The following is a 144179-nucleotide window of genomic DNA, read 5'->3' as shown; positions in this document are numbered from 1 at the left end:
CCTCTGATGTCACCCCTCTTTGCCAACCCTTCATTGGCTGCCAATCACCTAAAGGATCCAGTTCAAACTGCTAGCGCTATCATGCAAAGCTCTACATAGGCCATCCCCTCCCTACATTTCCGTATTAATTTGCAGATATCATCCCTCCTGGTATCTTCGCTCCTTCCAACAGATCCTCTTGTCCTCCAGCTTGGTCACTTCCTCTCACTCTCACATCCAGGACTTCTCACAAGTGTCACCCCGTAGCTTTATGAGTTTGAGGCTCACTATCATTGCCTCGTCTGCTAACCTCTTTGTTTACTCGCCTAGTGTCTCCCCTCCCCCTAGTGTTTCCTGTTTCCATATACTTCAAATCTACCGTACTATCAAATTAACATGTACCAGTATTGGTGATGTTTTCAAACTAGACATCAGTTGGATGTACAGTATTTGTGCTGTGTCACTGGATGTCCTGATTGTGTTGAAATGCTCATTTATCCCCATTATTGTATGTTTTTGTGCTATGTACAATGCTACAGAAGATGTTGACACTATGTAAATTACAAAAAAAATGTGCTAAAACAGTTTAGGGTTTGTTAGGGAGATGCTAGGTTTATACAGTAGGTAGAGATAGAGGAAGTTAATGGGTTAGGTTAGGGTTACAGGTAGATTGTAAAGTAGATTAAGGTTAGCCATCATTTACGTGAGTAGGAGGGATAGGGAGGGACCCCAAAGGGCCACACTGAGGCACAGGAAATCAGAATATTGGGTTTGCACTAGCTATAGAACATGAATAACTAGCCAGAATATGAAATGTGAATGTGGTAAACATCAAAGATGGCCATACACTACTTGACTTGGTGGCCAATTGACCATCCGATTTGACAATTATAATCAAAATAGATGAAAATTGGAGCCACCAAAAGCATGCCCGATAGACAATGCAATCAATTTCAGGTCAAAATTGGTCACATTAGTCACTCGAACAAGCTTGAAAATCTTGGGGTGACATGCTTGAGTGGGTGCACAGCGGTAATGGAATGCGTTAAGGATGAGCGACAAATGCGAAGGAACCCCTCGCGCTGTCCCCCCTAGTGTTTTATGCCCCCCCCCCCCCCAGGTGCTTGTGCAGTTGTACTTTGCCAGTCAGCCATCCACGCTGAGTGATTTCCCATATTCGAACCCCATGTGACTACCGGCATAATATAGCACGTAGGGCGCATTTGATGTCACACATGTGCCCCATGTGCTATAACCCTGGCAACTACATGGGGGTGCAAATGTGGAAGTACTGAGCAGACACTTGGGGGGCACCATGACAGGTAAAGTATAAATGCACTGGAATCAGGGGGGGGGGACATAAAGCACAAGGTGGGATAGATGCCTGGGGCAGTGAGGTGGTGTGGCAGAGTCACAAGGCCGATTCCTGAAAGATTTTGTGCTGAAATCGATCGGAAATCAGCCTGTGGTTTGTGGTGACCAACAGATCTCATTCCGATCAGAGACAGATCGGAAAAAAATCACTAGATGTCCACATCAAGTGATTTTTTCTGATCTGTCTCTACACTTCTCCATTGCATCATCAGGAGTGAATGGCCACATCTAATGCTTTTCTTGGTAGGATCCTCACAGGATGAAGAACAGAGAGTGGTCAGATTATGCCTGTACATGCCCTTGGATGTCTCTAGTAAAATTATGCTCATGAGTTCATGTTAACCTGCCCCCAGCAGCACAGGTGAATGCACATTATGTAGTGATGGAGAATCGTGGCCACTGTAGTAGATAATATTGTGTTGAGACACGTGTGTGCCTGTCATGGGAGACACGGCAGTGTGTTTGGTTTGTCTGAGTGCTGTGTACACAGAGGTGTGCTGTCATCTGTTAATAAGTTGGGAGTGAGTCATCTCTCACAATGCTGGACATCTGTTTATTTACGCCTCATCCCGCTTCCAGACGCTTTTCTCACGATAGAACTGCACATAACAGCCAATGATAAGGAGATTTGGCTATAGACTTAAAGGTGGCTTCAGACTTCAGAATACATGCAGGAATGTTCTGCTGGTCGCATGCCTTGTGCTACAGTGCTGGGCATAAATATAAGTAACTGTGGTGTGAGATGGCAAAGGTGCAGGCTGACACTTCTAGCACTAGTAGATGAGGAAACCTTGAGAAAAAGGCAGAATGACAATGGAGACAATATAATGTAGTCACTGGCAGCACCAGATAATTGTTGGCAAAAATATACTCACAAAATTAGGTCAACCACTTATATTGCAGGAAGGAATCTTGTACTTACAATATTTAGAGGTACACTTTGGCTAATCATGTTGAGGAGGCCCTTTACCTACCGTTACTTGTATTGCTGGGGACACACACTGCCTAGCTATTTGTGAAACAGAAGTTTGCCTTCTTTAAACAGAAGGTATTTGTGATTATTCAGGTTGGAGTGAGCATATGAAGTCTCAAATAAATCATCTTTGTTGTCTTTGTTGTAAGCTAAACACACTTTCAAAACCGCTGGAATGCAATAATGTGTCAGCTTGTTAATTGTCCAGGGCAACGATAATCCAACATGCATACAGACTGTTTCGGATTGTTTGATCCTCATCAGTCCATGGCATGGATTAATATGACTCTATGGGGTAGGACTTGAAACACTCAGAGTTACAGATTTACCAGCAAGCTCATGGTGAACCAGAACTCCTATGAATGTGTAAGGGGCTAAACAGGACCAAAAAGCCCTCTTACTAAAACTGATATGTAAAACAGAATTTTGCCTTCTTAAAACAAAAGGTATTTGCGATTATTCAGGTTGGAGTGCACTGTGGGACACCTCATATGCTCACTCAAGCCTGAATAATCATATAATACCTCTTATTTTATGAAGGCAAAATTGTGTACTACATAGCAGTTTTAGTAAGAGGGCTTTTTGGTCCCTTTCACACTCCGAAGAGCTCTGATACACCATGAGCATGCTGGGCAATCTGTAACTATTTGTGGTGACAAAATATGTTATTTAGGGGAACACTCCATCTAATAATCTTGCGGGCCTAATTATATTGTTGGAGGGGACACGCCAAATAATAATGTTGTTAAAGCCCATTTTTTCAAATTTTCTCTAAGTTCACTAACGTATGTACACAGTCATGTAAAAAAATTAGGACACACCATTAAATATTCAGTTCTTTATTATACTGAAGTCTAATCTTGTTTTTAGTTATCTCTGGAAAAGAAAGTGATTTAATAGCAGCTAAACACCGAAAATAATCTTGTTTTACTCATTAACACCTTGGGGACCGCACATACTAAAATGTACTGCACACAGGGGCATAGCAATAGGGGTTGCAGAGGTTGCAACCGCTTCGGGGCCCTTGGGCCAGAGGGGCCCCAAAGGGCCCTCCTTCAACTGCAGTATTAGCTCTCTATTGGTCCTGTGCTCATAATAGTCACTTCTATAGATACTTTGAATAGTGGTAATCATTAACAGACTGTTCCCCATCCCCTTCTTGCACCTCTGACACTGTAGTTGCCATTGGCAGGTTTTGGTGCGCCGTATCAATTATTATGTATAGAGTGCTTGGGGGCCCCATTGTAAAACTTGCATCGGGGCCCACAGCTCCTTAGCTACGTCACTGACCTCACACTTATGGCTGCTTAAGCCTGACTTGGCTTAGATTTACTCATTTCTCAGCCAGTCTTCGGTGGACTTGCTGATAGGTTTTGGGTCATTGTTGTGTTGCTGGGTCTAGGTCAGTTTCAGCTTTAATTTCTTCCTACAGATGGTCCCACGTGTTATTGAAGCACCCTCTAATCGACAGTAGGACTAATGGTGCATTCTATGTTGGTGAGCTAACCAGGTCCTGCTGCAGAAAAGCATCCCCAAACCATGACACTTCCACCTCCATGCTTCACAGTTGGTATGAGGTTCTTCTTCTAGAATGCTGTATTTTGTTTACTCCAAACATGTCCTCTGTTCTGGTGAGGAAATAATTCAATTTTAGACTACAAAGAACATTATTCCAAAAGTCCTGGTCTGTGTGGCAAACTTTAGTCTGGCCACGTGTCTCAAGGCCCATACACTTGTTTAATGGATGTCACCCCAACTAAACAACAACCAATGGAGCAATTAACATGTCCATAATTTATGATCGCCTGAAGAAAGGAGAAAGCTTCTCTCCAGAAACGCGTTGCGTAATAAACACTTTATTGTTTTTTCACCAAACACAGACTTTGTTGTGTATCCTTTCCACAGTTCAGAGTGCGTCTAACAAACTTGCATACACTGCCTCCAGGCACTACATTCAGCAAGACCCAGCTACCGGCCATCTATGGAGATCAGCTGATGCGACTGATCCTGTTTGAAATCTCCACCGCTGCCTGCGTCCCCGGCATAGAGAGGGACAACGCTAGACTGCTGACAGACCCATATGGGCTAGTCAGTCAGTCCTAAAGGTCTGATCATTCCCCATCAGGCTTGCCAGGGACAACTGCTACCTTTCTGAGTGCGCTCTCCTCTTTCTCCTCCCATACCCCTCAACCCTTATCTATACAGATACATACAAAATAAGGGGTATATGTAGCAGGGGTATAGTTCACAGACCTGTAACTATCAATTCATCAAAAAGAGAGGAAAGAAAACCCCTGACAATTGGCAGAGCCTATCAATGGCATATTTTACTAGGAAAAGAAATTGTAAATCCCTCCAAAAATGTCAGTAATTAACAATATCCAACTCAATAATAACCAGTATAAATAGCGATTTGAGCGCATGCTTTAACAACTATATAATAACATACTACAGCATTTGGTATTGCATAATTGCATAAAACAAAAATGGTGCCATGCTTGGTTGTCAGCAGCTGCGTTGCAAAGAGATAGGCAAGCTGACCAAAGAACATGTTTCATAAATGCCATAAAGGTAGATGCATAAATATAAATTCAGTAGCAGCATATGAAAAATAAAGTGCAATGTGCAATAGGAGGATATACTCTAAGATATATCATATATCATTGTGTAAAAATATATGGATGTCGCCCATCAGGGATTGCTGGGCCAGACGCAGACGCATGTTCAGACGCATGGCCAGCCATCAGGCTAATGATATGTTCTGTTGCAATGAAGGCGGAGTTGAAGGTCTGACAGAGCAGCGTAGATGTAACATCACGTGGCAGACAGGGTGAGTGGAGAGAACAAAGCTCTCAGGCGTCGCTTGGCCGAATCCATCCACCAGGATTGCTGGCTGAGGGGCTGTCAGGAATTGCTGTACACAAACTGGATTATTGGCAGAGGCAGTCATTATCATCCGACTCAGCAGAGTTTAATCTAGTATGTGTATGGACATTTAGAGAGCAAAGGTTTCCTCCTTACACGCCTCACATGCAAGTTAAAGATGAGTAATATGATTATAGAGGCATGCAATTTCACATCGACAGCAGCAAGAGCCTGCTGTAAGTCCAATGATGACATTGTAGGGTTTGTAGCATCTTTTAAGGTTGCCATACATCTAGAGATGATGGGCAGATTCAAACAAGAGAAATCTCTCTCTAATTGAATCTGATTAGAGAGATCTGTTGGCTGCCTATACGCTGCAGGCCGATTCCCGATCAATTTCATGCTGAAATCAATAAGGAATTGGCCTTGTGATGCTGCATCCGCCACCTTGCCAGCCCAGTGCTGCTGCCCCCCCTAATGTCAAATGTGCCCCCCCCTGGTGCCCAGTGCACTATACTATACTTTACCTGCCCGTGTCTGCCGCTGGCTCTGTCCACACCGCTGAGCCCTGGGGTGATGGCACTTTGGTGGTGGCGGCCGACTGAGTGTTAGGGGGGTTCCAGAATCAGAGCAGGAGGAGGAAGATATGTCACGCTTCTGTGCAGAAGCTGAGAAAGATGAAGTGTTCTGTATTAAATAGTCAACTACGTCCTGACAATATTGGGGGTTGATGGCACGTGCCTTCTTCTGAACACTGTACTTTGGCCGAGGGTCGCACAAAATCACGACAGCGCGACCTCGAACAGACCTGCCAGGTGGCCTCTGCCTTTTGTTTTGTCCATATTGGGGGGGGGATGAAGTAAAAGGTATACACTGACTTGACTAATACAATGTACAGTCACACAGGTGCAGTTAACAAGTATGCACGGAGTGGTATATCACACTGTGTGCGCTCAAGTAGGTAGGTGGGTGCACTGAACACAGCAGGTAGGTATATGCAGTAATGGGTATTACAATGTGCACCTGTCACACACAGACAGGTAGCGGACAGGCACAGTGACACTGCGTGCGCTGAGCTCACGTAGGTGGGTGGGTGCACTGTGAACAACAGGTAGGTATCAGAATCAGAAAACTTTATTTCGCCAAGCACGACTGGGTCGTGCCCGGAATTGGGCTTGACACGTACAGGGTACTGATACACGGTATACAGTAGTTACAGATACAGGACATGCAGTAGTAACAGAACATTATACAGAAAAACAGAACATTATATAACATTTATGCAGAGGGAGACAATGGCATAAGTTACAATACAATAAAAAACAACCAAAAAAGTATGCTTGAGCTGGAGCGCCGTCTATGTGCAGAGTGCCTCAGTGCGTCATGGTATTGTGGGGTGGGGATGGGCATTTCCGTGGCGAGAGTTCAGGAGGTTGACAGCCGAGGGAAAGAAACTGTTCTTATGTCTTGAGGTCCTGGTGTAGATGGATCGGAACCGGAGCTCCTGGCTCGAGGGGAGCTGATTAAAGAAGCGGTAGCCTGGGTGTGAGGGGTCGTTGGCGATCTTTAATGCTCTGGTGTACAGCCTGGAGTGGTAGAGGAGGTCCAGAGTGGGAAGGGATCTCCCGATGATCCTCTCTGCAGATTTGATGACCCTCTGCAGTTTGAGCTAGTCGCTGGCGGAGGAGCTGGCGTACCAGACCAGGATGGACGAGCATAGCACGAATTTGATCGTGGCGGAGTAGAAATTTGTCAGCAGTTTTTGGGCCATAACGAACTTTTTCAGTTGGCGGAGAAAGAAAAGTCTCTGTTGGGCTTTCCTCTGTGTTGAGGCAGTGTTGGTGTTCCACCTCAGGTCATTGGAGATAGTTGTGCCCAGTAGGCGGACACTGGGGACTCTTTCCACTTTCATGCCATCCATGTGGATTGGAGGCGGGATAGAGGCGCGCCTCCTGAAATCAACAATCATCTCCACCGTTTTTGCTGTGTTTAGGACCAAACCGTTCTCTCTGCACCAGCGGCATATGCTTTCGACCTGGTGGCGGTACGCCTTCTCATCGTTTTTGGTGATGAGACCCACAATGGTCGTGTCATCGGCAAATTTGATTACTTTTACCGAGTCCGAAGTGGATTTGCAATTGTTCGTATACAGAGAGAACAGGAACGGCGACAGGACGCAGCCTTGTGGGGCCCCTGTGTTGGTGATCCTAGGTTGTGAGGAGATGGTGCCTAACCTAACGACCTGGGACCTGTTAGTGAGGAAGTCCGTGATCCACAGGCGTAGGGTGGGGTGGACTCCTAGCGCAGCGAGATTGTCCTGAAGTATTTTAGGGCTGATGGTATTGAATGCTGAGCTGAAGTCCAGTAGGAGGATCCTGGCGTAGGAGTCCGGTCTATCCAGGTGATCATAGACGTGCTCCAAGCAGATGTTGATGGCATCATTTGTGGACCTGTTCGCTCTGTACGCGAACTGGTGCGGGTCCAGCAGTCCCTCAGTAGAGTGCTTAAGGAGGGGTAGCACCATGCTTTCAAAAGCTTTCATGATCACGGATGTAAGTGCCACGGGCCTGAAGTTGTTGAGGTCGAGGATGCCCTGCTTTTTGGGGACAGGGATAATGGCAGACCTCTTGAAGCATGCGGGAACTTTGCCTTCCTGGAGGGACCTCTTGAAGATGGAAGAGAGGGTGGAAGCGAGCTGACGAGCACAGGTTTTCAGGCAGGCTGGCGACACACCGTCCGGACCTGAGGCTTTACTAGCATTTAGCCTTAGCAAGTGTTTCAGTACATCCGCCTCCCTCACTGACGGTGGGGGTGAGTAAGAGCCTAGGGCTACAGTGGCAGATTGTGCAGGTGGCTGTGGGAGTCCTGCAGGTGCTGGCTGACTCTCCAATCTGCAGTAGAAGTCACTGAGACTCTTGGCAAGCTCAGAGCTCGGTGTGCTGAGGAGGGGGCTTGTAGTTGGTGGTAGCCTTCAGCCCTTTCCACACGGCTCGTGAGTCGTTTGAGGAGAGGTTCTGTTCCAGCTTTTCCGCGTAGCACCTCTTAGCGGACCTCAGTTCTCTGTTTAGGTCGTTTCTTGCCTTCTTGTATTCCTCCTGGTTGCCGGACTTATGTGTGGCTTCTTTGCTACGTCGTAGTTGTCGTAGTCTTTTTGAGAACCACGGTTTATCATTTGGATACAGTTTGAAGGTTTTTGTTAGGATACAGGAGTCCTCACAGAAGCTAATGTACGAGGATACATTGTCTGCCCACTCGTCCAGGTTAGGCGATTCCAGAGCCTTCCAGTCTGTGCAGTCAAGGCAGGCCTGAAGTTGAAGTTTAGCCTCACTTGACCACACTTTGGAGGACTTAGTGACAGGTTTTGAGGTTTCCAGGCGCCTTTTATAAGTAGGTACCAGGCGGATGATGCAGTGGTCAGATGAGCCTAGGGCTGCCCACGGTGTCGCTTTGTATGCATCCTTCAGGGCCGTGTAGCAATGGTCGAGGGTGTTGGCACTCCTGGTGGGGCAGGTGATGTGCTGATGAAAACGGGGCAGCTCTTTGCGGAGGTTTGCCTTGTTAAAATCCCCCAAGATAATGAACAGCGAGTCCGGGAGGGCCGTCTCCCACTGCATGATGGTATCACTGAGGTCCCGCGGGGCCGCATTTACCTCTGCGTCAGGAGGGATATACACACCCGCGAGGACGTAGGAGGAGAACTCCCTGGGCGAGTAGATTGGCCTGCAGTTGATGAGGAGGAGTTCAAGTTCTGGTGTGCATTTCTTGACCAGGACAGAGGTGTTTGAGCACCAGACGGACAGGTATATGCAGTGATGGGTAATGTGCACCTGTCACACACATAGGTAGTCACTGAATGTGCTGGGCTTGGCAGTGGCACACACAGTATGAATTATCAAGGCTGTCTATGCAACACAAGTGTCAGTGGGACACACAGAAAAAAAAATAGATCACAAGAACAAGATTAGCTATCAAAAGAGCTGTTGTGGGGTGCTATTTTAGCAATAAGAATCAGCAAGGAGCAAGCTAAGAAGCCTACAAGAGCCTAACTAATCTTTCCCTATGAGAGAGTCTGCAGCAGCTGTCCCTTCTCTATTTACTGCAGGTACACGAGTGAGTAAAATGGCCGGCGATGCCTGCCTTTTATAAGGGGGGGGGGGGAGTGGCTCCAGGAGGGAGTGTAGCCTGATTGGCTACAATGTGCCTGCTGACTGTGATGTAGAGGGTCAAAGTTGACCCTAATGGTGCACTATGGGGGCGAACCGAACTTCCGGAAAAGTATGCGGTTCTCCGCGATCGCGAACCACGGAAGTTCGCCGGCGAACCGTTCAGACCATCTCTAATAGCCAATAAATGGTATCATCCTGATTCAAAACTCCTTTCATGTAATGTTTAGAAAATGCTATGAAAGTGGTTTGTATACTAAATTGTAGTGAGAGATGAATAGTCAAGGTGGCCACACACGATACAATAAAATGATCCGATTTTACGGTAATTAGATAAAAACGATCGGATCTCCCGAAAAAATCGAAAGTTTTTTTTTTCATTCGACTGAAAAATAGGATCGGATTTCCCGATTTCTTCGATTTTTATCGATCCGGAATGCCAGATATTTTTCTTCAATCTTTCTAAAGATTGTATGGTGTGTGTTAGATTGCCAATTTATTAATATACACACCCTAGCAATTTTGTCAGAGTATACAATCATTTTTATCATAATGGGGGAAAAAATTGAACATAAGTGTGTGGTACATTGGTCATATTTTTGAAATGTTACAATCAGTCAGAAAAATTGATTGCAATTCTTAAATTGAACAAATATTTTAAAAATTGTATGGTGTGTGGCCACCTTTAGTTTGGTGTGGACAGACCGAAATGTAGACTCTTTCTAAAATCTCATGTTTTAAATGAATCATAAGCATTAGACTTTTTTTCTGCAGCTGCTAGGCCAAAAATGGGGTACCTGGTGCCCAGCAGGAATAGCAAGGAGGTGAAAGGTGGAGTAGGGGGCATGCATGAGACTAACATGGGCATGGGGACCTGAGTGAGTAAATTGGAAAATTAGGATTTGTGCTGGTGCAAATATTAGCAGGCATTGTCTTAAAACTGTGCTTCATTACAATTATCCCATTGTATGTTCTCCCCGTGTTTGCATTTGCTCAGACTCTCAGGTTCTTTCCCACAGTTCAAAAACATTCACATAAATTAATCAGATTACCCAAATTGGCCTTATGATACGTTTTTCCGCTCCATTTTCCATCCGATTGTTTTCTCCACTTGATTCTTTTATCTTCTGCTTGTTTTTCTTATCTTTGTCCATTCACCTCTATGAGAAAACGAACCAAAAAACGATCGGGAGGAGTATCGGACATGTCAGAAATTATCTATCGAATCCATCTATCGAGCGGAAAAACGTATGGTGTATTCCCAGCATTAAGGTCTGTACACACACTCTATTAATGTCCCCCAACGCAGATCAGGGCCTGATCCCTCGGGCGACTTTGCTGGGCATGATTCCGCTAAATCAAGAAGTAGTGAGAGGCATTAGAGACAGAGAGCCTGACGGTATGTCATCGTCACTTGGAGCCCGGTAGGTGAGTTTCCACTAACCACTTCCGGCTGCTCATACATTTCTGCATTGGAGGGGGAAGCATGGAGGGGGACCCAAGGAAAGGGAGGGAGGAGTTGGGAACCCTCTTCCTGCGGTTGAGTCGCCTCGTGCCGCTGCTCCCCCCTCCTGCACTGCTTCCGCCTCCCTCAGTGCGCCCCGGGCAGTCACCCCTCCTTGCCTGCCCCTAGAAATGGGGCTGCACGGCCGTTATAGGGCCCTGCCTCTGACACAGGAGACCAGGGTTCGAATCTCGGCTCTGCCTGTTCAGTAAGCCAGCACCTATTCAGAAGAAGACCTTGGGCAAGTCACCCTAACACTGCTACTGCCTATAGAGCGCGTCCTAGTGGCTGCAGCTCTGGCACTTTGAGTCTGCAAGGAGAAAAGCGCGATATAAATGTTATTTGTCTTGTCTTGTCTTGTTATCGGTCGCCTCAGCCAAATTAATTCAGGCGTGTGTGCGGCCTTCAACTGTCAACATACTCCATGCTGGTCTTGGAAGGGTGGAGCATCTCTGACCAATTTGCTAGCCTATTTATTGTAAAAAGCAACTGAATTGACTGGGTCAACTGGCTAGTCTCCCACCAATCCAGTATGACCCAAAGACATTGCAAACTATTGTCATGTGAAATAGCGCCTAAAGGTGGCCATGCATCAGGCGACTTGGAGGCCGATCGACCATCCAATTCGATTATTATAATCGAATTGGATGAAAATTGGTGCTGCCAAGTGCATGCCCGACCGACAAAGTGACCAATTTCGGGGCGGAAGATGTCGGGTCAAAGTTGGTCGAGTTTGTGGCAGTTACAGCGGTGATTTCCGGAACAAGAGACGAGACAACGAAACCCCCGCTGCTACCGTTGCAATGTATAAATGTGCCCGGTGTGTGAATTTATACATTACCTGTCCTGTAGCAGCCTCCGCGCGGTGTCCGTAACCTCCAACTAACACACCACTGGTGCATAGAGTTTGACGTCGGCACATATTGTGGCATGTATGGATAGCCGCTCAGAGGATTACGAACATCGCGCGGAGGCTGCTACAGGACAGGTAATGTATAAATGCACAGACTGGGGGGTGGGGGCACATTATACATTGGGGGCAGCGGCAGTGCCGATTCCGTGAAGATATCAAGCTGAAATCGGATGGGAATCGGCCTCTAGTGTATGGGCAGAATCAACAAAAAACAAATGTATCTCCAATCAGATTCAATTAGAGATAAATTTGTCTCTTCGTCGAACCTTCCCTTAATCGTCAGGTCTATGGGTACCTTAATGACTCTGTCTCAGTAGACAAATTTTAGCTAATAAATCAATGTAAATGCAACCCTAACACATTTTCAGATATATGATACATGATTCAATCTGGATGATCCTATGAATAAATACAACCCAAAGAAGCAAGTTTTAATCCGACATCTACATTTATCAGCTACTGGTACAATTATTAGTGGTGCAGATGGCATCATATCAATGGGTACTTTTATGCTCCATCTGGAGACGCAGCAGAGTTTGAAGATTAGAGTAAATGTGAAGTCCATATGCACAGGCAATGAGGAATGGAGACTGACACAAGGGAATAAAACACCCAATCCATAGATGTTTACCTCCATTTCCATACAGCGGTATGTGGGACAGGTGTGCTTCCTTGTACTGATCTACTTGGCTCTGCTAGCCTGAATCATGGAGTGCAGAAGTGGGCTAGTGGGCTGCTACATATATTTATTCCACTCGTTAGTGTCATTATTTGAGTATGCACTTGCATCAGAATCAGATTTAATCGCCCAAGTACAATAAGTACAAGGAATTGTTTTTGGCAGAGATGAACATATGTGTGGGTACATAATCTTATACACAGTTACATATTGGAGAGAACACATATTACACATTGGGGATTTCTGTTTAGGTGGGGGCGGGGCCTGAGTTGAGGGCCAGGACAACTTGGGGGATGAAAGAATTCGTGTGCATGAAGGACCTGGTGCCAACGGTCCTGAAGCGGCGACAGGATGGTAGCAATTTGCGGTAGCATTTGATGGGGTGGGAGGAATTGTTTGTGATCCTTGCAGCCCTGGATCGCAGTCTGGAGCAGTAAAGAAGGTCTAGAGATGGAAGAGGGGTCCTGATAATCTTCGCTGCGGTTCTGATGACTCTGTAGGTTGTGCTAGTCACTCACAGAGATGCTCGTGTACTAGATGTAGCACCCCTTCCTGTCCCGTGGGCAATGTGTTTCCTTGCTCTCTACACACAGCCCGCAGTGAGTGAATGTGCAGAGCAGCAGGGTGAGTAGAGAGAATGATTGCTGTGCTGCAGCTGGGACATTAGCAGGGAGAGGTGGTAGGATGCTTTTAGTGCTTCAGAAGTTTCCCATCATTAGTAGCCATGTGCACCGGCTGCTGTAATACCAGAGTGCCCTGGACTATTGATTATTTATCATGATCAGAGTAATTAATCAATAATGCAGGGCAGTCTGCTGTTCCAGAAGCCAGTGATACAGCAAGCTCCAGAAAAATTAGATTAGCTTGATTGCAGGTAATCTTATTTCTTTTCCCAGCTCCCCCTCCCACCCTGTTGTCCACCCCCATGACCATTTCCTCTTTTCAGATTTCAGTGGCTTCTTTTAACAGCATATCCCTGTCAAACAGCACTGGTGATGCCTGCAGTCCTGATGAGAGTCCTTCCTGCCATTTTCCCTCTCCCACCAGGCTCTCTGTCTTATGCCTCTACCTCTTTATCCCCCTCCTCCTATGCACCCCCCTCTTTCGTATGTCTCCCTTTTCTGACTGCCCTCAGAGGAGCTCACAATCTAATCCTACCATAGTCATAGTCTAATGTCCTGCCATATTATTATTGTGTATTTATATAGCACTAACATCTTCTGCAGCACTGTATAGAGTACAGAGTTTCACAACGGTTAGCTCTGTCCACATCCTAACGACTCCTTTTCCCCCCAAATCCCCCAAAATTTGCAGCAACACGCTCAGCGCCCCAACCCGTCAACCCTCCCATCAAAAAAATTGGTTGTGATGGGGGGTTGTCTGTACATAAACAGCACCGGGTGTCAAATTCTCTAGGTACGCCACTGTTCCAGACGTTTTCATTTGCCGCAGGAAGAACAGCAGTTGTTGGGCCTTTTTCTGTATTTTGGAGTTCTCGTCTCACCTTAGTTCCCTAGGCATATTGTATACTGAGACGCATTATTTCTGGAAATGGGATATTTGCCACAAGGAAATGGGTTGTGAGCATGCCAAATAAACAGAATAGAGCCCTATTCCATAAACCCCACTCCCAATTGACCAAGTATCAAAACAAGCTCTTGGGCCAGATTTGCAATGCCTCCAAGGCGCTGCTTGCTTACCTGGAGATCCCTCGCCCCCTTGAGGGCTGAACTAATCAATGAGATCCATTTCCTATATACATTATGGAAAAAAATCACCTCCACCATTCGAGAATCCATACCTCCCTTTGATAAAACTTGGGACCCATGGGCTGAATGGGCAGCACTCCAAATCCCTCATGTTCCTATCAATTCTAGACCTTATACCGACTTAGCTTTTTCATTAATGTGTTATCCTAAGATAATGTTTGCTGCTTTAGTCACTTATACCTGCACACTGTACTGGTTTTTACTGCACAGTCCTCTGTAAGCGATCTGTACCTATTTTGCGATATATTGAATGTATTGCCGTTTTATGTTACTATTATCAAAAAAAGAAAGTTAAAGAAAAAAAAACCAGAATAAATATGTTAGGGTTTTTGGTATATTGCACAGAAATATACATATTATGTCCCATTTGCAGCATACAGCACTGAGAGAGACTCTGGTAATCTGGCTTCTGAGAGCTTGGACCTGCATTATAAATGAACTAAAAGCTTCCTCGGATAACAATTCACATCTAGTCAGGGGATTTGTCTTGTGGAGGTTCAGTGGAATCTGTTTGCAGTGGAGCAGATGGCTGTAAATTGCTACAAACTGCAACTGCAGGATATTACATTTGGCAGAAAGGATAGCTAGTGATGGCGAGAAGTCTTTCTCAACTGCTGTGGTACAAACACTGGATATTAAATGATAGTAAGTATGCAAATGAATCTATCACCAAAATGTTTGGAAGGTAATTAACATTCCTAAGTATTCATGTATGACATCTATGACAGAAAAAATGTGGTTTCTCTTTAAAATTTACATCTACACCTTCAGACATTGGTGGCCAAATAGAACATTTTAGAACTAATCTGCAGATAACTGACCCATGTATCGAACTCTCAACTCTCACCCCTTCTATACATTATATTGGGAGCAACTGAGTGCCAGCTGCCAGGATAGGTTTAGGCCTCTTTCCCAGTGGGACGTTGCGTTTGATGCGATGTTAAAGTCGCACAACGTGCCCCTAACGCATCGCATGTTGGTTTTGAAGTTGGATTTTAGTTGGAGTCATTTTAAACTACGTTATGTGTCTCTTGGTGCGCCGTTTTCGTTGCATACTGATGGAACGAAAACGGTGCATGCGTCACATTTTTTTAAAAAACAAAAACATTACTGAGCATGTGCAAACAGTCCAACGCAGCTAATAACGCTTATAACGCAAAGCATGCAGCACTTTCTAAATATTGCAAAATATATTATTCATTGGGAAGCGGTGGGAGAGGGGACTTTAACCACTTCAGGACCACAGTGCTAAACCCCCCTAAAGACCAGGCTATTTTTTGTTAAATTGCCCACTGCAGCTTTCAGGCCAAGCTGCAGTGCCGAACAACACAGCACACTAGTGATTCCCCCTTTTCTACACACCAACAGAGCTCTCTGTTGGTGGGGTCTGATCTGCCCCCTAGTGTTTATTTTTTTATAAATATTTATGTTATTAAAATATTTTTTACTATTTATTTATTTATTTTTTTAAAACCCTCCCTCCCCCCAGCCAGCCAATCATGGCGATCAGCTCTTATAGGCTTCAACCTATGAGAGCCGATCGCTCTCTTATGCCCCAGGGGGACAGACGTGTCACAGTACAGTGCTGATCGCAGCGCTGTACATGGTAATTAGATGGCGGTTGCAGTGTCTAACAGTCTCCCGAGTGGCAATCGCCGCTCGGAAATTGAAGGCGGGGCGGAGCTCCACCCCTCAAGCAGGCTATGCGCACACAGCCTGCGCGCAATCTCTTGCAGTAGCCAGCCCAGGCCAGGACTTGACGCCAATTGGTGTTAGGCGGTCCTGGGGCTGCCGCCGTGTCCACGCCCATTGGCGTGGGGCGATCGTCAGGTAGTTAAACATTAGGGTGGTTAGCGTTCTGGCAGAAAGGCAGTCTGATGTGGAGTCACAAGGCCGATCCCTGATCAATTTCATGCTGAAATCGATCGGGAATTGGCCTTTGGTGTATGGACAGCTGACAGATCTCTCTCTAATCAGATTCGATTAGAGAGATTTGTCCTTTAATGATGCCACAATAATCAGCAGGACTGACTGGCAACTGACTGCAGCTTCCCAATTTGGTCATTTTTGTCTGAAATGGGCAATTATCTCATGGCTTTGAACTTCCTCCACACAAATCTAGGAGGAAAACAGGATTTGCTGCTCTCCAAATCCTTACTTCCTGATATGTCACCTGACATGTGGATACCTTTACAGCTTCACACAACACGACTGCCTGCCCACATTCAGGCATTATTTCTGACAGAAAATGAAGTATATTTTTATTACATACTAGTAATATTGGATGTTTCTGCAGCGATTGCTGCCGATCACTTTAAAGTGCGAGTGCGGTGTCTCCCTATGGGAGCTCTCACACTGCAGCGTTGCGCTTGCGAAAGCACTGCATGCACCGTTCCAGGTGTGATCGCACTGCGGGCAGCATGGTGGCATAGTGATTAGCACTCTCATCTTGCAGTGGTTCAAATCTCAGCCAGGGCACTATCTGCATGGAGTTTGTATGTTCTCCCCATGTCTGTGTGGGTTTCCTCCAGGCACTCCAGTTTCCTCCCACATCAAAAAAACATACAGATAAGTTATTTGGCTTCCCCCTAAAATTGGCCCTAGATTACGATATATACACTACAAGATAAATACATAAACATATGACTATAGTAGGTATTAGATTGTGAGCTAATTTGAGTGATAGCTCAGTGGCAATACAATATGCTCTCTGTGCAGCGCTGCAGAAGATGTCGGCGCTATATAAATACTAACTAAATAATAATATTAATGATACTCATTCCCTGATTGAGAATTGCAAATACAATTGACGAAAAATAGCGATCACTAAGTGCTAGTGATTGCGATTTTTCACTGATTTTCACTGTGAAAAGGCCTGCTTAATTGATGTAATTGAAAGAAGTATGCTGGGTACACACGATCGACGGGTAATCTGACAGGAAGTTGCATCGTGTGTACATGTCCAAACGGCTCCTGATCGATGGGGGATATATTTTCCTGTGATAACTTTGGAAAATCAATTCCCATTATCGAACAGGAGCAGATTGAAAATTACAGAAATAATCGTCTGATTCCCGCCAATCGGAGGGGAGATTGTATCTTGTGTATTCATTATAAGGGAACTATTGTCAACAAGGGATGTCTGGGAGGAATAAACAAGATTTTGCTACAAAGAGATATGGGAGTGATAATACACTCAGAATGGTGAGGGCTTTAACAGGAAAGGAGACATCAGTCTTTACAAAGTGTGGGATTAAAAACAAGAAAAACAAGCTTAGTAAATATCATCATTGTATGATTATCAGGTTAGAGAGGACTGATAATGAAGGTGTAATGAAGACCACACCACACTAGTGGGGTTCACATGAAGATAATGAACATATAAATAGTAATTGTTTGTTAAAGTGTTTGTAGTTCATTGTATTCTGTGTTGTCTAATTTTAGGAAGCAGAAGACCAAACTCTGTGAATGCCATTAACATCTTTGTTACTTGAAATGATGATGTGTAGGCCGTCTCCTTTTTGATTCCTCTGGATTTCACTCAGCAATTGTCCTGAAACCAGTTCCCATGGGAAAAAATAAAGAACTATCATCTCACTAATATAAATGTGAAAGTTTGGATGTTTGCTACTCAATCACGCAACAATGGCTGAACGGATTTGAATGACATTTGGCACACATAGCACATTACCTAGAATAACATATAGGATACTTTTTATCCCTATAACCAACAATTGGGCAGAGGCAAATACAAATTTCACTGGGAAAATGTAAACTGCAGCCATTCTTACACAGTTTATGGTAGGGTTCTCAAGCTTTGCACAGTTGGTCACTGGGTGACTGGGATTAATGGTGGCCACTAATGGTCCAATCTTTTTCATCCAATTTTACCAAATCTATGTAGTAGAAGGGTAAACTGAGTGAATACATTGAATGGATAATTTAGGCAGTTCCTTTATATTACATAGAAATGGTAAGATTGGATGAAAAAGATTGGATCATTAGTGGCCACCATAATATTCAGAAAAGTGGGTGGAGCCTACAAAAGTCAATCAAAATGCACCTATTGATTTTCAAGTGGAATATTTCATTGCTGCCATTCTTGCACAATGGCACAGGCCTCAAATCTGGTACAGTTGGTCATTGGGTGACTGTGGTTCTAATTCAGAAAAGGGGCTGGAGCCACAAACAGCCAATCAGAGTGGTTTTATTTCAGTGCAAATTATTGATGCCAAAGACCGCAAAGCTCACAAACTTGGTCATTGAGTAATTGTGTGTTAGGGTTAGAAAAAGTGGGCGCAGCCAACCCCAGCCAAATACATACCCGGGCAATGCCAGGTCACCAGTGGGCAGAGACAAATAGAAATTTCACTGGGAAAATGTAAACTGCAGCCATTCTTACACTGTTAATGATAGGGTTCGCAAACATTGCACAGTTGGTCACTGGGTGACTTGGATTAATATTCAGAAAAGTGGGTGGAGCCTACAGAAGCCAATTAAAATTAATCTATGGATTTTCAAGGGGAATATTGAATTGCTGCCATTCTTGCACTGTTAATGGCACAAGCCTTAAACCTGGTACAGTTGGTCATTGGGTGACTGGGGTTCAAATTCAGAAAAGGGGGTGGGGCCACAGCTAATCAGATTTGTTCCATTTCAGTGCAAATTATTGATGCCAAAGACCGCAAAGCTCAAAAACTAGATCATTGAGTAATTGTGTATTAGGGTTAGAAAAAGTGGGTGGAGCCAACACCAGCCAAATACATGCCCAGGCAACGCCGGGCAATCAGCTAGTGCAAAATATAATGCTTATTTTCTACTCCACCTAATGACTTAGAAGACCCACCTTTGACAAGATTTATTTGGTATATGATACACAACTACTTATATGGTGGAGTTGCACATGAAACTTTATCTGAGCACCCAGCAACAGGCTGAAACCGTGATGTGTGCACTCGTCTCATCAGTATGCACAGACAATAGATTTGAGATGGTCCAAATGATTGTTCTCAATTGTTTGGGCCATCAGTGTACACCGGAACAATCCTACTGACACTGCATGTGGCTTTATTTTTTCCAATTCAGATTTTAAGCATGCAGAAACACACACACACACACACACACACACACACACACACACACACACAACTATACACACTCGCACACTCGCACACTATACACACTCACACACTACACATATACTATGCACACACAAACTATGCGCACACACACACGCTATACACACACACTATACATGCACACACAGACACTATACACACACACTATACACGCACACACACTATACACGCACACACACTATACACACACACTATACACACACACTATACACGCACACTATACACGCACACACACACACACACACTATACACGCACACACACTATACACACACACTATACACGCACACACACTATACACACACACTATAGACGCACACACACTATACACACACACTATACATGCACACACACTATACACACACACTATACACGCACACACACACTATACACACACACTATACACGCACACACACTATATACACACACACTATACACGCACACACACTATATACACACACACTATACACACACACTATACACGCACACACACTATACACACACTATACACACACACACTATACACACACACTATACACGCACACACACTATGAACACACACACACACACTATACACGCACACACACTATACACACACACACACACACACACACAAACACACTATACACACACACACTATACACGCACACACACTATACACGCACACACACTATACACACACACACACACACACACACATTTTACACACTCACACACTATACACACTCACACACTACACACACACTATGCACACACAAACTATGCGCGCACACACACACACACGCTATACACACACACTATACACGCACACACACACACACACACTATACACACACACACTATACACGCACACACACTATACACACACACTATACACGCACACACACTATACACACACACACTATACACACACACACATACACTATACACGCACACACACTATACACGCAACCACACTATACACACACACACTATACACGCACACACTATACACGCACACACACTATATACACACACACTATACATACACACTACACACACACACACTATACACACACACACACTATACACACACAGTATACACACACACACACACTATGCACACACAATATACACGCACACACACTATACACGCACACACACTATACACACACACTATACACGCACACACACTATACACATACACACACACTATACACACACACACACACTATACACACACACCATACACACACACACTATACACACACACACACTATACACCCACACACCCACACTATACACACACACACTATACACATACACTATACACACACACACACACACACACACACACACACACACACACACACACACACACACACACACACACACACACACACACACAGTGTCAAAAGACCAAGTGATACACAGTAATTCAAAGATGGATAGAAATTGGCAGGTTTAGTATGACTGAAATTACATCCCCCTGAAGAAGACAGAGTTGTTAATGCTAGAAGTGAAGGAGGTGGCATCTAGTTCATTACAGGGAATCCTGCCTAGCGATGTACTGCATTACAAGCAGCCGTGTATGTGATGATAATGTTATCTCTCTCTCCTGACCTCATTTTGTGTGTACTCCTATACTGTATCATTATATGCAATGTGTTTGCATTTCCCATGGAGCTGACAGGATGTACAGTAATGCAGCTCAGGAATGAGCATAGCCTTGTTGCCTAGTTCAGAAGTAGCAAGTAGTTACTATGGCCTCAATTCACGGAGCATTATCAAACGTTTATCAAACACTTTATCAAACGTTTGATAATTTACCTCATGGGTAAAATCTCACTAAGGTGTTATATATTTGTTGAACGTTTTATCGGTAAAACTTTCGATAAATATATAACACCTTAGTGAATTCAAAATTAGATTTTACCTGTGAGGTAATTTATCAAACGTTTATCAAACGTTTGATAAAGTGTTTGATAAAGCTCAGTGAATTGAGGCCTATGTTGGAAGCTGAATCATAATGTATTTTAGGGGGTGAAATGGAGCTCACACATGCTTTGCCACTGATATACGCTACACTGGAGATTTCCATCATTACGTTGGTTGTGTTGTGGTGCTTTCCATTTCCAGTGTCTGAGTCTCGTTACATAAGGCCTGATGCTGCCAGACATTAGGTCAGTGGGGGGTCAGCCAGTCCACAGTAGAGATGCAGGCCACTAACACTACCAAAGGGCAACATCAATAATTCATTGTAAAAGTCAAGAAAGTCAGCAGACATATAGTGACGGAGTTGTCTGTGTTTGTTGGGTGGGGGACCATTTACTACCAGGGCACGAAATCTGTTTTTCGGGCCACTGGGTCACTAGTACGGGACAAATTTAAGGGCCTTTACATATGCCCAACTGATGTCACCTGTCGGGAATCAGGACCTGATCCCCTAAGGCGACCTCGCTGGGTCAGGCTGCACACATGCATGTCAGTAGTGTAGCTGAGGACGCACTGTGTTGCTATCTGTGTTGGTATGGGGTGTGTGTGTGTGTGTGTGTGTCCGTGTGTGTGTGTGTGTCCGTGTGTGTGTGTCCGTGTGTGTGTGGTGACGGAGGGACAACGAGCGGCATATGAGGTGACGCAGCGGATGGGGGAGTGGAACGAATAATGGGATCGGAGTGAGTTGATCCGTCCGGCACATCGCTCACAAGTTTGAGCGTCGGGGATTGTCAGTTGCCGAACACGCCTGATTGTCATCTGAGGTGGTTGTTATCAGCTGTCTCAGCCAACTTAAAGTGGATCCGAGGTGAACTTTTACTCATTGCATAATTGTGTTCCTTTCCTATTGTTTATAGGGCATTCATCAAGTCAAACACTTTTTTGTTTTTGTTTTAATACTCGAATTCCCTATAAACTAAATAAGCCACGCCCACAGCTTTTCAGAGAGCCTTGACAGAAGCAAGGGCTCATGGGAGCTCAGTCTGGGCAGGAGGAGGACGAGGGGTTACTAGCCATTGATTTCAGAGGCAAAGGGAGGATGGTGGATTAGGTGCTCAAGATGCAGATAAGCTTGCCTCTGTGTAATGTTTACAAACAACATGGCTGCTGTCGTTGTATCACAGGAAGACATAATCATTCTATTAAAGCTGTTTGCAGCTAGATTTGCTGTGTAAACCATCTAAACTTTAGATAAGATATATAGACAAGTTACTTGTTATAGTTAGTTTTCCATCTCAGATCCGCTTTAAGTCAGGCATGAGTACAAGACTCAAAGTACCCAGAAGAGTACAAGCAGAAGGGCAGCGGGAGTGTGTCCAACTCCAGCAGTTGCAGAGAGACAAGCTTATGTGACTTCTTCCGATGGCTGAATCTGTAACTCCACTCACCAGGGCTATCATATGCCCCCATGTGGAGGAGGGGGAAATGATAATTAATCAAGCTGTTATTAAATTAATCATTTCCTCTGAGGCTAATTAGCCCTGTACAGAGTGCCAATTCTGGCTATTTTAGATCACCATAATGTCCCCCCAGGGCTAATATGGCCCCAATGCCAATGCTATGATCCTCAGTGCCATTATGTAACCCCAGTGCCAACATTAGGTTACCCAGATTGTGAGCCCCTCTGTGGAACAATTACTGATAAGACTCTACACTCTGTAAAATTCTGCAGAAGATGTCAGTGCAGTATAAATTCCCCCCCCCCCCAAAAAAAAAGGTGGAGATGGGTTTACTCAGCTCAATAAATCCTTTTAAGTTTACAGCTTTTGGTCCTCTTGTGCATGCAAATGTACAGTGGACCATTGACTGGCTTGCCCCCCTCCAAATTAGGCAAAAAGGAAATGGACCACTAATCATCTAGCACAAGCAGCGAATTAGTGTGGCAGCGCAAGTACAATTTTCAAAGTCGGCTTCTGCTGTAGCATGCACTACGAACTTACTTGTGCTACCCCAAAACTAACGGATGCTCCAATTGTCCTACGCTGGGCCCTGTCAGGTCCAGTGACTTTGTAGGACGAGATCCCCACACTTTGATTGGTTCAATAGGCTACCTGTCACTTGACAGGCAGCCTATTTGGCCAAAGTGCGGGGATCTCGTTCTACAAAGTCAACCCCCAAGTCAGCTAGCTAATTGTACAAGCTGTTAGTCTGTATTTCTCCTGTCTGGCCTTCAGGAAATTGCTGATGTTGCTGAAACCCAACAGAAGCTGAAGACATGTCTGACACTTCCGTTGCTCAGCGGATCAACTGTATACACATCACCATGGCAACAGGGACGTGAGCCCTACTGTTCCAGTTTGAAACATTTTGTATGGAATTTATCAAGGAATTCCATTTTAAGATATGTGGCATTTATGGCTCTCTCAGCCAAAAAGCTTCCTGACCCCTGATCTAGCATATGCTATTAATAGGATTCCTGCCTCGAGGAGACCTATCTCCAGTCAATATTTTGAAATGCCATCACTGTTAATAGGATACATATTATAGCTTTTATTCTATTCAGAGTTGCAGCTCCTTTAAAGACATCCATAAGAAGGAAACTTGGAGCCCGCCTGTGATGTTTTGGATATATGGACATATCCACGTCCTTTCTTAATCATAGACACCATCACACAGAATTAATGCCCATGCCTCATGGACATTCGCAGTTCAGAAACATTCAGAGCCCTGCATACCCAGGATGCTCTCGTTGATGGCTACGCATGCAGGAGCGCGCACAAAGATGACTCATGCAGTGGACTAAGCATTCGCCCATGAGCTCCAGGGGCTACAGTGACAGCATGAAGGGGAGGATGAGCAAAATAGGAGGCCTGAAGACCTTATACAGCATGCATCTGCATTTGTAAGATATTTGTCACGTCAGGTGTACTTTAAATACAAACGCTACCTAAAGTTGCTATCAGTTTTGGGTGGTCTCAGATGAGTTGAGTCATAAATAGTTTCTTACATATTTTAGAGATTCTGATGTCGATATTTACCCACATAAGCCCATGACTTTGCTTACTGCCCAAAGGCCCTAAATAAGGTGTGTACATGTGCTAAATTTCTGTTACCCACAGAGATCGGGACTCGATCCCTCAGTCGACAGTTTGGGGCCCAGTGCTGTAAAGGTGTCTCAGTAGCCTCCAGGATAGTGATGCGTTCTGTTGCTATGGAGGTGGTGGGTCAATAACACAGCACGGAGTGGGCAAGCTAGGAGCACAATGTCCTCGGCCAGATGATACGCCAGGTGGATAAAACAATGACGCATTTAGGGGGATTGGTGGCTGCTGTACATCCTTTAGGCTCTCAGCAGAGATGGCCCTAACTGGGTCCTTGGTTTACATAGAGAACGCTTTGGGTGGAATGAAACAGCATCACTTTAAAATTGCTGTACCAGCAGCTATAGAACACTCCGAAAGTATTGCAGACTCCACAGGCTGGAGAAAAACAGCGCGCCACAAAGCTTAAAGAGAAACCGTGACCAAAAATTGAACTTCATCCCAATCAGTAGCTGATACCCCCTTTACATGAGAAAACTATTCCTTTTCACAAACGGATCATCAGGGGGCTCTGTATGGCTGATATTGTGGTGAAACCCCTCCCACAAGAAACTGTGAGGACTATGGTCCTGGTAGTTTCCTGTCTGTGAACCTCATTGCATTGTGGGAAATAACAGCTGTTTCCAACTGCAAAAAAAAGCAAGCAGCATCTCCTTCCACTGACATCACCTGCCAGCAGTAAAAATGTCACCATGTGATAAATGTCAGAATGTAAATCGGGGAGAGGAAAGACTTTACAATGGGCAAACACTGACTAAATCATTTATACATAATTATTGTAAAAATGAAGCATTTGTTTATTACATTATGTTCACTGGAGTTCATCTTTAAAGTGTACACGAGGTGACATGTGACATGGGCCCATATGCAATTTACTTTTTCTCCTAAGTTTTCTCCTAGGTGATATTTTGACTTGACAATAAAATGCCTTTTAAGCCACCAGCAAGCAAGAAATGATGGAATATAATTTTGACATTGATTTTTCACCTACTTTCTGGTACTTTTTTTAATGGCAAAGTGCTAAAAAAAAATATTTTAAAGAGAAGATGAAAAATGATCTCATAGGAGATAACTCAGGAGAGAAAGTTAATTGCATATGAGATAAACATGTGTATGTACAGTGCAAAACATATTAATAACCATACTTTTTATCTTTTTTTTTAAATTTTGCTGCTTGAAAGAGTTAATCTTCAGGCATGCACGTGGCAGCTTCTGTCTTGTAGGTACCTTGTAGGGAATGTAGTAAACCTCAGTGATAAGCAAATTACAGCCATAAAAGTGTTCCTGGCAGAATACAACTTCTGAGGACAGGGGAGAGATAGAAAAAGGTCAACAGTTCATGTATTTTAAGTAACTCTGGGACACTTCATAGACTGCACTTGTGCAAACCGTTCCATCTACTTTGTAAATGTTTAAATATAAAATGAAACCATGTGATGTCTAAAAAAAAAGTCATTTTTAGGAGTAGTAGGATAAAAACAATTGTTTTTCTTAGCAGTTTATTTTCACCTCAGGTTCACTTTAACAACAACAAAATGAAATATTAGTTTTAGCTAGAGTTGTTCATTAACGGTGATCATTTCTATGCAAAATTTCTCATTGTCAAATGTATCGGGAAGAAGTCAAATTTGTCCTTTTCAAATCAGTACTGACTTGCTGTGAAAAACAGATAGCTCAAGAGTTTTCCAGGCCGTCTGCTTTCATACCTCATAGTTGGCTGCACAAAAAGGCTATAAACACATTCCATTCTCCTTTTGGGAGGTCATCTGGGTTATGGGGTCTTTAGATTGAAGGTCATTCAGCCACTGCACACTGCAGGCTGGATAGAGAAGGCTTTCAGAGTACACATAACTGAACAAGCCAATAGCTAAATTGTATTGCATTTCATCACAAATGCTCCAGCCAATCCCAACCAGTGAAGTCAACGGCAACAGTTTGTGACCAGAAACAAATGCTGTTTATTCCTTGGACGGGATTAAGTCCAGAAGGAAAAACAAAAAATGATTTATGATGGCACCATAGCAACAGGATAGATTAATAACAAAATGCAGAAAATGCAGACTCGGGTTATATACCTCATTTTAGCACTGCTCTTTTCCCAGCCTTGCGAATAATGGCTGCATCGTTCCCACCAACGTGAAGCATGTCTGGGGATTTATGTGGAGAAAAAAACCTGGGCCATACTACCAGTCACAATAGGGACAAAAATCCCTGATATCTCTAGTAAAATCCCCTGCACACACTAGATTTGCCTCTAGAGATGAGAATTATTGATCATTTCTGATGAAAATCTGTACGGCTGTCACACGACTTTGATCAAGGACACCTGAATTGAGAAGAATATGGAGGCTGCCATATTTATTTCCATTTGAACAATACCAGTTCCCTGGCTATTCTGTTGATATTTCTGGTATCAATAGTGTCTGAATCACACACCTGAAACAAGCACAGCTAATCTTGCCTGATTTTTGTCAGAGGATCAACAGGACAGCCAGTGCCTGCCAGCGGATCCAACGCTTTGGCCGCTGGTACACTGATCATGTGACTGAGGCCTGCGTCTGGCAAGTGTCAGGTAAGATAGTGGCCGCAGTGTCTCCAGAATGAGGATGCAGCACTTGGTGTGTGTCCATGGTGACCAGTGTGCAGGTCACATGACTGAGGGCCCTTTCACACCGGGGTGGTGTGGTATTTTTACAGCACCCCACCTCCTCTATGGAGACTTTCATACTGCCACGTTACAGCGCAACGCAACGGAATTGACGGTTTGGCTGCATCCTCGACGTAGGTCCAGAACTACATTACCGTGGGTCTTCTGCGGCGACTAGTGGTGATCTGCGTCGGTCCAGAAGTCATGTTAGTCTATGGTGACGCAGGGATATTTAAAAAAAAAAAGTACAGAGGCGACGTCGCGGTGAGCATGTGCAGAAGCCTATTTTCTGCATATCACTAAGCAGGAAGTGACCGCAAGCACGAATCACTTCCTGTTTGGCCCAATGCCAGATAGGGAATACCGTGTAGTAACGCGGTATTCCCCCAAGACTTGTTTCTGGTGGTCCGATGCCGTGCGGCGAAAGTGACGCACACCGCATCGCTGACGCCAGTTTACAGTGTGCCCGGCAGTGTTGGGTAAGATGGCGGCTGCGGTGTCACTCTGAACAGGCATGCAGTCCTGATGTTTCTGACTGAAGTCCGATTGGATTAGATATTGTTTTATAATTCAAGCCATACTGATTCATTCTATCCTGGTTCATTTTTCTTCATATTAACATTTTAAAATTAGTAATATATTAATTTAAAGGATGGGAATAATGTTTAAAGTCAATCAAACACATTTTTGGTAGAAATATATATATATTTACATAGAAAGAGGGACAAACGAGTAGGGAAGAGGGACAGGGCTCCCAAAGAGTGACTGTCCCTCTGAAAGAGGGACAGTTGGGAGCTATGACAATGGCAGGCACTGACATGGGCGCAGATGGAGGACACAGCAACTCAAGCATTTTATTATAGAGGATAAGAGAAATGATAGAGGATCAACTGTTGGATTTGTAACACTAGTATCCTATTTAAAGGACCACTGCAACCAATAAAAGCTAAGTTAAACTTAAGTTAAAATCTGACAGAACCAACAGGTTTTGGACTACTCTATCTCCTCATAGGGGATTCTCAGTTTTCTTTGTTTTCAAAAGCATTTCCTGAATGGCAGTTGCTATGTCTAACTGCCAAAATAGTGTGCAAGTGAGTAGAGAGGCTGGCTGGTATCTTACTATTTTGGCAGTTAGACTTTACAACTGCCATCCATTGAATGCTTTCGAAAACAAGGATATGCAAGAGAATTCCGCTTGAGGAGACGGACTAGTCCAAAACCTGTTGGATCTCGATTTTAACTGCATACATTTTTTTTTGCTACAGTGGTCCTTTAATGATCCGAGACAGTGTTAAATCAGTGTAGTCAAGCATGATGTTTTAGGCTGTCTGCCCTTTTCCGAGACCCACTTGACAGACACTTGAGGAAAGGCAGACAGCTCTTATGACAGGGGTGAGTCAGGATGTGTTTACCTTTTTAAAAAAATGTCATCATGCATTTAGTTATTTGTCCACTTTGGCCATGCTGTTACACATAAGGAGAAGTTGGCGCTATATATATATATATATATATATATATATGTCAGTATAAACACAAATATAAATGAGTCAGTGCGAAACTAAATTTGTATATGTTTAGCCTATTCCGGACCACAATAGTTGAAATCTACATCCTCTTTATGGCCGCTTACTTCTGACAGGACGTAGATTTCAACATCGCAGCTGTGCGTTCTTGCTGCTCTGCACCCGCCCTGCCGTCTCTCTGATGGCAGAGCTCTGTGAACCGGTCAGAAGCAGATTTAATTGGCTCTTGAGTACGTCATCACTGTGAGCTGATCTCATTGGCTCAAATTGATCATAGGGTCAAGAGCAGGGCTGTGGAGTCAGTACAAAAATCCACCGACTCCGACGGTTAGGATTCCACCGACTCCGATTCCTCTAATTTGCATATTACAATCTTGTTGATTAAAAGTATTTAACATGAAATGCATCTCTTAACTGCCAACGCTTAGGAATTTTAAAAGACAACTTAAGTAAGAGGGATATGGAGGCTGCCATATTTATTCCCTTTAAACAATACCAGTTAACTGGATATCCAGTGGATCTTCGTCCTCTAATACTTTTAGTCATAGACTAAAACTAGTCCTTGGAAAGAGTACTTGTAGAAGGAACAGACAGGAAGAACGAGCATATATCAGGCCCTAGGCAATGTGACTGTGGGTACATGTAAGAGAGTGATGTGCAGGTACTCTGCAGGGGAATGAGGGGATTATTCCTCTATTACACATTCTTCACGTACAATCTGAACCAGGTTTATGGGTGATAGACAACACCTCTGTGTTCAATGTGCACAACATTCTCAGTGGATTCCCTGCAGCGCTATGGGGAGTGCATATGCAGAGGATAGTACTACTGTGTAACAAAGTAAACCTGAAACAGATTAAAGTTTTATACATACCTGGGGCTTCCTCCAGCCACCTTCAGGATAATCGGTCCCTCGCTGTCCTCCTCCGCCATTTGTATCTTCTGCTATGGGTCCAGGTACTTGAGCCAGCCGGGCGTAGTGCGCATGCACACACTCTGCCGCCGGGAGCATACTACACCTGCGCAGCACTATTGCGCAGGTGCATAATGCTCCTGGCTGTGGGAGCGGCACACGGCCGGGCTGGCTGAATTACCAGGACTCATAGCAGAAGATCCAGGTGGCGGAGGAGGACAGCGAGGGACTGATTAGCCTGAAGGGGGCTGTAGGAAGCCCCAGGTATGTATAACACTTTTCTTTTCATCCATCTCAGGTACCCTTTAATTCATAGTCATCAAACCAAATTTTAACATATCAAATTATTTGATTTCATGAGCAAAGGGAGTGCATAAACCAGCATCAGCGCAGAATTATTTCCATCTCATTGATCATCTCTATTAGTGACACAGCTATACATCAGGCTTTATTCTTACTGCATAGATGTTATTTAGTATATATGTTACGGCCAGAACCCGAAGTTTGGCCACTTCTAGTTCTGGCCGGCCACTTCGGGTTCTGGCCGGCCAATTCGCGAAGTGCCCGCTGCGCTGCGGCCAATGTTAGAAACGGATCGTTTACTCTGATATGAATGTATCTTCTGGCCGCAGCGCAGCGGCCAAACGTATTAATTTGTTGCAATTTTAAGCCGGCGGCAATGTAACGATTCAAGCCGCCGGCTTTTTCATCTGCCTCATCTCCCTCCCTCTCTTTCTTATGGCCAGCCGGCGGGGGGGGGGGGGCCACGCGAGTCCCCCCGGGAGTCGTTCGTCGCAGCAGGGGCAGCAGAGCGGGGAGGCTGCAGACATTGCTTCTGCCAGCACCCGCTCTGCAAGAACGGCAGGCTTCCCTGCCGCGACGAACGACTCCGGAGGGACACGCCTGTCCCCGCCCGGCTGCCCATAAGAAAGAGAGGGAGAGAGATGAGGCAGATGAAAAAGCCGGCGGCTTGAATCGTTACATTGCCGCCGGCTTAAAATTGCAACAAATTAATACGTTTGGCCGCTGCGCTGCGGCCAGAAGATACATTCATATCAGAGTAAACGATCCGTTTCTAACATTGGCCGCAGCGCAGCGGGCACTTCGCGAATTGGCCGGCCAGAACCCGAAGTGGCCGGCCAGAACTAGAAGTGGCCAAACTTCGGGTTCTGGCCGTAACATATATAAGAGATTCCTGGGTACACATCATATATTCAGTCACAATCAGATATGTATATCTGACTTTAAAAATACAGGGACTGCTTTATTGAAGCAGCACAAGTAACTATTTTTTGATTTGTTTTATTTCATTTTTGTGGACTAAGCAGAGCTATTACTATATATAAATTATTTATGATGACTATTATCTGAGAAATAAAACATTTTATCATATTTTCTATTTTAATTACAGTTTAAATTCATTAGGAGTCAGTCGGTGCATTTTTTCCCAACTCCGGGTACCCAAAAATTGCACCGCCTCCGACTCCACAGCCCTGGTCAGGACCCAATAAAATCAGCTCGTGAGCGGTTCACAGAGCTCTGCCGTCATAGAGACCGCAGGGCAAGTGAGCCGCGGCGGGTGCAGAGCAGCGAGGACGTGCAGCGGCGACGTTGAAATCTACGTCCTGTCTGCAGCGCCCACAAACGGGACAAAGATTTAAACTACCGTGGTCTGAAACAGTTGCGCTAAAGGGGCTGCAGCTGGCTGATCAATAGCTATAAGGGCGCAGTGTGGCACCCAAATTAGCTGTCTCTACAACAAAATCGCCCAAAATTTTGGTTTGATCAAGCAGTGGATTTTATATTGTATAAAGCAGTAAAAACATTTATTTTTTTTTATATCAGATGTGTGCTTTCTATGTGATTTTTATGATGTAAAGGAAGAGGAAGGCAATTATCAATTGTTCCCATAAACAGGTGGATTAGGGCATTTTTCTCTTTTCCGATTTGATCATGAAATCCAACATTCGGATTGATTACTTTTGTTCCAATCGACCAGAGAATTGTTGTACATCGATTTTCACCACACACTGCAGTTTTCTGTACAATTCGATCTTCAAAATCGAGTGGAAAGATTGCATCTCATGAAAAAATTGTACCGTTAATGGACACAAAGTGGCAGATAAATCCTGATCAGATCATACTGAATATTGCTGATATGAAAGGCTATTAATTGATTGCTGCTTCCCTATTAGTGTATATGGTTGGTTATTAGGCTGTACTCCCACCCATTCTGCTCTTCAGAGCCGCCATTTTCCTCCCCCATTGACACCCCGAGAAGATGGCCCTAGGGAGGACTGCAGCTCAAGATGTAGGTCAGCATGCTGGGCACCGCTAATACATCCTGTATCTGTGACGTGCCCTGTCCGGTAACTGGCACAGCAATACATGGGATGCGGATGGAGAGAGACACCTACTCCCGCGCTCCCCCTGTCAGCCCTGACATGAACGCGCAGGCAGCGGGGACGCGCTAATAACTGTTTTAACCCTAGAATGCGCGTTCACGACTCCCGCAGCCTGTGTGAGCCGCTATCCGGCTGGGCGCGTCCCCGGCTCTGCAGCAATAGTAACGATTGGCACTCGTGGTGTACGCCCCGCCCTCCTGCGCAGGGCAGTCCTCCACTAGCCTTGACCGCGCTCAGGAGCCACGCCCACGCCCCGAAGGGATAGGCTGTGCCAATCGAATGGCAACGCCTATTTTGTCAGAACGAAGGCAGTGATAGGCTGGTTGTGGGCACGCCCCTACTGTGCCGTGCCGGGGAATTGCTCGCTGGTGCTGCGGCAGCGTCAGTTCGGAGATCGGCCGGCGGGGACGTAGTGGTCCAGGCTGCTATTTTTGGTCACAGAGTGCACCGCAGCGCCGGGACTCATCGCCTCAGCCTCCCTCCCCCCCGCCATCTCCAGCATCAGACATGGCCAAGGAGGAAAACAAGAGCGCGGAGCAGAACCCCTCCGAATGGAAGCAGTTCATCTACAACCCGCGGAGTGGAGAGATCTTGGGCCGCACGGCCAGCAGTTGGGGTAAGCAGCCGTCATTCATACGGGCGGTGTGGGGAGACATGTGACAGGACAGCCCCGGGGCACATGCTTACTGCCCTGCATGTGTGTTCCTGCCAGACCTCTCACCACCAGAGCTCTCCATCCAGCTCATTGATTCCTCTGCTCAGCCATTCTGCATGATGGATGCTCATCTGATTCCTCCTATCAGGCGGCTTCTTAAAGGGCGAATCCTCCCCAAACTGATACATAGCTCCTGGGTAGATTGAATGAGCCCCTAGCATGTTCTGATCAGGTTTCCGTTTGGTTTTCCGATTGATTTTGTACAGAAGTGATTGGAAAAACCGTCAGAAGCCTGATCGGACCTGTCGGAAATGATCGATTTGACCCGTAGATCTGATTGGAAATTGCATGATGTGCACCAGGCATAATGCTGGGCATACACGGCTTGACTTTGCTGCTCGATTCTCCTGCTCGATCGTTTCGCTGCTCGATTTCCGCAGTCAATTCTCTTATTTTCTGCTCCTTTTTCTTATCTTTTCCATTCACTTTAATTTGGGATCGAGTGACGAAACGATCGGGTGGGAGATCGGACATGTCGGAAATGATCTATTGAGACATCTTAATGGCTCAAATTCGAGCCATTTATTTCCAGTATTAGGTGCTCTGGTGATAAGATCTAAGCACCTGAGTCCCCAGGGCCAACTACCTTGGCCAATAATGGAGATCTGGTTTGCCACTGCTGGTTATAAAGACTGCAGCAGATGAGTTTAACATTTTATTAATTAGATTCTGCTATGCTAGGAACTAGGGTGAAAGGACCATGTTGCTGTAATCGCTCATGTATGAGTGATACTGGTGGTCAAACTGGATTACCAGCATCTGCAACATGACAAATCAGTTTTCAGTGGACTGGCCCTTTTAAGCAATCCATATACAGCACATTTTTGGTACTTGAGCATTAGCAAATAACTCTACTTCTCTGTAGATGTTTGGTTTACAAAAACCACTATTTGTATGGAATTCCAGCTTCTTGAATGGGATTAATCAGATTTGGAAACAAATGGTTAACGGACAGCTTTCCAAATCTGATTAGTCCTACACAAAGATCTGTGTCTTTTAATTGTTTAAAAATGGGAGTTTCAGATCCCATCTTTGATGTGTAAAAATCACCTTCAAGTTGATGGTTGGAAATAGTTGTTAGAAAACTTTTTATTTATCCTCTGTCAGGCTTGGGCAGTGTATGGTGTTATCAGCAAAATCCCAGAAAATTAAAGGTGTGTTTTTTAGGCTGTGAAAGTGGTCATCAGTATTTATGAATATTGGCCAATTTATAATGTCTTGCATCCATTTGTTACCTTGGGGGATACTGTATTACCCCCATGTAGGTGGATGCAGTATTGCACCATGTCTGCCTGCTGTTGGCAGCTGAGCTGGTAGGATGCAGATGTGGCCGGTGTTGCTAACCTTCAGCTAAGCTTCCAATCTAGAGACAGAGGTTATCCTGTAGGAGAGTGGTGGGGGTAGTGATGCAGAATTATGCCTTGCTGGAGGAAGGTGATAAGAGAATGCTAACACTAGCATTTTCAGTTTGATGCCGGGACACTTGTCCTGGATGGAATTCACGGCTCTGTTAAGTAACGATCAGACTCATGATTTATAAGGACATATCACATAACTGTAATTTTATCTTGCCAAGCGTGTGTGTTTGATGGTGATGTGAGAAGGATCAATGAAGGTAGCATGTCTGTAAATTAGGGACCTCTGGTGGACAAGAGATGGAATTAGTTGTAGCTAATGGAGTCTTATCTAATGGTGAGGATTCCCAAAGATGGCAGATTACAGCTCTTGAGTCGTTGATAGGGAATGTGCAAACGGTATAGGGAGAGGATGTCCTTCAACATGGATAAAAATATGGCAATCGATTCGGTAGATTACCTTTTTAATTAGGTGTGTATCAAGTCATTTAGTCAAGGTGTGGCCGCAAAGGTAGCCAAGCACTATATACAGGGCGAGCCTATAGATTGTCTTTTTGCAGCTAACATCCTGTGTTGTGATAATGGACTTTTGTCAAGGGCAGGTGTTTACATAGTGGCATTGATATGAACTGCTTGTGTATTTTATTAATGGCTGTGGTGGATTGTAGCATCTCCGTGCCTTAAAAATGGGTCAGTAACTGCTGCTTAGCGATGGCTTGGGATGCAGGAGCCTGCTAAGAGTTCACCATTTTGTGCTAGATGCTTTGCTTTATGTGTGGTGATGATGTTGCTGTGAGCGATTACACTGTGTCACATCCTTTATTTCTAGGGAAGGCTGGGAAAACATCTCCTATTATTAACCCCTTAGTGGCAGGGGTTAAATCGGCCGGCAATGGTGGGGAAGTCTCCATATCAGTGGTGTGACACATCTCCTGGTGGATGGGAGGAGGTGGGGGCTGCTTCTGAAGTCAGCCGCATTGGATGCTAAAAATAGCCCTGTGTGTGACTGTGGATGGGAGACATTGAGGGGGGCTACCATCTTATTGTACCCTGGCAGAAATCCACCCCCCCCAGCTACCACCTCCCCAGTCTCTCTAAATTCCCTGCCCCCGCCCCTTTTGTAAGGGAGGTGGGCTCTGATAGAGCAGGTCTGATGAGGCAGAAGACATAATTGGGGGGATTCTTTAAGCTCCTTGATGTGTTAGGTGAGACTGTCCTGATGCCTCCATTGCCTTGTTTGAGTAAATCTCTCATCATCCCAGAGATGGGGAAGGCGATGGGGGATGGTTTGTCATAGTCACAACTGCAGATAGGCTGAGAAGAACACAATCTGTTAACCCTTTCTCATGTTTGTAGCATGAAGATCTCCTCTATCACACTGCATCCTTTTGCCATCTTCTGTGTTGGTGTTATTTCCTTTTTGTCACTTTAGCATTTAGGTGGCGCAAAATGTTAACCACACTAACCCCCCCCCCCCAAATCTCTTTACTGATGGATTCAGTTGTGTCACATTCATGGGCACAGCCTCCCCAGTGCTCTGTTTCATGATCTGTTAATCCAGCTCATGCAGAAATACAATATTTGATTTGATAATGTATTGTGCGTGAAGTGACCATGAATCAGTGTTTACTCTTCTGCTCTTGGAATGAATGGATTATCGTCCTCTCCATGAAGGATTGTGTTCCTTATGTTGCATTAGTTTGCATGATGCGCAGTCCACAAGCCTACGGGACGTAAAGCTGTAAAGTTGCAGCCATGATGGTGCCCTGTGCGTAAATTACATCATAGATCGTACAGTTGCTACAGTCATGTGAATGAACCATGTATCAAGCAACCAGTATCTCCCTCTGTGCATATGTATATCTATAGGAAAAACAACCTTTTAGCCTATTGCATTGTTAGGGGGTGTGGTTACAAATAATGGAAGTTGGTGGTCTTTTTTTTTTTTTTTTTTTTTTTTTTTTCCATGTCTGCCAGTAGTGAAGATGATTGCATGTAGGCCGATTGTGGATCAAACAATATGAACAAATTACACAGCGAATATCAATCATTTCTTGCTTGCTCTCTTCATCTTTTTCTTCTCACTTTGCAGTGTATTGATTCATTTTTTTCCCCTTTTCACTAAAGTTCCTCTCTCTCTCTCTCTCTCTCTCTCTCTCTCTAATGCTTTGCTGTTAGCACAACATGCTGGATCTTGAAGTTCCTGGCAACTGGACTGTCCACAACCGTTGACTGTAGAATGTGTAAATACAGTGTTCTCCCCAGGCTCTTTCAGCCAGGTGCTCCACCCGGCTAGATTTGGTGACCACCCGGCTGTCATCGGCTCACCTCTTCACCTCCTCCTATGCTGTAAGCAGAGTTGCCCTGCATTTTCACCTCGCCCCACCCGGCTACTTTTTCATGCCACCCGGCTGGAAAAAAATTCTGGGGAGAATACTGTAAATGGATAAATGTGGGCTGATTTTTTTGTCAATTTGAATAATTTCCACAATTAACGGCGTTTGAATTACTTCTAAACACCTTTTCTGGATGTCCTCTCATAACCTAGATGGTGAAAGATCCATGTTTACCGTACTTTTGAAAAATCTTGGTTATCTGAAGCCAGTGTTGAAGCACATGCTAGATGAGTGTAGTGTAAAACAAATGTCGTAGTTTTACTCGACTGCTTGGGAACAATCACTGTACAGATGTCTCAGTCTTTGGAGTGGATAGATTCCAGAATGCAGATAGCCAAAGCACCTGTTTGTCTGACTTTTGGAACTTTTTTTTTTTTTTTTTCTTCCCCGTTAACCTGAATCCTAACCATTTCCTACAGTCAACTGGATTGCTCAGGCTGGCTCCTAAACCCTAAATTAAATTAATTTATTGTCCCTGGTAGTTATACACACATTAGGTCTAGGTAGAACAAGTCACAGGAGCCAAGGGACCTAGGTAATGGCCCTTAAGGGAACCAGAGGCCCCAGAAAGAAGATTTTATACATACCTGGGGCTTCCTCCAGCCCCATACGCACGGATCGCTCCCACGCCGCCCTCCTCCGCTTCCTGTATCCGGCGGTACCGGGTCCCGTAGTTTCGGCCAGTCGGCGGCAGCACGCGGACAATTGTCCGCATCACAGCGGCTCCCAGCATACTGCGCAGCCGCACGCGTAGGGGTATGGAGGGAGCCCCTGCTCATGCGGACATTTGGCCGCGTCCGCCGGAAGTGACTGGACCGGGTACCGGCGATCCAGGAAGCGGCGGATGGCGGCGTGGGAGCGATGCAGGCTTATGGGGCTGGAAGAAGCCCCAGGTATGTATAAAATCTTTTTTTCTTTTTAGGATTCCAGCGTCTCTGGTTCCCTTTAAATGTAGGTTGGCTCTTAATTCTTTTTAGGTTTTGTTTCCTGCTACCTCCTGGTTTGGGCAAACTGACTTCTACATTCAGAATATTTATCATACTTGTTTGCATGCAGCTGTCTGCCTTGCGCAATGAAACTGGGCATTTCTGGGTCATTTAGGGGGTTGATGATCAACATCGCGGTTATAGAGGGTTTAGCGTTCAATTATTAAAATAATGCTGAACTAGAATAGATCTGACCCATCTATAGATGCCTCTAAACTGCCCAGGTTTGCCAGGCCAGGAATGGATAAATCAATATAGAATTTAGGAGCAAGTTCCTTTCATAACAATTGGAGAAAAAAAACTAAATTTATTTTTTTTGTTTTTTTGTCAGCTGTAATTTCTAAGGAGCCTGGGCTACAGGTGCAGGGCGTCAGTCTCCAAATTATTATTGCGTATTGATGTAGCACTGATATGTTCTGCAGCACTTAGTGTATAGCTGTGTCCTTAGCTGCTCCGTGGATTGGCTCACAATCTAATCTAATAATTTTTGTGATTGGTTTAAATGACAAGTTTTACATGATCAGTGTATACAGTATGTTTGCCTTTAGGCTCTTTCTTATTGGTCTATTTTGTACTACACGTGGGGGTGTGTAACTCACTGTGGACTCTGCATTAGTGGGCAACGCTGTATATTGTTGGAGGTGACAACCAATGTCACGTGCTGCCTGCACTTGCACTGAATCGTGTGCAACTATCATGAATGGAACAAACACAAATCTAACGTGTGTGTAAAATGTAATAGTCAGGCTGTGTTTGTGCTTGGCAGTGTAAAGGTATCTATACATCTAGCTATTTTGGTGTCCAAGAGACATACCGTATCTCTTCTGATCGGAGAGAGATCTGTTGGCCGCCATAAACCGCGGGCCGCTTCCTGATCTATTTCGGCGTGAATTCTTGTGGGAATCGGCCCCGTGACATCGCCCCTGGTTGCTGTCCCCTGATGTCCTGCATTTGCGCCCAGCATGGTTGCCAGTGGTATAGCATGTGTGATGTCACGTATGCGCTCTTCGTACTATATGCCGGTGGTCATGTGGGGCCAGAATGCAGTGCACAGCTGCATAAACCCGATTGTGCCCAGTTTTTACCTTCGTGCGCAAGTGTTCTTTTTTTAATGTTACTGCGCAGGAGCGGTCTGTACTTGCACATGCGCTGTACGGTTGTGCTCGTACACAGCAGCAGTGTGGTTAAAGTGGATCCGAGGTGAACTTTTACTCATTGCATAATTGTGTTCCTTTCCTATTGTTTATAGGGCATTCCTCAAGCCAAATACTTTTTTGTTTTAATACTCTAATTCCCTATAAACTAAATAAACCACACCCACAGGTTTCAGAGAGCCTTGGCAGTAGCAAGGGCTCATGGGAGCTCAGTCTGGGCAGGAGGAGGAGGTGTTACTAGCCATTGAATTCAGAGGCAGAGGGAGGAGGGTGAATAGGTTTTTTTTTTTTTTTTTTTTTTTTTTTTTTTTTTTTTCCACAGGCTTAGTGATCAAGACACAGATGAGCCTGCCTCTTTGTAATGTTTACAAACAACATGGCTGCTGTCATTGTATCACAGGAAGAAATGATCATTTTCTATTAAAGCTGTTTGCAGCTAGATTTGCTGTGTAAACTATCTAAACTTTAGATAAGATATAGACAAGTTACTTGTTATAGTTAGTTTTTCATCTCGGATCCGCCTTAAGGACATGGGAATCGGCAAGTTTTGCGAGTTCTTTCGTTATGTGGGGGTTTTAAGGTCAATTTCTGTTCTATATCTTGTACTTACTGGATTGCAGATGATTGCCACCAGGGGGGAGATGGCTCAAATCTGTGCAAGCAATGAGCACAAAAAACATTAAGTATGTGGAGACTACATTGAACTACTTTCTGGTAAATTTTATCAGAACGCCATCTATTTTCACTGAAGTGTTTTCTCAAGGGACACTGGCTCATGGTCATGTGATCCAGGTTTGGACAGTACTGCTCTCCTCACAAGAGGCTGCTATTACTGGTTTTACTAGTTGAATGCTGTATGAATGCATTCAGCAGGAGCCATGTTGGACAGTAATTATATAGAATTAGAATTCTGAACAAATATGACCAGTTTGTGGTTTTAACCCCTTCACTATAAAGTGCATATGTTACATGTGCTGCTTGAACAGGACAGTTTCACCTCTGTATATTAAGAAATGATGGAAAATTAAACCAACCTTGAAGCAGTACCTGGTGATGCAACAAACTGTCCTTACAATAAAAATTACACACTAATCAGAAGATGGTTACTGTGTGAACTTCAAATCTGAATTTTCAGTAACATCCGATATCTGAGCACATCAGTGGAACCGAGAGCTGAGCACTTGTGCATTCCTATTGGTCCCTGAAGCTGTCTATTACATTGAAGGGCCAACATGAAATGTCATGTGGGAGGGATTTTTATCTTGGCAAGCTAAAGGGCTTGCTTATAACCAGCAAAACTGCAGTTCTAATTTGCATTTCACTATCCAGGTTCCAGGCAATATCTGTCAGACTAAGAACTGTTTTGGTTGATTATGTACATAGTCATGTGTGTATGTGGTTTTGTTTTCTTTTTATACCCATTATGTACATTATGTGCTCAGACTACGTTGATCAGTTTCATTTTATGATCCCGTAATGTTCTCAGACTAGTATAAGCGATTCTTTTCAGCCCTGTAGCAATGGAGTAAGGTGCCTCATTCCTTAGTTCTCTGATGTATGAAGAACCCCTAACCAGTGTACAGATGCACCACCCAAACCCTTCTCTTATATGGAGGAGGAGCATGAGGTATATTGCAACATGAACCAAAATAGTGGGTGGCCAAGTATTTTCCAACTTAAAGGGAACTTGAAGTGAGAGGAACACGCTGGCTGCCATCTTAATTCCCTTAAACACCAGTTGCCTGGCTTGCACATATCACATTTTTTTGGGACAATCACTGACCTATTTTACCACCTTTATGTAGTATGAGGGCCTACAGAATTTGAGTACTATGGACAAGTAGGTACAGAAGTCAGGCAACTGGCATTTTGTATTACAGAATGGAGATAGCAGCCTCCTGTATTCCTCACTTTAGGGTCCCTGTACCGTGTTTTTACTCACTCAACAAAATCAAGATTTACTTTTCAAGGTTATCATATTGTGTTGAAATGAGGATGCTTGTTTGGCACATCTTTAAAGAGTAACCGTAACCAAAAATCGAAATTCATCCCAATTGGTAGCTGATGCCCCCTTTCCCATGATAAATCTTTTCCTTTTCACAAACTGATCATCAGGGGGGAAAAGCAAGTGGCAGCTACTTCCACTGACATCACCTGCCAGCAGTAAAAATGTTACCATGTGATAAATGTCAGAATGTCAATCAGGGAGAGGAAAGGTTTTAAATGGGCAAACACAGACTAAATCATTTATACATAATTGTAAAAATTAAGCACTTTATTTCATTATTTTCACTGGAGTTCCTCTAAAAAAAATCATCCAGACACGCCACAGATTTATTAATATAGGTAAAATGCTTTGACCCTTTCTTGGATTGTGCAGTGCACCTGTGTCCCTACATAGGTCTTGCTAGATGAAGGAAATTTTGGAAAGGGCTCTGGTTTCCCAGCGATTCGTTGGCTATGTGATCTGATTTATACTTTGCTTGAGATCGCTGCTGGGTAGGCCCTGCTGTTGTCTCTCCACTTCATACTAGCTACATCAGCGGTGAATTCATAGCTCCCGGGAGTGCCATGGCACTTAGCTTCTCCCATGGGAGGCATGAATTAAGAGCCAGACGCTACTGCTATGAAGAGGAAAGTCTGCAGAGGGGCCGGACCAGCAGTGACCCCCTGGGGTGAGCATTAAATCACTCTATGCAGATGACACAGTTGATGAACAAGAAGATCCCTTCCTCCATTTCTCTTGCCCCTTTTTAGATGGGTATTTGAATATGTATAGGCTATAAGATCACTACAGGCTTGGGCAAACCCAAGGCGAAGTACATGGTTGGGGTTATTGTCACTCGATCATTTTAAGTGAGGAGTTCCAACACACTGATACAAACTCATCAAAGGCTGTTCTTGGCTTTCTGCTGAGCAGCCTTCTCTGCCTTGGGGAAGGAATTTGGGCTCAAGCTGCACTGAAACCAATAATGGCAGTGGCCACAGACTTCAGCGATCACAAACAATAATTTGACACTGTCTGTCTTTAGAAAGTGGAAATAACACCTCATTTGGGACTATAAAAATGTGTGCAGTTATTCTTTAACCTCTTCTAGACCTTGATAAATACACCCTTTTTATGTCCTGTTGTTCCTGTCAGAGCGTAGATTTCAATCATCCCCGCCATTCCCACCGCTGTCTGTCGCTGCACTTGCTCGCTCTGCTGTCCCGCTAACAGCAGGGCTTCTGCGTATTGGTCCTAACCCTGTGATTGCTGAAAGCCAATCACCACAATCGCTGCTCTTTAAAAGGTCACTGACGGCTCTGGTTGTAAAGGAGCCAGAGCCGTCTGGTCTGCAAGGGATGAAGAGGCTCTGTAGTGACCAATAGTAGAATGCAGAAACACTACTTATATCTATATATTGAATGAAGCCTTACCTTCAGTGATGTGTTGCCTAGGCTGATAAGCTGTGTGGAATTCTCACCTCCCAGGTGAGACCGGGTATATTTTGTACTGGCTCCGGACGCGCTAAACTTTCCGCAGACATCACCTTACAGCAGTAAAGATGTTGCCCGCTGTGATAAATCTTAGAAAGTAAATTGGGGTGAGCGAACATGGACTGCACATTACATCATTCATAAATGAATATTGTAAATACAGTAGTCAATTGTGTCTGTGAACCCATTTTTATTTCCCTTTTCTGATCAGAAGCAGTTCATAGGGTGGCTACAGAATGTTTGCACCCTTATCTCAGCCTGCCTCCTGCAGAATATTGCCAGACTCATGCTGAGGAGGTTCAGCATTCTTCACAAGTGAGAGCCGGTCAGAGCAAGTGACACTTCCCTGTGTTTTGTAGGTTTTATTCGAGATTGCAGGATTACTTAAAGAAAGTTGTGTTTTGTGCTGATATTGAACAAGTGGGAGTGTTGATCTGTACTTTAAACACACACAGTCTAAAGGTAGCCAAAAAATGCTGGTTTAGGCTGTTGCCTCCAGTCAGATCCAGTTTTAGGCAGCCTGACAGTCAGATATGACAAGTCTGGATTTTGGATGGAGAGGTTAATTTCAGCATGGACCCCCAGGTGAGGTAATTGTTAGTTTAAAAGGCAGGTCATAAAGAAGTGATGTTATATTCGGCATTGGCATGTGAATCTGATTACTGTTCACTGGGGAGTTTAGACGGAACAGACAAGAATTAAGGTGGCCACACACGATAAAACTGATCCAATTTTATGGAAATTCGATAAACGATCAGATCTCCCGGAAAAAAAATCTAAAGCTGTTTTTTTTTTTTTTTTTTTTATCAATCCGGAATGCCAGATATTTGTTTTCTTCAGTCATTCTAAAGGTGGTGTGTGTGTGTGTGTGTGTGTGTGTGTGTGTGTGTGTGTGTGTGTGTGTGTGTGTGTGTGTGTGTGTGTGTGTGTGTGTGTGTGTGTGTTAGATCTGCCAGCAGTAAAAATGTCACCATGTGATGTTAGGGAGAGGAAAGCTTTTACAATGGGCAAACACTAACTAAATTATTGATAATTATTGTAAAAATGAAGCAATTTTTTTTTTCATTACATTGTTTTCACTGGAGTTCTTTTTTAACCTCCTTCATAAAGGGGAACTGAAGAGGGGTATATGGAGGCTGCCATGTTTATTTCCTTTTTAAGCAATACCAGTTGCCTGGCAGCCCTGCTGATTATTATTAGCCATAGCCCCTGAACAAGCATGCAGCAGATCAGGTGTTTCAGACTTTAAGCCTAATCTACACGCGTAGATGAGGCTGTGATCCGGCGGCTCGATTAGCCGCCGGATCGCCTCTTCCGCGTACCCCGCATTCGATTTCCCGCTCGGCGCCGCTTATCTTCCGCTCGATTCCCTGCCATTGTCCCCTTGCGGGGAGCGAGCAGGGAATTGGCGGAAGCAAGATCCGTCCTGTTGGATCTTATCAATCGAGCCGCATCGGCGTCTCGATAAGGAGCATCGCGGCCGCATCTACGTGTGTAGATGTGGTTTTAACCACTTTACCCCCGCGCGTACGTATTTCTCCGCCCCTTTTTCCATCCTTTAAAAACCAGGGACGGAGAAACACGTACTTTCCGCGTTCCCGACGCTGTCCGCGCTCCCGCTCGTAAACACGCCGCCCGCCGCTAGTAAAACCGCCGCCGCCCGCTCGCCCGGAGATCAATGAACGGGAAAATCCATTCCCGTTCGTTGATCTAAGCCCCACAATGACCCGCTGCTCTCCTATGGGCAGCGCGATCATTGTGAGAAGAAACTCACGTGTCCAGCCTCCTTATTCTTCCTCCAAGCTTCCGGAAGGAGGCTTGGAGGTCGCAATAAAGCAAAAAGTTACTGTGGCCATCTTGTGGCCAAATAGTAAACTACACCCTACACATTTTTCACATACAAATAAATGACTTTTACACAAAAAATTAACTCATTACCTCCCACACTCCCCATTTTTTTTTTTTTTTGTAATTAAAAAAAAATTCAAAAATTTACAATTAAAAAAAATACATAATTAGTTACCTTAGGGACTGAACTTTTTAAATATTTAAGTCAAGAGGGTATAACACTGTTACTTTATAAACTATGGGCTTGTAATTAGGGATGGACGCAAAACTGAAAAAAATGCACCTTTATTTCCAAATGAAATATTGGCGCCAAACATTGTGATAGGGACATAATTTAAACGGTTTTATAACCGGGACAAAAGGGCACATAAATTTCATGGGTTTTAATTACAGTAGCATGCATTATTTAAAAACTATAATGGCCGAAAACTGAAAAATAATTTTTTTTTTCCCCACATTTTTCCTATTTTCCCATTAAACACATTTAGAAAAAAATAATTCTTGGCATATTGTCCCACCTAAAGAAAGCCTAATTGGTGGCGGAAAAAACAAGATATAGTTCATTTCATTGCGATAAGTAATGATAAAGTTATAGACGAATGAATGGAAGGAGCGCTGAAAGGTGAAAATTGCTCTGGTGGTCAGGGGGTAAAACCCCTCAGTGGTGAAGTGGTTAAAGTCAGATCTGTTTCTGGTGTTATTCAGATACTACTGCAGAGAAATAGACCAGCAGGGCTGCCAGGCAACTGGTATTGATTAAAAGGAAATAAATATGGCAGCCTCCGTATACCTCTTACTTCAGTTCCCCTTTAAAGAGAACCTGTGTCCAATGGTGTGTGAAGTGAGATTTTTCTCCTGCACTTTCCTTTCTCGCTAAACGCCTCCTCAACTGTCACAAAGCCGGCAACACTAATCCTGTGGCCGGCATCACATGACTAGAGATGGTGATAGCTGATCTGTAAGAAGCTTGGGGAAGAAAGAAGTAGCGGCACAATTTACAAACCAGGCCTCAACCACATGTCATAAATGGGCACAGATGCACTTTACCCGTAACCCATTTCTGATGCTTCCCCTTGTCAAAGCGGACCTGAACTCAGAGCTTCCTCTCTGCTCTAAAAGATATGCAACAGCATAACTTTTAAAGAAAACATTACTTTGTTACAGCTGATGCAAATCCTGCAGTGTCTACTTCCTGCTTTCATGAAAGCAGACATAGGGTTAACATCCTGTGTTTACAAATTAGCTGCTCTGTCGAGGCAGCCAGCTGGCAAAGCTGAGAGATCAAATTGCAGTTGTAAGTTGCTCTGTACACACGCTAGACCTCTGGTGGACAAACTATTATCGGCGAAAGAATGGCGTCTGATGGAAATATGACACGTGGCAACACTTGCCTGTTCAGCATGCGCCTTCCTGTTCTTTATTCTATCTTCACCCTTTTGCCTCCTCCTTTCCATGACCTAGCACATGCCACTGGGTTATAGAGAACGGGCACTGGTGAGTATAAAGACAGGAAGGAGCGTTGCCAGATGAACACTTGCATGAGCTCCTATTGGCTAGCTAGGTTGGGTGGGTTAAGGGGGGGAGGGGGTGACCTGGCACCGGCCTTACAGTAATGTTCATTTGGTCCATAAAATGCAGGCGTTCCATCCCCCTCCAAAAGGGGGACAGTACATCCCATGGAGCAAAAACTATAGTAAATAAATAGGAAAATGGCTGACTTCAAGGAGGATGATAAACAATTGAGTATATGCAAGGTTCAGCTCTTTACTGTAGATCTTCTTTACAATGACAAATGAACTTTTCACACACAATGAATGCTTAAAGGACAACTAAAGCGACAGGGAGATGGAGGCTGCCATATTTATTTTCTTTTAGGGCCCGTTTCCACTAGGGCGGTTTCGCCGGCGATTCTGCAGAGTTTCCCCGCACATCATTCGCACGGGGAAACTCTGCCATAGGGGATGACGGCGCCGCGGCGGAATCGCTTGCGGGAGCGATTCGCCCGGAACCCCCCGCAGATTTCGCCACGGAGGCTGCGAATCCCATAGCCGTGCATGGCACGGCTCATGGGATTCGCCTGCGATCCCGCCCACCGGCTCAGTGCTGTGTGTGTCTGCTAGACGCACCCCGCACTAGTGGAGACGAGCCCTTAAGCAATACCAGTTGCTTGGCCTCTGTCTCTTACACTTTTAGGTATAGTCCCTGAACAAGCATGCAGCAGATCAGGGGTTTCTGACATGATAAGCTGTGTGCTTGTTTCAGGTTTATGATTCAGGCATTACTGCAGCCAAATGGACCAGCAGGGCTGCCAGGCAACTGGTATTGTTTAAAAAGAAATACATATGGCAGCCTCCATATCTCTCTCAGTTCAGTTGTCCTTTAACAACTAAAACACCCCCCCCCCCCCCCCTCTTCTGTTTTTGCCCTTCTAGTCTCTTTTCAAAGCCAGTCCATCTGCTCCTTTTCCTGAATATGAGGCGGTACACAATGCGAATTGGACCTTGTCACCCTCCTTAATGTGTAAATAAATATTTTTCATGGTTTTCTCTTATGTTTTCTAAAAGCAAATGAGTGGCAGAAGGCAGAAGCACTGACTCAGCTTATCAGTAAAGTGGCCACATCAGGAGTGACACTGACTTCAGACCAGAACATCTTCTGGATAACTAGACTTCAAGCCACCCATGTGTGAGAATAGTGCACATAAGGTTTCCTTTCCTTATTTCAAATCCTTAAAGCCCAAGTCCAGGATTCTTTTTAACTTTTGTATAGTGTCAGGTTTTTATTGCTCTCCTCTTTCTGTGAACATTTCCATAATATCCTGTCCAAACAGGATGTGAGGAATCTGAGTGTCAGTTGGCAACAAATAAAGCAATTTTACAGAGTAGGGAAAAGTGAGACAGCCGAGGCTAAAACTTGTCAAAATCCCTTGCATTTATCTGCATGCAAATTCGCATTACAACTTATAACCTATGTAAATCAATAGGATCATTCACACTAAATGCAGATTTGCATGCAGGGAATTAAGCTTTGAAGCAGTGTAGCATAACATTGTGCAGTGTGTGTGTTTTCTCGAGGGCTGTAGAGTCGGTACAAAAAACTTCCAACTCCTCAGTTGATTAAACCTCTGACTCCAGGTATCCAAAATGACTCCTTAGTATAGTACTTAACAGGGCTGTAGAGTTGGTGCAAAAATCATCCGACTCCTTCGTGTTCGAAACCACCGACTCCAGGTACCCAAAATTGCTCCGACTTCTTCGACTCCACAGCCTCACTGACCATCAGTAAAACGTTGTGACAGAATGTGCGTGTTGTAATGCCAATCAAATCGCATAGTGTCTGAAAAATTGTGTGTGTGTGACCTGGACATTTTTTTATTTTTTATTTTTTTTTTGTTATCCATCATTTCCTCCACCTGGGACTTTAAGCTGTCACATGAAAGCCACACAGCTCCATGGAGGTCTTACTGGCACAGTGTATAAATATGGAATACTTGTCATAAATTGTACCCACCACATGCTACGTTAAGCTGGGCCCATTTGCCTGCTGTCACTATTTCCAGACATGGCATATTGATGACCGGGTAAGGGGGTATTGGTCTTCAATTAACCTTGAACAGCTTTTTCTGTGAGACGCCTCCAGCCCAGAGCTCCATGTGTGGGAAGTATTTGTGCTTGTTTGCCTATAGCAGTGAGTCCTATATTATTTTTTTTAAATTCGTTTTACAAATGTGCAATGGTAAATGCCAGACCTGAAACATGACAGATATTTCAGGGGAACCAACAATCCCATTTACACAAAAATGGGACACGGACTTGCTATTCTTCCTGTCAGCCAGTGAGCCTGAAAACAGGAACTAAGCACAGTAACTGGGGTCTTTACATGATGCACAGTGAGGGAAGGGGTTTTGTTGTGAAGCGCCATATAATTCAGGTCATTTTGTGTGAATTTTCCATGGTCAGGTTGTTGGCCAGTAGGGATGAGCCTTTGAATTTGGAACAGCATTCCAAATGTCTTGGACCATAATGTTTACATAAGTGGACCGTGGCGGGGTGGTTAACTTTTGTCGCTGCCTCTGGCTGCTGCGCTCCACGTCCTGTTTCAGCTTTCCGCTACTTCCTCCTTCACAGCCGGAAGGAGGGATCATTGGAGGTCTGGAGAAGGGACGTGGAGCGCAGCAGCAAACACTTCAAACCCTAAATTCATGTAAAAATAACCATGGTGATGCGCTTTAAATCCTATGGGAGAAAAGCGCTTTACAAATGTTATTGTATTGTGATGTACAGTAATTTGCGTTTATTAATAGCGAGGAGGTGCGTGTGCCTTGCTTGGCTGTACTTTTTTTTTCATTGCCCTTTTTCGCCCTTCACCTTGAGTGACCTGATGTGTCGTATCAGGTGAGCTGCAGCTGAGATGATGTGACCTGCAGCCGCTCTGCCTGGTTTCTAGAGGATAGAAGGCTTTTCACTTTCACATAAAGGAATGTTACACATCCCTGCAAAGTCATTGACGTACATTTATCTTTTTCATAGCCCTATTTAAATAGTGCATTATGCTACGTAGTCCTGAACATATAAGAACACAAGTTGCTTGTTGTTCAGTTTTATACCCTTTCTAACCAGCTGACTGACCTATATGAGTCCTGACTAGTGATGGTCAATCCAATATTAAGAAATCTGACTTGAATGTAAGTTGTATGCAGCTGGGATTTAGGACCATCAAATTGAGCTGTCAATGTGAATTGCCTAAGTTTCAAGCTGGCATAGTAGATGGTACTGGCAGCACTGGCTCGCTGATTTGAATCCCAGCCAGGGCACTACAGTGTTCTCCCCAGGCTCTTTTAGGCGGGTGCTCCACCCGGCTAGTTATGGTGAGCACCCGGCTGTCATCGGCTCACCTCCTCCTATTCTGTAAGCAGAGTTGAGCACAGAAGCATCGGCCCTGCATTCTCTCATCTCGCCCCACCCGGCTACTATATCATGCCACCCGGCTGGAAAACATTTCTGGGGAGAACACTGTACTATATGCATGAAGTTTGTATGTTATCCCTGTGTCTGCATGGGTTTCTTCTGGGCACTCTGGTTTCCTCCCACATCTCAAAAACATACAGATAATTGGCTTGCCTCTAAAAAGAAAAAAATTGGCCTTAGACTACAATGGACCTAGGACAGTAGGGATTAGTTTGTGAGCCCTATGGTGGACAGTTAGCAACATGACTATGTACTCTTTAAAGTACTGCGGAAGATAACCGTACCATACAAATAATACAAGCTGCATTCAAACATACAAGAGTCACTTGCATCTCGTCAATTGTCTCTAGTAAGATGCTAAGTTAGAGATGATGCAAATTTTATGAAGCTTGGAACTGAGCTAATGAAAATCAGCTGCTGCATTTGATTGGTCCAATTCCAAGCCTCATAAACTTGCTTAAAGAGACTCTGAAGTGAACAAAAATTGCTATTTTTACCTGCTAGTTCGCTTCAGTAGTCTCATTAGATGTAAACCGCCGCATCCCCGCCGCAAAACGAGGGCTTTAGACCACCCAAATCCCGGGGCAAACGTCCACGACCATTGTGCTGCCCTGAGAGGTAGAGCTTTCTGCTGTAGCTCTGACTCTACTGACCTCAATCGCCATGCGGATCTCCGCCTCTCCCCCGCCTTTCTCTGTGAAGGAAGAGTGAGAGGGGTGGGGGGGGAGAGGCGGGGATCTGCCGCGATTGACATCAGTAGAGGCAGAGCTGCAGCTGAAAGCTCTGCTTCTTTTAGGAAGCACCGGCCAGATTGCCCCCCCCCCCCCCTTCCCTGGGATTTGGGGGGTCTAAAGCCCTCGTTTTGTGGCAGGGATGCGGTGGTTTACATCTGAGAGTAATAAAAGCGAACTAGAAGGTAAAAATAGCAATTTTTGTTCGCTTCAGACTCTCTTTAAAGGACAGGTACGAGGGGAAAAAAAAGGCTTTACTTGCCCGGGGCTTCATCCAGCCCCTGGCAGCTGATGTCCCTCGCCGCAGCTTCGGTGTCCTGGGATCTCCTCCGTTTCAAATGCTGACCTCGCCAGGTCGGCATCTACAGCGCAGAATGCTCCAGGCCATGTGGGTGAGCTTGTGCAGTAGAGGCCAACCTGGCGAGGTTGGCATTTGAAACTGAGGGATCCCAGGACACCGGAGCTGCGGCAAGGGACATACCGGCTGCCAGGGGCTGGTGGAAGCCCCGGGTAAGTAGAGCCGTTTTTTTTTTTTTTTTTTTTTAATCTTTCCTCACACCAGTCCTTTAAAGAGAACCCAAGGTGACAGAAAAACAAAACAAAAAAATATATATATTTGCCTCCATGTCCTCGCCACCACCGCTTTTGCCCGAGATCCTCTTTTTGATTGACCATGCTCCTCGCCATACATGAGTTTAGCTGTACTGTAAGTATGGCCGCACCTGCACAGCAGCATGTACACAAGCTGTTTTGGCGAACTGTGTAATAGTCTTGCTCCAGCGTAAAGAGAAGCGCAGTCAGGATAAAACGTTCATGTTCCAGTGGACCATTTGTGTCAACTGTGGGCGCTACAAGGATCCAGAGTCTTCCCTCCTTTTTTTTTTTTTTTTTTTTTTTTTTCCCACCCTTCTTTATTCTTTAAAGTTTAAAAACTGTACACATGGTGAACTAATGCTGTCAAATCAATTAGTTATTAGTGTTTGGGGTAGTTATCTGCTGTCTTTGTTGCTTTGTCAGCAATATGCCATGTTGGATTTATTCTTGAACCTCTATGCCTTCCTTTTGCCTTCGTGTTCAGGTTAGAATTCTGTTAGGTGGGGTTTTGCCTCAGCCTATTGTACCCATCCCCAGAGATGTCTGTCACTACATACATTTTACAATGTTTCTCTCCTCCAAAGCTTATACCTTTTGAGGGAGCTAGCCTTGCATATTTATGAATCCGCATCGCTAAGGAACGTTCAGTCGCATGATGTCCAGCCACACTTGATCATCTTCATCCATCATAAAGAAGGTAACCACTAAGGCCCTAGACATGAGTTCTGGATTACCACATCTCCATATATATCCGTACTGCACCTCTCCTCACTAGTCAGGTAACAGGTGCATGTGACATTTCTGCTCGGCCTGCTATCTGACTACAGTGGCTTCTGTATACCCTTTTCTGCCTAGAATCTGTCTTGTATTATATGTATATATTCCCAGCAGCAGTTCTGTCCAAGCAGACTGCCCCGTCCTGCTGGTGATTGGGGCCCTCCTGTGGTATAATCTTACACCCTAACATGCCCATGCGTTTATTTTTATGACTGTGTAATGTGGTGCAGCATAGCAGTGTGCCCGAAGCGTGATAATGCCTGCAAATGTCACATTCCCAGCAACGCTGCTTCTCCCATAGCCAGCCACAGGCAGCGTTCTCTCCATAGGGCAAGCCTTGCTCAGTGAGAAGAGCTGGAGGGCTTCTGTAGGGGGGTGGTGGACGAGCTGCCACTGGGGGGTGCACATTGCTGCTTCAGAGGTGGGGGCTTGCTTCCAGTGTTCCAGGCTGCCTTTGTGATGTGCCTCCCTCCTACAATTGAAATGGAAATAAGACCCTGGTAATGCTGCTTACTGAGAGACTAGGGAAATTTCCACTCCCGCTGCTGCTCGTCTTGTGATCTCAGAACCCAATCAGCACTTTCTCTGCCTCCCTCCTTTTATGCATTCTGTGCGTAGGTCGAATGAATAGGTGAGTGTCACAGTAACCGTTAGAGAACCCGCATGAATTTCTCGCTGCTCTGCATCCCCCCTCTATTAACCTGCTACTCGCCAGAGGCTTCTCATAGGATGCAAGCTGGTACTTCATCACCTTCATCACTGGCTGCTGGGCAGTAACCCTTGCAAATCACAGCTTTGTGTATTTTTCAATAAGCAACCACAGTTGCCCTGTTAAAATGCTATTTTTACAGTTTCTGTGATTTTTATTTTCTTGTTTATGATGAAGGCCGTGAGGAGGTACTAAAAGGAAATAAAGAAATGCAATACAGTTTATGTTCTCTTTAGAATACACCGGTATATTATATCGAAAAAAAAAAAAACACCTTTCTTGTTACCTGTATCTACATTTTTATTCTACTTCTGTAAAGGTAACTAATCTAAAGCTAGTTGTTAAACCCCAGTGTCTGCACTAACATGTTAAAAGGATGACTTGACAGCAGGAGATTTGATTTGACATCTTACCATAGATGTGAGATGCATATAGAGCAGTCGGATGCTAATTTTCCCCAACTTGGCGCACAAATTTGGTTGCTGCTTTAATGTGGATTGAAATTGGTCCAATCAGAATCTGAAACTGAAGTCCTCCATTGCAGCTGCAACAATCTGCATACAAATTGTACTCAAAAATGAGTATGACTACAAATACAGATTCGTAGTCATACCTACCATAGTCCTAGTTCTAATGTCCCCACCATAGCCCATTTTTTTTTTTTGGGGGGGGGGGGGGGGTGTAAGGGGAAGAGGACAAGTTTAACTTATCAATATGTTTTTGGGTCATGGGAGGAGACTGGAGGAAACATGCAAACACAGGGAGAACATGCAAAGTCTATGCTGATGGTGTTCTGGCCCAGATTACAACCTGGTACTTGTAGTAAGAGTGCTGCTGTCCACTATTTCCCGCTGCTACAGCTGAATAGGGTACACTTTCTTATGGAGCCTTCAATGCGGCCTACAGACAGCAGAGGGCGTTTGGACTTAATTCTGTTGGGGTTTCTCATTGGTTAACTGCTGTATGTACTGGGTAGATTGACTATTTCTGTTCTGAGTGTGGCGGAGGGGGATGCAGAAGCTGTTCTAAGAGAGGAGTCTGATTGGGTGACTGTCGCCTAATGTCTGTTTTGTACCTTGCTGACAGTTTTGCCATGGAGGACGTAGAATGTGTATGCATCCCATCATCACTGGGGGCTTCCTGAGATTTTCATACATCCTATTCTACACAGAGATCAAGGGAACGTTCAGTATGTTTGTGCTGAGCTTTATAGCCTACCTATACATCATTATATGACCGTACACTGTGGAGGATCTCTGTACGGGCATGAGATGTCTTATCGTTTGCTTTATTGAAAACAGTAGCGCTGTGTTACATGACCATGCTATAATGAAAAGGAGCTGACAAGGATCATTGATGAAGCCATTCTTTGACCTTTCTTTCCAGGCTGTTAATCAGCAAAGGCTAGATTGAAAGGCATTTTCTTCTCCCCAGTGAAATTGCAGGTCTTGTTGTGCAGTGCAGATGATGCTCTCTTGCTTGCCTCTCATTAATGCACTGCAGAGTCCTTGCTGGAAAGCAGGTATGGATTGTAGTGCTGCACTGCGCTGTCCTGAGGACTGTTCTTGGCTCTGGTACCGTTCCTGCCTTGCCCTGCCCCCCTCATACAGAAAACAGCTTCTATTCATGCAGCATTAATTGGGTGAAGTGGAACTGAAGGCTTCTGCTGGTTTTCAAGAGGCTGCAACATTTCTCTGCAGAGCAGTTCACACTTCCTGGGAGTGTTTCCATGTCCATATACAGCATGATAGATGAGGGCTTTTGTTTTTAAGATATATTTTTGCAGCTAGCGGTTCCTTTCATCTACTGCTTGTATTTTAAAGTGAACCTGTGTTTTGTATCCTTTGAAGTAAAGCAAACGTGTGAAAGCATTATACTGACTGCCATCTTATGATTGCCTCATGTCTGGCTTCAGTGTTGATCCGAAATTCCCTTTTTTGTGTATAGAGTGAGATTAAAGTCTGTTATAAACTGTGCCTTTTTCTTCCTAAGCTTTTCCCATTGGCACCACCAGCCATGGGATATTGGTGACCGCAGTAGGGTGTGACTAGGACAGCCTTTCCTGTGAGAGGAAAATTCTATAGCCAAGGACCTTCTATGTGGAAAGTATGTTGCCCATAGCATCCTCCAATGTTTAATTTGCAAATTATCCTTGTGAAATTATAGATTGAAGCAGGACCAGCATTTAAAGGGAACCAAGAATCATTCTCCATACACTGAGGAAACCAGATGTGGGCATGGACATCCTCTGTAAATCTTTCCCCATCCAGACCTTAAAGGATAAATGAGGTGACATGATACAACACACATTTATAAAGCGCTTTTCTCCCGTAGGACTCAAACCGCATAAGCATGGCTCAGACCTTCGTGGTACAGAGGAAGAATTTTATAAGTCTGGAAATGCCAGGCTAAACAGGTGGCTTTTCAGTCTGGATTTGAATAGCTCCAGGTATGGTGCTGTCTTTACTGGGTGTGGCAGGGAGTTCCAAAGAGTAGGGGCAGCATGACAGAAGGCTCTGTCTCCAGATTTTTTGAGGTGCACTCTGGGAGTGACCAAGTTTATAGAACTTGCTGATCTGAGGTTGTGAGAGGTGTGGTGCAGCTTCAGCAAGTCCTTCATGTATTCAGGGACCAGATTGTGCAGTGATTTGAAGGTCAGCAGTCCAATCTTGAAGAGTATTCTCCATTCTACTAGTAGCCAGTGCAGTGAGCGAAGGATCGGTGGAATGTGACAGTGGCGAGGCTGGTTTGTTAGCAATCTGGCAGCAGCATTCTGCACTAATTGCAGGCGATGCAGGTCCTTTTTGGGGAGGCCAGCATAAAGGGCATTGCAGTAGTTTAGCCGTGATGTGATGAAGGCGTGAATTAGGGTTGGAAGATCCTCTGGGGGAATCAGATGTTTAATCTTTGCAATGTTCTTCAGATGAAAGTAGGAAGATTTAACTACAGATGAAATTTGGTTTCTGAAACTTAATTCCCCATACACCTGTATGTACCTGGTACACCTGTGTTTGTACATGGCCAAGCACACAAATAACTACACTGTGTGCACAGACAATGAAACAGTAACCACTTAAAAAGTAGATTAAGGCCTCATTCATAGAGGGATGTTACATTGTAATGCGATGTTAAAGTCACAATGCAGCATTACAACGCAAAAAAAGTGGTAACTCACATTAACGCTGGGTTACCGTCGCATACAGTAGGTACAGTAAAGCATACAGGCAATGAAAAGTATGCTTCCCTGTACCTGGTAACCTGTGCGTTTAGAGGTAGAGCATTGCAGCAGTGTGTTACCATAACGCTACACGTTACAATGCGACGCTAACGTCGCACTGTGAACGTCCCATAGGATTAGCATTGCAGCGCGATAAGCTGCATTATAAGACTTTCCCACTGTGAATGAGGCCTGAAAAAGACTGGGTGTCTAAAGTCATTTTTAGGAGAAGGATAGATACAAATGTTTATCTCGTCCGTTTAGTTTCACCTTGTGTTTCCTTTAAAACAGAACTGGAAAGTCTTCTTCAAAGCACAGATAGGCAAGTCCTTATCATTAAATAATATATTTGTGCATACAGTACATATTCTGTAGTGAGACTCAGGCCTGACTCATAAAAAGGCCCACCTTTCCTCCCCCACTAAACTGCTCACATTGGCCTGCTGTCATAATTGTGTAAGCATGTGATTTTGGTGACCGGGTTGGAGAGCTGAGCCTTCGGACATCTGGCCAGTGGAACAGCTTAGTGAGGAAGGGATCAGCACTGTTTGACTCATCCTGACTTCAAAAATAATTGGGCACAGGTTCACTGACTGGAATTATATCTATTTGCTTCAAAGAATATCGGCCAACCTTTAATTGATACATTTAATTTGCAAGAAAGCTGTTGGTCTTGTAAGGAGTAGATAGTCTCCAAATTACAATAGAGGAAGCTTAGAAACTGTTATAAAAGGATATCTACACCATGTGGAAAAGTAGACGCTACTTCTGAGCAGCCTTCTTTTCTCCCAGGTTATAGTGTGGAGAAGGGTTGTAACTCCCCCATTTCCATCTGTGACATTTTGATTGCTGTGTATGATGTGGGATGAATTTGAAGGGCAAGGAAACTATGACCAAGGTTTCTGTAGTATGTCTGCCCATCTAGAAAGCCTCTAACTACCTTGACTTCCACTAGAATTCCACTTTAAGGACCACTTATTGCTTATTAAGCTGCCCCTTACTTCATGACTATGTATAGTGTGGCCTATATATGCACGCCAAATCCTTTCACTGTAGTGATCGCCATCTGGCATCTTTCATTCATTGCCATGCTCTTTTGAGATTAGGGGTAAGCAGCACTGTGCATAGCATCAAATGCTATAGTCTGCACCTCATGCATGGTAATTCGAGGATCTGTCAATTGCTGGACCCTGAAATCTCCCTCCGAGTTGCGACGGTTCACTCTGCTGCACCCCACCCATGTATGCCCTTAGCAACACTTTGTAAAATACGTTGCCAGGCAGAGTGTGACGTATGACGACACAGACCTCTTACATGTACATTATGATGAATGCATCCATAAAAGCCATACTTGGCTAATCAGTGGCGCCTCATGGGGGTGACCTTTCCTATTTTACACCCTCTTCCAGTAGCCTCTGGATTTCCTATGGAAAATACCTGCGAGACTAGTGATAACTTCCACACTATCACCTGGGACCCTGAGTGACTTATCTGCGCACAGCCAGGAAGTGCTGCAAATCTCCTGAAGGTAGTGGCTGCCAAATGGCTCAATCTGAGTTGAGTATGTCAGGCAATCCTATAGAAGATGTCCTTTTAGAACAGTTTCTTAGCTGTCCCGCTAAATACAATAAAAAATAAGAGCAAGTCGGGCACTGCAGTGTACCATTTGTATTTAATCCACTTACGACTGCATAGGTTGGCAAGCAAAGAATGAGTGATACTGGTAAACGGTTACAGTCCTACCATTAGGTGAGATGGATGGCAGTGGGTGCCGGTTGTGATATGGGCAGCCTAAAAGTGCTTCTACTAAAGCTCAACCACGCTTCTTTCTACTTGCATAGTGGTTATCCTGCTCTGTGCAAAAAGAAGGGAGGCAATACTAACAGGAGGAAGGACAGTGGGGGGACCTGGTGAGATGATGAATGGGTGGCCACTATATTGCAAGACCTTTAAGCACCTACAAGATTGCAGCCTGAAAGTATTAGGAAGGCTTTTTTCAGGAAACCTAAAATGCAGCATCTGTAAATGGCTATGGACTGAAGACTGTTGCTCATTCATTCATATGTAAAACTTGTATTTTTCTTGAGTGTCATTTACGGCCTCCATTACCCAGTGTCTTTTGGTTTATTTATGTTTATGGTTTGGAAATATGTTGTCATTTTATGTTTGCCATTTAGTACCCTACTTCTGTGAATAACAACTGGCCACTCATCACAGTGCAGCTTGCTCAAAAAGCCTACTTTCTAGCCATCCTCTTTAGCACATGTTTTCCTTTGAACTGATGTTGCAGATTACCTGATCTATGTTCTGTCTTATCTGATTGAGGAGTGGTTACCTGCTTTCATTTGCTTATCAAGTGAAGCCTGTGTTTTTACATCTCATAGGGTATCAGGTGTCTGGCAAAGGTGCTAGAGCTGTGTAGATGGTCACCGTAGATTACATGAATAGTCTGTACATCGTCATGGCTTCAGTTTATGGTATAAAGTCTTATGCCGGGCATACACGGTACGTTTTTCACCCGTGTAATCGAGCCGCTGGCTCGATTCCGGCGCGTCCCTGCGGGCGCCTGGATGGTTTCCCGCTCGTCCCTGCGGACACTTCCTTATCTTCGGTTCATTTTTTCTTTTGTCCTGCCCGCCGGTATTGAGCGCGGAATTGATCCGGGGGGTTATCGGACAAGTCGGAAATTATCAATCGAACCATCAGCGTACAGTGTATGCCTAGCATTACACATGTACTAGGACTGTCATCTGGGAATGATTGAGACTATCCCTTGGGCAAGAGTCTGAAGGTGAACAGACACATGACTAACCTCCAGACTAGTGACCTCTTATGTTGCTATGCAGTTCTCACCATTTTTTCTTTTATGTAATACTTTTTTAAATCCACAGTTAGACTTTAAATTCACTGGTTATGTTGTTCATGTGAGCAATTCGTAAAGCTTTTCAGTAACGGTGTATGGTACTGCAGCCAATTGCCGAGGGATTCTGTACATGGCAGGCTCCCTTTCTGACACTACCAGGAGGTTCAGGCCTTTTTGAGAAACCCCAAAGACTACAGGTGGCCACGCATGGTCCAGTCATACAAAGAACTGCTGCACCCCGATCAGAATACTGATTGGTGAATAGTGACGGAGGCTCCACCCAGTATCTACTGATCTTGATTAGGTATAGTCAATGAGATTGAAATCTGAGTTGATGCAGGATTATGGAAACCGCTTTAAAGAGAACCCGAGGTGGGTTTGAAGAATATTATCTGCATATAGAGGCTGGATCTGCCTATACAGCCCAGCCTCTGTTGCCCCCTAAGGTCCCCCTGCACTCTGCAATCCCTCATAAATCACAGCCACGCTGCTGACAAACAGCTTGTCAGAGCTGGCTGTGTTTATCTCTATAGTGTCAGTCTGCTGCTCTCCCTGCCTCCTGCAGAACTCAAGTCCCCGCCTGCATCCCTTCCCTCCCTGCTGATTGGAGGGAAGGGACGGGGGCAGGGACCGGAGCTATGCAGGGGAGCAGCTGAGACTGACACTACAGATGTAAACACAGCCTCACAGCATGGCTGTGATTTATGAGGGATTGCAGAGTGCAGGGGGACCTTAATGGGGTTTGGGATAGCAACAGAGGCTGGGCTGTATAGGCAGATCCAGCCTCTGTATGCAGATAACATTCTTTAAACACACCTCGGGTTCTCTTTAAGATGGACCAATTGAATAAAGTTGAAGTTTGATGTGATTGCTTCGTACATTTGCATTTTAAATGCATAATTCTGCATCAACTTGGAATTATTTGCATCTCTCTCAATGGCCGGACATAACCGGGAGGTGCAGGGATGTGTTAGAAATCAATTAGATCAGTTCCCATGTTTATATATAGCGATGGTCTGTGTAATGCAATTTTATGCAGCTTGATAATGAGCCAAATTCCACCTTGGCGGGGTTTAATTGATTCTTTTTCAAGTTGTATCAATTTGCATACACAATTTGCATAGTCCTGCATCAACTTTGAATGAGTTGCATATCGTTGACCATCATGATTTGCGTGACCTATGGGTGTCTGTCATACAGTACGTCCGTTCCATTTTGCTGGGGACATGTTGCTGCCTGTGGATATGAGTTGGCGGAGAGCATAAACTCTTCTCTGGCCATATAGCAAGCCTTGCCTGGTGGGCATTAGTGATTGGGGATGTAAGCTATGTGATGTCATGCCAGAAAGAAAACTGAAGCTGTCCAGCAGGTGGGCTGTGACCTCGGTCTTCCTGTGTAGGAGGTTTCTCCATTTATCTCCGGGCTCATTCTTGCAGATGCAGATCACTGCTATAAGTTCCCTCTGCAGTCAAATAAAAGTTCCTGGAGAAATAATGGACTCTTCATCTCCATGGTGGAGTGGAGCTGTCATCAGATGCAGTTCAGGCAAATGCATGCCCAGATGCTGAATAATAATGAATGGGCAGCTGTCTGTGGCTGCACTTTTCTGCATGGCGTACATGTGAATTTGGCGCTGGTACACTTGGGCGCAGGATCCAGCTGTTATATGGCTGGTCCTGCTTCTGCACAAGTCCGGGGCGTTTTAATTACTATTCCCCCTCCAGGCCGCCATGGGTAGTGGGGGAATGAAATAATTCGGCTTCCAGCGATTGCTGGAGGCCGAATTATTGTGTTTTTTAAGCAACTTCGGCTCCGTCTTCTGACGGAGCCGACCTTCCTCACTGAGCGCCGCTATAGACTGATTCCCATTACAGTCTATGGCGGCGCTGGCTGCGCCCAAAGGTAGCAGCGCTGAAAAGCACTGCTCCGGGCTGCATGGTGTGCGGATGACAGCCTCATGTTGCTGTGTAAATGAATGGAGCCAGGTATTCCTGCATGGAAGATCAGTCTGCTGATGGGGCTCAGAGAGGGTAGCTGCACCTTTCATAATGCTTTATAGAATTAGTAGATGGATTACATGAAGAACAGAGTATCTCCTGAGCCCACACTCTGACACCACTAGGAGGGGGTTCGGGGGGGAGGTCACACAGTATATTCAGCACTATTACATAAAAAATGTATATTCATTACTATACACACACCTATATATCTGATAGGTCTGAGAGTGGAGTTTTAAATGGGGGGGGGGGGGGGGGGAAGGGAGGACTGCTTGCAATTGGTCATCTCTGCATCCTCCTAGACCCACCTCCTCCTCTGTCAGTGGCCTTGAGGTAACTGGAGTGGTTCCATGAAATCAGAATAAAGCTGACAATACACTTGGAAGATTGCCACCTGATGTGGCAAGACAATCCATTCTATTTCCAGATTACAGCAGGGAACTGACACACCTGCCCTGTCCATGATAGACCCAAATCTTCCATCCTGTCTTCCATACCTTTTTAACTCTTGGTCAAAATTAACCAAAAGGCAATTGATCAAATATTTTTAGGAAATCTATTCTCAGCAGATCCAATCCGCTAGGAATCGAATAGTGAAATTGATAAGTGTACAGGCACCATTTAGTGTCCTCCCCAGAATTTTCTTTTCCAGGCGGGTGGCATAAAAAGTAGCCAAGTGGGACAGAATGGGGGAATGCAGAGCCTGCGCAACTTTGCTTACAGCACAGAATAGGAGGAGGCGAGCTGATGTCAGTTGGGTGCTCGTTGTGGAGCACTCTGCTAAAAACTGGGGTGAACAGAACACTGCACCTTTTCTGTCTGTTTTGATTGATGCAGTTTCCAGCTGTATAGACTTTATTTGCATATCCGATGTCCCATCGCGTGTCCCTAGCATAGAATTTCTTCTCCCTGGCCAGCACAGAGCCAGTAGACATGGAGGTGTTTGGCTCGATGTAACTGTTACAAGGATAAGGCATGGGAATAGTTGAGCCTTGTATAAGAGCAGTGTTGTTATTCATGGGAACTAATCGCAAGTAATTTTTTATTCTTCCTCATAGACGGGAAGTGAGTAAATCTCTGCAATGAGGACAACCGCTAAAGATGAAACAAATTCATTCATTCTGTGAGGAAGTTTTAGCTTGTCAGGAGTTTACATTAAGGCCAGAGGCCTTGTGGGCAACCCCAGGGGAAATCTCTTCATACTGCTATCTGTGTCCACAAGTTCTCACGAGTTTTTAACCCCATCAGCACTATCTGAAACTAAACCCATTGAGTTTAGTGTGAATATTGGTAAAGGGCACCGTTTGAAAGGAATCCTTTTTCTGAATAGCTTCTTTGAAGCGCGGATATCATTGATGCATTGGTCCTATGCAGTTCTCTGAACTGGACTGTAGGTGGCATCCAACGTTCTGTGGATATTGCCTAGGCATGCTCTAATATGAACGCTTGGTTCCAAAAACACAAGCTGAAATGCTATTGGTTGCGATGTGTTTTTGGACACGTCGTTCTTGCTCTTTGCTGTTCTTCACTGTCATGTTTTTATAAGAGGAACAGTCTTCTCATCTTTGGATGACAAGTAAATGCCTTCTGTATTAAATCAAGTGTGTCGTCAACATCCAGTTATGAAGGTCACATAACAAGATGAAATTGTTCCTTGGCACACTTTTTTTTTTTTTCTCTCTCTTCCCTCTTCACCTTCTAAGCGCTCCAGGAGATCCCTACCCAACTGTGCTTGTGTAAAAATAGTTGCTTCAGTTCCTGGACAAAGCTGTGGAAAGGTATGTTCTTCAGTACTGTGCATGCACTAATAAATAAGACCCATACATTCAACAGCTGAATGTAAAGGAACGCTCTAAACTTCTGAGTGCAACCAACATCATAAAGCCACTCTTTTTAGCCAGTTTCCACTAGTGCAGAATAAACAGTGTTTCTTTCCCATCGTACGGGGAATCGATGCCTATTCAGTCAATAGGCTTGCCGTCCAAATTGAATGCTGGTGTGATTTTTGGATGGCATGCTGCAGTTTTATTGCAGCACACATCCAAAGCCCTATAGCTGTGCATGGCTGGGCCTAGCAATTCTTCTGAAGCTTTGCAGCAACACGGATGCTGTATCAGATTCGGAAACTGACGCGGCACCCCAGTGGGAATTGGGCCTTAATTTACTTTCAGTGTTTTTTTTTTTTTGTTTTGTTTTTTTTTTTTAGAAAGGAAGGTATTCAACATCTTGCGGTGTCTATAGGTTCTTGGACACCACTGACCAACAGTTCTTGGTGTGGGATGGACTTGAAAACCTTTAAAGTGCATATCCAGCCTATAAATCATTTTGAACAGATCTTCTTCTCCCTGTAAAGTTTTAATTGCTTGGTATTACTGGGTATTCTTGTTGTGCATCTGTTCTGGTGCTCCATATCTTATGGCTTCTGGTGCATAGCCCCCCGCTGAAACGCCATGGCAATCTCTGTACTTGAGAGAAAAAAACATGTTTTCAAGGTGGGGTAGGGCTACATACTGGAAGTCGACAGCCATGGTATATGAGAGACTAGTATCTAGTACACCAGTTGTGGTACTGTCCAGCTGCTTCTGGATACCTTCGCACTAATAATCTATCTCTTACCTAAGGACACCTGTACAGATGTCAGAATTGGACAGAAGTCTAAAATCTGTTGGAGACCTACCACAAATATACCACTTGCCTAACCTTTAGACAAACCTTTATTTAGCATTATCGCGAGTATAAATCTTTTTTTGCTGTTTTGATAGAAAACAGTTTTGGTGAGTTCTTATTTTTCAGAAGGCAATCCCTGTAATGCATCACTTTTGGTTACTTTGTGTTCTGTACTGATGCATTTTGGGTTTTGGAAAGACCTGTTGGAACTTGTAGCTTTGGAATATGTGGACTTGAGCTCACAGCCGCAGTGTTCTTGTTTGGTGTTGTATCTGTGGTATCAGCATGTGGCTGGATTGAAGGGCAATGTAACAGCTGACTAAGCACTCCCATACACAGGTTTCTGTGGAGCTATTCTTTTAAACCGGACATGTTCTGTTTACCTAATTTTGTTCAGTAACTATAGCCAAATTACAGTTTATTCTCAAGCCTCTCCTGATGGCCGGTGCTGACAGACATTGTGTGCTAGATTAAATCTGCTTCCTGTTCTGGAAATGGACTTAGAATATAAGCTGGCACATCAAAAATAGCAACTCGTGTATAAAATATTTTTTAAAAGAAGTTAGTTATATTTCTAAATTGAAGTTTAGGGTTTTGTTTTTTGTGTTGCACCTTTGAGGTCACAACCCATCCCATAAAGCACTAATTTGGCATGAGATGCTTCATTTTGAGGGGGGGGGGGTCCTTTAGCATTGGAAGGGCGGAGCTCCAGGAAAGACAACTATTGCACTCACATCTGTGGTTTAAAATGCAAAATTATGGTAAAGAAAAGAAAATCCAGGCGTGAGTGAGAAGATCTAATGAAAATCCAAGTAGCTAACTTGTCATTTGGGGGGGGGGGAGTCTCTAGCAGAAGGATTGAGTGCAGTCATCCAAAACATTAACGCCCTTTGAGCGTTTCTTTCAGCTCAGACCATTCAGACTGTCGAGGCTTGGACTCCACAGGTCCTCCAGAAAATGTCTTCTCATTTCACAATTTGGCACCTGACGAAGTTGCTATGGTCCGATCCGTTGTTCCTGCTTCTGACACATCTTTCAGGAGTTCATATGAACTCCAGGAGTTTTCGTATGCTATCTTATATACCCCACCCCTTGTCAGGCTTTTTTTTTTTTTTTTTTTTTTTAGAAGGTAATCTGTATTATTCATGCTGTCAGTGTTTTTTAGTCTTTAGGCCGATTAGGGGTGCATTAACTACTGCATTGGCTTTATCCTGACTTTTTTTGTTTTGTTGATGATCTATACAAACTGGTAGCATTTTAAACTACTAAACTCTTAATTTGCTTGGTGCACACTTATTTGACTTCTTTCAGCAGACGTTCAAACTGATCTTGCATTTCTGTGTTACAAATTAGTTTTTACGGGGCTGGTTGATTCCAGAAGTTGCTGAATATTAAGAGCACCTCTGTAATTACAGCTGGCAACAACCTTTTTGGACAGTTGCAGCATGTATTACCTAGCTTCTAAAAATACCCTATTTGCTCCTAGACTGAAGGGGCTGACGCCTTAATTCCACGCGATTTGGCCACTCAGTTTTACAGCTCTTGTGGAAAAGAGTGCCATACAGCTGAAATAGACCATGCAAATACAGTTTAATCTGGGGCTCCGCCTGCTTGGACCTTGACATCCAGTGACTGGTTCCCCCTGGTCATGGCTCTCTCAACAGAAGGGAGGGATGGCTTACATGTTTGGTGACTGAGGCCCATAACCTTGCTGCTTCCTTAAAGGACACCTGAAGTGAGAGGGATATGGAGGATGCCATATTTCTTTATGTAGAAAAAAAAATACTAGTAACCTGGCAGTCCTGCTGATCTTTCTGTTTTCAATAGTATTTGGATCACGCATAAAACCATCATGTGGTAAATCCAGACAGACTTCAGTCAGAAACATCTGATCTGCACGCTTGTTCAGGATTTATGGCTAAAAGTATTAGGAACAGAGGATCAGCAGGACAGCCAGGCAGTTTGCATTGTTTAAAAGGAAGTAAATGGGTCAACTTCCATATTTCTCTGTTCAGATGTGCTTTAATGCGACGTAAAAAGTTTATGTCCTAAATGTAAAATAAGCAAAACAAACCACGGTGCTAGTGCTGACTAATTCAGCATTACATCTTACTGTTGCTTTTTCTTCCATAAGTAAGGAAACATGCAACTTCCTCCTTTCTTCCAGATGTTTCTCCTCTGCTAAGACTGGTGCTGCTTTCTACTTCCGCAATAAATTAGTCAGTGCTCTATAAATGTCCAAGGAAGAAAAATTTTTTGAAACAGGCAATTACTCTAATGTAGGACACTGCGCTATACATGTGATCTGTTCTGAAATATTTTTTTTTTTTTTAGATTTTGCAAAAGCATCTAAAAAGGACAGTTTAGAATCCTGTACCAGCTGCTTTCCAGAATGGTAAAAACCTATGCACAAACAAAGGTATAAGTGGGTCAATGGAGTGGATGGTATAAAGGCTCCCAAGTGGAATATCCGTGGCAATGTTGTAAGGTTGATGTGAAGTCACAGGAGCCCTGGTGGCCAGACCACAAATTCTCAGGGTATAAAAGACAGCGCTCCACACAAATCTTTGGTCTTATATAAGTGGAAACACTCACCAGATCCTATTGACCACTGTGAGACTGGTCAAAAACGCATTCAGCGATGTCCTAATCGATCACTGCAATCCTTCCCGATTGGTCAGTTTGCTCCGCCTGTCCTTCTTCCTTGATGCCAGCGTTGTGTCAATGCAAGTTTACCACGTGAATACTGGCAAATAGCACATGTCTGATGTCATTTGGGCTGGGGCTGCTGTGAAAATTAGCCTCTAGTTTGTGTTTTCCCTCCAGGCCGAAAGGTTTCAGTCCACCCAGGACAGCAATAAAAGCAGCGCTCCTTCCCTTTCAGCTTTCAGTGACTGAAAGCTGAAAGGGAAGGAGCGCTGCTTTTATTGCTGTCCTGGGTGGACTGAAACCTTTCGGCCTGGAGGGAAAACACAAACTAGAGGCTAATTTTCACAGCAGCCCCAGCCCAAATGACATCAGACATGTGCTATTTGCCAGTATTCACGTGGTAAACTTGCATTGACACAACGCTGGCTTCAAGGAAGAAGGACAGGCGGAGCAAACTGACCAATCGGGAAGGATTGCAGTGATCGATTAGGACATCGCTGAATGCGTTTTTGACCAGTCTCACAGTGGTCAATAGGATCTGGTGAGTGTTTCCACTTATATAAGACCAAAGATTTGTGTGGAGCGCTGTCTTTTATACCCTGAGAGTTCAAGATTAAGGTGAAGCTGACACCAATAAGAAGCGCATACCCATAGGAGGAGTGTGTTTTGAACAGACTTTCTACATTATTTGAAACAATTTATGCGAATAGGACATCTATTAAGTGAACTCTGCATATGTTCTATACACTGGCCTCTTTCTGAGCAAGTGTACTGTGCGGACTTGATTGTATTGCATCGTATTGTTGAAAATTTATCTGCATTTTCTATTTGTTGAACATTTACCTGTTGCGCTTATTCTATACCATTTGATCCAGACCACAAATTGCCTTCCAATCGGTTTCAGCACACAGACCATGCAAACTCTGGTCGCAATCGGTGCACGGAAGTCGACTGAATTTGGGCAGCAGCCCGACCAGAAGGGAGCCCGTGAGGTTACGGTACTTACACTTTACACACTATTTCAGGGTATATCTATCTGCCACCACCGGTATGGGCCAGTGGACTCTACCGACTGACCCTGCAAAAGTGGCTGGATGGTGTACTGGTTAAAGGAATACTTAAGTAAAAAAAAAAAAATGACATTTACTCACCTGGGGCGTATATATATACGCTATAGCAGCATAGAGAGTGATAGCAGCGGCTGGGAACGCGGAAAATCAGCCGCGTTCCCAGCCTGTCGGCGGCTGTCGCCGAACCGGAAGTAGCCGCCGGCGGGGACAGGACGATCGGAGCGGGGCTGCGAGGGCACCATCCAGCTTCGGGGTGCTGAGGGATGCCCCAGGTGAGTAAATGTCATTTTTTTTTTTTTGACTTAAGTATTCCTTTAAGGGCTCTGCCTCTGACACAGGAGACCTGGGTTCGAACCTCGGCTCTGCCTGTTCAGTAATTCAGTAAGGAGCGCTTTGGGCAAGACTCCCTAACACTGCTGCTGCCTACTGAGTGCGCTCTAGTGGCTGCCTCGCAAGCGCTTTGAGTCCGACAGGAGAAAGGCGCTATACAAATACTGTTATTATAATTATTATTATTATTATTATTATTATTAAATAAAACTGTTAAAACACGCTGTATTCTGTCTAGATATCAACAATGGTAGCGTCTCTCCAGAGACCTGAGTTCAGTTTCTGTGTATGGCTGTATAGCAGGTATAGCGGAACAGTAAACGACTTTGATAAAGTCTTTATTTACGTGCAAGATAAATAATTAATATATACAGAAAATTATTGAAACATTTTATAGCCAGTATGAAATAAAAAAAAAAAAGAGAGAAAATATTTAGGGTTTGTGGAAATATGTCTGTCCCAAACAAAATGGCTACCACTCATTCCTCAAAAGTGGCAGCAGCTCTCATGAAGGTGGAAAATGGAGGAATGAGGGAGGAGTCCCTCGCAAACACTTTTGAACAGTGCACATCCTCCATTGGCAAGGTTATCTCCTCCATGGGTTTTAACTATCATCTGTATGCAGATGACACCCAGATCTACCTCCCACACCCCTGACATATCCACCACTACCATGGACAAGGTCTCCTCCTGCCTATCAGCCATCTCCTCCTGGATGTCCGCTAGGTTCCTGAAACTAAATCTAGACAAAACGGAATTTATGATCTTCCCACCCTGGCCATTCACGAACCTCCCAGATGTGCATGCCACTGTTAACCACACTACCATTCGCCCTACCTCTCAAGCCCACTGTCTGGGTGTCACCCTGGACTCCGCACTCTCCTTCACTTCCCACATCCAAAACCTCACAAAATCCTGCAACTTCCACCTTCATAACATCTGTAAGATTCTCCCTTTTCCTGACCTGTGCCACCACCAAACTCCTCATCCATGCCCTCATAATTTCCCGCCTTGACTACTGCAATGCCCTGCTGTCTGGTCTCCCTATGACCCGAACAGCCCAACTGCAGTCCATCATGAATGCGGCAGCCAGAATTATCCACTGCTCCCATCGCTCCACCACGGCAGATCCCCCTCCTAGAATCCCTCCACTGGCTTCCTATCCATTACAGAATCCGATTCAAGATACTGTGGCTGACCTACAAATCTGTCCACAAAACCTGTCCAACCTACATTTCCGATCTTACTCAGAGGTACACACCTAGCCGCTCACTCCGCTCCTCCAATGAACTTTGCCTAACCGCCCCCCGCATCACCCAGTCCCATGCATGCCTCCAGGACTTCTCAAGAGCTGCTCCAACACTATGGAATTCCCTACCTCCACCCATTAGGGCAGCCCCCTCCTTCAACATCTTCAAGAAAGCCCTCAAAACTCACCTTTTCACTCTGGCCTACTACCCCTCACAAGTGCTCTAAACCTACAGCTGAACTCTGGTCCCCTACCGTTCGTGTCCTTACCTCTCCCTCTAGATTGTAAGCCTTTGGGCAGGATCCTCCTCCTTTTGTGTCCTACCTGATCTTGCACCTCCATTACTGTGCACCCATGCTATGCATCTGAGTGAACCTAACTTGCCTAATCTCCATGCTCCATCCAGTGACTGACTAAGCATTACCTGGTACTCGTACTGTGCTGTGTGATCTGGTTTTCTTGTATTCCTGTATTGTCATATTGCTGTATGTCACCCCTAAATATTGTCTGTAACCTAAATTAATGTTCAGCGCTGCGTAATATGTTGGCGCTTTATAAATACAATAAATAAGGAGCGGACAGAGGTGAAGCTGAAGGGTTAGTTGGACCATAAACCTGTATCCATGAGTTGGCTGGTTTGTAATGCGTTCAGCATTGTCTTTGGTGACAGGATGGAGGAGTACTCTCTCACACAGGATTGGAGTAATAAGTAGGAGGGCTTTTCAGTCTTTTAGCTCCCTATACTTTTTATAGTGGTTCTGGGTCACCATGATCTGCTTGGGTATTCTGTTGTACAGGATTGGTGATGGAACTTCTTGTGCCCAGATCTGCAGTCCAATTACCTCATGAGCTGTCCAATGTAAAAGTCCAAATGGTCTGTACCAAGGTTAACAAGATATAAATTTACCAAGTAGAAGACCTACAAGCCAGATGTATAGGCACCCAGGGCTGTGGAGTCGAAGTAATTTTTGGTACCTGGAGTTGGTGACTTTAATAAACTGAGTCGCATGAGTTTTGTACCAAATGAATCCATAGCCTTGGTAAGAATTAGACTAAGGGGTCGGAGCAATTTTGGGTACCTGGTGTCATGTTTCATAAACTAAGGAGTCTGATGATTTTTTTTGTACCGACTCCAGAGCCCTGTAGGCAACAGCCTTCCATTTTGGGCAATCTGCCCTTCTTCAAGCCAAGCCCTAATGTATGGCTTGAAGAAGGGTCAATTGCCTATACAGCTCAGCTGGCTTGTAGATCTTCTACTTGGTAGAGTTACAGATTACCCAGCAAGCTAATGGTGAACCAGAACTCCTAAGCATCTGTGCTTGGTACCACTTGGTGGATGTATATCTTTTTAACCGTGGTGCAGAGAAGACATACAAGCCATCTGTAGCCTGCTGTTTCGGGCAATCGGCCCTTCTTCAAGCCAAAATGCTAATGTATGGCTTGAAGGGCCAATTGCCAGAAGTGGCAGGCTGTTTGCCTGTACAGTTGGCTTGTAGGTCTTCTACTTGGTAAATAAATGTATATGCTTTTAACTGTGGTGACAACCATTGGCTCTTTGGTGAGCTCTGTGACATTTTTGTGAACTGTTTTGTAATTGTATACTGTGTGCTGTTTTGAAATCGTGAACTGTGTGTGCTTTACTTGGCTGTATTAGCTTAACCTTCCTGGCGGTAAGCCCGAGCTGAGCTCGGGCTATGCCGCGCAGGAAGATATCTCAGCCCCTGATGGGGCGATTTCCTCCATTCAAAATGCTGTACGCGCAGCTAGCACTTTGCTAGCCGCGCGTACAGCTTGATCGCCGCCGCTCTGCGGCGATCGCCCGCACGCAGCGGCGCAAGAGGCCCCCCCTCGCCAGAGCCCTGCGCTGCCCGGACCAATGAGTTCCGGGCAGCGCTATGGGTTGGATCGGAGGTGTCTGACGTCAGGACGTCGGCTGACGTCCATGACGTCATTCCGAACGTCGCCATGGCGACAGGAGAAGCCAAACAGGGGAGCGCGTTATATACGCGTTCCCCTGTTTGCTATTGATGCCGGCGACGATCGCACTAGAGGGACACATGCGCCCTCTAGTGGTGTTTCATGTAGCTACCACTCTGGTAGCTTTACATGAAACACAAAAACATTTTTTTAAAAAAGATTTTTGCCAATTTGGCAAAAAAATTAACCGCCAGGGAGGTTAATGTGTGCACCTTTCCTTTTTATCTTCATCTCCTGCTTGAGCTCTGTACTGTGCCAAACCCAATTCTGGGCAGGACCCAGTCATGCTTGTCAAAATAAAGGATTCCGATGATGGCAGCACTGTTATATAGTGTATATATAGTGTATATATATTGGAGATCAGGAGGAAAAGTGCCTGGAATTCTAAAGAAAAGAGAACTTTTTAGTGGTGAAACATGACCGCTCTAATCCACAGTACATTATAATATAAATGTGATCTCTCCTGAAATATTTATAGATTTTGCGAAAGCATGTAAAAAGGGCAGTTTAGAATCCTATACCAGCTGCTACCCAGAATGGTAAAAAAAATATATGCATAAACTATTAATTCTGCAGCTTAATCTATGGCTGGCCCAGTAAAGGATTATGTTGAGTACAGAGGGTGCTCCGATTCACTGTAATCTACGAAGAGCTGCTGCATAGCCTGCTTCCAATTCACCATTCATTTGCTAAATGGACATTCAGAACTAATTATAAATTGGTAGAGGTAAAGGGGAACTCTAAGTGAGAGGGATATGGAGGCTGACATTTATTTCCTTTTAAATAATGCACATTGCCTGGCTGTCCTGCTGATCCTCTGCCTTTAATACTTGTAGCCATAGACCCTGAACAAGCATGCAGATCAGATGTTTCTGTAGCCTGGTTGGTTTAGCTGCATGCGTGTTTCAGGTGTGTGATTCAGACACTGTTGCATGAAAGATCAGCAGGCCTCCATATGTCTCTCACCTTTGGATCCTTTTAAGGCCAGTTTTACATTTGGCCATAGTGTTTGGGGTGCGATACCCCGCCTGCGTCGCACCACACAAAACTGCTTTCACATGACCCTGTGGCAGAGTGCGCCAACTGGGTCATAGGCATAGCGCCGCATGCCCCTCACCCAGTGACGTACATCCTGCTTGACAGGAAGAACTTCCCTGGTATTCCCAGGTTTCCCCATCATATTTCTGATGTTCCCTGCTGCCAACGTATTTAACATCCCTGCATCATCCCATTGACTTGCATGACGGCAACACGCTGTGTTGACTTTGCGACAGGTGAACGGCCGACCGGACACTTCCGGCACAACGCGGTAAGTGTGCTAGGCCCCATTGCCTTGCATTGTTGTTGTTGCCCTGAGGTAAAACAGGGTAACACAATGCACAAAGCAAGTGTAAAAGGGGCCTTAACCACTTAGAAGTAACTGGACCGCATTTTAAATGGAGCTGGCTTGGTGGACTTCCTGCGCAATAATTGTGTGTGTGTGTGTGTGTGTGTGTGTGTGTGTGTGTGTGTGTTTCCCGTGTACCCAAGTCTAGATGCCTTGTCGTCCACTTGAGCGGCTGCTTCCTGTCAATTCACGGCGGGGGGCTCCGTGAATAGTCTGCGGGCCGCCGATCGCGTCTCGCAGGCTAAATGTAAACACAAGCGGAAATAATCTGCTTTGTTTACATTGTACGCCGCTGCTGCGCAGCAGCGCCGTAAGGCAGATCGGCGATCCCCGGCCAATCAGCGGCCGGGGATCGCCGCCATGTGACAGGGGACGTCCTGTCACTGGCTGCACAGGACGGATAGACACACGCACACACACACACACACACACACAGTATTCCTTTAAAGGGGAACTGAAGAGCGGTATATGGAGGCTGCCATGCTTATTTCCTTTTCTCATGTCCATCAGCTGGGATACCCTCTGAGTGATGGCTCCGCCCATCCTCTGGGGAAACACAAAAAAGAAAGTATAAAAAGCTCCCGCCCCCCTCCAACCTCAGTTCATTTGTGTTTCCGTCCGGAAACACACGGAAGAAAGCAGCTCCCATTTTTATTTTTTATGGCCTCGCCGGAGGGTGAGAGGGTCATGGAGCGGGGTACCTAGTGGCTGAAGGCGGTGCAGGACGCGACTTTGGGACATCGGATAGCTGCCGCTGGTACCGCCATTACACCTGGACGCCCACGGGTGGGATTGGGCTGTCCGGCTGCCGCCTTCCTCCTGCGCAAGGCAGTTTCGGGAGTTATGACGACATCCGGCGGTGACGTCCGTTCCGGAAGTCGTCATAGGAGGCGGGCCGGAAGTTGCATTGCGGACGGCGTGGTTTTAAGAGAAGCGCCTGGCGTGTGGAGGTGCAGCATTATGGAGGAATCTTCTGTCCCTGCTGCTGCTTCCACAGCCCTGAATGCATCCACGGCATCTTCCTCATCCAGCGGAGCCGCAAGTCACGCACACGCTGAGGGTGGGGTGAGTGGGGGTCGTTGATCCCTGAGTTCTTCTGAGGGATGCATGATTATGTTAATCCTAATCCGTCCTCTATCCTATGTTATTTTTTTCAGGCTAGAGTGGAGTCTGGACCTAGTACAGGTTCAGCAGGGCGACAGAGGTCTAAAAAAATGTTGCCAATGTTTCACTAAACTGTCTTCTAGCTATGCAAAAACTTTGTCAGGCATGTATAGATGCAGTGATTGCTTCTGAGTCATCCTCTATTTTTAAGAACATTATGAAATCAGTTAAAAAATATATGAATGATACTTTAGAAAAATTTAAAGTCTATTTTACCCTCTACTTCTGCCGCTGTAGCTGTTGAGGGGCCTTCTTCTGCGGCAGACACTGCTTCCCCTGCCCCTATTCCAACAATTCCCCCAGTTCCAGTTGCGCCTGCTCCTGACCTGCTGCCAGTACCTTTTCCGTTAATTCCTGGGCTAGGGGAAGAGGCGGAGGAGGAGGAAGAGTTGGAAGGCAGGGAATATGTTTCGGAAATAGAGGAGGGTGAAAATGTTTTTTCAGGAGAAGACTCAGAGGATGATACAAAAAGGGCGTCTAGATTTTTGTGTAGTACAGACGATATTAATGAATTATTAAAGGCGGTTTACGCCACGGAGCAGATTCCTGAGACACCAAAGGAGTTGTCAGCTCAGGATCTAGTTTATTCGGGTCTTGCCCAACAGTCAGGTCGGGTTTTTCCGTTCCATCAGTCAATCAAAGAAATTATTGGATCACAATGGAAAGAACCAGAGAGGAAACTTTTTATTCCAAAAGCAGCAAAAAGGAAGTTTCCCTTTTCGGAGTCTGATATCAATCAATTTATTAAGTGTCCAAAATTGGATGCAGCCTTATCAAAGTACTCCAAGGGTTCGGATCTATCTTTTGAGGATGCGGGGGTCCTGAAGGACGCCATGGATAAAAAGATAGATCTCTTACTTAAAAAAGCTTGGGAATCGGCGTCTTTCGCCTTTTTTACCAGGTGTTTCGGCTACTTGTATTTCTCGCAATTTAAGGGTATGGATGGATAATTTACTAACCCATATTAAATCAAGTTCAGACTTAAATGATTATGTGAAGTCCCTGCCAGTAGTCCTTAAATCAGTAGCTTTTCTGGCGGATGCATTAGTGGAAATAGTTCGTATTTCAGCTCAAACTACGGCACTTATTAACGCAGCCAGAAGAGCCTTATGGCTAAAAACTTGGGAGGGTGATTTAACCTCCAAAAAACAAGTTTATGTGCCATTCCCTTTTCAGGTGAACTTTTATTTGGGAAAGAATTAGATGAGGTCCTTTCTAGATCTGCAGAGAAAGGCAAACAATTTCCGACCAAGCGGAAAAGTTTTAAAAATAGGCCGCAGGGTCTTTTCAAAAAACTGATAGTGGAACAGCCAAAAAATCTGCCTCAGCAAAGGAAATGGTCCTTTCCTGGGGGTAAAGGCAGGGGAGGGTTTGCGCTTGCAAAACCAAATCCCCCCCAAAGACAACAAATGACTTTTTGCCCGTGGGAGGAAGGCTTCATTATTTTCAGAGTGGGAAGCAATCGAGCCAGATCCGTTCATTTTGAAAATTATAAAAGAGGGATATCGTCCCCAATTTTCTGTGCGACCTCCTCCCAGGGTATTCATAAACAAACTTCCTCAGGATCAGACCAAAGCCAGAGGTCTGATAAGGGAGATAGACAAGTTAATTGCAAAAAGAGTAATTGTTTCAGTTCCTCGAATTCAGGAGCTAAAAGGATATTACTCTCATGTGTTTCTAGTTCCCAAAGCAAACAGAGAATTCAGGTTTATACTGAATCTAAAGTCCCTGAATCCGTTACTGGTATACAAAAGATTCAGGATGGAAAACATATACTCTGTAAGGTCTCTTCTACAAGGAGGGGAATTCTTTGTGTCGATAGACCTACAGGACGCTTATCTGCACATTCCGATTGCAGATTCTCACCAAAAAATCCTGAGATTTGCGGTACGAATAGAGGCAAACCTACCACTTTCAATTCCAGGCCCTACCGTTCGGGATTGCCTCGGCCCCCCGAATATTCACGAAAGTGTTATCGGAGGTCATGAAGGTGATAAGACAACAGGGGATAATGATTGTTCCTTACCTAGACGACCTTCTCATCTTTGCCAATTCAGAGGAGAAGATACACAGAGATTTGGTGATTCAGATTCTATCACGTTTGGGGTGGATTCTGAATTATCAAAAATCGAATCTAAATCCAACCCAGTCAATTGTTTTTCTGGGGTATGTGATAGACTCAGTGGGAGAAAGGATTTGTCTCACTACAGGGAAGATAGAGAAATTGCAGGAGGCAATAAGGGCCGGTTCACACGGACGCTTGCCGGCGTCTACCGTCAAGCGTTCGGGACCCATCGGCTAAACTCTCCCATTCAAGTGAATAGGAGCGTTTAGCATTGCGCGGTTACCGTCGATTACCGTCGATTGCATAAACGCGGCATTCTGATCCCGATTTAACGCATCGTTTCGGCCGTCCCTAGAAGCCGCATGCAACGTCCAGGGACGGCTAGCCGGCGCGGCTATATGTCCCCCTGCGGGGACGAGAAACGCCGATCGCGACGATCTCTGTACCGCCGCCACCGAACGGGACGTCACAGGACGACGCGACTTCCTGGCCACCCCAACGCCGCCTGCCGTCCGTGTGAACCGGCCCTAAGAGAGCTTTTATTGCTTCAAGAGATGGAAATCAGACAGATAATGAAGGTGTTGGGTCTGTTGACGGCTTCCATTCCAGCGGTTCCTTGGGCCCAGGCTCACAGTCGTGCTATTCAAAATTGGTTGTTGAAGACGTGGGACAAGTCGCAACTAACGTTAGATCAGTCAGTACAAGTTCCAGCATATGTGAAACAAGGTCTTCACTGGTGGTTGCAAACCACACATTTAATGCAAGGGAGGATCTGGAGACAATCAGATCCGGTAAGAATTCATACAGATGCCAGTGCCGGCCACAGCAATGGGACATCATGCGCAAGGGAGATGGTCCAGACCAATAGCCAAGAAATCATCAAATTTCAGAGAACTGCAGGCAGTAAAGGAGGCGATTTTAGCCTTCCAGAACATGATCCTATCCAGACATGTTCTCATTTTTTCGGACAATGTATCAGTAATAGCGTATATCAACAAGCAAGGGGGAACCAGATCGATGATACTGGGGCAACTGACGGCAGAAATTCTGGTTTGGGCGGAGGAAAATCTCCTGTCATTAGAAGCGGTCCATGTCAAGGGCATTTTGAACCTGGAGGCAGACTATTTAAGCTGCCACGAAGTGGATCATGCAGAATGGGAATTGAATCCAGAAATTTTTCTCTGGGTCACGGAAAAGTTAGGGAAGCCGGAGATAGACCTCTTCGCCTCCCCAAAAAACGCAAAGCTTCCGCAATTCTTCTCGATCCACGATTGTCCAAATTTTCTGGGGTTGGATGCCCTATCAATCCCTTGGACATTCAGCCTAGCTTATGCTTTTCCTCCTCTCAGGTTGCTTCCACAAGTGTTGGAGAAATTGCAGAAAGAGAAGGCAAATCTAATTTTGATAGCCCCGGCCTGGCCCAAGCGAGTATGGTTCTCCACTCTTCTCAGTCTTTCGGTTCAACCACCCCTGAGACTACCAGTCACACCAGATCTATTGAAGCAGGGTCCATTGTTGCATCCCAGACCGGAGCTATTCAAGCTCTCAGCCTGGACCCTGAGAGGGTGATGTTAAAAAATAAGGGTGTATCGGAGAAAGTGATTGAAACACTTCTCAAATGCAGGAAGCCAGTTACCCATAAGATTTATAGGAAGACTTGGAAGGTTTATCTGTCTTGGTGTTCCTCCAATAACAGAAATCAGAATGAGATTGGAGTAATTCTCGATTTTTTTACAAGAAGGTCTAGAAAAAGGGTTGGCCTTAAACACTTTAAAGGTTCAGTGCTCAGCCTTGTCAATATTACTGGACAGACCTTTGGCACAGGAAAGATTGTTGAAGGATTTTTTTCGCGCAGTCCAAAAATCCACCCCTGTGAGGCAAAAAGTTTTGCCGCAGTGGGATTTATCCTTAGTTTTGAATGTTTTAACCAGGACTCCTTTTGAACCTATGGAAGAAATTGAACTTAAATTTCTTACCTTGAAAGTCGCCTTCTTGGTGGCGATTACATCGGCCAGACGCCTGGGGGATCTTCAGGCTCTCTCAATTAAAGACCCTTTTCTTGCCATTTTTCCAGACAAGGTTGTTTTACGTTTAGATCTCAATTACTTACCTAAGGTATCTTCGGATTTTCATCGTACCCAGAATATTGTTTTACCTTCTTTTTGCAGCAATCCTTCCTGTGCGAAAGAAGCTGAATTTCATTCCTTAGATGTTAGGAGAGCAATCCTGGCATATTTAGAGAGGACAAGAGAATTTAGGAAGTCTTCTCATTTATTTATTATTTTTCGGGGGAAAAATAAGGGTCAGCAGGCATCTAGACAGACTTTAGCAAGATGGGTTTGTGAGAGTATTTCTCTAGCATATAAGGTCTCAGACTCCACTCCACCATCAAGCATCAAGGCTCATTCTACACGATCCTTGTCAACATCTTGGGCAGAGAGAGCTGGGGCCTCGATTCAACAGATAAGTCAAGTGGCTACCTGGGCGAGTCCTTCCACTTTTATCAAGCACTACAGAGTGGATGTATTATCGCAACAGGATTTGGCATTTGGCAGAAAGGTGCTACAGGCAGTAGTCCCTCCCTAGGTGGGTGTTTTACTTGTTTATCACTCAGAGGGTATCCCAGCTGATGGACATGAGAAAGCACCTGTTAGTCTTACCGGTAATGGTGTTTCTGTACAGCAGCTGGGATACCGTCTACTACCCTCCCTTTGCCTGTCGCACTTCCTTATACCTGTCTTCTGGGTCACTAGGAGGTGCTTCGCTCCTCTTCTCCCGGTGTTTCGGTCTTTTACTTTTTATACGCTGAGGTTGGAGGGGGGCGGGAGCTTTTTATACTTTCTTTTTTGTGTTTCCCCAGAGGATGGGCGGAGCCATCACTCAGAGGGTATCCCAGCTGCTGTACAGAAACACCGTTACCGGTAAGACTAACAGGTGCTTTAAGCAATACCAGTTGCCTGGCAGCCCTGCTGATCCTCTGCCTCTAATACTATTAGCCATAGCCCCTGAACAAGCATGCAGCAGATCAGGTGTTTCAGACTTTAAAGTCAGATCTGACAAGACTAGCTGCATGCTTGTTTCTGGTGTTATTCAGATACTACTGCAGAGAAATAGACCAGCAGGGCTGCCAGGCAACTAGTATTGATTAAAAGGAAATAAATATGGCAGCCTCTGTATACCTCTCACTTCAGTTCCCCTTTAAAACCCAGGGAGAATACTATACTATTGTTAGTTGTGCAGAGGCTGTGTGTATAAGATAGGACTTGCCTGGGTGGGTGACAGTATGGAGGCAGGGAAGGAGATGAGGGAAGATGGCTACCTTACTCTGACTTGCTGTATTGACTCATGTTAAGTGTGAATTTTTTTTTTTTAGTAATAGTTGCGTCTACACATTGCCTGTGTGCTGATTGTAATTCTCACTTTACATGCTGCGCTCAGCTCTGAGCTAAGTGTTGATGAGTATTGGTGCTTGTTGTCTACACAAGACCTCTGGATGAGACCTTTACAGGCAGCACTCAGTCAGCTGCTAGATCAAGCCCATCACTGGCTGGTAGATATGGCTTTTTAATAATCATATTTGTTTAATAGTTTTTAGGGCTTATTTCCACTGAAATGTTAAATTTTGCACGTTTTCCTGTATTCGTGTTTTTATGCAAATTTGGGTGTAACAGTCATTACATTACACAGGAACAACTAACACGTGTTGGGCCAACAGTCTGCCCTTAGTCATAATAGTTTCTGTACAAAAATCATCCCGACTCCAACTCCTGCGTGGATACAGTAGTGGTGGCGGATTCAAGAGGACTCTATTTAAGGGCTGGTCTTTAATGCCGTTCCGTTTGGAAGCCCCTGATGACGCAGTAGCGAAACCTGTCGGATGGTGAACGGATGGCAGATGGGAAAACTGCACCCCATTGATATATGTACAACGCTTTGTTCTGCTGAGGGTCCCTGTCACAAGGGCCCTTAAGTGAGTATTGGAGACTGTTTCTTATGCACAATAAAAGGTTTTTTACTTTTTAAACGGAGAACACTTAGCTCTGTTTCTTTTGACATTATCACGTATATGCTAGGAGCATCGGTACTGTGTGAAAGAGGACAGCTGGCACTCCGATGTATGATGAGGACCATGAGAACTTCTGATCGTTGTGGTGACCAGATACATGCTTAAACCTTATAACTTGGGTCTTTCTTGAAATTAGTAAGCCTGCGCTTTGAAGGGTGTTGGTGATGGAGTGATATTTGAAGTACCATGCAGCGCTGAAGTTGATCTGACTGACTCCAGGTACCCAGAAATTGCTCCGACTTCACAGCCCTGCAAAAATCAGCATTCTTAGTTGCCCCCACGCCCAATCTGCCGCTGAGCGCATTCTATCCACCCCTTCCGCCCATGGGAAGCTGCTCCGCTCCCAAAAACGCTATGCTTCTATGGAACTCTATCACAAACTATCACCAAAGGAATAAAGTCCTAATCCCTGTCAGGCGACAAGAATTGAAGGTCTGTATTTAGGCCGCATTGTATCACTTGCCAGCAACATGTTAGCTTAAGATGAAGTAGACCATTATATGCTGTAGGTGGTAGTGAATCACAGTGCTAGATGTAACCATTTGGAGCAGTCATGTGACTATATCCGCAAAAGGGCATTGGTTGCATAAGCTGATACCAGCATAACTTGATTTGGTTCAGCCTATAAATTCAGCACTGACCCCCTCCCTCCCCCTTTTTGTGTACAGCAGTGGCATTGCCAAACTATAAATTGGCATAATTTCACCATTTTATGAGTAGGCTCCATGATCGTGGGCAGATCCTAGGTACATGGGAAGGGAACAGGTTACATAGAGGTTAGGTGATGCGCCAGAATGCAAATCTGCCCTACGGACGTCATTATAACCGTGGCACCTAATCATTCCTCCTTCCTTAGCCCTGCTATTCCACATGAGAGGATCTGACATAACTGGTTCTCTGGGCATGTCTGGGACAGGAGACCTCACGAGCCAGAGCTGCAGGCTAGACAGGAATGCCTGGACATTGTCACTTGTGTGATCAGTTGTTGCATGTCCATAGTTTCCTGTCTCTGCTGCCAAGCGCGATCATGTGTGGCATATGACATCCTTCTGTTTCCCTAACAAGTGTGTAATCACGATTACAAGTAATCAGTCCCCAGAGGCCGGCTTCAGAATAAATCCATCCCAAACCTCTTGGATTGTCTCAGTGGAATGTCTTCTAGACTCTGGACTCCCCCTGCCCCCTTTTTTTCTATGTTGTGTGCATTTGTGTTTCTTGCCAGTTGGTAAGATAGCCCTGGTTGCCTTGTGCATGATGTTTCCTAAAATGGAATTTTTGTATCGGCGTGTAGAGCAAGAGTAGAGCCACTTCACAGCTCTCTGCACAGCTCAACAGCGTACAAGTGATTGATAGGCTTTAACAAGGGGATGTGTCATTCGGCTACAAGATCATTTGATAGGATTCACTGCTATATGCATAGCCCAAGGAGAGGCCAAGCTGCAGATGCTGTTGCATATCACTCAGTGTATATATATATAAATGTGTTGTGTGCATTACGCGGATCAAATCTGACTGCCTGTGCTGCTGCCAGCATTCCCTGTAGAGCAAGTTTTTAATGTCTCAGCAGTAACCAGCGGCAACCAATCCAATGCCCTGTACATTAAGAGTAAACGGAGCACAAGCTGGATCTGAGCAGAGAGTGGATTGGTTGCTGTTGATGCAAATGCACATCCAGTACTGACAGGCTGTATAAATCAATGTACTCTATTGCGTGCATGATAAAAAAAAAAAAAAGTCGCAATATGTTTTTAGTTTTTTTTTTTTTTGTTTTTTTTTTTGTTTTGGTTTTTTTTTCATATTAATGCAGGTGGTGTCAGAAAAATAGATTTCTAGGTGAAATTTTATTAAAATGATTTGCAGTTTGTCAGTAATTGTGCCCTCTCTGATCTGATTTTTAATCCAAGAGGAAGCCATCTGTCGGTGGAATATGAATATAAGAGGGAAAGAGGTGCCGAAAAAATAAATAAAACTGTGTTAAAAACAGCTAAAATAGATAAAGGTGAGGTGGCTTACCTCAGTGGCAACAGATTCGAATATGAAATTATCACATTTTATTAAGCACTAAATGCGTTTTGTGGGTCCTGGCCCACTTCCTCAGGCCAAAGACAGTGCCAGAAACCAGGGATGTGGCGTCTGTACAAAAATCATCCGGCGACTCAGTTTATGAAACCTCCGACTCCAGGTACCCAAAACTGCTCCGACTCCACAGCCCTGCCAGGAACTATTCAAGCCTGCATAAGGGACGTCTACACACCTGTGGAATATGGTTTCCATCTGCAAGCGAATGGCCGTTTTTACTGCAGCAGCACTTAACCTTTCTGATAAGGTGCGTACACACGCACTACCATAGGAACGACGGGTCCGCCGCTGAGTGGATCGTTCAGAAACAGCCTTGTCAGTCCGCTGACAGTGCGTACACACGCATACTGTCGGCTAACCCATCGTTACATTTGGTAGTGCGTGTGTACTACAAGCAGATATCATTTGTTCAGTAGATCACTGACAGTAATTGGTTCTGGTTTAAACTTGAATTGGTGTACGGAGTCCTGGAGGCTTGGTTCACATTGTGATGCTTATGTTATAACCAGGGCTGTGGAGTCTGTATATAAAAACTTTGATTCAGGCTCTTCAGTCGGCTCCTGGTCACGTCATTTGATTCTGATTTTCTTTTTCTTTTTTTCCTCTTCATTCAGAACATAGAGATACATCAGTCAGATCCATTAGTGAAGGTGAATCACATAAATAGGATATCTCTTGTAGTGTGTGGGCCACTAGTCGATTGAGTTTCAAGCATTCATACTAAAGTCTTATAACCCAATTAAGACAATCAATTTGTTTATTGAAGCCGAATCAGTAGATGTATGGCTACCTTTTACTCCTCTGGATTTAAAGGACAACTGTAGTGAGTGGTATATGGAGGCTGACAAATTTACTTCCCTTTGAAAATAATACCAGTTGCCTGGCAGCTCTGCTGGTCTACTTGGCTGCTGAAGTGTCTGAATTACACCTGAAACAAGCATGCAAATCATCTTGTCAGATCTGACAATGTCAGAAACACCTGACACGCTGCATGCTTGTTCAGGGTCTCTGGCTAAAAGGATTAGAGGCAGAGGCTCAGCTGGATAGCCAGGCAACTAGTATTGCTTAAAAATAAGTAAATATGGCAGCCTACATATACCTCCCACTACATTTGTACTTTTAAAGGATGTCTGAACTAGGAGGGATATGCAGGCCACATTTTATTTCCCTTTTAAACAATGCAGATTGCCTGGCTGTCCTGCCGTTTCACACATGCAATTGTGATTTTGCATTGTGATTTTTACCTTTATTGTATACAGTGATTAAAATAAGTGTCAAATGCCATCAAACATCTGACCTGCATGCTTGTTCAGGGTCTAGGACTAAAAATATTAGAGGCAGAGTATCAGCAGGACAGCCAGGCAATGTGCATTGTTTAAAAGGAAACACTCATGACCGCCTCTATATCCCTCTTAAGGTGGCCATACACTGGTCGATGTGCCATTAGATCGACCAGCTGACAGATCCCTATCTGATCGAATCTGATCAGATAGGGATCGTATGGCTGCCTTTACTGCAAACAGATTGTGAATCGATTTCAGCCTGAAACCGATCACAATCTGTTCAGCTGCTCCTGCCGCCTGTCCCCCCCCCCCCCCCCGTATACATTACCTGAGGCTGGCTCCCGGGCGTCTTCTCCGCACTGCACCGCACCGCTGTTCTTGCTCCATCCCGGCGCTTCCTGTGTTACTCCGTGACCAGGAAGTTCAAATAGAGCGCCCTCTATTTCAACTTCCTGGTCACCGGAGTGACACAGGAAGTATAAGCGTACACTGGGACATGCGGAAATGCGGTGCAGCGAGGAGAAGAGGACCCCGGAGCCAGCTTCAGGTAATGTATACATGCTCGGATCGGGCCCGAATCGTACGCCGCAAGAGACGCGCTCATACCGCCGGGCGATCGAGGGTAATTTCCCGCACGGCGCGATCGACGGTCCGATCCGATTTCGGGAGGGAATCGGATCGGCGGGTGCGTTTAGCGCAAGCGATTGGCAGCAGATCCGATCCCAGGATCGGATCTGCTGTCGAAACGGCCGTGAATCGAGCCAGTGTATGGCCTGCTTAAAATGATAAATCAGTTGTCCTTCAAACCTGCTGATGAGTAAATTGATCTTGTGCTAGAAAGTTAGGATTACAAAGTGATCTTCTCTGAGGGATAGTTGGTTAGTGACTACATATTCCTTCATTCCTCTAGATTGTAAGCCTTTGGGCAGGGTCCTCCTCCTTTTGTGTCCTACCTGATCTTGCACCTCCATTACTGTAAGCCCATGCTATGCATTTGAGAGAACCTAACTTGCCTAATCTCCATGCTCCCATCCAGTGACTGACTAAGCATTACCTTGTACTCATACTGTGCTGTGTGATCTGGTTTTCTTGTATTCCTGTATTGTCATATTGCTGTATGTCACCCCTAAATATTGTCTGTAACCTAAATTAATGTCCAGCGCTGCGTAATATGTTGGCGCTTTATAAATGCAATAAATAATAATAATAATAATAGTAGTGACTACATATGCTTTATAGGAAATCCAAAGTTGAAAAAAACAAAAAGCAGTTTAACTTACCTGGAGCTTCTTGCAGCCCCCCAAACCCCCTCCCTGCAGTCATCTTGTGCCTGCACTGTCCTTCTGAGAGAGACCCTCCGGCCAGCTGCGCCAACCCCCTCAAAGCTGGCCAGCCACACCCTATGTCATCGTGTTCCCGTATATGACTGGGTTGCTTGCTGCTGAATACAGGGTTGCAGAAGGACGGTGCGGGCACAGAATGACTTTTGCAGGGGGCTGCAAGGATCACCAGGTAACTGGTTTGTCGTCCCCCCCCCCCCCCCTACACTTAAGTAGATGTTGGCGCTATATAAATTCATATTAATAGTAATTAGATCTACTATTACCGTTGCTGTGTGTCTGCAAATAATTCCAGGTGTGATAACTGTCGTACTTGGCAAATAAACATGATTCCAATGGGGGCATTACAATTTTGCCATAAAACACAGAACTGATTCGTTAAGGGCCCTTTTACACTTAATCAGTTGCTCTCCGTTATAACTGAAAGAGAACTGATTTTCAAAGTACAGTAATGTCGTGTTTTTTTTTCTCTGACTCTGTTCCCACTATACACGTTTTAAGTGTACCAATGCGTTAAGTGTAAAAGGACCTCATGAAACCTCTAAGTGATTACGGTAATCCTCTTCCAGTGTCTGGCCACTGGCTGCTTTATAGTAAAATGAGGGACAACCCTATAGTAAGTATATTTATACAGTAGAATCCATTTTTTTTCTTAGTAAACTCCAAGGGACCAGGAAAAGTAGTTTGCTATATCAGAATTGGTCTTGCATTGTATTTGTATAAGATGCATTTGCTGGGACCTGAGGACTGAGTTTACCATATCCAGAAATGTACTATATCAGCGTTTACTATAACAAGATTCTACTGTATTGGACTTCTCCTGTGAGAAGATATTGACAAGGTTGCCAGCAGCTGCATATTAGCCTGCTGCCACTAGATGTCACTGCTTGGGGAGGGCTTGCTCTTTCCTTTTATGATTTGCTCAAAAGCAAGATGCCACTCTTGTATACATTTGTCCCTAGATTTTTAGCCCATGTTTCCTGTTACCTCTACAGGCAGCTTTGCAGAGAGTATGGATGTTTGAGGCATGTAACTGTGCTGGTTTATTGGCACATTTGTGATGTAAGAGTTCCTCTGACTCGTTACTTGAGAACTGTGCAACCAAGAGGTGTCTTTTTTGTTCCCTCTTTCTTTCTTGTTATATATATATTGTTGTTCAGTATCTCTTGGGTTTTTTTTTTTTTTTTTTTTTCGTCTCCTCTCCTCCACACTGTCATTCATTACTAACCTGTAGGTGGCTGCTTCTCATACGCTTAGTTGCTGTAAATGAGGCTTAGACTGGCACATGCTGTTTGATTCGATAACTATCATCTCTTTAGTACTGTAGTACTAGTCAGCTGATGTTTTCAGCTGTCAGCCATTGGTTGGAAACTTTGTACCTGGCTCCTTATTGTGACTGCAGCCTGGCAGACCTGGCACTACATTAAGCCCGTGTCCCACAGATAACGTGAGCGTGTTGTGGGCAGACAAAGAATCTTTTATGGTTTGATCATTAGCTAATGAAAAGCAAGAACGTCTTATGCCCACGTAGGAATGTCTCCATTTCTGGTGTACAGTGCTGAGTGATTTTACAGCTGACTGTTGTGCTTAGATCTTGTCCACAAGGTGTGTGTGTGTGTGTGTGTGCGCACACGTGTTTGTATGTTTCTCAGTTGGTATTTCAGGGGGTGACAAGGTGTGACTTTCAATATGAGAATTCAATTCTTCCTACCAGTTTTACAGTAAAGCTACTTGGTGACTAGAACTTGATATTTTAGGTAGTTTCGTTCAGCTTTCATGCTGTTTGCGTTGTAACCTTTTAATTATTATCGGTGTCTCCGATGGGGACATTTTCCCGCCATTTTCTCAGCTTGTGACACAAGTTTTACAATATAAAGGACTCTGTACACATCCCTTGTGAGGTAGTTGAAATGTATAGCTATTTTACTCCTAATCTTTACCAGTACTTAAGATTCCTGAAGTGAAAGGGATATGGAGGCTGTTGTATTTATATCCTTTTATTTCCTTTTAAACAAAAACAGTTGCTTGGATGTCCTGCTGACCCCTCTGCTTCTCATACTTTTAGCCATAGTCTGAACAAGCATGCAGCAGATCGGATGCTTCTGACTAAACTCTGAACAGAAGTGTAATATTTCTATGTAAACCTACCTGGTGTTTAATATTTCTTGTGTAATCATACATACATATTTTAATGTCCAATTTGTATCAGTGTTTCTATGCAATAGATGACTTGACAAATCCTATTATTCCTTTATTTCTTGATTATCCACTATATATCCTTTACTTCCCCGATAAGTATCCCAATAGCCCTATATATCAAGATTAGCAGCTTTCATGGGATGAGGGGAATTTATATAATAGTCTATTTTCACAGATGAGGGGTAATTAGAAAGGCTAAATTCTAAATGCATACAGGCCTCATTCACACCTAAAATCAAAAACACAAACGGATTGTGTTTTTGTGTGCTTCCCCCCCCCCCCCCCCCCTCCCGGCGCTCCACTGCACGCTGCGTTTCTGGTAAAAGCGCTTTTCCAGAGCGGTTTTGTAATTCACTCCCTGGCGCAAGTCAGGAAGTGAACTCTTTGACCCAGAAAAGAATAAATAGTGTATTTTATTCTAAAAAAACGAATGCAATCGCAGCATAAAGGGGTTTTGTGAGCGTTTAGTGCTCTTTTCTATACCTTTCATTATAGCAAAAAAGTCCCAAAAATGGTACAAGCACCGCTTTGCTGAACGCACAGCGCACAAACCGCGCTATGAACCTTCTCGTAGAGATTCATTGAACAGCCAGTTTGTGGGGGTTTTTAATAATCGCCTGCGCTTGAAAAAAGACTGCAAACGCCTTCAGTGTGAACGACCCCACAGGGTGCATTTCTCTGTTTTCCTTCTGTCCTGTGCAAGAGTTTGTGTCTATTTTAAAGGATACCCAAGGTGACATGATGAGATAGACATGTGTATGTACAGTGCCTAGCACACAAATAACTATGCTGTGTTCCTTTTTTTCTTTCTCTTTCTGAAAGAGTTAAATATCAGGTATGTAAGTGGCTGACTCAGTCCTGACAGACAGGAAGTGACTACAGTGTGACCCTCACTGATAAGAAATTCCAACTATAATTTCAAGAAAGCCCTCAAAACTTACCTTTTCACTCTGGCCTACTACCCCTCACAAGTGCTCTAAGCCCACAGCTGAACTCTGGTCCCCTACCTTCCGTGTCCTTACCTCTCCCTCTAGATTGTAAGCCTTTAGGCAGGGTCCTCCTCCTTTTGTGTCCTACCTGATCATGCACCTCCATTACTGCGAACCCATGCTATGCATCTGAGTGAACCTAACTTGCCTAATCTCCATGCTCCCCTCCAGTGACTAAGCATTACCGTGTACTCATACTGTGCTGTGTGGTCTGGTCTTTCTTGTATTCAGGTATTGTCATTTTGCTGTATGTCACCCCTAAATATTGTATGTATCCCTAATTATTGTCTAGCGCTGCGTAATATGTTGGCGCTTTATAAATACAATAAATAACTATAAAACACTTTCCTAGCAGAAAATGGCTTCTGAGAGCAGGGAAGAGATAAAAATGGTCAATAATAGATTTTAGCTCTGGCATACTTCAATAAGTATCATTGAGAAAAAACAATAAAAACAGTTAAAACTTAAAAAGTAGATTTAAACATAAAATAAAACTGTGGAATATCTTAGTAATTTTTAGGAGAAGGAAGATAGATACAATTGTTCATTAGTTTATTTTCGCCTTGTGTGTCCTTTAACAGGAATGCCATTTGTAGTCTCACATTAGATTGCATTGCTGCCAGGAAAACCTATTGTCGTTTTTGCAGTCAGTAGGTTTCCCTCAGTCTGCTGTCAGGTTTGCTTTAGTGGGTAAAGTTGCATTGACAGTTCCCTCATTAGTGATGACTTAGCAGATTATCAGAAGACATTAGCAGTTGTAGTGATTGATTAAAGATGATCAGTTTGAAGAATCATGGGATCAGGTGACTGATTTATACGTCTGTGATTGGCCCTTTCTGATCATGGCTCAGTTCTGCTTCCTGATTGGCCCATAGTGCTCTCCTCCTTTCGAGTGCAGCTCTACTAGCACTACCTGAGCAGGTGTAAAGACAGAATCGAGTCATGGTTGTGCTGTATATGAAAATAAGTTAATCATTTAGTATTTCCTTTTTTTTGTTTGACCAGTGTCCTGGCGTAATGATGGTATGGGATTATTGTTCTGCTTTATTACTTGAGCCTTCTGTCCTTTCTTTCCCCCTTGTACCAGCACAGCTCCTGGCAGCTGTATGTGACACATAGAAGCTAATGTTGTCGTTTCTTCTCCTCCACAGCTTTGATACTGCTCTTCTACTTGGTATTCTATGGCTTCCTGGCCGGACTCTTCACCCTGACAATGTGGGTGATGCTTCAGACACTGGATGACACTGTTCCTAAATATCGGGATAGAGTTGCCTCACCAGGTAACAATGCTGTCTTCATTGCTGTACCATGCACTGCTCTGTATTCTTATTTGCTGTGTGCATCTGTGTTACATTGCCCACTGATCATAGGACAGTCTGCTGCTCAGGAGTGCCGCTGTCATTTAAAGGCTTCCTGCTTTTGTTTTATTAAACCAAGGCAAAAGCTTTTGACACTGTTCCCAACAATAGCCTGGTGCAGAAGCTGAGGATACAGGGACTAGGAGAAAATGTGTGTATGTGGATAGAGAACTGGTACAGGGATAGAAGGCAAAGAGTCCTGTACTGCAGGGGTCAGTATTTGGTCCAATTCTTTTCAATTTATCTATGATCTAGTAGACGGAATACAGTGTAATGCAGCCATCTTTGCAGATGATACAAAATTATGCAGAAATATCAACACTAAGATGGATAGTGGCATATTACAACAGGACCTTGACATGGCCATATGGGCAGGCATGTGGCAGATGAAATGTAATGTTGATTAATGTAAAGTTATGCACCTTGGTCGTACGTAATAGATCATCATATAAAATAAATGGCAAATAGCTGGGAACATCAGAGTTGGAGAAGGACCTTGGAATACTGGATGATAACAAGTTAGGTAATCGTATACAATACCAAGCAGCAGTAGCTAAAGCAAATATAATTCTGGGATGCATAAAAAGGGAAATATCTAGTTTACTACTCCCTCTATAAATAATTTGAGGCCACATCTGGAGTATGGAATACAGTTTTGGGCACCACACTATAGAAAGGACATTGATCTTCTAGAATGGGTACAAATATGGGCAATTAAATTAATCAGAGGGATGGAAGATCTCACTTACCAAGAAAGGTTTGACAAACTGGGCTTATTTAGCTTGGAAAAAAAAGGTGACTGAGAGTTGACATGATTAACATGTATCAATACAGGATCTTCTCAAAAAATTAGCATATTGTGATAAAGTTCATTATTTTCTGTAATGTACTGATAAACATTAGACTTTCATATATTTTAGATTCAAATACACACAACTGAAGTAGTTCAAGCCTTTTCTTGTTTTAATATTGATGATTTTGGGATACAGCTCATGAAAACCCAAAATGCCTATCTCAAAAATGAGCATATTTCATCCGACCAATAAAAGAAGTGTTTTTAAAACAAAAAAGTCAACCTTCAAATAATTATGTTCAGTTATCAATATAAATCATCAATATTAAAACAATAAAAGGCTTGAGCTACTTCAGTTGTGTGTATTTGAATCTAAAATATATGAAAGTCTATATCTGCATTTATAGAGTGCTTGGATGCTTTCCTTGCATTGAAGGGCATCCACGGGTAGAAGTATTGGGTAATACCTGGAAGGGTTGATCCAGGGATTTATCTGACTGCTATCTGGAGTAGGGAAGGAATTTTTCCCTTTTTAAAGCTTATTGGCCCAGGCCTTGCAAGGTTTTTCGCCTTCCCCTGAATCAACTGGGATATGTGCAGGCTCAGGTTGGTGTTTTTATTTTTATATTTTACTTATTTTCTGGTTGGACTTTTCTGGATGTACCCCCCCCCCCCCCTTTTTTTTTTTTTTTTTTCTTTCTCTCCACTAAACCTACTATAACTATGAGGCTGCTTTCACAGTGGGACGTTACAGGCACACGTTAGAGCAGCCTGTAACGCACCCCACCGCACAGCAATGAAAAATCAATGGGCTGTTCACAGTGCCCACATTGCGTTACACAGTAACGCTTCACGTCAAGACCACGTACTGCATGCAGTACTTTATACGCGGCTAAGCCGCGTTAGGCTGTTTGCACATGCTCAGTACGGGTGTTTTTTTTTAATTTTTTTTTTATTTTAGGGGCGGAGAGGAGGCGGGGAGAGGCCGCTACGTAGCCAGGCACATGGCTACTTGGCATTCACTGCACTTGCAGTGTTTACTCTTGGAGCGGTTGCTGATTGGCTGGCAGCTCCGCTCACGTGGTCTCCGCAGCGCCTCCGACAGAGCAGGCGCACCAAGAGCTGCTTTTAACGCGACTCTTGGTAGCGTCCTTCTCCAACACCACCAGGAGTTGCGTTAGGGGCACGTTATGTGCCCTATAACGTCTCCTAAACGCAACGTCCTGGTGTGTAGGTAGCCTGAGGCTTTCAGCTGTGTTACCACAGGGTGAGCTGAAAGCTATATACACATGCTAGACTAAGACCTGGCGGAGGCAGCTGGTAACAACTGTCTCTGCCGTTAACGATATTGTGGATAGTTTGGGTCTGTCAACGCCATAGATAGATTAAAATCTGAATGATGTGAAAGTGTTTGACTAATAACAGCGCTGTTAAAGGGAAACCTGAATCGATAATAAACGTGTGAGATAATGAATTGTATGTGTAGTACAGCTAATGCTGGGAACACACGTTACGTTTTGCGCGTTCGATTCAGCGCGCAATCTATTAGCCATTCGATTTCCTGCTCGATACTCTTATCTTCCACTGGTTTTTCTTATCTTTTTTTTCCATTCACTTCTATGAGAAATCGAGCGGAAAAGAATAGAGCGGAACATCGGACATGTCGGCATTTTATCATCGAAGGCATCTATCGGAACGATTCTTAGCAAAAAAAAGTACTGTGTATTCCCAGCATAAGAAATAGAGCATTAGTAGCAAAGAAAAGTCTCATGTTTTCCCAGTACAGGAAGAGTTAAAAAAAATCTATGCAAAAGAGCTTCTCTAAAGGTGCATACACGTCTGATTTTATGCCTGATTGTTCAAACCAGACGATTGAAGTACTTATCATTCAAACAAAAAGTCGTTCAGCAATACAACAAGGACAGGATATCAACCTCAATATTAGTAATTGAACACTTCTCACCAAAGGAATGAGCACTACTCTCTCTCTCGTGCGCGCTCTCTCTTGCTCTCGCTCGCTTGTAAGGAGCCCATGCAAAAAATCCTCTTTTGGAGTGCACTCCTATTTATGAATTTGAACGTAGTATATATGCATATATAAATTCTTCAGGCCCCATAAATATATTGCTTCACATATGTGATAGGCCCAGTGCACACCAAAACCGCTAGCAGATCCGCAATACGCTAGCGGTTTTGGGAGCTGATTTCAGAGCGATTCTAGGTATGTTTAGAGAGGTTTTCTAAACATACCTAGCGGTTTTGCGTGCGTTTTTGTGTAGCAGATTACACATATTGTTACAGTAAAAGCTGTTACAGAACAGCTACTGTAACAAAAATGCCTGGCAAACCGCTCTGAACTAGCGTTTTTCAGAGCGGTTTGCGGTTTTCCTATACTTTACATTGAGGACGAAACGCTTCCGAAAACCGCAAACGCGCAGCTGGAGGCGCGTTTGCGGCTTGGCAAAAAACGCAAACCGCCGGTGTGCACCATCCCATTGCAATACATTAGACAAGCGTTTTTAGAGGCGGATGCGGCCGGCGGATCGCTCCAAAAACCGCTCGGTGTGCACTGGGCCATAGTTGGATGGATGGTGTCCTGAAATATTTATATGGTCTGCTTGTCACCCCGTATGCATTGTAGCATGCCTCTATGCAATAAATGTATACGCATTCATTACTGACCCTAGACTTCGGGTCAAACCTCAATCGGATGGCTTAAGCTGGCATAGACCCGAAATAGACTCACGTGACCTCACATCGGCATTTCTTTGAAGTGGATTAAGATATTCCTGCGGGATGTCTTAGACATAACTCTACCGCATTGAATTTCGTCCTGTTTCACGGCTCCAGATTGAGAGCAGGTTGCATCAAAGGGACCTTTCCTGCGCAGTATGTGGGTCTCGGTGGCCAGCCTCTGAGAGGAGGAATGCGGAGGCACGGGGGACGCCGTTCCGAGGAATGCTTCTGGGTCCGACGTGACGCGTTTCGTCACTATAGACTTCCTCAGACGTACTGCGCATGTGCGTCCTACGTCCTATTTATGCGACAGTAAGGGTGCACTGAGATGTAATTAAAAACTGACACGACATAGATTGCAATGCTGCCATCTTGTGGACAAAAGGGAGAATGTCACCAATTTATAGGAATTCAATACATTTATTAGTCGTTCAGACTCCTTTTACACACAGACGACAAAACGTTTGAAATGCTAATTACAGATAATTTAAATGTCGTTTGACTGGTCAATGGACTGGCTAGAACAATGGACTAAATCAAATGACTGATCAAACTACTTGTTTGAATGTCTATTAGTGTCAAAGTAATAGACTTTCAAACAACAAGTCATTTGTGGATCCGGCAAGCAGATCAGTAAAAACTGCTGCTATCGGTCTAACTATCGAACGTACACGCGTCCAACTGTCGTCCAAACGACCAGTTTGAACGACAAGTCGTTCAGAAATATCAGACGTGTGTATGTACCTTAAGATCTTCTACCAACTTGGGTGGCATACAGCCTGTTTCCTGACGCACTTAAAGAGGAACTCCAGTGAAAATAATAAAGTGCTTCATTTTTACAATAGTTATGTATAAATGATTTAGTCAGTGCTTGCCCATTGTTAAATCTTTTAAATCCCTGATTTATATTCTGACATTTTGACTGTTGGCAGGTGATGTAGCTGCTGCATCCTTTTTTTGGTAGTTGGAAATGGCTGTATACAGCTATTTCCCACAATGCAGCAAGGTTCACAGACCAGAAACTGCCAGGAGTACCACGGTCTTCAGAGTTTCTTGTGGGAGGGCTTTCACCACAATATCAGTCATACAGCGCCCCCTGATGGTCTGTTTGTGATAAGGAATAGATTTCTCATGTAAAAGGGGGTAACAGCTACTGATTGGGATAAAGTTCAATTCTTGGAGTTTCTCTTTAACAGTCAAACTCTGAGAGACAGCTTAAGATAAGGTTTTACTGCAGGACAGTTCATAGTCATTATTTTTTCTTTTATTTTGTAGCTTAAAATACAGAGCGTGGTTTTAAAACTGCCATTGTGACAGAATTATGCAATGTTATTACATTTTTAAATATAACTAAAAATTAGAATCTTCTTTGCTATTATTATTATTATTATCATTATTTTTCTATTCCTTATCCGTACTACACGTTTATTATATCGTAAGATTTGTTTCGCTTTCGGTTTGCTTTGATGGGTAGCTTTATGAGCAGCTGCCCTGATTTGCCAGTAGCTGCTTTACCATATAGCAGTAAAAGCCTCTTTGTTCAGGTTTGTTTCTTTTGTTGTGGAAATAGTTCTGAACTTAGAAAGTGCAGGGCTTACTGGAAGGCATTATGTGTGTGCTGACCCAAAAACGGATCCTTCTAATGTTCTTAACCGGTTATGTAAACTTTTTTTTTTTCCTTTCTCTCCGCAGTGCTGAGTTCACTAGTCAAACCCATGTATTTCACTTAGTTCACTAATACGTGTGTACTAGCTACATGCACTGTATGTGGAGAATCCTCAGCTGCTAGATCTCCTATTTATAACCTACTGATCAAATGGGCTTGATTGACCCCGGGACATTAATCAGTGCAGCAGAAATACATTGCACCAAACATATGGGCCTTATTTCTATAGGAAATAACCAGCATAATCGGCAGTTAAGGGACGAGATTGTCAAACTGTTTTTGTTCACAAAAATCTGTGGTCAGCTGATTTGCACTTTACAATTTGCCATATAGAATTCACCACAAGAAAAGCTATAGCTACTGTGTAAACCCATTTTTCAAATACCTTGATAGCCATTAATCGCCACTGTAAAGGGAACCTGTAGTGAAAGGCATATATTGGTGGCCGTATTGGTTTCCTTTTAAGCAATACTAGTTGCCTGGTAGCCCTGCTGATCCATTTGGCTGCAGTACTGTCTGAATCGCACACCTAAAACAAGCATGAGGCTAATCCAGTCAGATTTCAGTCCGAAACATCTGATCTGCATATGGCTAAACGTTTTTGAGGCAGAGGGTCAGCAGGATAGCCAAGCAACTGGTATTGTTTAAGAGGAAATCAATATGGCAGCCTCCATATCCCTCACTTGGTGTTAGTGGTACATGACTGCAGTGTAGCACTACTTACCGTATTTTTTGGACTATAAGATGCTCCTGACCATAAGACGCGCCTAGTTTTACAGGACAAAAACTAGAGGAAAAAATATGAATGTTTGTATTGGCAGGAGTCAGGATCTCCCTACATTTGGACTATAAGATGCAGCGACTTTTTCCCCCACTTTTGGGGGAGAAAAAGTGAGTCTTATAGTCCAAAAAATACAGTATTTCTGACAAGAAATAACAGTTGCGGCTGGTGATCCATTTATTTCTCAGATGAGTGGAGCTACAGATCGACAACTTATATTATAAGGGGATTATAGCACTAATCTCCTCCATGATAAACCTACCGTATTTTTCGGAATATAAGACGCACTTTTTCTTCCCCAAAACTAGGGGGAAAAAGTGGATGCGTCTTATATTCTAAAGGTACGGTATTTGGGCCCCAAAACATACTTACCGGTTCCTGCAGCCGCGATCCTGTCCTCCTCCGTCTGACTGCCGCCATCCAAGGGTCATCCGAGGGTCCCAGCTGTGGTCATCTGAGGGTCCCAGCCATCCCATCCAGAATCCCGGCTCTTCAGTGTCCCAGTCGCCAGATCGTCTTCACTGCAGACAGCAGCCATGCGGTAATCACGCGCTGCTGCCTCGCCGACATCCTCCATGGTAACGGCGTCCTCTTCCTAGTTACGGTGCCCCCTTCTGTGTGACGAGCGGCGCATGTGCGCCGGGTCACGCATGACTTCAGGCGCACGTGCGCCGGGGTCACGCATGACGTCAGGCGCACGTGCGCCGGGGTCACGCATGACGTCAGGCGCACATGCGCTGCTCGTCACACAGAAGGGGGCACCGTAACTAGGAAGAGGACGCCGTTACCATGGAGGATGTCGGAAGGGGGCAGCAGCGCGTGATTACCGCATGGCTGCTGTCTGCAGTGAAGACGATCTGGCGACTGGGACACTGAAGAGCCGGGATTCTGGATGGGATGGCTGGGACCCTCAGATGACCCTTGGAAGTCGGCAGTCAGGCGGAGGAGGACAGGATCGCGGCAGCAGGATCAGGTGAGATGCTGCAGGGGCAAAGTGTAGTGTAGTTTGTGTTGGGTGCAGGATTTAGGTAGTGTAGTGTAGTGTAGTTTGGGTTGGCTGCAGGGGTTAGTTAGTGAAGTGTAGTGTAGTAGTGTAGTGTAGTTTGGGTTTCTACAGGGGTTACTTAGTGAAGTGTAGTGTAGTTTGGGTTGGCTGCAGGGGTTAGTTCGTGTAGTGTAGTGTAGTTGGTGGGGGCAGCAGGGGTAAGTGAAGTGTAGTGTAGCAGGATTTAGTGTAGATGAGCAGTTCAGCTTAGACAGTTTTGGGGGGTTTAAAGGTCCATAAGACACCCCTGCAACATAGACGCACCTAGGTTTAGTTTTTTTTTTTTTTTTTCCTGATTTTTGCCTTCTAAATCTAGGTGCGTCTTATATGCCGGAGCGTCTTATATTACGCAAAATACGGTAATTGCAATTTTATAAATATTGCATTATAAAAGTGGCAGTGAGGTTCTACAAAGCAGAAGACAACAGGAGAATAGTACATATTTATGTTGGGTGACATAGTGGTTAGTACTCTTGCCTTGTAGCGCTGGAACCCCCGGTTCAGATCCTAGCAATGGTACTATCTGCACGGAGTTTGGATGTTCATCCCAAGTCTGCATGAGTATTCCTCCGGGCGCTCCGGTTTTCTGCTAAAACCCAAAACGTGCAGATACGTTAATTGGCTAAATTTGTCCGAACACCACCCAGCCACCTGTGACAGTCCATTGGTTATCACTCCAGCGTGTACATGAGCCACCAGGGGGGAAGCTTGTTCCAGACCTAGGGGGAGTAGTGAAGTATTAGGCCTGGAACCCACCTGGAATTGCTGCAGCGATTCCTAGTGCGCTTGTGATTCCTTGGCGTTTGGAAGTGATGTACAGTAAACTGTACAGCGCTTCCGATTTTGTTCTTTTTTTTTTTTTTTTTTTTTTTATGAAAAACAAAACAAAAAAAAATTAATTTATACTTGTCTGGCGTCCTTCTTCTGCCTGTAGCCCTGTCACCTAAAGGAAGAGGTCATAAGTGCTTCTCTAGGACCAGTCGGAGAAGTGACTGTGACCTCATCCTTTCGGGGCAGAGCTACGGACGGAAAAAGGAAATCAAGACACCGGGCAAGTATTTAAAAAAAAAAAAAAAAAAAACTTTAACACGATTGCTCGGTCCCCCCAAAGTGCTGCATAATCGCTTTGATAAACAATTTATGCAGCGCTTATATGCTTTGCATTGAGCACTCAAAATGCTGCATGTCCTGCGATTGCCCCTAACCGCAATCGCACTAATGTGTTGCCCCTCACTCACTTTCATTGGCAAAGCATTTTTGAGAATCCTTGGCGATCCAAAAACGCTGCTAAATATCACCCTAGTGATATTCCTACCCTTAGGCAGAGAAGGCCTAGAGCTTTGCTACTTCATTTTAAATGCACAGCAATCGCACACAAAAGCCTGACCCAACTAGGAAACAACTTGTAACAAATGGATCCTTCGTTTAAGTTCTAGGCAGTGTGAGGCCCTCCAGCTGATCAGGAACTACAAGTACCAGTATTCCTGTCTACTATAAACCACTTCCTTCACCATGTTGAAGGCTACCTCATCGTCCCCGCAGAGCACCTGTACAAACCATATTCTATTAGTGATGCATGTAGGAGATATTCTAGTTTTTACTAATGGGGAAAACTGAATTGGTTGGCATTTTATTACCACCGTTATCATAACTTATCTGTCTGAATCAAACAGACTTATTTAAACTGAAATAAATGTCCCTTTTTTCTGGAGAGACTTCTGATTACTGCATTGATTAATGTCCCACGTTTAGTAATTTGAATCCTTGGTTTTGGTTGATCTAAAGATCTACAATCCTGTACATGCAATGTGTGATTGTGTATTTATGTGGTGTTTTACAAAACTGTGTGCTATCACCATTCTTTCCTGAGCTGTGCCTGATGACTGAAGCTGTGTGTTCTCCTGTCTTTCCTGTATGTAGTCTTCTATTTTTTTTTAGCTGAGCCTCCATGATTATGGTTGGTTTATGTCTCCACATATGGCCACAGCGTACCCACAGCAAGATTGCAATTGTTCATTCCACGCAATATTTGTGTACTGTGTATACTATATAACTGAGGTATCCACTTTTCCCTCAGAAATCAGGAAAAAGTGATTGACTCGCATATAAGCCCCCTATCCAGTATAGCCCCCTCCCCAGTAGCCAGATGTGGCCCAATGATGATACAGCTGTGTCTCAGATGGCATTATAGACCTGAGACACAATAATTGCCCAGATCATTGCACTGCTGACACGTTGCAGGCACGCTCCACTCCACAAGCCAGGGGACACGGGTAGTCTTGAGCAGCACACTCTGCACACCATGTTGCAGGGGATGATGGTGGGCACAGACACCGCAGGGAGCCAGATGCCAAGAGCAGGGTCCCTAGTGCAAGATTCTTACACTCTGCCAGTAACAAAACCTTCTCCATCATCCGTTCTGCTCCACTGACTCTCCTATAAGCGGAGGGGGTAAATTTTCTGCAAATTTTTTTGTGCTGAAAAATTAGGTTTATACGCAAGTATATAAGATAACCGTTTAACGGAAATTGGTTAAAAGATGATTAAAGATTGATGATAAACATGACGATCATTCGTTTTGAAAAGACCGTCATGGCGAATCACACTAGGGATAATTGGTCAGTGAATGATCGTTCATGTCCCACCATCGTGATATTGTAAGTTCTGGGAGCGGTCGTTTTTCAGTGGTGTTCTCCTGATCTTCCCGTGGTTACTTGGCTTAAAGGTGGCCATACACTGGTCGATTTGCCATCAGATTCGACCAACAGATCCCTCTCTGATCGACTCTGATCAGAGAGGGATCGTATGGCTGCCTTTACTGCAAACAGATTGTGAATCGATTTCAGCATGAAACCGATCACAATATGTGGTGGTGCTGCCGCTGCACTTCCGCATACATTACCTGCTCGGTCCGGCGCGTGTCCTCCCGGTCACCGCTGTCTTCTCCGCTGGGTTCCGGATTCCGGACCAGCTGGCTTCACTTCTTTCTGTCCAGGGAAAACAGTAGCAGGCGCTCTACTGTTTAAACTTCCTGCCGGGACAGGAAGTTCAGTGAAGCCGGTTCGGAATCCGGAACCCTGCAGAGAAGACAGCGGGAACACGCGCCGGCGGAACAGGTAATGTATTGCGTCGGGCATTCGAACGCCGCTATCGACGCACTCCCGACCTGCTGCCGATCAAGCAAAATCTTCTGCATGGACGGCTCGACGGGAATCGACGGGAACGATGGAGTTTGGACGGAAATCAATCGTTTGCACAACGATTTCACAGCAGATTCGAACACCGTGATCGAATCTGCTGTATATCGGTGGGAAAATCGTTGTGTATGGGCCCCTTTACACATATGGTCGAGGGAGTGGATCAAAATTTAAATCCTTGTAGACAGCTGATATCCAGGATTTTTTTGCCCTTGCCATGTGCTCAAGGTCCTCTTTCCCATGCAGGAGACCTATTGCCTTTTCCCCACCCCACAACCTCTCCCGAGTCTGCAGCAATAAAATAACCTAGTTAACAAAAGTTAAGTGAAGAATGCCCGATGGCGATGTCTAAAGGCTCATACACACGGGGTACGGCCGTCGCCGCAACCACGTGGCACGCGCATGTTGCGGCGACAGTTCGCCCGTGTGTATGACGCGCGCGCCCCGAACCGTCGCCCGTCTGAGCTGTCGCCAGGCGATTGACATGTTCAATCGCTGGCTACAGCCGTCGCTGCAACCTCGCTGGAACTGTCGCTAGCCCCGCATGTGTATGCGGGCTAGCGACAGCTACCCACACACAGTACACGGAGCTTCCGGCGGGGGGGAGGAACCTCGGCGACAGCTTCCGCCGCATCGCTAATCCCTCTGCTGCCGTGTGGATGCAGAGGGACTTGGCGACGAGCTGTTGCCGAACTGTCTCCGAACTGTTGCGCACACGCTCCCGTGTGCTAGCGACAGCTACAATTGTCCCCCCGTGATTGGCCTCTTCCAGCCTTGTTCCTGGGTTTCTCTCAGGGAGTGGACTTTTGTGTATTGGCAGCAGCCCAGCTTCCTGTAGTACCTGCTGGCTGGGAAACCTTTTCTTGGAGAATGGCCTAACGATTACATACAATAACTACCCTCCCATTCTGTGTTATTGGGGGTTGTGGTTAAGTACAATGGTTTTTGACTCTCTACTCGATCTCACTCCAATTTTTGTGTGGTCTGAAGAGTCTGGAGACTGTAAACATTGAGGGCCCAGTCGCACTTAAAAGCCAAATCGCCGACTATTACCACCGGCGTTTTGCGGGAGTGATTTTTTTCCGCGATTTAACTTGGAAGAAATCACAGGACACAGCAGCGATTTTTCCCGCTATAGTTTAACGCTTCTGTGGCACTGAAACGCAATCGCCTGAAAATAGCGCAGGCTACAGGTTTGCGTTTGGCGATTTGCGGTAATCGCCGGCGATTATCGCAAATCGCCCAAGTAAGAACAGGCCCATAGGGTATTAAAGCACTAGTGCTTTCAAAAGCGATAGCGCTTAAGCGTTTTGCCGAAATCACTGGCAAAACGCTCTAGTGTGAATGGACGCTAAAGCTGGTGCAAGGAGGAGCTTGCAGGTCCTCTCGGAGGGAGTTGCATGGCACTCCAGCCTGACCCAGTCTGCTCTCCCCTCCCTCTTCCATAGGATGGATTGGGCTTATATGTGCTTACACTACAGGCAAACTATTACCTAAAGCAATCATTAACTATCATATCTATAGAGCACCCATCCAATAGTTTTGATGATTGTGAAGGGTAATCCACTGTGTGAATAAGTAACACAGCACATCTGTGCAGCACTCAGACTTAAACGATCACCTGAAACAATGGAAAACAGTAGTTTCTGCCAATACAAATGTAAAGCTTGTACATGCATACTGAATGTTCTCCTCCGCTGCGTCTGTACCCGGGCTAACTGTTCCTTCTATCATGATAGAAATCTATATCTTTATCATGCTTCCGATTGGTTACAAATCTTAATGTCTCCATGGAGCCCTGTCTAGATCTCTCAGGCCCTATATTTGGCCTTATTAGAAGTCAGAATTGTCCAGAGTTGGTAGCAGAGGCCTGGAGGCAAAACGTGTTCCGAGCACAGAGGAGTGATCAGTGTCATGTCTTATCCTATAATGACCCATCCTATGTCTTCTGGTGTGCATCTGAGCAGAAGCAGGTCTGACCCGGTCATGCTTCACATCTGGGTGAGACAGGCGTCCTGCAGCATCTCATCCAAATGCTTCTCTGCAAGTATGCAAAATCATTTATGGGCTTCCACAGTCTCTTCCCGGCATTCTCTTCATTTTTGACCCCTGCAGGGGGACACGGAGGTGCGGCGCCTAGCGACCCTGCTTAATGCATGTAGCTTCCAGATTCACCTGAAACCATGGAGAAAATTGGGATCAGAATGTGTCGGCCACACAAATGAATGTAGGACGGTTTAACGATCATACCAGTGCTGTGCATTCATTTGAATGGACGCCACTTACAAGGAACATAAGGTGAGAAGCATACGGAGGCTGCTATATTTATTTCCTTTTAAACAATACCAGTTGCCTGGCAGTCCTGCTGATCTTTCTGATCAGTAGGGTCTAAATCACACACCCGATACAAACATGCAGCTAATCTTGTCAGATTCATCATCAACCTCTAATCTGCTGCATGCTTGTTCAGGGTCTATGGCTAAAAGTATTAGAGACAAGAGAGGATCAGCAGGACAGCCAGGCAATGTGAATTATTTAAAAGGAAGAAAACCTGTCGCTCTCATCACTCTCACCTCACCACGAGGAGTGCCGCAGCCCTTCATTTACTGCCGTGGGATAACCGCTTTCATCGGGACTTACTCGTTCTGTTGAACATACCATGATATGCATCCCTTCTCCTATCTCCCACTAGTGATTCTCCTATCTTCAGTTGCAGTAACCATTTAGCTTGTGTAAATTGCATTACCCGGCAAGAGATGGCAGCTAGTATTCTGTCTGTAAATCTAGATCAGCCAGCTGTTGGTCGGGGTATAACCTCTGCTGCCCACGTGACTTAGTTTATAAACATTTCCTACTAGTTGTTTCTTGCAAACCCTTCCAAACACAAGGGCAGTGTGCGCCGTGCGTCAGTTCCCACCTTCCCCCATGACGGCACTCAGATTCCACATTACGTTGTCATTCGGCCAGCCTGACACACACAGCATTGTGTGCCCACTCTGACGTCTCCCCTGTGTGCTGTATACTCCCCTCAGTTATAAGCGCCACCCATCACCACTGCTCCTGATTACAGGGAAGAGTTCAGCTTTTTTCTGTGTGCGCTTTGTGGTTGTCTAACTGGCACTATTCAGCAATCCAGCTTTCTGTGTGATTGGTTTATATATAGTGAGTAGATCGGAAGCACACAACCGCACCTTTCTCCAAGATTCTGTGAATTTATATGTATATGTGATTTAAGATTATTGCATTAATGAGTTGAGGTTTATCATAATCCTTGTGTGATTGCTGTGATTTTGTTTATATGCATCATTAATGTAAAGCCCCTTTGGTTTTCTGGCAGAATTATCCTGATATATTTTAATCCTCATTGCAATGCAGGTCTTATGATTTCCCCTAAATCAGCTGGGCTGGAGCTCACCTACTCCAAGAATGACAAGGCTTCATATGACGCCTATGTGAAAGTCCTCCACAACTTCCTAGGACGTAAGTGAACACTGCAGAAAGCTTTTTCCTCATACCTGTATTTTTTGTGTGTGACCATCTCTCTGGTGGATAAATATTTAGCTCAATTCGATGTATGAATGCATATGGCCAGCTTTATTCATCCCTTAGGATTGCGCTCATTCACATCTAATGTTTTGTGCCCATGTGTATCTGAGACCAAAGAGGTCTCAAGCTTTATACTTACCTGCGGCTTTCTCCAACTCCCTTGAGGCCACTTGCTTGGTCCCTTGCCAGCTCCGTGTCCCCACAGTTCCCAAGGCTGACCAGCAGGAAACCGAGGCCTGGGGAGACGGCAAGGAAGCCCCAGATAAGTATGAAACTTGAGTCCCCTTTGGACTCTGGTTGAATACTCTTATGGAAACTGAGAAAAGTACAAACCTGCATATGAACACATCATGCCTATAGGATGGGATCATTTGCTCAAAATTTCATAAAGTGAAGGTCTATCCTCTATGAAGGCAAAAAAAATAGGCAAATTACTATAATACAAGAAAAATATACAAAGCATATTGATCATATCACAAGGGGGGAAAAACAAAAACAGGCTGGAAAACTTACATACTGACCGTACCTATTAACCCTAGTCAGACATGATGGGCTGTAAAAATACAGTATATACAGGATGCTGGATTATAAAGTTATTTATACATAATCAATTATGCATATGTAGTTGTCCAAAATGTTTTCAAAGATCAGTGGCCAAGAGAAAGAAATCAAAATGCTGAAATGCATTCACTTTAAATTGTAAAGTGCTGTGTGCATGAAAAATGCATGTTTGCATTGAGATAAACTAGAGTGAGAGCAAAAAACACCCACCTGGAATTTTTTTTTCTTATGAATCATTTTTGCACCCATTCTAGTTTATTTCAATGCATATACAGTGGTGTGAAAAACTATTTGCCCCCTTCCGGATTTCTTATTCTTTTGCATGTTTGTCACGCTTAAATGTTTCTGCTCATTAAAAACCGTTAACTATTAGTCAAAGATAACATAATTGAACACAAAATGCAGTTTTAAATGATAGTTTTTATTATTTAGTGAGAAAAAACCCTCAAAACCTACATGGCCCTGTGTGAAAAAGAAATTGCCCCCTGAACCTAATAACTGGTTGGGCCACCCTTAGCAGCAATAACTGCAATCAAGCGTTTGTGATAACTTGCAACAAGTCTTTTACAGCTCTCTGGAGGAATTTTGGCCCACTCATCTTTGCAGAATTGTTGTAATTCAGCTTTATTTGAGGGTTTTTTGCATGAACTGCCTTTTTAAGGTCATGCCACAACATCTCAATAGGATTCAGGTCAGGACAGTGGCGTAGCAATAGGGGGTGCAGAGGTAGCGACCGCATCGGGGCCCTTGGGCTAGAGGGGCCCCGCAGGGCCCACTCTCAATCACAGTATTAGGTCTCTATTTGTCCTATGCTGATAATATTTACTTCTATAGATGATTAGTATATCAATGATCATTAACACACTGTTTCCCATCACCTTCTTGCACCTCTGACACTGTGGTTGTCCTCGATTGGTTTTGGTGTGGCGTATCAATTGTTATGCATAGAGAGCTTGGGGGGCCCCAATGCAAAACTGGCACTGGGGTCCACAGCTTCTTAGCTACGCCACTGGGTCAGGACTTTGACTAGGCCACTCCAAAGTCTTCATTTTGTTTTTCTTCAGCCATTCAGAGGTGGATTTGCTGGTGTGTTTTGGGTCATTGTCCTGCTGCTGCACCCAAGATCGCGTCAGCTTGAGTTGACGAACAGATGGCCGGACATTCTCCTTCAGGATTTTTTGGTAGACAGTAGAATTCATGATTCCATCTATCACAGCAAGCCTTCCAGGTCCTGAAGCAGCAAAACAACCCCAGACCATCATACTACCACCACCATATTTTACTGTTGGTATGATGTTCTTTTGCTGAAATGCTGTGTTACTTCTACACCAGATGTAACGGGACACGCACCTTCCAAAAAGTTCAACTTTTGTCTCGTCGTTCCACAAGGTATTTTCCTAAAATTCTTGGCAATCATTGAGATGTTTTTTAGCAAAATTGAGACGAGCCTTAATGTTCGTTTTTGCTTAAAAGTGGTTTGCGCCTTGGATGTCTTCCATGCAGGCCGTTTTTGCCCAGTCTTTCTTATGGTGGAGTCATGAACACTGACCTTAATTGAGGCAAGTGAGGCCTGCAGTTCTTTAGATGTTGTCCTGGGGTCTTTTGTGGCCTCTCGGATGAGTTTTTTCTCTGCGCTGTTGGGGTAATATTGGTCGGCTGCCCACTCCTGGGAAAGTTCATCACTGTTCCATGTTTTTGCCATTTGTGGATAATGGCTCTCACTGTGGTTCGCTGGAGTCCTAAAGCTTTAGAAATGGCTTTATAAACTTTACCAGACTGATAGATCTCAATTACAATACTTTTGTTCTCATTTGTTCCTGAATTTCTTTGGATCTTGGCATGATGTCTAGCTTTTGAGGTGCTTTTGGTCTACTTCTTTCTGTCAGCTCCTATTTAAGTGATTTCTTGATTGAAACAGGTGTGGCAGTAATCAGACCTGGGGGTGACTACAGAAATTGAACTCAGGTGTAATAAACCACAGTTAAGTTATTTTTTTTAACAAGGGGGGCAATCACTTTTTCACACAGGGCCATGTAGATTTGGAGTTTTTTTTCTCACTAAATGATAAAAACCATCATTTAAAACTGCATTTTGTGTTCAATTATGATATCTTTGACTAATAGTTAACGGTTTTTGATGAGCAAAAAACATTTAAGTGTGACAAACATGCAAAAGAATAAGAAATCAGGAAGGGGGCAAATAGTTTTTCACATCACTGTACTTGCATTTTCATGCACACAGCATTTTACATTTTAAGGACAAAAATTGTGCAGATGCTTTTGTAATGGAGATACTGCCTCATATTGCTATGAGTTGCCAGCTGTGCCCAGGAGTGTTGGTGTCTGGAGCTGTCCGTGGGGTGCCTATATTCCCTCACTGTATACACCAGCTATTTTCAACCGGGGTTCAGCGAGAACCCTCCAGGAGTTCCGTGTCAATTTGACACTTCCGTGGGAAACAGTCCCACGTTCCTCATTTCTGCAGGACAATATAGTCCCGCTTCTGCATCCGTCTACAGCAGTGGCGGAGGAATTCCTTCATGCTGCTGTGAGCGAGAGGCGGATGGATTTGAGAAACAGCCGCATCGCCCGAAGCCAGGTCCCGGCACACGCGGGAGTTTAAAGCAGAATCCCAGCTTCAAGGAAGAACGTCTGTTGGGTAAGTATGGGTTTGTTTTTCTTTTTCCACACTGACACCAATGAATTTATTGCACATATGGCCAAACGAGCAAAAGGAGGGACATTTCAGCCACACAAACAGGAGAACATAGCAGCAGCCGCCGCACAAACGGGACAGCACAGAAATTATGAGACATGCAGCCACAGAAATGGGGGAAAAAGCCGCCAAACAAACGAGACATAGCGGCACAGAAATGGGGGACAAAGCAGCCACACTCATGGGACATAGCAGCACAGAAAAGGGGGGACAGTGCAGCCACACAAATGGGACATAGCAGCACAGAAATGGGGGGACAGTGCAGCCACACAAATGGGACATAGCAGCACAGAAATGGGGGGACAGTGCAGCCACACAAATGGGACAGCAGCACAGAAAAGGGGGGACAGTGCAGCCACACAAACAGGGGAACATACCAGCACGCAAATATATATTTATTATTCTTGCTTGCAAACACAGGGGTTCCCCGAGATTTGAGAATTTTCAGAAGGGTTCCTCTGGACCAAAAAAGGCTGGTATACACTGTATATTCCCTCACTGTGTTTCCCGCCCTGTAGTGGTTATTTATGAAGATGGTTGCAGAGTGAACTGGACAACAGGTGCAGTACTTCCATCAGTATGGGGGGTAATACTGATGGAACCCCCTATTGTAATGTTATTTCTGGAACTTTTGGGGTCCCAGTGAGTAAAGGGCGCTATTGGGGGAGTAGTAGTACCTCTTTGATAGCTAGTTTGGGCTTACAAAGGGATGTGTGTGGATGGGATTTAAAGTTTACTGTATCTAAACCCCAACTTTGCTGGTGTGGCACATTCAGTGGACACTGGAAAAGCTGCACATGTAACATAGGAGCAAGGCTGCACTGGGCATCAGACCTCACGTAGGAGCAAGGCTGCACTGGGCATCAGACCTCACATAGGAGCAGGGCTACACTGGGCATCAGACCTCACATAGGAGCAGGGCTGCACTGGGCATCAGACCTCACATAGGAGCAAGGCTGCACTGGGCATCAGACCTCACATAGGAGCAAGGCTGCACTGGGCATCAGACCTCACGTAGGAGCAAGGCTGCACTGGGCATCAGACCTCACATAGGAGCAGGGCTACACTGGGCATCAGACCTCACGTAGGAGCAAGGCTGCACTGGGCATCAGACCTCACATAGGAGCAGGGCTACACTGGGCATCAGACCTCACATAGGAGCAAGGCTGCACTGGGCATCAGACCTCACATAGGAGCAAGGCTGCACTGGGCATCAGACCTCACATAGGAGCAAGGCTGCACCGGGCATCAGACCTCACATAGGAGCAGGGCTGCACTGGGCATCAGACCTCACATAGGAGCAAGGCTGCACTGGGCATCAGACCTCACGTAGGAGCAGGGCTGCACTGGGCATCAGACCTCACGTAGGAGCAAGGCTGCACTGGGCATCAGACCTCACATAGGAGCAAGGCTGCACTGGGCATCAGACCTCACGTAGGAGCAGGGCTGCACTGGGCATCAGACCTCACGTAGGAGCAGGGCTGCACTGGGCATCAGACCTCACATAGGAGCAGGGCTGCACTGGGCATCAGACCTCACATAGGAGCAGGGCTGCACTGGGCATCAGACCTCACATAGGAGCAGGGCTACACCGGGCATTAGACCTCGCATAGGAGCAAGGCTGCACCGGGCATCAGACCTCGCATAGGAGCAGGGCTGCATCGGACCTCGCATAGGAGCAAGGCTGCACCGGGCATCAGACCTCACGTAGGAGCAGGGCTGCACTGGGCATCAGACCTCACGTAGGAGCAGGGCTGCGCTGGGCATTAGACCTCACGTAGGAGCAGGGCTGCACTGGGCATCAGACCTCACGTAGGAGCAGGGCTGCACTGGGCATCAGACCTCACATAGGAGCAAGGCTGCACCGGGCATCAGACCTCACATAGGAGCAGGGCTGCACTGGGCATCAGACCTCACATAGGAGCAAGGCTGCACTGGGCATCAGACCTCACGTAGGAGCAGGGCTGCACTGGGCATCAGACCTCACGTAGGAGCAAGGCTGCACTGGGCATCAGACCTCACGTAGGAGCAGGGCTGCACTGGGCATCAGACCTCACATAGGAGCAGGGCTGCACTGGGCATCAGACCTCACGTAGGAGCAGGGCTGCACTGGGCATCAGACCTCACGTAGGAGCAGGGCTGCACTGGGCATCAGACCTCACGTAGGAGCAGGGCTGCACTGGGCATCAGACCTCACGTAGGAGCAGGGCTGCACTGGGCATCAGACTTCATAAGTGCTTTTGCTGTTTGTGGTGCAGCCCCAGCTGTCTAGGGATGAAATGGTTACATGAGCCTTTCTTAGACATGCTGTGATCAGAAGGTCATTTGTTCACTTCCCAGCAGGGCTGAAATGACCTTGTGTCCTGCTGAAGTGAGGCAGAGAAATATCTGCAAAGGTTGCTGTTTTCCAGCGTTGTACCTCTAATACTCCTAACAAGATGCTGCTTTTGTTCACAAATGTTCTTAAAGCAAACCTGAACTGAAAAATAAGTCAAAATAAACATCCACACGTCATACTTGTCTGCCGCGTAGGCTACTCGTCAATCGCTCTCTCCTCTCCTGCGTCCTGTTTGTCCACTGTGATCAATGGAATTCTCCATTTTAAAAATGGCGATGACCCTCTAACAACTTCTGCGTCAGCAGTTCGTGAACTAGTAATCGCCAACTTGAACCATACGGAAACATGGCCATTACCTTGCACATCCGTTGTCCTTTCAGTTATAACTGACATCAACTGATATAGTGAAAAAGGGCCTTAAAGTACTCCTGACATGGTTCCCTTTCCCCCCTCCTACTTTAAGATTGTTTAATTACTGGTGATGTGACTAGCACAAGGCACCATCCTCCCCCCTCCTGTGCCCCTGTAGTCCCCCTTCTGCTCAGTCATATTCTTCGACTGAGGCAGAACATTGATTTTGTGCGGTGAGGAAGTGGCAGTTCTTCATCCCCCTCCACCTGCCGCTATAGTTCCCCCCTTATGATTTACTGCACACAGGGGAGCTGATCTGTGTGTGATCGTGTGGTATTTGAGGTCAGATATCCTTCCTACCTCAAATACCACACGATCACACACAGAGCAGCTCCCCTGCGTGTTGTGTGTAGTAAATCATAAGGGGAACTATAGCGGCAGGTGGAGGGGGATGAATGATAAGCGAGCCGAGGGGAGGAATAATGGTCACTTCCTCCCCACGCACATTTTATGTCAGAACGGGCCACAGGGGGCACTGGAAGGGGAAGGATGGTGCTGTGTGCTAGTCACACAGCACCAGTAATAAAACATTTTAAAATGATCGAGGACGAAGTACCAGATCAGGAGTACTTTAACCTCCTGAGCGTTACGGCGCTCAGGAGGTTTTATTACTATTTGCCCGATTAGAAAGTAAATGTGCCTAATGGCTGTAAATTCTCTAGCTAGCACTAGGCTAGCTAGAAGAAGTCTTCGGCACTGCAGCTCCCCCGTTTATACGTTACCCAGCCTGGATCCAGTGATCGGCGCAGCCTCTCCGGAGAGCTCCGGTCTTCTCTATGGGAAGAACTGCAGATGACGGCATGACGCCGCCGACGTCATGCGCAAGCCCGATCCTCCCCATAGAGAGACCGGAGCTGTGCAGGGAGGCTGTGCGATTGCTAGATCCGGGGGGGGGGGGGGGTGGTGTATAAACGGGGGATCGGCGGCGATCGGAGGGTGCCGGAGACTCTTACTAGCTAGCCTAATGCTAGCTAGAGGATTTACATTCATTTGGCACAATTATTTAATTATGGGGGACTCCTGGGGCCACAGAGCGGTATGCCCGACACAGTGTTTTGCATACGATTTTGTCAGAACTGGAAGGAATCATTGTTAGAAGGAAATGGTAAGCTTCTGAGAGGAACTGATGGCTAGGTAAGTATGTAATCTTCATTGGGCTAACACATTTACTCCATATAGTAAGAGAGTCATCGGATATTAAACACTGTGAGCAGACTGTAGGCAAACTCTCAAACTACAAATAAAATAGGTCAATGATGGACCAGTCAAAATTTGATGTGTACAGGCTTAACTGCCAAAATGATGTGCTAGGGAAGCTGGCTGACCTCTTTTTTATATAGATCCTTCCAAGGTATTAAGAATCTCCCCTGAGTAGATTGACTAATTTAAGATCTGACCGCTTTTTGCTAACTACTGTAATTGGCCGTAGCATAGGAGAAAAGTTATAATGTATTTTACTCAAGGAGAAATATACTTTATTTTTTATTTTTTTTTAATCTTCATGATGGTGGTCATATCACTCAAAACAAGGACCGAGAGTAACAAATCAACCTTTTCGATAGTGAGGAACCTCAGTCAGTTTTTTTTTCATTGTTTTCGCTCTTTCCCTTTCTCTTCCAGTGTAAAATGAGCCATACATTTCTTCTCTCCTATGTTGCTAGAAGTCTGACATCACCAACAGGGTTTGGACTAGTCCATCTCTCCATAGGGGATTCTCAGCATGGTCTATATACAGACATTCCCTGAAAAAGATTTATACAAAGATGCTGGCCAGCCTCCCTGCTCATCGTACACTTTTTTTTGGGCAGTTGGACGTAGCAACTGCCATTCACTAAGTGCTTTTGAAAATAAAACTCTGAGAACCCCCATGGGGAGATGGGCTAGTCCAAAACCGGTTGCCAGATTTCTACTACCTACTGTACATGACAGCGACCTAGAAGAAAAGTAATTTATGGCTCATTTTGCGCTGGAAGAACATACTTCTTATTTGTATGTGTTTACATATATTGTACATTTTTAAGATTTTCCGCGACAGTGGTCCTTTAAGGAGGACCTTGGGATAGGAAGTGAGGGTAAATCTCTTCAGGGGAGACACAGGGCAATAAAACACCATAAGGATTCTAACCGATTTTGCTTTGCTCTGTCATGGAGCAAAACTGTTGGGGTTTTGGAGACAATGTAGACAGTGCTATGCTATAGGATAACCTGCTTATCTATGTATGACTTGTGTGCCCGGAGATGCTGTGCGTCCTAAACCTTTCCTGCATTGTTCCTTTTGTGTCTTTCAGCATATAATGACTCTGTGCAAGCCTCCAATGTGCAATGCCCGCAGGGCCAATATTATGAGCAGGATGAGGTAGAGAAGAAGCTGTCCTGCCAGTTCAACAGGTCCTTCCTGGGTCCCTGCGCTGGGCTGGAAGGCAACGAGTTCTTCGGGTACAATGATGGGAGCCCTTGTGTGATCATCAAAATGAACAGGGTACGTGTCTTGTGTGTGCAGAATATGGACCCCACAAGCATGTGCAGAGGAACAGGTTAAGATTAGCTTATCATTATTCCCTAAAAGGGAACTAAACCCAGAACTTCCTCTCTGTTCTATCACTTTTGCAGAAGGCACTAAAAGGGTTACGCCTCGGTGCTTACTATGTGAAAGAATTTTTCTGCAGTCTATTACAGTTGCTGATAAGAACTTTAGAGGTGTTGATCTGCCCAAACAAAAAGTGGACACAGAGAAGTGAATTTATTTAGCCACTGTATGTGGAATAAAGACTTTTCATTGTTTGCTGTGCACAAGTTCTGGTCACTTTAAAGTCCAACTCCTCCAAAACCGAGGAATGAAAACCTAACATTGGTTTTCTTTACAGCAACGCTATCTTTTGTGACACCAATATAAACCCAACCAGAAGTGAGTGACCTTTTTCCTATCAAGGATCCAGACGGTAGTAAAAATCTGGAGCTAATTTATTATAACACTTGCCTTGCTTTATCCAAATCTCCTTAAATGTTCTAGGTAGAGTTGAGCTTTGCTAGGCAGCTTACTGATATGTGCAGAGAAAATTATTTTGTTTGTTACCTAAACCATTATGCAGCTGTAACCATGTCCTAAGCGAATCAGGAAAATAGGGCGCAGGAGCCCTTACGGAAGAAATTGCGCCCCATTGGCACCTATGATAAATGCTGCAATTAGCGGCAGAAAGGGGAAATTTGGGGCACATGGTGGCAGACAATTGACTTTTTGCTGCAAATTGAGGCGGTAAGTGATTATACAGGTAAATTTGGGCACCCGGAGGTTCTCAATTAGCGACAAGGGGGGCATTTAGCACACCGGTTTAGAGGAGTTATCAGGCAATTTTAATCAAAATAAGTGCTACTTACCCGGGGCTTCCTCCAGCCCGAAGCTCCCAGCATGTCCCTCGCCACAGCTCTGTCGTCAGCCGTTCACCGCCGCTACCTCCCGGTCCCCGGCGATATCAGGTCGACCTCCAGGTTGGCCTGTACTGCGCCTGCGTGAGCGGCGCTGTCGATCACCGCCACGTGGATCGGAGCATACTGCGCAGTTGCCTGGAGGTTGGCCTGACGTCATCGCCGGGGACCAGAAGGCGGCGAGGGACATGCTGGGAGCTTGGGGCTGGAGGAAGCCCCAGGTAAGTAGTCCTTATTTTGATTAAAATTGCCTTGATAACGCCTTTAAAGGACTTACGAGGCGAAAAAACGTAATTTTGGTCTTTACCTGTTTACTATGTGAATCCATAGGTGTGTTACAATGCGTCCTCCGTTGCATTCCGCCTCAAAGGTATCTTTTATATTCCCCCCCCCAGGCTACGACCCGACCCCACAGCACGGGTCGTCTCCTATGCCACATTCAAGATGGCCGCCGCAAAGATCCGCGGCTGCGCAGTACGCATGGCGGAGACTGCGGCTGCGCAGCTCTCCGCCCTCGCTGTGAGCGCGCCCGCTGTCACAGTAGGATGACGCTAACAGCGAGTACGCGGCTGGGCGAGGGTGGAGAGCTGCGCAGCCGCACTCTCCGCCATGCGTACTGCGCAGCCGTGGATCTTTGCGGCGGCCATCTTGAATGTGGCATAGGAGACGACCCGTGCTGTGGGGTCGGGTCGTAGCCTGGGGGGGATATAAAATATACTTTTGAGGCGGAATGCAACGGAGGACGCATTGTAACACACCTATGGATTCACATAGTAAACAGGTAAAGACCAAAATTACGATTTTTCACCTCGTAAGTCCTTTAAGTAAAAGAGACTCATTACAGAGGGGGATTTAGGGTTAGGTGCCACCGGGGGGAGGTGTTAGGTTTAGGCAACATGGGCGGCGCTAACGGTTAGGCACCACTAGGGTTCTTAGGGTTAGGCACCACTAGTGGGGAGTCTTAGGGCTGGGCACTACCAGGGGATCTCAGGGTTTAGGCACCACCAGGGGAGGGTTCTATGTAAGAGTTGTGTTAGGTTAAGCCATAGTAAAATATATGTAAATATTACCGATATTCTGCTATGGAAATTCAATAGTAGAATATCTCTATTCTCAGCGCCATTCTACTACTGGCAAACACTGCGCCCTTTTTTTTTTTTTTTTATATATATATACTATAAATGCGTGCCAAGTTAAATACACACTGCGGAATGTACCAGTGCTTCATTAGTCGGAGCGCCCCCTGCTGGTTTGGCTAGTGAAGTTTTATGAACAGAAAGGTCTGTTTGGTAGTGTTAGGGCTGGTTCACACGGACGGCAGGCGGCGTTTGGCGGCCGGAAGCCGCGTTGTCGTGTGAAGTCTCGTTTGCGGGGCGGCGGTTCCTGCGATCGTCTGCTTCCCCCGCAAGGAGACATGAAGCCGTGGCAGCGAGGCGACTCTGGATGCGGCTTCTAGGGCCGGCTGAACCGACGGGATCTGAATGCTGCGTTTACACAATTGACGGTAATCACTGGTAACCGTGCAATGCTAAACTCTCCCATTCACTTAAATGAGAGCATTTAGCTGAGGAGTCCCAAATGCGTGGCGGTAAACTGCGCCAAGCTCCCGTGTGAACCAGCCCTTAGGGCCTGTTTCCACTTGTGCGTTGCGATTTTGTTGCGGAAAACGCGTCAACAAATCCGCATGCGGGTGCGGATTCGTTCACGTTTCCATGTGCATTTTCACGCAGAATTGCACACGGTTTCTGCTATGTGATTTTTAACCATGTCAATGCCGGTAAGCTTTGACATGGGTTTTTAAGCGATAATGCACGTGAAAACGCATGGAAAACCGCAAGACAAAAACTCTTGCGGTTTTCCTATTAAATCACATTAGTGGCGATTCGTGTGCGGTATGCGAATTCTGACGGCTCTGCCATGCAGAGTTTTTTTTTTTTTTTTTTTTTTTCTTTTTTTTTTTTCTGCACAGCAGACTGCACAGAATCCCGCACAAGTGGAAACAGCCCCATCCACTTGTATTGGTTATGCGAATCTGCATGCAAAAAACGCATGCAGATTCGCTCTAGTGGAAACGAGCCCTGAGATTTTTGTTTTCTGCAAGTGACATTATCATCTGCACAGCATTCTGCAGCTCATAGAAAATATCCCCCGGATAACCTGTTAGTACTAATCTGTTGATCTCTCTGTATTGATGATAATGCCAGCATCCTTACATGTCATTTTTGTTTTCTTCTTCTCTTTTTTTCAGATAATTGGATTAAAGCCGCTAGGAAATCCTAAAATAAACTGTACTTCTAAAGTAAGTGGAAGAATTCATTTTTTCCATAAAATGGATTGACGTTAACAGCATTTCCCAGGCCTTCTGTTTAAAGTCCTAGTTCAAGTTTATTTAATATAACAGATTGCACTGAAATACAATCCATTCAAAATGATGTATTCAAAATTCATAATGCAAAAAATGTGCTTTTGCAATCTGAAAATGTGAAACTTGGCAGCAGTCACCAGGTTACAGGTGAGCAGATCCTCAGACAATGATGGGGAAGGATTTTTAGCTGCAGAAGCATCATTTCAATCAAAGGACAAAAGATATTAGGTGGTATTTTTAAATCTGTGCCTGGAGGTGGGCTAGAAAAGTATATGGTTTTATGGATAGTGTCTTCCCCCTTTAACAGCCAAAACCTTCTTAATGTTTTCGAGGTATTGAAAGGGTTAAAACAAGATTTTTACCTAATTTAGCTGCTAATTGATAAGCGTGCCTGTGCTGAACCGGAATTATGGCCTGAAACACACCAAAAGAGTTTTTCTGAGCGTTTTGAGTTTTTAAATCTGCTGCTAATGTTATCCTATGTGTCTGTGCACACTGGAGCAATGAGGTTTTGTAAAAAACCCCATAGCATTACATTGGGAAGAGGTTTTGAAAACTCTAAAAGCTCTTCCCAATGTAATGCTATGGGTGTTTTTTACAAAACCTCATTGCTCCAGTGTGCACAGACACATAGGATAACATTAGCAGCAGATTTAAAAACTCAAAACGCTCAGAAAAACTCCTCTGGTGTGTTTCAGGCCTATCAGATTGTTTTGAAAGTGTAATAAACAGTGTAAAGGAGGCAGAAAAGTTCCTGCTGTATCCATGGGAAAGCAGAGAACTTTCTTTCCTTTATTTGCTTACTAATGACTTAATTGTGAGAGTCTGATAATTTGTCCCAAAGCCAGGAATGATATCCGTTAGCTTCAGTGAGGTGTAAATGTGCTTTTATAGCACATCGGAGTAGTCTTAGGTTTCATATTCATTTTTACTGTGTTTTAGTGCATTACAGCAAAAAATTAATTTTGAGTATAAACCTACGGTACTTTAAAACTGAAAGAAATTGATTATTGGGTGGAAGGATAAAAACCTCTTTCTAAATAAACACCTATTCTTTGAACTTGGCTGTGAAGAAATTAATCTGCCCTACCTGTCTAAATGCAGTTACTCAATGTCTCCATGAGCTTTTCTAAAGGGGCTTAGCAGGTCTGTTCTTCTTCCTTCCCCAGTGCATCATGGGAAAGTTTAGAGGGAGAATCTCGATGGCTGGAGGCAGCAGTTTTCCTGAGGAAATGTTGACTGTTGTCACTGTGGGCGATCAGATGAGATGGCGGTGTGGATAGTTTTCTGGAGAGAGTATGTGGAGAATTCCCACAATGCTGCAGAGCACTGCTGGGGTGTACAGAACACAGCGGGGTCTGTTCCTGTGTAACAGGCTGTAAGCCAGCACCTTTTACCCCCTGTCACACAGTCACACCCTTACTCATTGCCCCACATGTTTTGTTTTTCTTCAGGCAGCTGTAGCTCTCCTCAATTAACTCAGTTTGCAAGAGCAGCTGAATACACAAATCCAGCACCATCCTCACAATCTATGGAACAAATGTTCATAAATCCTGTCCCCAGTATTGCCTCTGCTGTGGGCTGGCAAGCCATGCTGTGCGGGGTGTATGTGTTTGTCCTGTGTTCTTTATTACTCCAGAGTGCTGTCACCTACAAACCGCAGTTTACACAGAAACCTTTTCAGAGGTGTAAATACCTCCCTGAAGGGATCACTTTTATTACATAGCTTCATTCTTTAATGCATTCTAGTTTTAGGTCTTTATTTGGGAAGGTGAGAGGGTGGGGTGTTTTTGAATTGGCGAAAGCTGGGTTCACACTTAAAATGTGTATAGTTCCAATCCTGCCAGTTTTCTGTCAGTTCCGCTCCTCTCCATTACAGCAAACCTGAACTGAGAAATAAGTCAAAATAAACATACACGTCATACTTTCCTCCCACTCATCAATCTTTCTCCTCTCCCACGTACTGCTTATCCACTGTGATTGATCAAATATAGTGGAAAAGGGCCCTAAGGCTTTCAGTTCTGACTAGATCTAGTCGGAACTGGAAGGAATCGTTGTTAGAAAATGGTGAGTTCTGAGAAGTGATGGTAAGTATGTCATCATTTTGCAGATACAGCATTTGTTTGTTTTATATAATTGTAATTGGTTCAGGTTCAAACTGGTACAAAACTGACAGGACATCACTGGAATGGAATTGTACACATTGTAAGTGTGACCTAAGCCTAAATCCCACTCGTTGTGTGCAGGTACTAGGTGGTCAAGCTTGTTTTCATCTGTGTGTAAGGTCTGCAGAATGCTTTTGCCAAGTAAGTCGCTTGTAAATGACCTGATCAGGAGACCCTTTACTATCAGTTTCCTGTAGCTCTCCAAGATTGCAGGCTGCGATCTCCTCTGTGCCATGCCCTCCTGCAGGTCAAGCATCCTGCACCATACATCAGCAGACATAACCACACAGCCTCTCATTCAGATTTTTACATACAGAAACCTCATTTGACATTAGCGGGTAGCATTCAAGCCCCTGTGTTCACTAAGTTACCAGATGGTTATATTTAGATCTCTGCTGGAAGCTAGGCTTTAAAACCACTCTGGTAAAGTAATCCTTACCTATAATATTTAATCTGTGTCCCCGGCATAGTAATATTTTTTGACTGGCCTGATATCAGCAGAGGTTTCCTTCCCTCCCAGTGAAAGCTGTGCTGCAGAGGATGCTGGGAAAGAAAATCCTACAGAGTCTAAGCAGTATAAGCTACTTACTGCCCACCTGCCCTCATCCAGACTTAATATCTTAAGTGGACCTGTACTTACGGACTGGATTGTATAGAAGCATTTTTTTGTCACATTGCCTCTATCAATGCTACCAAATAGCTATAAACTATTGTGAAGTTTGAAGCCCCAACCCAGGTTACTGTTAGAGGTATCCATTGACCAAGCCCCCACCTTCTTTTTTTTCTTTCAGTTTAAAGGGAACCTGAAGCAAGAAGAATATGGAAGCTGACATGTTTGTTTTCTTTTGTACAATGCCAGTTACCTGGCAGCCCTCCTGATCTATTTGGCTGCAGTAGTGTTTGAATCACACAAAAAACAAGCATGCAGTGAAACTTGTCAGAAACACCTGATCTACTGCATACTTGTTCGGGGTCTAGGTCTAAAAGTATTGGAGGTGGCGGATCAGCAGGTCTGCCAGGCAACTGGTATTGTTTAAAAGGAAATAAATATGGCAGCCTCCATATCCCTCTCACTTTAGTTGTTGATGTTTTGTTTGGTATGGTTTAGTAAAGCTCTGGTGAGTTTCTCAAAAGTCTGTGAATACTTCATTCAATATTGGAGGCAAAGCCTCAGATCTGGCAATAATGTCAAACATCTGCATATGCTTGTTCAGGGTTTATGGCGAAAAGTATTATGCAGAGGATGAGCTGGATAGCCAGGCAATTGGTATTGCTTAAAAGGAAATAAATATGGCAGCCTCCATATCCCTCGCAGTACAGTTGTCCTTTAACTAAACGCAGGTACTTCACAATGTGCTGTCAGTATGCTAAAGATGGTACAAATTTTTGAAAAAGTTGCTCAGTAGCCGACCTCTCCCCAGGTAACCGCATTCTTTTATTCATTTATTTTACAGTAAGGGCCTGTGTACACTGTATGCGGTGCAATGCGGCTGCACTGTAACCAATGCACGGCAATGGAACAGTTTCCATTGCATGCTGGTTTTGCGGAATGATCCGAGAATCTGAAGGATGGCCACATCCGCCCGCCGTCTCCTCCATCCGACTCTGCATCTTCCGGTGCGGAAGTGACGTGAATGGGAGTGGAAGTGATGCGTAGCTGCATCGGCTCCCATTCACATATGGAAACTGGCCCTAAGGCAGGAGTCACACTTGGGAAAATGTGCAGTTTTGCCACAGTTTGCCTACACACATGTAGTGAATGTCTGTGGTGCTGCTGTGTGTTCAGGAGGCACCTGCGATACTGTATAGCATTCATACAAATGTACAACCTGCACTATTCTGCACAACACACGTGTTTTATCAGTGATATCACTGGCTACTGTATATATTAAAAAACCTACATGCATTAAAATGCACCCCAAAACTCTCACAATCTTGCAACAAAATTGTCTGTGGTTCCTGCAGACACAAGTGTGATTGGCTCAATTGCAAGCTGCAGAATTGGTGTCAAATTTGCATTTCCTTGACCATCCCTCAATCTCCCAAGATTGCGGTATCAACAGGTAGGGCTGGTGCACACCTGAGCGGTTCCCGAAGTGTTTTTTAAACTGCTTGCAGGGGGAAACCACTTGGCTAATGAAAGTGAATGGGCTGGTGCACACCAGAGCGGCTCGTTTTTTCCACAAACGCAAACACTGGGGATGCAGCATTTTTGAGATTTCTGAGGTGTGTCTGCCTCAATGTTACAGTAAAGGAAAGTAGAAAACCGCTCTGAAAAACGCTTGAGCAGAATGGTTTTCCAGGCGTTTGTTACAGAAGCTTTTCCGTAACAGCTTTACTGTAACAATATTTGTAATCTGCTACACAAAACCGCTCCAAACAATGCTAGGCATGCTTAGAAAACCTCTCTAAACATGCCTAGAATCCCTCTGAAATCTGCTTCAAAAACCTCTAGCGTTTTGCAGCTCTGCTAGAGGTTATTGGTGTGCACTGGGCCTCCCGCAGTCTGTCAGCTGCCATCCTATGCTGTGACCTGTGAGATGTGGCATTGGTAAGAAACGCTACTGGCTGTAACCTCAGCTTTTGTCTTTACAGGTAGAGAATGTGAGTCTGCAGTATTACCCAGAATATGGGAAGATTGACTTGATGTATTTTCCATACTATGGAAAGAAAGTCCACGTAAGTGACCATGCTTTTAAAGATGGCTGCATGAATGAGCAACTGTTACTACATATAGTAGAATGCAGGAAATGATTCAGGATACTAACTTTTACATTAAACCTATTTTCAGCATCAAGCAATTCCTATATGTATATATTGCTGTATATTGGTATGTAGCCCCCGCCTGCCCATTGAGGCTAGTCCTAGGCTGTTTATTATGTGGAATGCCCCTTTCCAGAGCATTCTGGGACACCGGCTGGTGGAATGCCCCCTTCCAGAGCATTCTGGGACACCGGCTGGTGGAATGCCCCCTTCCAGAGCATTCTGGGACACCGGCTGGTGGAATGCCCCTTTCCAGAGCATTCTGGGACACCGGCTGGTGGAATGCCCCTTTCCAGAGCATTCTGGGACACCGGCTGGTGGAATGCCCCTTTCCAGAGCATTCTGGGACACCGGCTGGTGGAATGCCACTTTCCAGAGCATTCTGGGACACCGGCTGGTGGAATGCCCCTTTCCAGAGCATTCTGGGACACCGGCTGGTGGAATGCCCCCTTCCAGAGTATTCTGGGACACAGGCTGGTTTTGTACTGGCTTCAGAATGCTCAGTAACCGAACATTCTGCAGAGATGACCTGCCAGTACTAAAGATTTTCCCGCCTCTGATAAATTTCAGAAAAAAAGGGAGAAAAATCTTTCCTCAGAGAGGAAAGATTTTACAATCGGTAAACACTAACTAATTTATGAATTAATAGCGTTTAAAAAATATACAGTATATAAATTGTTTTGGGTACAGTTCCTCTTTAATGCCACTTTTTGTTTTGTGTTAACTAGTGGAAATGCAGTTTATTCCTCTTTATGCCTAGGTTTCTTAGAATCCTTTGCAGTTCTGTAGCAGCCAAGGATTCTAGAAGATCTGAGCCGAAAGATGATTAAACTGCACAATAGTGAGCAGTAGAAATAGAGGATGTTTGTTGTGGGTGCCAAATAGCTGCAAGCTGCTTCCCTGCATGTGTTACACAATGCTCTGCTGCTCACAAACCATTTCTGTAAACCTTCTAGTAGCAACCGAGCATCTCCACCAGACACAGCCAGCAGCCCAATGTCCAGCAGCTTTAACCACTTGATGACCCAGCCTTTACCCCCCCCCCCCCCCCCCCCCTTAAGGACCAGCACTGTTTTTTATGATCTCTGCTGGGTGGGCTCTGCAGCCCCCAGCACAGATCAGGTTGCAGGCAGAGCGATCAGATCGCCCCCCCCCCCCACTTTTTCCCCCCTATGGGGATGATGTGCAGGGGAGGTCTGATCTCTCCTGCCTGGGTGTTGCGGGGGGGGGCACCTCAAAGCCCCCCTCCGCGGCGAAATTCCCCCCTCCCTGTCCCCCCTGGTGATCTGGGCTGCACAGGACGCTATCCGTCCTGTGCAGCCAGTGACAGGCTGTCCTCTGTCACATGGCGGCGATCCCCGGCCGCTGATTGGCCGGGGATTGCCGATCTGCCTTACGGCACTGCTGTAGCAGCAGCGCCGTTCAATGTAAAGAGGAGACAAACGTCTCCTGAGTTTACATTTAGTCTGCGAACCGCGATCAGCTACAACTTTGCCGCCGCACGGTATGAGTGTGCGGTCGGCAAGTGGTTAAAGTAAACCGTACTTTATGTAAAACAATAAAGACCACCAGTGTGAAACAAGTTTCCTGGCCATCTTATCTGAAAGTCTAAAGCAACAAGCGACTCATGCTGTCGGCTCACATTGCATTTTCACTATCCGCACAGCTCCCTCAGTGAAATGAAAACCAAGAAAGCGTAAATTGTCACCAGTCAACCAGCCAATCTTGCTAGGCTGTGCATTAGGAGTTGAGAAGTTGATATTGGCATATAGATTGAAGCGTCATGTGCAGTTTTATACCTCCTTCAGTAAATAGAACTGTGAGCTGGCAGCATGAGTCTCTTACTTCAAAAGTTCTGACAAGATGGGCAGTTTGTCTGCTGGATTAAAATCTCTTTAGCACATGCCTACTTTATATGCAGGAGTACGATCTGCTGAAGGACGTTACTGTAATTTTTTGCTTAGAGCGCCACTTTAACCTCCCTGGCGTTCTATTAAGATCGCCAGGGCGGCTGCGGGAGGTTTTTTTTTAAATAAAAAAAAAACTGTTTCATGCAGTTGGCTGCATGAAAGCCCACTAGAGGGCGTTTCGGAAGCGTCATTCTGATCGCCTCCGGCGACCAGAATAAACAAGAAAGGCAGCAATGAGCAGCCTTCCTTGTTTTGCTTACATCGTCGCCATAGCGACGAGCGGAGTGACGTCGTGGACGTCAGCCGACGTCCTGACGTCAGCCGCCTCCGATCCAGCCCTTAGCGCTGGCCAGAACTTTTGTTCCGGCTGCGCAGGGCTCGGGCGGCTGGGGGGACCCTCTTTCGCCGCTGCTCGCGGCGGATCGCCGCAGAGCGGCGGCGATCAGGCAGCACACGCGGCTGGCAAAGTGCCGGCTGCGTGTGCTGCTTTTTATTTTGCAAAAATCGGCCCAGCAGGGCCTGACCGGCGACCTCCGCCGGTGATGGACGGATATATTCGTCCATACCGCTGAGGAGGTTAAAAGGTACCTGAGATGTCGAAATCAAAAATATTTTTATACTCACCCGGGGCTTCCTGCATCCCGCGATGTCCTTTTGGGTGCCTCCGTTCAGCCGCAATCAGCCCCGGTAATCTCGCTCAGTCACACCAGTCATCTCTTCTGCGCATGCGTGTCCCATCCGCCCATGCAGAAATGTCAACCATGTATCTGCTTCTGGGATACTGATAATTACATCGAATTACTTCTGAGGACTCTGGAAAAGGGGGTCCATGTATATAATTGCAGTGGCTAAGGAGAGCAAGACGCCCAGGCCACAAGTGACCCCTCTTGTTTTAGTCAGTATCCTGGGGAAAAGGGTTGTGAGACATACTTTGTAGGTGTGAGCTTGTCTTGTGTGAAGGAATACCATTGAGTAACGCACTGCTTTCTCTTCTCGGTACAGATGAACTACGTGCAGCCTTTGGTTGCGGTAAAGATCATACCTGCCAATGCTACCGGTACATCAGAGGTTGTGCTAGAGTGCAAGATCCACGGCTCTCCCAACCTGAAGAACGAGGACGAGCGAGACAAGTTCCTCGGCAGAGTCAATTTCAGAGTTCAAATAAATTAGGCAGCTGAACAGTGTCCAGTTGAATACATTGTGGTTTTTTTTTTGTTTTTTTTTTAATATTATTATATTTTTGTTTTGTTTTTTTTAATCAGCCATACCTGCTATTGTAGGATAGGAGACCATCTGGAAGGATGATGTAAATGGCACATGATCCAGGGTAGCATAACTGTTTGTGCTTCCAATCCTGACCCATTTAACCACGTCTGTGCTGAGACCGTAGATGCCATGCATTCTCGAGACGTCCTCAGCTCAGACGCGGCTAAATCCTCCCTTAAACACATCTCTAAGGCCTTGCGCGGGGCCAGTTTACAAACCATTTAAAGAAATAAATTATCATTTCATATTAGGGGACCTGTAAATAGCTGATTCCGAACATTATACTGGTGGTGTTCGTCATATTTTTGATGTGATTTTATCCTCCCGCTCCCCCCCTCCCCTTCGCACCCAAAGCCCCCTCTGTGAGTGTTACAAAGCTTAATGTGTTGTGCTATGTAAATATTTAATTGATTTAACACTGGTTTAATGGTCATATCTCAAAGCCTACACAGTTTTAGGGAACAAAAAACGATGACAAACAAGCGAATGGTACCTGACCAACATGTACAAATAAATATAAGGAATTAAAAATGATTTAAAAAAAAGAAAGATTTTATAACCTCTGCAAGAATTGTGTGTCTTGTGCAGATGCCTTAAGTCCTGTATGAAAAAGCAAAATAAAGTGGATTTTAAAAATGATGAAGTTGATGGATTAATTTTTAAGAATGTTTCTGCTGTGAATGATTTGTGTGACAGTAATTACGATTTCAGTGTTTTCAGATATAAAACGGTTTGATGCAAAGTAAAGCAGTTACTTCCTCACACATGGTAAAGTTAGCCCAGATATCACCAAATTTCCGGTCTGCATAGCTGTAACCTCTATCAATGAGGTGTTGTTTAACCACTTGAGGATCGCGGTCTTAACCACTTGAGGACCGTGGGCTTTACCCCCCTTAAGGACCAGGCACTTTTTTTCCCATTCAGACCACTGCAGCTTTCACGGTTTATTGCTCGCTCATACAACCTACCACCTAAATGAATTTTGGCTCCTTTTCTTGTCACTAATAAAGCTTTCTTTTGGTGCTATTTGATTGCTGCTGCGATTTTTTTACTTTTTATTATATTCATCAAAAAAGACATGAATTTTGGCAAAAAAATGATTTTTTTAACTTTCTGTGCTGACATTTTTCAAATAAAGTAAAATTTCTGTATACATGCAGCGCGAAAATGTGGACAAACATGTTTTTGATTAAAAAAAAAAACCCATTCATTCAGTGTATATTTATTGGTTTGGGTAAAAGTTATAGCGTTTACAAACTATGGTGCAAAAAGTGAATTTTCCCATTTTGAAGCATCTATGACTTTTCTGACCCCCTGCCATGTTTCATGAGGGGCTAGAATTCCAGGATAGTATAAATACCCCCCAAATGACCCCATTTTGGAAAGAAGACATCCCAAAGTATTCACTAAGAGGCATAGTGAGTTCATAGAATATAATATTTTTTTTCACAAGTAAGCGGAAAATGACACTTTGTGACAAAAAAAAAAAGTTTCCATTTCTTCTAACTTACGACAAAAAAAAAAATGAAATCCGCCACGGACTCACCATGCCCCTCTCTGAATACCTTGAAGTGTCTACTTTCCAAAATGGGGTCATTTGTGGGGTGTGTTTACTGTCCTCGCATTTTGGGGGGTGCTAATTTGTAAGCACCCCTGTAAAGCCTAAAGGTGCTCATTGGACTTTGGGCCCCTTAGCGCAGTTAGGCTGCAAAAAAGTGCCACACATGTGGTATTGCCGTATTCAGTAGAAGTAGTATAATGTGTTTTGGGGTGTATTTTTACACATACCGATGCTCGGTGGAAGAAATATCTCTAAATGACAATTTTTTAATTTTTTTTTTACACACAATTGTCCATTTACAGAGAGATTTCTCCCACCCAGCATGGGTATGTGTAAAAATACACCACAAAACACATTATACTACTTCTCCTGAGTACGGCGGTAACACATGTGTGACACTTTTTTGCAGCCTAGGTGCGCTAAGGGGCCCAACGTCCTATTCACAGGTCATTTTGAGGCATTTGTTTGCTAGACTACTCCTCACGGTTTAGGGCCCCTAAAATGCCAGGGCAGTATAGGAACCCCACAAGTGACCCCATTTTAGAAAGAAGACACCCCAAGGTATTCTGTTAGGTGTATGGCGAGTTCATAGAAGATTTTATTTTTTGTCACAAGTTAGTGAAAAATGACTTTGTGGAAAAAAAAACAATAAAAATCAATTTCTGCTAACTTTTGACAAAAAATAAAATCTTTTATGAACTCTTCATACACCTAACAGAATACATAGGGGTGTCTTTTTTTCTAAAATGGGGTCACTTGTGGGGTTCCTATACCGCCCTGGCATTTTACGGGCCCAAAACCGTGAGTAGTCTGGAAACCAAATGTCTCAAAATGACTGTTCAGGGGTATAAGCATCTGCAAATTTTGATGACAGGCGGTGTATGAGGGGGCGAATTTTGTGGAACCGGTCATAAGCAGGGTGGCCTTTTAGATGACAGGTTGTATTGGGCCTGATCTGATGGATAGGAATGCTAGGGGGGGTGAAAGGAGGTGATTGATGGGTGTCTCAGGGGGTGGTTAGAGGGGAAAATAGATGCAATCAATGCACTGGGGAGGTGATCGGAAGGGGGTCTGAGGGTTTGGCCGAGTGATCAGGGGGGTGACAGGAGGTGATTGATGGGTGTCTCAAGGTGTGATTAGAGGGGGGAATAGATGCAAGCAATGCACTGGCAAGGTGATCAGGGCTGGGTTCTGAGGGTGTGGGCGGGTGATTGAGTGCCCTAGGGGCAGATAGGGGTCTAATCTGATGGATAGCAGTGACAGGGGGTGATTGATGGGTAATTAGTGGGTGTTTGGAGTAGAGAACAGATGTAAACAATGCACTTGGGAGGTGATCTGACGTCGGATCTGCGGGCGATCTATTGGTGTGGGTGGGTGATCAGATTGCCCGCAAGGGGCAGGTTAGGGGCTGATTGATGGGTGGCAGTGCCAGGGGGTGATTGATGGGTGATTGACAGGTGATCAGGGGGAGAGAGGTATACAGTACACAAGGGGGGGGGGGGTCTGGGGATAATCTGAGGGGTGGGGGGTGGTCAGGAGTTCCCAGGGGGCAGTTTAGGGTTAAAAAAAAGTGTTGACAGGGAGTGATTGATGGGTGATTAGGGGGGTGATTGGGTGCAAACAGGGGTCTGGGGGGTGGGCAGGGGGGGGGTCTGAGGGGTGCTGTGGGCGATCTGGGGCAGGGGGGGGGAGAAATCAGTGTGCTTGGGTGCAGACTAGGGTGGCTGCAGCCTGCCCTGGTGGTCCCTCGGACACTGGGACCACCAGGGCAGGAGGCAGCCTGTATAATACACTTTGTAAACATTACAAAGTGTATTATACACTTTGTATGCGGCGATCGTCGGGTTAACATCCGGCCGGCGCTTCCGTATGGCCGGCGGGATGTTGCGGCGGGTGAGCGGACAGGCGTCGGCGGAGGATCGCGTCACGGATGACGCGATCGCTCCGCCCATGCCCCTACAAGGACCGCCGCCTTTGGGCATGAGCTGGTCCTTGCGGGCTCCACTTCCCGGCCGCCTCTGTTCGTTAGGCGGTCGGGAAGTGGTTAAACCCCCCCTAGTGACCAGGCCAATTTTTTTCTAATAGGACCACTGCAGCTTTAAGGCCTCGCTGCAGGGCCATACAACCCAGCACACAAGTAATTTCCTCCCCCGATTCGATTCCCCCAACCCCCTTCCCCCCCCCCCTTTTTTTTTTTTTTTTTTTTTTTTTTTTTTTTTTTTTGCCCAACAGAGCTTTATTTATTTTTATAAATATTGTATTTTTATTCTTTTTTTTTTTTTTTTTTTATATAAATACATTTTACATTTTTTTTTTTTTTAATAAACTCTGCCCTCCCTCTCCCCGCCAGCCAGTCCTAGTGATCGGCTCTCATTGACACCAACCTATGAGAGCCGATCACTCTCCTGCCTCTCGGGGACAGCCGTGTAACATAGTACAGCTCCGCCGTAGATTGCAACGCTGTACTATGTAAATAGACGGCAGTTTCGCCATCTAACAGTCTCTTAGCGGCGATCGCTGCTGGGAGGCTAATGACGGAGAGGAGCTCTGTCATTCCAGCGGGGATGTGCGCACATCTAGCACTTCACGCCAATTGCCGTGGAGCAGTCCTGGGCCTGCCGCTGCATTCATGCCACACGTTGTGGAGCAGTTGGCAAGCAGTTAAAGAGGAGCTGTCAGCCATACTATCTCAGAAACATATCTACTACTAATACAAATACTTGCTCTACTTACATAACATATGTATTGCACTGTCCATGTTTTGATTTTAGTGATCTTTCTACAGTAAAAAGAGAAAATCCTCCTTCGCATTTCCCATTTTAACGGTGGCCATTTTGAAGCCAATCCTGATGTCATTTCCTCCCTTAGGCCTTGTTCACATGTCCGTCCGCGGTGGGCTTTTTTTCCCTGCGTTTTTTTTAAAGCATTTTCTGCCCGTTTGCTCGTTTTTGTGGGCGTTTTTGTAAGCGCTTTTGCAGAGCGCTTCCGTCTTTGTATCCGGAAAAAATTCAATGTATTTAAAAAAAAAAAAAAATAACGCTGATGCAATCACTTGCCAAAGCGATTTTGTGAGCGTTTTGCGGTTTTTCCTATAGTTTCCATTGAGGCAAATCGCCTAAAAAATGGCCCAAGCACCGCTTTTAACCACTTGAGGACCCCAGCCTTTACCCCCCCTTAACCTCCCTAGCGGTACTGACAGATCTATCCGTCCATAAAAACATGCTGTGAACAGTATAAACGTGCATACACATCAATACTCTCCTGCACTGTATAATAGACCCTTGCTTGACACATTTTGGCAAGTTACAGAAAAAAAAGGTTTTAAAAATAAATTTTATTACTTTTTGCACAGAAATCCTGGGGAAATTGAACGCCAGGGAGGTTAAGGACCAGCGCTGTTTGTTGTGATCTGTGCTGGGTGGGCTCTGCAGCCCCCAGCACAGATCAGGTTGCAGGCAGAGCGATCAGATCGCCCCCCCCTTTTCTCCCCCCTATGGGGATGATGTGCAGGGGGGGTCTGATCGCTCCTGCGTGCAGGCTAGTTGCGGGGGGGGGGGCACCTCAAAGCCCCCCTCCGCGGCGAAATTCCCCCCCTCCCTCTCCTACCTGTCATGCCCAGTGATCCGGGCTGCACAGGACGCTATCCGTCCTGTGCAGCCAGTGACAGGACGTCCCCTGTCACATGGCGATCCCCGGCCGCTGATTGGCCGGGGATCGCCGATCTGCCTTACGGCGCTGCAGCGCCGTACAATGTAAACAAAGCGGATTATTTCCGCTTGTGTTTACATTTAGCCTGCGAGCCGCCATCGGCGGCCCGCAGGCTATTCACGGAGCCCCCCGCCGTGAATTGACAGCCGTGAATTGAGCGGCTGCTTCCTGATTAATCAGCCTGCAGCTGGCGACGCGCTGGTCCTGCAGCTGCCACTTTGCCGACGCACGGTATAAGCGTGCGGTCGGCAAGTGGTTAAAAGCGGATCGCAAACTAACCGCACTGATGTGAATTATCTCATAGAGAATCATTGCACAAGCGCTTTCAGGGCGATTTTGAAAATCGCCCTTGCTTAAAATTTTGCAAAAAATGCCTATAGTGTGAACAAGGCCTTACTCTCTTCTGCCTGATTGTGTATATATTGCCCACCACTATAGAAAGTGCATGGTCTCAGCATGAGAAATATTGGCCAATCAGAGAGGAACAGAGATGTGGGAGGGGAAAACAGGAGGGAAAGAGACTTCAGCCAAAATCGCTGCATTAGTTATGTCTGAGGGGGAAGTAGAGAAGCAAAAAAGAACCCAGCATACCCTGCAACTTCCTTTTTGTGTACCAAATTTTGTGTGTACCAAATAAGTCAGGTAAACTGGGGAATGATCATTTATCAACAAGAAAAGTAAGAGTGATTTTAACTTTTGCATTGCCTGGTTAGCATCCTTATTACTTGTTTACCAGATAAAAATAAAGACTTGAATATTCAGAATCTATTTAAAAGTGTATTCTTCTGAGAATAAAGCTCTCACTTTCGGATTTAACCACTTCACAGCAGTTTTGACAGTCTAGCTATGCCCCTATTTAATCAGCAACACTGTTTTCCATACTTATGGTACCTTAATGATAGATAGATAGATAGATAGATAGATAGATAGATAGATAGATTTTTTTTTTTCCAAGACAAACTAGGCTTTTATTGTATGGCATTTTTTTCCCCTTCAAACATCTTTGTTTTCTATGCATTTTAACCACTTGAGGACCTAGGGCTTTCTACCCCTTAAGGACCGGCCACTTTTTTTCCATTCAGACCACTGCAGCTTTCACGGTTTATTGCTCGCTCATACAACCTACCACCTAAATGAATTTTGGCTCCTTTTCTTGTCTTCTTTCTGTGCTGACATTTTTCAAATAAAGTAAAATTTCTGTATACATGCAGCGCGAAAAATGTGGACAAACATGTTTTTGATTAAAAAAAAAACCATTCAGTGTATATTTATTGGTTTGGGTAAAAGTTATAGCGTTTACAAACTATGGTGCAAAAAGTGAATTTTCCCATTTTCAAGCATCTCTGACTTTTCTGACCCCCTGTCATGTTTCATGAGGGGCTAGAATTCCAGGATAGTATAAATACCCCCCAAATGACCCCATTTTGGAAAGAAGACATCCCAAAGTATTCACTGAGAGGCATAGTGTGTTCATAGAAGATATTATTTTTTGTCACAAGTAAGCGGAAAATGACACTTTGTGAGGAAAAAAAAAAAAAAAAAAAGTTTCCATTTCTTCTAACTTGCGACAAAAAAAAATGAAATCTGCCACGGACTCACCATGCCCCTCTCTGAATACCTTGAAGGGTCTACTTTCCAAAATGGGGTCATTTGTGGGGTGTGTTTACTGTCCTGACATTTTGGGGGGTGCTAAATTGTAAGCACCCCTGTAAAGCCTAAAGGTGCTCATTGGACTTTGGACCCCTTAGCGCAGTTAGGCTGCAAAAAAGTGCCACACATGTGGTATTGCCGTACTCAGGAGAAGTAGTATAATGTGTAAATGACAATTTGTTAATTTTTTTACACACAATTGTCCATTTACAGAGATCTTTCTCCCACTCAGCATGGGTATGTGTAAAAATACACCACAAAACACATTATACTACTTCTCCTGAGTACGGCGATACCATATGTGTGGCACTTTTTTGCACTCTAACTGCGCTAAAGGGCCCAAAGTCCAATGAGTACCTTTAGGATTTCACAGGTCATTTTGAGAAATTTCGTTTCAAGACTACTCCTCACGGTTTAGGGCCCCTAAAATGCCAGGGCAGTATAGGAACCCCACAAATGACCCCATTTTAGAAAGAAGACATCCCAAGGTATTCCGTTAGGAGTATGGTGAGTTCATAGAAGATTTTATTTTTTGTCAAAAGTTAGCGGAAAATGACACTTTGTGAAAAAACACAATTAAAATCAATTTCCGCTAACTTGTGACAAAAAATAAAATCTTCTATGAACTCGCCATACTACTAACGGAATACCTTGGGGTGTCTTCTTTCTAAAATGGGGTCATTTGTGGGGCTCCTATACTACCCTGGCATTTAAGGGGCCCTAAACCGTGAGGAGTAGTCTTGAAACGAAATTTCTCAAAATGACCTGTGAAATCCTAAAGGTACTCATTGGACTTTGGGCCCTTTAGCGCAGTTAGGGTGCAAAAAAGTGCCACACATGTGGTATCGCCGTACTCGGGAGAAGTAGTACAATGTGTTTTGGGGTGTATTTTTACACATACCCATGCTGGGTGGGAGAAATAACTCTGTAAATGGACAATTATGTGTAAAAAAATCAAAAGATTGTCATTTACAGAGGTATTTCTCCCACCCAGCATGGGTATGTGTAAAAATACACCCCAAAACACATTATACTACTTCTCGCGAGTACGGCAATACCACATGTGTGGCACTTTTTTGCACCCTAACTGCGCTAAAGGGCCCAAAGTCCAATGAGTACCTTTAGGATTTCACAGGTCATTTTTGTTTCAAGACTACTCCTCACGGTTTAGGGCCCCTAAAATGCCAGGGCAGTATAGGAACCCCACTAATGACCCCATTTTACAAAGAAGACACCCCAAGGTATTCCGTTAGGAGTATGATGAGTTCATAGAAGATTTTATTTTTTGCCACAAGTTAGCGGAAATTGATTTGAATTGTTTTTCTTCACAAAGTGTCATATTCCGCTAACTTGTGACAAAAAATAAAATCTTCTATGAACTCACCATACTCCTAACGGAATACCTTTGGGTGTCTCCTTTCTAGAATGGGGTCATTTGTGGGGTTCCTATACTGCCCTGGCATTTTAGGGGCCCTAAACCGCGAGGAGTAGTCTTGAAACTAAATGTCGCAAAATGACCTGTGAAATCCTAAAGGTACTCATTGGACTTTGGGCCCTTTAGCGCACTTAGGGTGTAAAAAAGTGCCACACGTGGTACCGCCGTACTCAGGAGAAGTAGTATAATGTGTTTTGTGGTGTATTTTTACACATACCCATGCTGGGTGGTAGAAATATCTCTGTACATGACAATTGTTTGATTTTTTTTTACACACAATTGTCCATTTACAGAGAGATTTCTCCCACCCAGCATGGGTATGTGTAAAAATACACCCCAAAACACATTATACTACTTCTCCTGAGTACGGCGATACCACATGTGTGACACTTTTTTTGCAGCCTAGGTGCGCTAAGGGGCCCAACGTCCTATTCACAGGTCATTTTGAGGCATTTGTTTTCTAGACTACTCCTCACGGTTTAGGGCCCCTAAAATGCCAGGGCAGTATAGGAACCCCACAAGTGACCCCATTTTAGAAAGAAGACACCCCAAGGTATTCCATTAGGTGTATGGCGAGGTCATCGAAGATTTTATTTTTAGTCACAAGTTAGTGAAAAATGACACTTTGTGAAAAAAAACCAATAAAAATCAATTTCCGCTAACTTTTGACAAAAAATAAAATCTTCTATGAACTCGTCATACACCTAACAGAATACCTTGGGGTGTCTTTTTTCTAAAATGGGGTAACTTGTGGGGTTCCTATACCGCCCTGGCATTTTACGGGCCCAAAACCGTGAGTAGTCTGGAAACCAAATGTCTCAAAATGACTGTTCAGGGGTATAAGCATCTGCAAATTTTGATGACAGGTGGTCTATGAGGGGCCGAATTTTGTGGAACCGGTCATAAGCAGGGTGGCCTTTTAGATGACAGGTTGTATTGGGCCTGATCTGATGGATAGGAGTGCTAGGGGGGTGACAGGAGGTGATTGATGGGTGTCTCAGGGGGTGATTAGAGGGGAAAATAGACGCACTCAATGCACTGGGGAGGTGATCAGAAGGGGGTCTGAGGGAGATCTGAGGGTTTGGCCGAGTGATCAGGAGCCCACACGGGGCAAATTAGGGCCTGATCTGATGGGTAGGTGTGCTAGGGGGTGACAGGTAGTGACAGGAGGTGATTGATGGGTGTCTCAAGGTGTGATTAGTGGGGGGAATAGATCCAAGTAATGCAATGGCGAGGTGATCAGGGCTGGGGTCTGAGGGTGTGGGCGGGTGATTGGGTGCCCTAGGGGCAGATGGGGGTCTAATCTGATGGGTAGCAGTGACAGGGGGTGATTGATGGGTAATTAGTGGGTGTTTAGAGGAGAGAACAGATGCAATGCACTTGGGAGGTGATCTGACTGCGGGTCTGCAGGCGATCGGATGGTGTGGGTGGGTGATCAGATTGCCCGCAAGGGGCAGGTTAGGGGCTGATTGATGGGTGGGGGTGACAGGGGGTGATTGATGGGTGATAGGTGATTGGCAGGTGATTGACAGGTGATCAGTGGGTTATTACAGGGAAGAACAGATGTAATTAATGCACTGGCAAATTGATAAGGGGGGGTCAGAGGGCAATCTGAGCGTGTTGGCGGGTGATTGGGTGCCCGCAAGGGGCAGATTAGGGTCTGATCTGATAGGTAAAAGTGACAGGTGGTGATAGGGGGTGATTGATGGGTGATTAGTGGGTGTTTAGAGGAGAGAATAGATGTAAACAATGGATTTGGGAGGTGATCTGATGTCGGATCTGCGGGCGATCTATTGGTGTGGGTGGGTGATCAAATTGCCCGCAAGGGGCAGGTTAGGGGATGATTGATGGGTGGCAGTGACAGGGGGTGATTGATGGGTGATAGGTGATTGGCAGGTGATTGACAGGTGATCAGTGGATTATTACAGGGAAGACCAGATGTAATTAATGCACTGGCGAATTGATAAGGGGCTGAGGGGGGGTCTGAGGGCAATCTGAGCGTGTGGGCGGGTGATTGGGTGCCCGCAAGGGGCAGATTAGGGTCTGATCTGATAGGTAAAAGTGACAGGTGGTGATAGGGGGTGATTGATGGGTAATTAGTGGGTGTTTAGAGGAGAGAATAGATGTAAACAATGGATTTGGGAGGTGATTTGATGTCGGATCTGCGGGCGATCTATTGGTGTGGGTGGGTGATCAGATTGCCCGCAAGGGGCAGGTTAGGGGCTGATTGTTGGGTGGCAGTGACAGGGGGTGATTGATGGGTGATTGACAGGTTATCAGGGGGGATAGATGCATACAGTACACAGGGGGGGGGGGGGTCCTGGGGAGAATCTGAGGGGTGGGGGGGTGATCAGGAGGGGGCAGGGGGGGAGATTTAAAAAAAAATAGCGTTGATAGATAGTGACAGGGAGTGATTGATGGGTTATTAGGGGGGTGATTGGGTGCAAACAGGGGTCTGGGGGGTGGGCAGGGGGGGGGTCTGAGGGGTGCTGTGGGCGATCAGTGGGCGGGGGGGGGCAGATCAGTGTGTTTGGGTGCAGACTAGGGTGGCTGCAGCCTGCCCTGGTGGTCCCTCCGACACTGGGACCACCAGGGCAGGAGGCAGCCTGTATAATACACTTTGTATACATTACAAGGTGTATTATACACTTTGTAGCGGCGATCGCGGGGTTAACATCCCGCCGGCGCTTCCGTATGGCCGGCGGGATGTTACGGCGGGTGGGCGGAGCCAGTTGCCGGGGGAAGCGCGCGTCATCAATGACGCGATCGCTCCCCCGGCATAGGAAAAGGACGCAACGCCCTAAGGCGTATTGCGGTCCTTAAGGCATCCACTTTGCCGCCGCCCATGGGCTGTGGGCGGTCGGCAAGTGGTTAATGGGAAAAAGAGGGAAAATAGAAAAAAAAACACATTATTTCTCAGTTTTCCAATTCCTCTTCAAAAATAAAAAGTGCTACTGTAGATAAATAACACATTTTGTTGTGAACCCCAGATGACTGAGCAATCATGTCTGTGATATGTCTTAACCTCCCTGGCGGTAAGCCCGTGCTGAGCACGGGCTATGCCGCGCAGGGGGATTTCTCAGGCCCTGCTGGGCCGATTTGTTCACTTTTTGTTTTGCAACACGCAGCTAGCACTTTGCTAGCTGCGTGTGCAGTCTGATCGCCGCCGCTCCGCACCGATTAGGTGCCTCTGCTCGCCGGCCCCCCCCCCCCCAGACCCCGTGCGCTGCCTGGCCAATCAGTGCCAGGCAGCGCTAAGGGGTAGGCCGGGACTCCCAATGACGTCACGACGTCGATGACGTCATGCCGCCCGTCGCCATGGCGACGGGGGAAGCCCTCCAGGAGATCCCGTTCTTTGAACGGGATCTCCTGATCTCCGATCGCCGGAGGCGATCGGAGGGGCTGGGGGGATGCCGCTGAGCTGCGGCTATCATGTAGCGAGACTTTGACTCGCTACATGAAAAGAAAAAAAAAAAAAAAAAAAGAGTTTGCTGCCCCCTGGCGGATGTTTTGCAAACCGCCAGGAGGGTTAACCACTTGAGGACCTAGGGCTTTCTACCCCTTAAGGACCGGCCACTTTTTTTCCATTCAGACCACTGCAGCTTTCACGGTTTATTGCTCGCTCATACAACCTACCACCTAAATGAATTTTGGCTCCTTTTCTTGTCACTAATAAAGCTTTCTTTTGGTGCTATTTGATTGCTTCTGCGATTTTTACTTTTTATTATATTCATCAAAAAAGACATGAATTTTGGCAAAAAAATTGATTTTTTTAACTTTCTGTGCTGACATTTTTCAAATAAAGTAAAATTTCTGTATACATGCAGCGCGAAAAATGTGGACAAACATGTTTTTGATAAAAAAAACCCCATTCAGTGTATATTTATTGGTTTGGGTAAAAGTTATAGCGTTTACAAACTATGGTGCAAAAAGTGAATTTTCTCATTTTCAAGCATCTATGACTTTTCTGACCCCCTGTCATGTTTCATGAGGGGCTAGAATTCCGGGATAGTATAAATACCCCCCAAATTACCCCATTTTGGAAAGAAGACATCCCAAAGTATTCACTGAGAGGCATAGTGAGTTCATAGAAGATATTTTTTGTCACAAGTAAGCGGAAAATGACACTTTGTGAGAAAAAAAAAAAAGTTTCCATTTCTTCTAACTTGCAACAAAAAAAAAATGAAATCTGCCACGGACTCACAATGCCCCTCTCTGAATACCTTGAAGGGTCTACTTTCCAAAATGGGGTCATTTGTGGGGTGTGTTTACTGTCCTGACATTTTGGGGGGTGCTAAATTGTAAGCACCCCTGTAAAGCCTAAAGGTGCTCATTGGACTTTGGACCCCTTAGCGCAGTTAGGTTGCAAAAAAGTGCCACACATGTGGTTATGCCGTACTCAGGAGAAGTAGTATAATGTGTTTTGGGGTGTATTTTTACACATACCCATGCTGGGTGGGAGAAATATCTCTGTAAATGACAATTTGTTAATTTTTTTTACACACAATTGTCCATTTACAGAGATCTTTCTCCCACTCAGCATGGGTATGTGTAAAAATACACCCCAAAACACATTGTACTACTTCTCCCGAGTATGGCGATACCACATGTGTGGCACTTTTTTGCACCCTAACTGCGCTAAAGGGCCCAAAGTCCAATGAGTACCTTTAGGATTTCACAGTTCATTTTGAGAAATTTCGTTTCAAGACTACTCCTCACGGTTTAGGGCCCCTAAAATGCCAGGGCAGTATAGGAACCCCACAAATGACCCCATTTTAGAAAGAAGACACCCCAAGGTATTCCGTTAGGAGTATGGTGAGTTCATAGAAGATTTTATTTTTTGTCAAAAGTTAGCGGAAAATGACACTTTGTGAAAAAACACAATTAAAATAAATTTCCGCTAACTTGTGACAAAAAATAAAATCTTCTATGAACTCGCCATACTACTAACGGAATACCTTGGGGTGTCTTCTTTCTAAAATGGGGTCATTTGTGGGGTTCCTATACTGCCCTGGCATTTTAGGGGCCCTAAACCGTGAGGAGTAGTCTTGAAACGAAATTTCTCAAAATGACCTGTGAAATCCTAAAGGTACTCATTGGACTTTGGGCCCTTTAGTGCAGTTAGGGTGCAAAAAAGTGCCACACATGTGGTATCGCCATACTCGGGAGAAGTAGTACAATGTGTTTTGGGGTGTATTTTTACACATACCCATGCTGGGGGGGAGAAATACCTCTGTAAATGGACAATTGTGTGTAAAAAAATCAAAAGATTGTCATTTACAGAAGTATTTCTCCCACCCAGCATGGGTATGTGTAAAAATACACCCCAAAACACATTATACTACTTCTCCCGAGTACGGCGATACCACATGTGTGGCACTTTTTTGCACCCTAACTGCACTAAGGGGCCCAAAGTCCAATGAGTACCTTTAGGATTTCACAGGTCATTTTTGTTTCAAGACTACTCCTCACGGTTTAGGGCCCCTAAAATGCCAGGGCAGTATAGGAACCCCACTAATGACCCCATTTTAGAAAGAAGACACCCCAAGATATTCCGTTAGGAGTATGGTGAGTTCATGGAAGTTTTTATTTTTTTGTCACAAGTTAGCGGAAATTGATTTTAATTGTTTTTTTTCACAAAGTGTCATTTTCCGCTAACTTGTGACAAAAAATAAAATCTTCTATGAACTCACCATACTCCGTACGGAATACCTTTGGGTGTCTTCTTTCTAGAATGGGGTCATTTGTGGGGTTCCTATACTGCCCTGGCATTTTAGGGGCCCTAAACCGTGAGGAGTAGTCTTGAAACCAAATGTCGCAAAATGACCTGTGAAATCCTAAAGGTACTCATTGGACTTTGGGCCCCTTAGCGTACTTAGGGTGTAAAAAAAAGTGCCACACATGTGGTACCGCCGTACTCAGGAGAAGTAGTATAATGCGTTTTGGGGTGTATTTTTACACATACCCATGCTAAGTGGGAGAAATATCTCTGTAAATGACAATTGTTTGATTTTTTTACACACAATTGTCTATTTACATAGAAATTTCTCCCACCCAGCATGGGTATGTGTAAAAATACACCCCAAAACACATTATACTACTTTTCCTGAGTACGGCGGTACCACATGTGTGACACTTTTTTGCAGCCTAGGTGCGCTAAGGGGCCCAACGTCCTATTCACAGGTCATTTTGAGGCATTTGTTTTCTAGACTACTCCTCGCGGTTTAGGGCCCCTAAAATGCAAGGGCAGTATAGGAACCCCACAAGTGACCCCATTTTAGAAAGAAGACACCCCAAGGTATTCCGTTAGGTGTATGGCGAGTTCATAGAAGATTTTATTTTTTGTCACAAGTTAGTGAAAAATGACACTTTGTGAAAAAAAAACAATAAAAATCAATTTCCGCTAACTTTTGACAAAAAATAAAATCTTCTATGAACTCGTCATACACCTAACAGAATACCTTGGGGTGTCTTTTTTTCTAAAATGGGGTCACTTGTGGGGTTCCTATACCGCCCTGGCATTTTACGGGCCCAAAACCGTGAGTAGTCTGGAAACCAAATGTCTCAAAATGACTGTTCAGGGGTATAAGCATCTGCAAATTTTGATGACAGGTGGTCTATGAGGGGGCGAATTTTGTGGAACCGGTCATAAGCAGGGTGGCCTTTTAGATGACAGGTTGTATTGGGCCTGATCTGATGGATAGGAGTGCTAGGGGGGGTGACAGGAGGTGATTGATGGGTGTCACAGGGGGTGGTTAGAGGGGAAAATAGATGCAATCAATGCACTGGGGAGGTGATCGGAAGGGGGTCTGAGGGGGATCTGAGGGTTTGGCCGAGTGATCAGGAGCCCACACGGGGCAAATTGGGGCCTGATCTGATGGGTAGGTGTGCTAGGGGGTGACAGGAGGTGATTGATGGGTGTCTCAAGGTGTAATTAGAGGGGGGAATAGATGCAAGCAATGCACTGGCGAGGTGATCAGGGCTGGGGTCTGAGGGCATTCTGAGGGTGTGGGCGGGTGATTGAGTGCCCTAGGGGCAGATAGGGGTCTAATCTGATAGGTAGCAGTGACAGGGGGTGATTGATGGGTAATTAGTGGGTGTTTAGGGTAGAGAACAGATGTAAACACTGCACTTGGGAGGTGATCGGACGTCGGATCTGCGGGCGATCTATTGGTGTGGGTGGGTGATCAGATTGCCCGCAAGGGGCAGGTTAGGGGCTGATTGATGGGTGGCAGTGACAGCGGTGATTGATGGGCGGCAGTGACAGGGGGTGATTGATGGGCGGCAGTGACAGGGGGTGATTGATGGGCGGCAGTGACAGGGGGTGATTGATGGGTGGCAGTGACAGGGGGTGATTGATAGGTGATTGACAGGTAATCAGTGGGTTATTACAGGGGAGAACAGATGTAAATATTGCACTGGCGAATTGATAAGGGGTGGGTCTGAGGGCAATCTGAGCGTGTAGGCGGGCGATTGGGTGCCCGCAAGGGGCAGATTAGGGTCTGATCTGATGGGTAACAGTGACAGGTGGTGATTGATGGGTGATTGATGGGTAATTAGTGGGTGTTTAGAGGAGAGAATAGATGGAAACACTGCGCTTGGGTGGTGATCTGATGTCGGATCTGCGGGCGATCTATTGGTGTGGGTGGGTGATCAGTTTGCCCGCAAGGGGCAGGTTAGGGGCTGATTGTTGGGTGGCAGTGACAGGGGGTGATTGATGGGTGATAGGTGATTGGCAGGTGATTGACAGGTGATCAGTGGGTTATTACAGGGAAGGCCAGATGTAATTAATGCACTGGCGAATTTATAGGGGGGGAGGGGGTCTGAGGGCAATCTGAGCGTGTGGGCGGGTGATTGGGTGCCCGCAAGGGGCAGATTAGGGTCTGATCTGATAGGTAACAGTGACGGTTGGTGATAGGGGGTGATTGATGGGTAATTAGTGGGTGTTTAGAGAAGATAACAGATGTAAACAATACATTTGGGAGGTAATCTGACGGCGGGTTTGCGGGCGATCTAATGGTGTGGGTGGGTGATCAGATTGCCCGCAAGGGGCAGGTTAGGGGCTGATTGATGGGTGGCAGTGACAGGGGGTGATTGATGGGTGATAGGTGATTGGCAGGTGATTGACAGGTGATCAGTGGGTTATTACAGGGAAGAACAGATGTAATTAATGCACTGGTGAATTGATAAGGGGGGGTCAGAGGGCAATCTGAGCGTGTGGGCGGGTGATTGGGTGCCCGCAAGGGGCAGATTAGGGTCTGATCTGATAGGTAAAAGTGACAGGTGGTGATAGGGGGTGATTGATGGGTAATTAGTGGGTGTTTAGAGGAGAGAATAGATGTAAACAATGGATTTGGGAGGTGATCTGATGTCGGATCTGCGGGCGATCTATTGGTGTGGGGGGGTGATCAGATTGCCCGCAAGGGGCAGGTTAGGGGCTGATTGATGGGTGGCAGTGACAGGGGGTGATTGACGGGTGATTGACAGGTGATCAGGGGGGATAGATGCATACAGTACATGGGGGGGGGGGGTCTAGGGGGGCGGGGGGTCTGGGGAGAATCTGAGGGGTGGGGGGGTGATCAGGAGGGAGCGGGGGGCAGGGGGGGGATAAAAAAAAAATAGCATTGACAGATAGTGACAGGGAGTGATTGATGGGTGATTAGGGGGGTGATTGGGTGCAAACAGGGGTCTGGGGGGTGGGCAGGGGGGGGTCTGATGGGTGCTGTGGGCGATCTGGGGCGGGGGGGGGGGGGAATCAGTGTGCTTGGTGCAGACTAGGGTGGCTGCAGCCTGCCCTGGTGGTCCCTCGGACATTGGGACCACCAGGGCAGGAGGCAGCCTGTATAATACACTTTGTAAACATTACAAAGTGTATTATACACTTTGTATGCGGCTATCGTCGGGTTAACATCCCGCCGGCGCTTCCGTATGGCCGGCGGGATGTTGCGGCGGGTGAGCGGCGCCAGGCGGAGGCGGAGGATCGCGTCACGGATGACGCGATCGCTCCGCCCATGCCCATACAAGGACCGCCGCCAATTGTCAATACGGCGGTCCTTGCGGCGTCCACTTCCCGGCCGCCAATTGTATATACGGCGGTCGGGAAGTGGTTAAGGTGGTCACACACCATACAATTAAAAGAATTTTACACCAATTCGATAAATACGATCGGTTGTCCTTTTTTATTTGTTCAAGAAATATGATCGAATTTCCTGTTTTCTATAAAAGGTCGGGATTGTTGGATTTCTTGGACTAATTTATAGGAAAATGTAATAGTGTGGCAGATTGTCAATTACTTGATGTACAGACCCAAGAAATTTTCTTCTGAGCTTTCAATCATTTTTTTCATAATTGGTGAAAATTTGAACATGTGTGTAGTACATTGGTCAGATTTGTGGAATGTTGCAATTAATCAGAAAAATTGATTGCAATTCTTGCATTAAAAAATATTTTTGAAAGAATTGTATGGTGTGTGGACTCCTTAACATGGATATAAAGTGCTGAGAACTGAAAATCTGAAAATTAAACCTTAGAATGGTGTCCTCTTATAGCACAGTTATGGTCACCCCCTTCTAAATATCCTACCTAATCAGCACAACGCCCAGATGTAACATGGGTTGTCTATGACTCTATGCATACTGCATGCGGGTGAGGCAGAGAGAAATCGGTTTGGGTTGATTGCATCCAAGAAGATCAGCAGGACTGTCAAGCAACTGGTATTGTTTAAAGGGGAACCTGAAGTAAGTTAATAAACACATGACATAGCTGCAAATTAATATTACATACTAACATCACAGTCAGTTCCTCTCAGACGCTCACCATTTTCTTCTTACAGTGATCCCATCTAGTTCGGACAAGATTTTGACAGAAATGAAATATACCAGTTGCTGTCAGTTATGTATCAGCAGCTGTCAATTACAACTGAATGTGCAAGGTAATGTCTATGTTTCCGTAAGGTTCAAGTGGGTGATATTACAGTTTAACAGTGTAGTGACCAGGAAGCTGTTATGGGGTAATGGCCATTTTTAAAATGGAGGACGGAGAATTCCATTGATCACAGTGGACAAATGGGACGCAGGAGAGGAGAAAGATATTGAGTAGAAGACTACACAGAAGGCAAGTATGACCTTTGTATGGTTATTTTACTTTTTTTTCAGTTCAGGTTCTCTTTTAAAAGGAAATAAATATGGCAACCTCCATAAGTCCTCCCCCTTAGGGTCCTTTTAACTCTCCAGATATAAATTCGGACACAAGTCAGAAACTGCACATGCTTCATACATTTTGTATTTTTGAAAAGTGATGAATCGTAGTGAATAAAGGATCGTTCATCCCTGGTCATTCTACTTTTCTTTTTAAATAAAACTAACTTGGGAGGTAATTGGCCAAGTTATATTTATTAATAAGGAAAAAACAACCTTTTCAAATTTTAGATCCTTGACTAAGGATAAGACAAAAATGTAACAAAAAAGTAGGAATAGTCAATGAGATGCAAATAATTATCAGTTGATACAGAATTATGCAAAGTTATGCAGCTTGAAAATGGACCAAAGGCAGTCAAGGAGGGATTTGATTTGTCAATTTTCAAACTGCATCATGTGCAAAGGATTCTGAAGTGATGCAGGATTATGTATCTCGTCGACCATCTTTAGTTATTATCCTGATGAGGTCAATTTTGTGGTGCAGGTCTTATTCTGTTGACAAAACCTCTCCACAACATAAATCAAAATTACAGTAAATCTGCATAGTGCTGAATTAGGGGAATGTCTGCTTCCTCTAATTGGGAAGTGTGTTCTTTGTCTCAGACAATGGCAATCTGGTAGCAAGGTCAGGGAATGCAGATGAAGGAAATTCTCTTTTGTTTTGGAGTCTATTATTTCTTTCCTGTTCTTACTTTAGTACTCTAAATTAACCCCCTACAGACTGAGAAATCTAAACTAGTGGGAAAAAAAAATATGGAAACACCTGGCAAGACATAACTGACTAATAGGACTACCTTTGTCATTCAGAACTGCTTGCAGTATAGTTTGTTTTTTTAATGGGAGGGATCTTGTACCAGTCTTCCGTCTCAACATTGGCAAGTTCTATTAATTATGATCGAGTATTTGTCATCAACATTGACCATCGGGGGGGTCAATAATATTTCTATTGGGAGATTCTGGAGACCATAGCAGATGTGAAACTTCATCCTGGTGTTTAGAGACTTAAGTCCTGGATGATGTGAACAGCGCTTTGTCATCTTGATAAAAGGCATCACCATCAGGTTACAAACTGCATCATGAGGTGGACTTGGTCACTTAAAATGGTCATGTATATGTTGCTAGTCATGTGACCTTAGAGTAATGATTGGGTCTGGCAGAATACCATGATATGGTTGCCCATGTCGTGACTGAACTCCAGCCAAGTTTCACTCTTACTGGCAAACAATCTGGGTTGTAAGCTCGGGATAATGTTCTCCAGATGTAAATTTGGCCACAAGTCAGAAACTGTAAAGCTTGACTAATCTGATCAACTGACCTTTTTCCATTGCTCCATAGTCCAGGCTTGATGACTTGGGTACCTCTGGTCTTCTCCTCCTAGTAGCATTTACATCACTGATGAGTGGCTTTGTAATGGCAGCTCCATAAAAACTTGCCTGTAGCGTTTCCTTTGTATGGTTTTGGTGCTGATGGGGGTTTGTGAATACGGTATCCAGCTTAGCAGTCAGTGTTGCACCTGCAGACAGTTTTCATGACAACCCTACACAATGTTTGTCTTCACACAGCACACATTTCCATTCTTGTGGTTTACAGTCTTTAGGTGGCCACTAATGATACAATTTGACAAATTATAATTTACAAAAGATTCTTCATATGACCAATCGGAAATTATCGTTTCAGACCACCAACATTTCCTAACCAATTTAATCAGATTGACACGTTCGATCTGAAAATCGGATTGATTTCATTAAATCTGATTGGTTTGGTCAGATTTTTTTCCATTAGTGGTCACAAATTATAATTTCTGATTGTTTGTAAAGCTCGTTTAGCAAATTGCCACCTTTGAGCCCTAACACACCTGAGAGCTTTTTGTGGATTGTTTTTATAAGAATGCTACCATTGACTTGCATTAGAAATCGCAGTTGCGGCTATTTTGTCACAATTTTAAATGTAAGTCAATGAAATCGGTTTAACAAAACAAAACTGTATATCTTTCTCCGGTGCATTAGGGGCCCATAATTTTAGATACACCAAACACTAACTCTACAATTGGCCATGTTTGATTTACGGAGACATAGCGTTCTCCTGTTAAGTATTTGTTTATGTGGACTTAGGGGTATAATAAGGAAAGATCCCACAAGTATATGTTTACCACTAGATGGATATTAACTTTCAAGTCCCTTATTTGTAGGTGAAGGCATGCATTTTAATGCATGGGATTTATATGAAGGATAGTCATTGGTAGAGTTGTTGATGGACAGAGACTCTAACCAATGAAATGGCGGATTGGAGGGGGTGGCGCCCCTGAATGAACCCGGGGGAGTGTTTGGATGTCCCCACCCCCCTGGGAGAGTATAAACGTAGCCAAGCTCCGCCATTATCGTTTGGCTGCTATCATGCTATGAGCTTATATGATATGTCTCTAAATTTGTTATTTTAAAATGTAAACTTTGCACCTTATCACTTTGGCACTTATCTTTAGCACTTTATCCCTTGAAAAAGCTCCGTTAATGGAGTGAAACATGTCGGGTTATTTGGTGGGGGGTGTGTAATTTTTATGTTTAACCAAGTGATGCTAGAGGACCTAGGAGAGAAATATCTCTCCCCGATCCACTTAGCATAGACCGCATAGGTCCAGCATCAGTTTTGCAAGATTTTTTGAACAACCAGACAGCCAACAACTTCGTGTTTTTTTTTATATATTTTAATAAAAGTTAAGTTTTATAGATTCAGTAAACAAGATTACTTGTAGAGTGTTTGCATGTTTGATTCCCGTCAGTTCTGACATTCACTCACAACTGCACTAAACACTGTATTGATGACAAAGGATGCTTGCAATGTGTAGAGCAGCTTATATGGAGTTACTCTACAAAGACAGCACCACCTACAAACTCTGCTTTAGCAAATGTAAATGTAGGCCGGTATTTTGACAGGTGTTTCCATGTTTTTGTCTGTCCCCCTGTAGCTGCTTATAGCCCATTCCATACAGCAACTAACAGCAGTTATATGTACTTGGAAGAGTTATGCTGGCTGCATGTTGCAGTTTTTCATTTAATCTCATAACTTCTGTAATCTAAAGTGACTGAACAGCTATGAAACAGCCACCAACTGGTAGGATTTGTGGAAAGCAGAGCTGCCAGTACTGGGGTTGTTCATGTATGTGACACAGTTGTCGATGGTGTTATTGTTTTTCATCCATCCATGCTATCTCCAGAATGTATACTCACATGGGTAGAGAAAGTGCTCTGGAGCAAGCAGCACCTGTCCCATATATAGGTGAGCAAAAGACTCCCGCCTCCTGCAAATGCAAACTAAGCTTATGCACTTCTCAGCCCATATAGAAGGTTCAAATGGAGCAACGCTCGAGAGAAGTTAGGGTGGGTAGCTTCAGAGAAGCACGGGAGTCTCTTCTTCACCCATATACAGAACGTGTCCTGCTTGGTCCAGAGAACTTGCACTTTCTCTACCTATGTGTTCCCCTTTAGGCAAACAGGGTAACGCTCGAGAGAGGTTAGGGGGTGGGTACCATGAGAGAAGCCTGCACGAGGTGTACCTGCTAACATGTATTGCTTTTACATGGAACTGAGAAGTGCATAAGCTTAGTCTGTGCATTTGCAGGAGACTGAATCTTTTGTTGTAAGTATACAATGGTCTTTGCACTAGTCCAAAATCTGTCAGTTCTGTCCGATTTTAACTGCTTTTTTTTTTTCACTTGGAGTGGTCATAACAGCTCCTGACAGGTGAGCAGGATTGATCGGTGTACTTGCAGAGCAATCATCTGCTGCAACTGTCATCAGCCAATGGTTATCGCATGTGTATATGTACCTCACAGTACTCCCGTATCGTACTTGAAAGCCCTGTAAAAAAAAAAAACACTGCATAACACCTACTCCGGGTTCCTATCAGTGTCTTTTCCACCTTGTCATCTTGTATCAGCCGGCATCTTCACAGTTATGGTGCTGACCCGAAACCACTTCTAGGACAACACCATAGCAGTGAAGATGCAGATTGATGAAATGGGCTTCCTAGAAACGCCCCCTTGTACAGCGGTACAAGCATGCATTCCTATGGAGGCTAAGTGCCATATTCAAATTTCAGCTGCCTAGAACAGGGACCCCCGTGGGTGCTGGACTGAGAGAAGATATAAATCACAGCACCATTCACACAACGGCATCTAATGTAATCCAACCCCCTCTCAGTTCAGGGGTACTTTAAATCATGTATGGTATACTTTTGCAGATCAAAGGAAGCTCGTTATTAGATGGTGTGTGGCTTATTTGTAAATATTAACACAAAGGGCTAGATTCAAAGCTTCTTCACCTTCTCTATGTTACATTTTTAAGCTTCCAAAGAGAAAAAATATAATTAAGGTAAGAAAAGTAATAATGAAAGGAAGTTGATCAGGAACAACTTACTTTGAGTGATTATTTTG

The 144179-nt window shown here is 44.8% G+C and overlaps 1 protein-coding gene across 1 annotated transcript; it reads left to right on the top strand.

Annotated features, from left to right (window-relative positions):
* Positions 1 to 32209: 32209 nt before the first annotated feature.
* Positions 32210 to 121839, top strand: ATP1B3 (ATPase Na+/K+ transporting subunit beta 3). The gene is made up of 7 exons (XM_068280481.1): positions 32210 to 32474; positions 87313 to 87441; positions 101113 to 101217; positions 109597 to 109787; positions 112980 to 113030; positions 117857 to 117940; positions 120937 to 121839. The coding sequence occupies exons 1-7, from the start codon at positions 32366 to 32368 to the stop codon at positions 121102 to 121104; spliced, it is 837 nt and encodes a 278-aa protein (XP_068136582.1). The 5' UTR covers positions 32210 to 32365; the 3' UTR covers positions 121105 to 121839.
* Positions 121840 to 144179: the final 22340 nt, after the last annotated feature.

The sequence above is a fragment of the Hyperolius riggenbachi genome, chromosome 4, assembly GCF_040937935.1.
Source record: "Hyperolius riggenbachi isolate aHypRig1 chromosome 4, aHypRig1.pri, whole genome shotgun sequence".
Lineage (NCBI taxonomy): Eukaryota > Metazoa > Chordata > Amphibia > Anura > Hyperoliidae > Hyperolius > Hyperolius riggenbachi.
The sequence above is the reverse complement of the archived record's forward strand: the minus strand, read 5'-3'. Positions and strand labels throughout refer to the sequence as shown.

Excerpts from the sequence above, each read along its gene's own strand:
- ATP1B3 (XM_068280481.1), top strand. The coding sequence starts at position 32,366 with ATGGCCAAGGAGGAAAACAAGAGCGCGGAGCAGAACCCCTCCGAATGG. Across the intron at positions 32,475-87,312 it reads CCGCACGGCCAGCAGTTGGG|CTTTGATACTGCTCTTCTAC; the intron begins GTAAGCAGCCGT and ends TCTCCTCCACAG. Across the intron at positions 109,788-112,979 it reads TGATCATCAAAATGAACAGG|ATAATTGGATTAAAGCCGCT; the intron begins GTACGTGTCTTG and ends TCTTTTTTTCAG.